This window comes from Pelodiscus sinensis, unplaced genomic scaffold (genome assembly GCF_049634645.1).
Source record: "Pelodiscus sinensis isolate JC-2024 unplaced genomic scaffold, ASM4963464v1 ctg212, whole genome shotgun sequence".
Classification (NCBI taxonomy): Eukaryota; Metazoa; Chordata; order Testudines; family Trionychidae; genus Pelodiscus; species Pelodiscus sinensis.
Window position 1 is genome coordinate 1 of NW_027465810.1, and position 105,525 is coordinate 105,525.

The window sequence follows — 105,525 nt, forward strand, 5'->3', positions numbered from 1 at the left end:
CCCACCGGCTGCTGCAAGAGCCCCCCATAACTCCCCATCCAACGCCCCATCACACCCCACCGGCTGCTGCAAGAGCCCCCCATAACTCCCCATCCAACGCCCCCATCACCCCCCACCCGCTACTGCAAGAGCCCCCCATAACTCCCCATCACCCCCCACCCGCTACTGCAAGAGCCCCCCGTAACTCCCCATGCAACGCCCCCATCACCCCCCCCACCCGCTACTGCAAGAGCCCCCCATAACTCCCCATCCAACGCCCCATCACCCCCACCCGCTACTGCAAGAGCCCCCCATAACTCCCCATCCAACGCCCCATCACCCCCCACCCGCTACTGCAAGAGCCCCCCATAACTCCCATCACCCCCCACCACCCCACCCGCTACTGCAAGAGCCCCCCATAACTCCCCATCCAACGCCCCCATCACCCCCACCCGCTACTGCAAGAGCCCCCCATAACTCCCCCATCCAACGCCCCATCACCCCCACCCGCTGCTGCAAGAGCCCCCCATAACGCCCCATCCAACGCCACCATCACCCCCACCCGCTACTGCAAGAGACCCCCATAACTCCCCATCCAACGCCCCCACCACCCCCCACCCGCTACTGCAAGAGCCCCCCATAACTCCCCATCCAACGCCCCCACCACCCCCCACCCGCTACTGCAAGAGCCCCCCATAACTCCCATCCAACGCCCCATCACGCCCCACCCGCTACTGCAAGAGCCCCCCATAACTCCCATCCAACGCCCCATCACCCCCCACCCGCTACTGCAAGAGCCCCCCATAACTCCCATCCAACGCCCCATCACCCCCCACCCGCTACTGCAAGAGCCCCCCATAACTCCCCATCCAACGCCCCCATCACCCCCACCCGCTACTGCAAGAGCCCCCCATAACTCCCCATCCAACGCCCCATCACCCCCACCCGCTACTGCAAGAGCCCCCCCTTAACTCCCCATCCAACACCCCATCACCCCCACCCGCTACTGCAAGAGCCCCCCATAACTCCCATCCAACGCCCCATCACCCCCACCCGCTACTGCAAGAGCCCCCCATAACTCCCCATCCAACGCCCCCATCACCCCCACCCTCTACTGCAAGAGCCCCCCATAACTCCCATCCAACACCCCCATCACCCCCCACCCGCTACTGCAAGAGCCCCCCATAACTCCCCATCTAACACCCCATCACCCTCACCCGCTACTGCAAGAGCCCCCCATAACTCCCCATCCAACACCCCCATCACCCCCCACCCGCTACTGCAAGAGCCCCCCATAACTCCCCATCCAACGCCCCCATCACCCCCACCCGCTACTGCAAGAGCCCCCCATAACTCCCCATCCAACGCCCCCATCACCCCCACCCGCTACTGCAAGAGCCCCCCATAACTCCCCATCCAACGCCCCCACCACCCCCCTCCCGCTACTGCAAGAACCCCCCATAACTCCCATCCAACGCCCCATCACCCCCCCCACCCGCTACTGCAAGAGCCCCCCATAACTCCCCATCCAACGCCCCCATCACCCCCACCCTCTACTGCAAGAGCCCCCCATAACTCCCCATCCAACACCCCATCACCCTCACCCGCTACTGCAAGAGCCCCCCATAACTCCCCATCCAACACCCCATCACCCCCACCCGCTACTGCAGAGCCCCCCCATAACTCCCCATCCAACGCCCCATCACCCTCACCCGCTACTGCAAGAGCCCCCCGATAACTCCCATCCAACGCCCCATCACCCCCACCCGCTACTGCAAGAGCCCCCATAACTCCCATCCAACGCCCCATCACCCCCCACCCGCTACTGCAAGAGCCCCCCATAACTCCCCATCCAACTCCCCATCACCCCCACCCGCTACTGCAAGAGCCCCCATAACTCCCCATCCAACACCCCATCACCCTCACCCGCTACTGCAAGAGCCCCCCATAACTCCCCATCCAACACCCATCACCCCTCACCCGCTACTGCAAGAGCCCCCCATAACTCCCCATCCAACGCCCCATCACCCCCACCCGCTACTGCAAGAGCCCCCCATAACTCCCCATCCAACGCCCCATCACCCCCCACCCGCTACTGCAAGAGCCCCCCATAAACTCCCCATCCAACGCCCCATCACCCCCCACCCGCTACTGCAAGAGCCCCCCATAACTCCCCATCCAACGCCCCCATCACCCTACCCGCTACTGCAAGAGCCCCCATAACTCCCATCCAACGCCCCCATCACCCCCACCCGCTACTGCAAGAGCCCCCCATAACTCCCCATCCAACGCCCCCACCACCCCCCCTCCCCCGCCCCAACATCCTTCCCCCCGCACCTGCTGCTGCACGACACCCCTCCAGCACTGCGTGATCCCCGCCATGCTGCTGGGCTTCTTCCCCGAGCCCCTGGCGGCCCCGGCGCTCGTCTCCTGGCTCTTCCCGTTCTTCCCGTCTGCCGGCAGAGGGAGCGTGAGCGGCGCTGGGGCAGGACGGGGGCAGGGCCGACCCCACGCCGCTGGTGGGGCGCCCCCGGGGGCAGGGCCGCTCCTCGGCCATCGGCCGGTGCCCCCCCAGCCCAGCCGGCGCATTGGAGCCAGCCAGCCCCACCCCACCCCCGGCCCGGAGCAGCCAGGACCCGCCCCACAGCAGGGCTGGTCTTAGCAGCAAGGCGGCTGCCGCCTCTGCCGACGGCCCCGCCCCCACTGCGCCCCACGGCCCCCCCGCCCGAGAGCCCCCCCGCTGCGCCCGGCCACGGCCTGCGCCCAGCCCCGCCGAGCTTGGCACCCACCAGCACCCGCCAATCGGCAGCACCATGGCCCGGCCTGGCACCCGCTTGCACCCGCCAATCGGCAGCACCATGGCCCGGCCTGGCACCCGACGGGCTAGCGGCAGCCCGAAGGGTCCTTACCCCCAGGGCCCCCCACCCCCGCCCCCACCCCGAAGGGTCCTTACCCCCAGGACCCTCCCCCACCCGGGACCCGCCCCGAAGGGTCCTTACCCCCAGGACCCTCCCCACCCCCGGGACCCGCCCCGAAGGGTCCTTACCCCCAGGGCCTCCCACCCCGGGACCCGCCCCGAAGGGTCCTTACCCCCAGGACCCCCCCCCGCCCCGGGACCCGCCCCGAAGGGTCCTTACCCCCAGGGCCCCCCCCGCCCCGGGACCCGCCCCGAAGGGTCCTTACCCCCAGGGCCCCCCCCGCCCCGGGACCCGCCCCGAAGGGTCCTTACCCCCAGGGCCTCCCACCCCCGCCCCCACCCCGGGACCCGCCCCAAAGGGTCCTTACCCACAGGGGCCCCCCCCCCCCCCGCCCCGGGACCCGCCCCGAAGGGTCCTTACCCCCAGGGACTCCCACCCCCACCCCGGGACCCGCCCCGAAGGGTCCTTACTCACAGGACCCCCCCCACTCCGGGACCCGCCCCGAAGAGTCCTTACCCCCCAGGACCCCCCCCCACCCCGGGACCCGCCCCGAAGGGTCCTTACCCACAGGGCCTCCCCCCCGCAGAGACCCCCAACCCCACCCCAGGACGTGCTCTGAAGGGTCCTTACCCACAGGGCCCCCCCCCGCCCCGGGACCCGCCCCGAAGGGTCCTTACCCCCAGGGCCTCCCACCCCCGCCCCCACCCCGGGACCCGCCCCGAAGGGTCCTTACCCACAGGGCCCCCCTCCCCCACCCCGGGACCCGCCCCGAAGGGTCCTTACCCACAGGGCCTCCCCCCCGCAGATACCCCCAACCCCACCCCAGGACGTGCTCTGAAGGGTCCTTACCACAGGGCCCCCCTCCCCCGCCCCAGATCTGCCCTGAAGGGTCTTACCCACAGGGCCCCCCAGTCCCGCCCCAGGACCTGCCCCGAAGGGTCCTTATCCACAGGGCCACCACTCCGCAGGGCCTCCCTCCCCCGCCCCGAAGGGCCCTAAGTCACCGGGCCCCCCCACCCCACAGAGCCCACGCCTGCCCCCGGCCCTGGGGGAGGGGCCTTACTGGCTCTGCTGGGGGCCTCAGCTCCTCGGGCTCCGGGCTGCCGGGTTCCACGTGCACCAGCAGGCGGCTGAGGCGCCGGACGCGGGAGTTGAAGATGGTGGCGCGGCTCTTGGTGCGTCGGCCCGTCTCCAGGTTCTCCAGATACTCGCTCAGACAGCCAGGCCAGGGGGCTGACGCCGCTGGGGTCTGCAAGGCCAGAGGGGGGTGAGCCGGGGGAGGGGCGGAGCGGGGTGGGGGGGGCGGGGGAGCCGGTACCTGGGCTGGTGACGCTCTGCACCAAGGGAGAGATCAGGGCCTCCCAGCAGGTCCTGCCCAGCGCCTGGGCCGCCTCCTCGTCCGGAAGGAAAGCGATCGGCAAACTCCTGCTCGTGCCGCAGGGCGCAGTTCAGCCTGCAACAAACAGCCGGACGCCCGCGCGGTCACTGCCAGGCCCCGGGACGGGCCAGCGCGGGGGGGCCCCCGGCAGAGACACAGGGACGTGGCCAGCGCGGGGGGGCCCCCGGCAGAGACACAGGGACGTGGCCAGCGCGGGGGGGCCCCCGGCAGAGACACAGGGACGTGGCCAGCGCGGGGGGCCCCCGGCAGAGACACAGGGACGTGGCCAGCGCGGGGGGGCCCCCGGCAGAGACACAGGGACGTGGCCAGCACAGCGGGGGCCCCGGCAGAGACACAGGGACGTGGCCAGCACAGCGGGGGCCCCGGCAGAGACACAGGGACGTGGCCAGCGCGGGGGGGCCCCGGCAGAGACACAGGGACGTGGCCAGCGCGGGGGGGCCCCCGGCAGAGACCCAGGGACGTGGCCAGCGCGGGGGGGGGCCCCCGGCAGAGACACAGGGACGTGGCCAGCGCGGGGGGGCCCCCGGCAGAGACACAGGGACGTGGCCAGCGCGGGGGGGGCCCCCGGCAGAGACCCAGGGACGTGGCCAGCGCGGGGGGGCCCCCGGCAGAGACCCAGGGACGTGGCCAGCGCGGGGGGGGGCCCCCGGCAGAGACACAGGGACGTGGCCAGTGCGGGGGGGGGCCCGGCAGAGACACAGGGACATGGCCAGCACGGGGGGGGGGGCCCCGGCAGAGACACAGGGACGTGGCCAGCGCGGAGGGGCCCCCGGCAGAGACACAGGGACGTGGCCAGCGCGGGGGGGCCCCCGGCAGAGACCCAGGGACGTGGCCAGCGCGGGGGGGGGGGCCCCGGCAGAGACACAGGGACGTGCCCAGTGCGGGGGGGCCCCCGGCAGAGACACAGGGACGTGGCCAGCACAGTGGGGGCCCCGGCAGAGACACAGGGACGTGGCCAGCACGGGGGGGCCCCCGGCAGAGACACAGGGACGTGGCCAGCACAGCGGGGGCCCCGGCAGAGACACAGGGACGTGGCCAGCACAGCGGGGGCCCCGGCAGAGACACAGGGACGTGGCCAGCACAGCGGGGGCCCCGGCAGAGACACAGGGACGTGGCCAGCACAGCGGGGGCCCCGGCAGAGACACAGGGACGTGGCCAGCACAGCGGGGGCCCCGGCACACACCGGGGTCGTGGCCAGCCCAGCCTGACCTGTTGAAGAGCTGCAGCAGCTGCACGCGCTCCTCGGCGATCTCGTGGCACCACGTGTGGGCCCGGGTGCTGTAGAAGAGGGACGTGCGCCGGCACAGCTGCTCCTTGAAGATGGGCCAGAAGGTCGGCTTGGGCCCCAGGATCTCGATGCCCCGCACACGGGTGTCGATGCCGCCCTGCAGGGGCACAACCCCCGTCAGCTGTCGCCCGGCCCCGCCCCTCTCTGGGCACCCGGCCCCTCCCTCGCTGGGCACCCGGCCCCTCCCCTCGCTGGGCACCCGGCCCCTCCCCTCGCTGGGCACCCGGCTAGCCACAGAGATGGGAAGGGGCGGCTGGCTCCCCGGCACCCACCTGCTGGCACCGCTTGATCTTGATCTGGACGAGGGGCCAGAAGCGCGTCAGGTTCTCCAGCAGCACCACCCGGCTGGCCGAGGGCAGCACGTTGACCTGGGGGCAGCGTGAGCCGCAGGCATCAGGCCACGGGCTGGCGAGGCCGCGAGCAACGGCACCTGCAGCGGCACCACCCCCGCCCCGCCCCAGGAGAGGGCCCAGGGAGCAGGAGCAGGGCCCCACAGGCGTTCACTGTACGTGGGGCCCTGCGCACGGATGTGCTGCTCCCGCTGGGACCGGGCAGGGCTGCCTGTCTACCCCCCTTCCCCCCCCCACGGCTCAGCACTGCCCCAGGGCCCGCAGGAAGCTCCGGGCTCAGCTCGGCCCCCTCTGCTCTCCGGCCACGAGCAGCGCAGCCCCGGTGCACCAAGGCAGCCGGCCCGGCCACACCGCGCCAGGGGCACTGTGGGCTGCAGCCGCCAGCCGGGCTCTGGGCCGGGTGTCCCAGGGCAGCTCACTCGGGTGTGGCCAGACGGGCAACAGGGCAGAGGGCAGTAACCTAGGGCAGGGCAGGCTGTGCCAGGCCTGCGGGGGGAGCAGCTATGGGCAGGGCAGGCTGTGCCAGGCCTGCGGGGGGAGCAGCTATGGGCAGGGCAGGCTGTGCCAGGCCTGCGGGGGGAGCAGCTTTGGGCAGGGCAGGCTGTGCCAGGCCTGCGGGGGGAGCAGCTTAGGGCAGGGCAGGCTGTGCCAGGCCTGCGGGGGGAGCAGCTTAGGGCAGGGCAGGCTGTGCCAGGCCTGCGGGGGGGAGCAGCTATGGGCAGGGCAGGCTGTGCCAGGCCTGCGGGGTGGCAGGGGACGGCAGCAGCCTCAGACAAAGTTCCCTGGGAGCTGCGCACCCACGCGGCCACACAGCTGTTCTCTGAGCTCCGCTCTGAGGTTCAACGCTCCCGTGCAGGGAGCTCAGCTGACCGGCGGGGTGGGGGGGGGGGGGACTCGCCATCTTTCTGAGAAAGAGCAGAAGCAGCAACAGCTGCTGCCTGCTCTAAATGGAGGCGCCGGCTCCAGCCTCTATCCCATCCCCCCCTTCCCCCTCCCCGAGGGTCTGTGCTTGCTGGGGTGAGTGAGTTCTCCGATCGCGGGGCAGCAAGTCCTTGGACGCTCCTGTGATCCCGACGGTGTTGGGGCCGGAGCTGCCGGCGGGAGGGGAGGAGGGATCGGTGCCTCCTCGCCTGCTACCGGCCACGTGGGAATAGCCGGGTAAGTTCCAGCGCTGCCAGATCGGCTCAACTTCTCTGGCTCCCTCCCAAATCCTCCCCTCCCCCCCGACAGCTTCTCCCCTGGCCTCCCACTGGGGAGCTGGCCAGGCAGGGGTCCCGTCTCCCCTGCTGCCCCTTCCTTGGCCTGGTTACTTCTCTGCCGGCTACTTGGAGCCGTTCTCTCCCATTTGTCACTACGCAGCCAGTCGGGGTTAGAGAGAGCCCCGAGTTTGAGCAATTCGCCCTGAGCAGATGCCCTCAGCCGTGCCCTGCCCGGTCTGTCTCAGTTACTACGCAGCAGGGTACAAGGGAGCAGCTGCCTCTTCCCCCTCCCTGTGCTTTCCTACTGTCACCCCGTCTGCAGTCAGGCCAGGACCTGCTCCAGCGACAGCCAGGCCCAACTTCTCCCTGCGCTGCCACTGAAAATGGGAAACATCCCCCACTCCCCCGCCCCCTTCCAGCCATCTCCCTCTGATCACTGGTGAGAGCCATGCTTGGAAAGCTTCCCTCCCTGGCTGCAGGAGACAGGACAGCCACAGTCCGCATGGGCAGAGGCTGCACATGGGTTGGGAGGGGAAACGGTTTTTGGTTGAGTCAAGACGTTTGGGAAGGATTTGGGAGGGAAGGGAAAGAACCTTGGGAGGAGACACTGGGAGAGCTGAAACGCAGGGCAGGGCCTTTGGATAAAAGGTGAGGCTGATTGGGAAGCTGTGTGCTGCCTTGGACACTGTAAGCCAGAACTCTGGTCAATTTGTCCTGTAGCTGTTCTCTTAGGGAGTTAAGGGGGGTGGGGACGACTTCTCGAGTTCCCTTGGAAAAGACCTGGAGGGAGCACACCATGGGGTGGGTGGGTGCCAGGACATTTGCATGATTACATTTCAAACGCAGTTTTCATAGGTGTTAATGGCTTACGGTAAGAAAGAAAGATTCTTTTAACACCATTTTTGGAGTGCTGTCGACACGCTGACCTGAATGCTTTTTTTAATCCGTGATACTAGTTAATACATGGTAAATTGTATCACACTAAGGCCAGATCTTTGCTACGTGGCAGAGTTCTGGCTCTAACGTGTCAGAAATAACAAGTAACCAGGTGTGGTGCTAGCTGTCTGGTAGAATGAAACCTTATGTGCAATCTCTTTGAAACATGGATCTGTTTACAAACCCTGAAGCTGGGGGTTAATTTGTTCTCAGGCTTCTACTCTTTGAGCTGGTGACACACACAAGGTGAAAGTTTCAGATCAGGAAAACTTGTTTTTCGATGTCTGTTTCACTTGTATTTTTATAGCATGGAACCTAAACATTCCCTAGAAACACTGGCTAAGCCGGAGGAATGCCTTTTACTCTCCTTTCCACTGGCAGCAAATACTGAATTAATATTTCCAAGGAGAGCATGACTATTTCTAGCTGACTCACAGATTTGTTTAGCATCTTAAAACAGAGCTATCTATTCCACATGTATGGACTGTTTAAATATATATCTGTATCTAGTGCTTTGTTTGTACTGCGGAGTGCACATCCACATGCTACCTCCATGTTGGTGTTGCACAAAGACATTTCAACTCGCCAAACAGAAAATTCAACCCACTCAAGGATGGAAAATGTTTGAAGGAGCACTGGCCCAAGACAGGGCAGGCCGTGCCAGGCCTGCAGCTGGTAGGGGGCGGCAGGATAGGAGGGGGAGCTCGGGCAGGCCCTTCTGGACATGGCCGCCCGGGTGTCCTGCCCTCCCCCTAAAGCAGCTGACCCTGCCAGCGTTGGGAGACAGGCCCACAATGCGGGGCCCGGCCCTCCTCGGAGAGCCCTGGTGGCGCGGCCAAGGCCTCCCTGTGCCTCGGGTACTGGCTGCCCCTTGGCAAGCAGTCATGGAGCTGGGACGGGAACATGGCACAGCCGGGTGAAGCTCAGCCTGCTGCCAGCCCTGCCAGAGACCTCCCAAGCCATGGCCCCTGGCCCTGCAGCGCCCGGCCGCACTCACCGTGTTGAGCTCAGTGCTGATGCTGGCCGGGCTCTCTCCTCCCATGACCACGACTCGGGCTGGCATGTAGCTGGAATCCTCGCTGGCCACCAGCAGGCTCAGCTGCCTGCAGCCGGGGAGAGCCGCAGCGTCGGGACCGGCCCATTGCGGGAGCTCTGCCCGTCCTGGGGTCACGTCTGCCAGCAGGCTCAGAGCCTCGCCCGGCGGCCAGCCCAACGGGGTCCCCAGAGCCTCGCCCGGCGGCCGGCCCAACGGGGTCCCCAGAGCCTCGCCCGGCGGCCGGCCCAACGGGGTCCCCAGAGCCTCGCCCGGCGGCCGGCCCAACGGGGTCCCCAGAGCCTCGCCCAGCGGCCGGCCCAACGGGGTCCCCAGAGCCTCGCCCGGCGGCCGGCCCAACGGGGTCCCCAGAGCCTCGCCCGGCGGCCGGCCCAACGGGGTCCCCAGAGCCTCGCCCGGCGGCCGGCCCAACGGGGTCCCCAGAGCCTCGCCCGGCGGCCGGCCCAACGGGGTCCCCAGAGCCTCGCCCGGCGGCCGGCCCAACGGGGTCCCCAGAGCCCGACCGCCCCAGGTTCAGGGGGCTGCACCTGGCATCGCAGAGCTCTGGGCCCAGTGTCTACGGCACAGATGCTGGGCCCAGCTGGCACACGGTGCCCCTGCATGGTGGCTCTGGGAAAGGGACCCACAGAGCCAGCCTGTGCACCCTGTTGCCCCCCACCCAATCTCACCCCCCATGACCACCGGCCCCCCCCCATCCCAGGGCCCGCGCCCCCACCTGACCACCACGCCGCGGTGCATGGAGATGGTGATGTAGTGTGAGCCGGTGCTGCCGTTGGACTCCCAGTAGGTCTTGGGGTTCCCGTCCGTCAGCTTGCTGGCTCGGTGGGGGTTCGAGGACACCTCCAGCTTCTCCCAGCACTTGTCCTCCTTCACCTCCACGCTGGAGCCTGCAGGGAGAGGGGCAGCGCTGAAGGGAGCTGGGCGCCCGCCTGGGCCGGGGCAGAGGGGCCCCGGCGACCCCACCCCCGGCACTGACCCTGGCAGAGGTTGCGCAGGAAGACGTCGAAGAAGGGGATGTTGATGGGCTGGTGGCTCCGTCTGTGCTCCTCGATCTGGCCCAGCACCATCTGGAAGGGGGGGGCCACAGCGTCAACGGGGGAGGTGGGAGGCTGACACCCGCCCCCCCCGCCTCACCCCTGGGCCCGGTGACAAGAGAACTGAGTGACCCGGGTCCAGAGAGAGTCCCTGCCCCACGGCCACTCCCCCACTGCATAGACACCCCCCCCGGCCAACCCTACAACCCAGCCCCTGCCCCCACGCCAGGCCGGATCCTGCCCACCCCCTCCACAGACCATCAATCCCTCGCCCGCCCCCTCCAGGGACCAACCGAGCCCTTCCCCCCATGCCAGGCCGGATCCTGCCCACCCCCTCCACAGACCATCAATCCCTCGCCCGCCCCCTCCAGGGACCAACCCAGCCTCTCCCCCCACGCCAGGCCGGATCCTGCCCACCCCCTCCACAGACCATCAATCCCTCGCCCGCCCCCTCCAGGGACGAACCGAGCCCTTCCCCCCACCCCAGGCCGGATCCTGCCCACCCCCTCCACAGACCATCAATCCCTTGCCCGCCCCCTCCAGGGACCAACCGAGCCCTTCCCCCCATGCCAGGCCGGATCCTGCCCACCCCCTCCACAGACCATCAATCCCTCGCCCGCCCCCTCCAGGGACCAACCCAGCCTCTCCCCCCACGCCAGGCCGGATCCTGCCCACCCCCTCCACAGACCATCAATCCCTCGCCCGCCCCCTCCAGGGACCAACCGAGCCCTTCCCCCCATGCCAGGCCGGATCCTGCCCACCCCCTCCACAGACCATCAATCCCTCGCCCGCCCCCTCCAGGGACCAACCCAGCCCTTCCCCCCACCCCAGGCCGGATCCTGCCCACCCCCTCCACAGACCATCAATCCCTCGCCCGCCCCCTCCAGGGACCAACCCAGCCCTTCCCCCCACCCCAGGCCGGATCCTGCCCACCCCCTCCACAGACCATCAATCCCTCGCCCGCCCCCCTCCAGGGACCAACCCAGCCTCTCCCCCCACGCCAGGCCGGATCCTGCCCACCCCCTCCACAGACCATCAATCCCTCGCCCGCCCCCTCCAGGGACCAACCCAGCCCTTCCCCCCACGCCAGGCCGGATCCTGCCCACCCCCTCCACAGACCATCAATCCCTCGCCCGCCCCCTCCAGGGACCAACCCAGCCCTTCCCCCCACGCCAGGCCGGATCCTGCCCACCCCCTCCACAGACCATCAATCCCTCGCCCGCCCCCTCCAGGGACCAACCCAGACCCTCCCCCCACCTCCTCCAGACTAATAACCCCTCCCTCCACCCCCTGCTGTCAGGCAGACCCCCTGTGGGCAGAGCCCCCGACCCCGGGGCAGAGCCCCGTTCCCCTGGGCCGGGTGGGGGCCGCCGCGTAGGACTCTGCCCCACACGGACCCTGGGCCCGGCTCACCTGGATGCAGCCGGCCAGGATGCTGGTGGTCAGTTTCTGGTAGAGGCTGGCGTATTTCTCGCAGTCGCCCACCAGGTCCCGCAGCTCGGGCCCCAGCAGCAGGCTGGAGTTGTGCTTGTCCAGGGCCTTGCACAGGGCCTCCTTGGTGCCCAGGCGGCACATGGCCACGGCGCAGTCCTTGTGGGCGCTGGCCAGGCGGTGGAGGAAGCGGATGAACTCCTGCACCACCTGCGGGGCAGCAGGGCCTGGGGTGGGGCACCGGCCTGGGAGCCAGACACGCGGCCCGGCCCTGCCCTGCCCGGGGCGTCTCCGCACCCCCCCGCCAGCCGCCCCCGCCCAGCGCAGCTCTCGGCCCAGGGTGGGTGTGGCAGGCCCGGCCCAGCCGGACAACAGCCACCATGCCGGGGGCACAGGCACAGCTCCCCCCGCACAGGCCTGGCGCGGCCCAGGGCCCTTCCCAGCCACGGCGCCCGCCAGAGACCCCCAGCAACCCGCCGGGCCCCTCACCTCCCGCTCGCTGCCGGGGGCGCTCATGGAGGCCAGGCAGGGCTCGATGCTCTCGTGCCAGGGCAGCGTCTCCTCCTGGCAGCCGTCCAGCAGCTTGTTCAAAATCCTGCACCAGAGACGGGCAAAGGGGGCCTGAGGGGAGACGCAGCAGCCCCCAGCGCCCCGGGGCCCCCGCGCCAGGCCCCGGCTCCCACGGTCCCACACCCGCGCCAGGCCCCGGCTCCCACCCCCCTGCGCCAGGCCCCCGGCTCCCACGGTCCCACCCCCTGCGCCAGGCCCCCGGCTCCCACGGTCCCACCCCCTGCGCCAGGCCCCGGCTCCCACCCCCTGCGCCAGGCCCCGGCTCCCACCCCCCGCGCCAGGCCCCGGCTCCCACGGTCCCACACCCGCGCCAGGCCCCGGCTCCCACCCCCTGCGCCAGGCCCCCGGCTCCCACGGTCCCACCCCCCGCGCCAGGCCCCGGCTCCCACCCCCTGCGCCAGGCCCCCGGCTCCCACGGTCCCACCCCCGGCTCCCACGGTCCCACCCCCTGCGCCAGGCCCCCAGCTCCCACGGTCCCACCCCCCGCGCCAGGCCCCCGGCTCGCCCGGTCCCACCCCCCGCGCCAGGCCCCCGGCTCCCACCCTCCGCGCCAGGCCCCCGGCTCGCCCGGTCCCACCCCCCGCGCCAGGCCCCCGATTCCCACGGTCCCACCCCCCGCGCCAGGCCCCCGGCTCCCACGGTCCCACCCCCTGCGCCAGGCCCCGGCTCCCACGGTCCCACCCCACACGTGCTCAGCTTCTGGCTCGCACTGCCCCACGGGCCCAGCTCTGACCAGTCCCACCCCGTGTGACCAGCCCCTGGATCGCGCTGCAACCTGACTAATATCTCCACGTACGCCTACCCCAGCCCCTCCCACCTCGGGACAGACCCCAGCCCCTCCCACACCCCCTGGGGACAGCCCCTCCTCCGGGCCCTCAAGCACCCACCTGCTCCGCTCACCGCAGGGTGCCCCCCCGGCATCGCCCCGCCCCCACCGCTCACCGTAGGGTGCCCCCCCCGGCATCGCCCCGCCCCCACCGCTCACCGTAGGGTGCCCCCCCCCGCATCGCCCCGCCCCCGCCGCTCACCGCAGGGTGCCCAGCCCCGGCATCGCCCCGCCCCCCGCCGCTCACCGCAGGGTGCCCAGCCCCGGCATCGCCCCGCCCCCGCCGCTCACCGCAGGGTGCCCCCCCCGGCATCGCCCCGCCCCCGCCGCTCACCGCAGGGTGCCCCCCCGGCATCGCCCCGCCCCCGCCGCTCACCGCAGGGTGCCCAGCTGCACGGCCTTCTCGGCCCCCAGGTGCTCCAGGCTGCGCAGCAGCAGCAGGAAGCTCCGGGGCTCCCGCAGGGCCTGGCCCACCTCGCTCTCGGGGCCCCCGTCGCACAGGCAGCGCTCCAGGGCCAGCACCAGCTCCTTGGAGAGGCTGCTCTCCTGCAGGCGGCCCAGCAGCGTCTGCACGTCCAGCTCCGGCACGGCCAGCGCGGCGCCCGCCTCTGCCGCAGGGAGACACGGAGCCGTGGGGCGGCAGCGCCAGTGCCCACTGCCTCCTCGCAGCCTGGGGCGGCCCAGGCACTGCCCCCTACTCACGGGGGGTCTGGGAACACAGGCGGGTAGGGGGAGCTGGGCGAGTGGGGCAGGAGAGACGGGGGAACAGGGGCGGGAGGGGAGTGAGGGGATGGGGGTGCAGGAAGGGGGCAGGAGAGGAACAGGGGCTCCGTACCTGCCGTCCCCAGGCTGCCAGACGGGCAGGAGGGGGAGGGGACGGGGCAGGAGGGGGACGGAGAAGGGGCAGGAGGGGAACAGGGGCTCCGTACCTGCCGTCCCCAGGCTGCCAGACGGGCAGGAGGGGGAGGGGATGGGGCAGGAGGGGGACGGAGAAGGGGCAGGAGGGGAACAGGGGGTCCGTACCTGCCGTCCCCAGGCTGCCAGACGGGCAGGAGGGGGAGGGGACGGGGCAGGAGGGGGACGGGGAAGGGGCAGGAGGGGAACAGGGGGTCCGTACCTGCCGTCCCCAGGCTGCCAGACGGGCAGGAGGGGGAGGGGACGGGGCAGGAGGGGGACGGAGAAGGGGCAGGAGGGGAACAGGGGGTCCGTACCTGCCGTCCCCAGGCTGCCAGACGGGCAGGAGGGGGAGGGGACGGGGCAGGAGGGGGACGGGGAAGGGGCAGGAGGGGAACAGGGGGTCCGTACCTGCCGTCCCCAGGCTGCCAGACGGGCAGGAGGGGGAGGGGACGGGGCAGGAGGGGGACGGAGAAGGGGCAGGAGGGGAACAGGGGCTCCGTACCTGCCGTCCCCAGGCTGCCAGACGGGCAGGAGGGGGAGGGGATGGGGCAGGAGGGGGACGGAGAAGGGGCAGGAGGGGAACAGGGGCTCCGTACCTGTTGTCTCCGGGGTCCCAGGCAGCTTGTGCTCCGCCAGGCGGCCGAGCGCCATCTGGGCCAGCGTCTCGGTGTGGCTGGGGGGGGCGGCGGGGCCCTGGCCCCCCTGGCAGCAGCTCTGCAGGACGGCGTGGATGTCACAGCTGGCCAGCTGCTCGGCCAGGCCCCGGTGCCCGTCCATCAGCAAGCCGGCCACCAGCAGGCCGTTCTGCACGGCCGACGCGGCCCTGCGGGGGACAGTGCCAGGGTCAGCGCCCGCGGGCCCCCCCGCTCCCCCTCCCGCCTGCCCGCCCCCAGGCTCCCCAGGCCGTACCCCGCGGTGCCCTGCATGGTGCGGATGGCGGCCGGCAGGGCGCTGAGCAGGCTGTCCGCGTCCTTGCTGGAGGCGGAGCCGATGCTGGCGAAGATCTCCCGCATCATCTGGGCGTCGGCGTGGCTCAGGGCGCAGGGCTTCTCGCTGGCACCCGCTGGCTCGCAGCTCCCGGCGCCCACCAGCACCTTCAGCGCCTGGCGGGCCAAGGGAGCCGGTCAGGGGAGCTGCGGGGCCCTGGCGCCCCAGCACCCACACCCCCACGCTCGCCCCTCCCCCGCCGGGCCCTGGCGCCCCAGCACCCACACCCCACGCTCGCCCCTCCCCCGCCGGGCCCTGGCGCCCCAGCACCCACACCCTACGCTCGCCCTCCCCCGCCGGGCCCTGGCGCCCCAGCACCCACACCCCACGCTCGCCCTCCCCCGCCGGGCCCTGGCGCCCCAGCACCCACACCCCACGCTCGCCCCTCCCCCGCCGGGCCCTGGCGCCCCAGCACCCACACCCTACGCTCGCCCCTCCCCCGCCGGGCCCTGGCGCCCCAGCACCCACACCCCACGCTCGCCCTCCCCCCGCCGGGCCCTGGCGCCCCAGCACCCACACCCCACGCTCGCCCCTCCCCCGCCGGGCCCTGGCGCCCCAGCACCCACACCCCACGCTCGCCCTCCCCCGCCGGGCCCTGGCGCCCCAGCACCCACACCCTACGCTCGCCCCTCCCCCGCCGGGCCCTGGCGCCCCAGCACCCACACCCCACGCTCGCCCCTCCCCCGCCGGGCCCTGGCGCCCCAGCACCCACACCCCACGCTCGCCCCTCCCCCGCCGGGCCCTGGCGCCCCAGCACCCACACCCTACGCTCGCCCTCCCCCGCCGGGCCCTGGCGCCCCAGCACCCACACCCCACGCTCGCCCTCCCCCGCCGGGCCCTGGCGCCCCAGCACCCACACCCCACGCTCGCCCCTCCCCCGCCGGGCCCTGGCGCCCCAGCACCCACACCCTACGCTCGCCCCTCCCCCGCCGGGCCCTGGCGCCCCAGCACCCACACCCCACGCTCGCCCTCCCCCGCCGGGCCCTGGCGCCCCAGCACCCACACCCCACGCTCGCCCCTCCCCCGCCGGGCCCTGGCGCCCCAGCACCCACACCCCACGCTCGCCCTCCCCCGCCGGGCCCTGGCGCCCCAGCACCCACACCCTACGCTCGCCCCTCCCCCGCCGGGCCCTGGCGCCCCAGCACCCACACCCCACGCTCGCCCCTCCCCCGCCGGGCCCTGGCGCCCCAGCACCCACACCCCACGCTCGCCCCTCCCCCGCCGGACCCTGGCGCCCCAGCACCCACACCCCACGCTCGCCCTCCCTCGCCGGGCCCTGGCGCCCCAGCACCCACACCCCACGCTCGCCCCTCCCCCGCCGGGCCCTGGCGCCCCAGCACCCACACCCCACGCTCGCCCCTCCCCCGCCGGGCCCTGGCGCCCCAGCACCCACACCCCACGCTCGCCCCTCCCCCGCCGGGCCCTGGCGCCCCAGCACCCACACCCCACGCTCGCCCTTCCCCGCCGGGCCCTGGCGCCCCAGCACCCACACCCCACGCTCGCCCCTCCCCCGCCGGGCCCTGGCGCCCCAGCACCCACACCCCACGCTCGCCCCTCCCCCGCCGGGCCCTGGCGCCCCAGCACCCACACCCCACGCTCGCCCCTCCCCCGCCGGGCCCTGGCGCTCCAGCACCCACACCCTACGCTCGCCCCTCCCCCGCCGGGCCCTGGCGCCCCAGCACCCACACCCCACGCTCGCCCCTCCCCCGCCGGGCCCTGGCGCCCCAGCACCCACACCCTACGCTCGCCCCTCCCCCGCCGGGCCCTGGCGCCCCAGCACCCACACCCTACGCTCGCCCCTCCCCCGCCGGGCCCTGGCGCCCCAGCACCCACACCCCACGCTCGCCCCTCCCCCGCCGGGCCCTGGCGCCCCAGCACCCACACCCTACGCTCGCCCCTCCCCCGCCGGGCCCTGGCGCCCCAGCACCCACACCCCACGCTCGCCCCTCCCCCGCCGGGCCCTGGCGCCCCAGCACCCACACCCTACGCTCGCCCCTCCCCCGCTGGGCCCTGGCGCCCCAGCACCCACACCCTACGCTCGCCCCTCCCCCGCTGGGCCCTGGCGCCCCTGGATTGGAACAGAAACGTGGCCCCCAGGGTGGGGCTGGGGGGGGGGCTGACGGAGCCTGGCGCTTGGCGCGTCTCTGTGCTGCTCACGCGCCTGCAGGACTTGGCCTGGGACGTCAGGGCGCTGGGCTGGGACGGCTGCAGGGGCCACCCGCCGAGCGCGAGGGGCGGCTACCGAGGGAGCAGCAGAGCCCCCCACGACAACGCCCCTTCTGTGGGGCCCACGAACGGCTGAGCCGCTGGGCTGCAAACCTGCCGTCGGGCCCTAGGGCCCCCCCGCTCGCCTACAGCCCGCCCCCCTCCTCCGCTCGCCTATGGCACCCCCGCTCGCCTACAGCCCGCCCCCCTCCTCCGCTCGCCTATGGCCCCCCCGCTCGCCTACAGCCCACCCCCTCCTCCGCTTGCCTATGGCCCCCCCGCTCGCCTACAGCCCGCCCCCCTCCTCCGCTTGCCTATGGCCCCCCCGCTCGCCTACAGCTCCCCCCTCCTCCGCTCGCCTATGGCCCCCCCGCTCGCCTACAGCCCGCCCCCCTCCTCCGCTCGCCTATGGCCCCCCCGCTCGCCTACAGCCCGCCCCCCTCCTCCGCTCGCCTATGGCCCCCCCGTTCGCCTACAGCCCGCCCCCCTCCTCCGCTCGCCTATGGCCCCCCCGCTCGCCTACAGCCCGCCCCCCTCCTCCGCTCGCCTATGGCCCCCCCGCTCGCCTACAGCCCGCCCCCCTCCTCCGCTCGCCTATGGCCCCCCCGCTCGCCTACAGCCCGCCCCCCTCCTCCGCTCGCCTATGGCCCCCCCGCTCGCCTACAGCCCGCCCCCCTCCTCCGCTCGCCTATGGCCCCCCCGCTCGCCTACAGCTCCCCCCTCCTCCGCTCGCCTATGGCCCCCCCGCTCGCCTACAGCCCGCCCCCTCCTCCGCTCGCCTATGGCCCCCCCGCTCGCCTACAGCCCGCCCCCCTCCTCCGCTCGCCTATGGCCCCCCCGCTCGCCTACAGCCCGCCCCCCTCCTCCGCTCGCCTATGGCCCCCCCGCTCGCCTACAGCCCGCCCCCCTCCTCCGCTCGCCTATGGCCCCCCCCGCTCGCCTACAGCCCGCCCCCCTCCTCCGCTCGCCTATGGCCCCCCCGCTCGCCTACAGCCCGCCCCCCTCCTCCGCTCGCCTATGGCCCCCCCGCTCGCCTACAGCTCCCCCCTCCTCCGCTCGCCTATGGCCCCCCCGCTCGCCTACAGCTCCCCCCTCCTCCGCTCGCCTATGGCCCCCCCGCTCGCCTACAGCCCGCCCCCCTCCTCCGCTCGCCTATGGCCCCCCCGCTCGCCTACAGCCCGCCCCCTCCTCCGCTCGCCTATGGCCCCCCCGCTCGCCTACAGCCCGCCCCCCTCCTCCGCTCGCCTATGGCCCCCCCGCTCGCCTACAGCCCGCCCCCCTCCTCCGCTCGCCTATGGCCCCCCCGCTCGCCTACAGCCCGCCCCCCTCCTCCGCTCGCCTATGGCCCCCCCGCTCGCCTACAGCCCGCCCCCTCCTCCGCTCGCCTATGGCCCCCCCGCTCGCCTACAGCCCGCCCCCCCTCCTCCGCTCGCCTATGGCCCCCCCCCGCTCGCCTACAGCCTGCCCCCTCCTCCGCTTGCCTATGGCCCCCCCGCTCGCCTACAGCTCCCCCCTCCTCCGCTCGCCTATGGCCCCCCCGCTCGCCTACAGCCCGCCCCCCTCCTCCGCTCGCCTATGGCCCCCCCGCTCGCCTACAGCCCGCCCCCCTCCTCCGCTCGCCTATGGCCCCCCCGCTCGCCTACAGCCCGCCCCCCTCCTCCGCTCGCCTATGGCCCCCCCGCTCGCCTACAGCCCGCCCCCCTCCTCCGCTCGCCTATGGCCCCCCCGCTCGCCTACAGCCCGCCCCCCCTCCTCCGCTCGCCTATGGCCCCCCCGCTCTCCTACAGCCCGCCCCCCTCCTCCGCTCGCCTATGGCCCCCCCGCTCGCCTACAGCCCGCCCCCCTCCTCCGCTCGCCTATGGCCCCCCCGCTCGCCTACAGCCCGCCCCCCTGCTCCGCTCGCCTATGGCCCCCCCCGCTCTCCTACAGCCCGCCCCCCTCCTCCGCTCGCCTATGGCCCCCCCGCTCGCCTACAGCTCCCCCCTCCTCCGCTTGCCTATGGCCCCCCCGCTCGCCTACAGCCCGCCCCCCTCCTCCGCTTGCCTATGGCCCCCCCGCTCGCCTACAGCCCGCCCCCCTCCTCCGCTTGCCTATGGCCCCCCCCGCTCTCCTAGGGTATGTCTACACTACCCGCCTAGTTCGAACTAGGGGGGGGAAATTTAGTCATACGGAGTTGCAAATGAAGCCTGGGATTTGAATTTCCCGGGCTTCATTTGCATAAAGCCGGCAGGCGCCATTTTTAAATGCCGGCTAGTTCGGACTGCTACACGCGGCTACACGCGGCACGAACTAGCTACTTCGGATTAGGCTTCCTAACCCGAACTAGCTGTACACCTGTACACCTAATCCGAAGTAGCTAGTGCGTGCCGCGTGTAGCCGCGTGTCGCAGTCCGAACTAGCCGGCATTTAAAAATGGCGCCGGCCGGCTTTATGCAAATGAAGCCCGGGAAATTCAAATCCCAGGCTTCATTTGCAACTCCGTATGACTAAATTTCCCCCCCCTAGTTCGAACTAGGCGGGTAGTGTAGACATACCCCTACAGCCCACCCCCCTCCTCCGCTTGCCTACGGCCCCCCCGCTCTCCTACAGCTCCCCCCTCCTCCGCTCGCCTACACCAGCCCGCCCCCCCTCCGGCTCCCTACCGACCACACCCACAGGGGATCTGCCCACGGGACCGGCTCCCTTTCGCAGGGACCTTCCCACGGGAGAACAAGGGGAGCAAAGGGCCCTGGGGGCTCCTCCACTGCCCCTCGCTCCCTGGACAGGGCCGGGAAGGGTTCGCTGACACAGGCCGGGCTCCAGCTGGCGGCTGGGTCCATCCCTGCTAAGGGCCGGGACCGAGCACGGGGCTTCCCCTGCCCTCCTGCCCTCAGCCTCCCCACTACGAACCCCTCAGACTTTAGACCCGCAAGGACGGGCCCAGCGAGCTCTTTGGGCAGATCTGGGGTACAAATGGCCCTGGGACCGGGGCTGGTCCTTTGGGACGGGGAGATGGGTTAGAACCTCTCCCCTGTGTGGGGGGGGTCTGGGGGGGCACAGAGGACACTGGGGTGTCTGGGGGGAGGTGGGGGATGGGTTAGAACCTCTCCCCTGTGTGAGCGGGGCTGGGGGGGCACAGGGAGCACTGGGGTGTGTGAGGGGAGGTGGGGGATGGGTTAGAACCTCTCCCCTGTGTGAGGTGGGGCTGGGGGGGCACAGGGAGCACTGGGGTGTGTGAGGGGAGGAGGGGGATGGGTTAGAACCTCTCCCCTGTGTGAGCGGGGCTGGGGGGCACAGGGGACACTGGGGTGTGTGAGGGGAGGAGGGGGATGGGTTAGAACCTCTCCCCTGTGTGAGCGGGGCTGGGGGGCACAGGGGACACTGGGGTGTGTGAGGGGAGGAGGGGGATGGGTTAGAACCTCTCCCCTGTGTGGGGGTCTGGGGGGCACAGGGAGCACTGGGGTGTGTGAGGGGAGGAGGGGGATGGGTTAGAACCTCTCCCCTGTGTGGGGGGTCTGGGGGGCACAGGGGACACTGGGGTGTCTGGGGGGGGTTGCTTGTGAGGCTCCTTGCTGGCCGGGGGCAGCTGACGTGCTGGGTGTGGCTGGTTTGGGGTCTCACAGGAAGGCCCCGTCTCAGGCTCCACGTACCCCGGGTCTGAGCCACTGGCCGATTTGACCCTCTCAGCAGCGCGCCCAGAGCCTGTTCCAGTGCAGCCCCCGTCCCCGCCCCTCCCCCCGCGGGGCCCCGTCTCGTCCCCATCCCCGCCCCTCCCCCTGCAGGGCCCCGTCCCGTCCCCGCCCCTCCCCCCGCGGGGCCCCGTCTCGTCCCCATCCCCGCCCCTCCCCCCGCGGGGCCCCGTCTCGTCCCCATCCCCGCCCCTCCCTCCGCAGGGCCCCGCCCCGTCCCTCCCCCCGCGGGGCCCCGTCCTGTCCCCGCCCCTCCCCCCGCGGGGCCCCGCCCCGTCCCCGCCCCTCCCCCCGCGGGGCCCCGCCCCTCCCCCCGCGGGGCCCCAGCTCCGGCCCAGGGCCGCGGGCGACTCACCGCCAGGCCGGCCTGCTGGACCAGCGCGGAGCGGGCGTACTCCTGCATGCAGGCCAGCACGGCCCGCACCCCGCCCTCGGTGGCGAAGGGCACGCGCCAGTCGTACTTGGCCATCAGCGCGCAGAGCAGGCGCAGCGCCAGCACCACCAGCAGCTTCTCCTTCACCTGGTTGGTCAGCAGCTCCACCAGCATCTTCACCAGCTTCTCCCTGTGGGCGCCGCGCGGGCAGGCGGGTGTCACGTCACTGGACGTTAACGGGAGCAGCCAGGTCACTGCTGCGCCCTGGGGGGCTGCCCCAAAAGTGGGCATCAGGGGGGCCGTGTGAGGGGTCAAACGCCCACTGTCTACTGGTCCTGTATCTGCTCTTCACATCTCTGTGGAACGTGTGTGTGGAGCTGGACACGTGTTCTCTGGACGGAGACTGGGAGTTTCTCTGCATGTGGGTGAGCGCTGGGCTCAGCCTATGGCCACGCTAATTAGCGAGGCTCCAGGGACAAGAGGTCTCAGGCACCAGAGACCCACCTGGGAAGGAATGTAGGTGCCTGGCCAGAGACCACGTGACTCTCTCCGGCTTGGAAGCAGCCAGGGGGGTATAAATAGGCCATGTGGCCGACTCCATCTTGGTGCTCAGCTCAGCTCTTCGTCCCAGAGGCAAGAGAGCAGGGATCGAGGAGCCGGGAAGAACTGGGGACCCATCCTGACGTAGGATGTGCACCGAGGACTTCTACGCCAGCAGTCAGAACAGCTCTGCTAGAGCCTGCGCTGAGAACTGGGGGATTCGCTGCATGTAACGGCTGAGACTTTACCAACCTCTCTCAGGCTTTTCTTTCGTCAATAACAAACCTTTAGAGGGTAGATTCGAAAGGACTGGTCAGTGGTTTGTGGGTGAGAGCCAGAGTGTCATGGACCTGGGGCCTGGGGCTGCTTTCTGGGGAGCGGACAGAACTCGTCCGGGGAAGGTGGGATGGGCTCGAAACCCCTCACCTGTGTGTGAGGCCGGGGGCCTCCTGGGGCCCGGGGATTGCAGGGGTGTCGGGGGGGGGGGGGGGTTGCTCGTGAGGCTTCTGACCAGCAGCCGGGCCCCCCCCGACCGGGGGACTGACCTGATGGGGACTCCGCCCTCGGGCTTGATGACCTGCCGCTCTCGCCCGGCCTCCTCCTCCAGGGTCTTGATGATGAAGCGGAGCCCGGCCGACTGCAGCCCCACCTCGGAGCTGGACTTCTGGACCAGCTCGGCCGCCTCGGCCACCCGCTCCAGGGAGCTCTTCTTGGCCCGCGCCCTTCACGTGCTGCTCAGCACTGGGCGGGCGACGCACCCGTCACCAGCAGCACCGGGCTGCCCCGCCCCCGGCCGCCCGCCCCACGGGTCCCCACAGACCATCCCCCCGGCCGCCCGCCCCGCCAGCCCCACGGGTCCCCACAGACCATCCCCCCGGCCGCCCGCCCCGCCAGCCCCACGGGTCCCCACAGACCATCCCCCCGGCCGCCCGCCCCGCCAGCCCCACGGGTCCCCACAGACCATCCCCCCGGCCGCCCGCCCCGCCAGCCCCACGGGTCCCCACAGACCATTCCCCCGGCCGCCCGCCCCGCCAGCCCCACGGGTCCCCACAGACCATCCCCCCGGCCGCCGCCCCGCCAGCCCCACGGGTCCCCACAGACCATCCCCCGGCCGCCCGCCCCGCCAGCCCCACGGGTCCCCACAGACCATCCCCCCGGCCGCCCGCCCCGCCAGCCCCACGGGTCCCCACAGACCATCCCCCCGGCCGCCGCCCCACCAGCCCCACGGGTCCCCACAGACCATCCCCCCGGCCGCCCGCCCCGCCAGCCCCACGGGTCCCCACAGACCATCCCCCCGGCCGCCCGCCCCGCCAGCCCCACGGGTCCCCACAGACCATCCCCCCGGCCGCCCGCCCCCGCCAGCCCCACGGGTCCCCACAGACCATCCCCCCGGGTCCCCACAGACCATCCCCCCGGCCGCCCGCCCCGCCAGCCCCACGGGTCTCCACAGACCATCCCCCCGGCCGCCCGCCCCGCCAGCCCCACGGGTCCCCACAGACCATCCCCCCGGGTCCCCACAGACCATCCCCCCGGCCACCCGCCCCGCCAGCCCCACGGGTCCCCACAGACCATCCCCCGGCCGCCCGCCCCGCCAGCCCCACGGGTCCCCACAGACCATCCCCCCGGCCGCCCGTCCCGCCAGCCCCACGGGTCCCCACAGACCATCCCCCCGGCCGCCCGCCCCGCCAGCCCCACGGGTCCCCACAGACCATCCCCCCGGCCGCCCGCCCCGCCAGCCCCACGGGTCCCCACAGACCATCCCCCCGGCCGCCCGCCCCGCCAGCCCCACGGGTCCCCACAGACCATCCCCCCGGCCGCCCGCCCCGCCAGCCCCACGGGTCCCCACAGACCATCCCCCCGGCCGCCCGCCCCACCAGCCCCACGGGTCCCCACAGACCATCCCCCCGGGTCCCCACAGACCATCCCCCCGGCCGCCCGCCCCGCCAGCCCCACGGGTCCCCACAGACCATCCCCCCGGCCGCCCGCCCCGCCAGCCCCACGGGTCCCCACAGACCATCCCCCCGGCCGCCCGCCCCGCCAGCCCCACGGGTCCCCACAGACCATCCCCCCGGCCGCCCGCCCCGCCAGCCCCACGGGTCCCCACAGACCATCCCCCCGGCCGCCCGCCCCGCCAGCCCCACGGGTCCCCACAGACCATCCCCCCGGCCGCCCGCCCCGCCAGCCCCAGGGGTCCCCACAGACCATCCCCCCGGCCGCCCGTCCCGCCAGCCCCAGGGATCCCCACAGACCATCCCCCCGGCCGCCCGCCCCGCCAGCCCCACGGGTCCCCACAGACCATCCCCCCGGCCGCCCGCCCCGCCAGCCCCACGGGTCCCCACAGACCGGCCCTCTTCCGCCCCTCCAGGCCAGCCCCACGGGTCCCCACAGACCGGCCCTCTTCCGCCCCTCCCCGCCATGCTGCCAGCCCCTCGGGTCCCCCAGTGATCACCCCTCTTCCCCCCCGCTCAGCCCCACAGGTCCCCCACAGAGCGCCCCTCTTTCCCCCTCCCCGCTGTGCTGCCAGGCCCACGGGTCACCCGAGCCCATCACCGGCTCTGCCCGGCCCGGCGCCCCGCAGTGACAGCGTGTGCCCCCCGCCCCACCCCACACGTACCCTTGGCTTTCTCCTCCTGCATCTCGGGGCAGGGCAGCCCCTCTGCCCGCAGCAGCTCGCTGAACAGCTGCCAGTCGGATTTCTCCGGGGGGGCCGGGGCGGGGGCCGGCACGCTGGCGGCGGGAGGCTCTTTCTTGGGTTTCTTGGACGCCAGGGAGGGGGGGCTCTCCGAGGAGGCTGCGTCCCGCCCCCGCCCGCCCGGCTGCGCCCCCCCCGCGTGCAGGAAGTACTTGGTGTAGACGTGGGAGCTGCACAGGTCACTTAGGGTGGAGCCCTGGCTCTGCTGGCTCAGCACCTGCAGCACTTTCTGGGCCAGCTCCGCCGGGACCGACAGCTGGATCAGCGCCTCCTCCTCCAGCGCCGCCAGCTGGAAACCCAGGGCTGGGCTCAGTCCTCGGGGAGCCGCAGGGCCGGGCTAGGACCCCGGCCCCGCCCGATCCCACCGGCCCAGCCCGACAGGGACACCCCCGGCCCCGCCCGGCCCTAGCCCAGCCCGACGGGGACACCCCCGGCCCCGCCCGATCCCACCGGCCCAGCCCGACGGGGACACCCCTGGCCCCGCCCGGCCCTAGCCCAGCCCGACGGGGACACCCCCGGCCCCGCCCGGCCCCAGCCCAGCCCGACGGGGACACCCCCGGCCCCGCCCGATCCCACCGGCCCAGCCCGACGGGGACACCCCCGGCCCCGCCCGATCCCACCGGCCCAGCCCGACGGGGACACCCCCGGCCCCGCCCGATCCCACCAGCCCAGCCCGACGGGGACACCCCCGGCCCCGCCCGATCCCACCGGCCCAGCCCGACGGGGACACCCCCGGCCCCGCCCGGCCCCAGCCCAGCCCGACGGGGACACCCCCGGCCCCACCCGATCCCACCGGCCCAGCCCGACGGGGACACCCCCGGCCCCGCCCGATCCCACCGGCCCAGCCCGACGGGGACACCCCCGGCCCCGCCCGGCCCCAGCCCAGCCCGACGGGGACACCCCCGGCCCCGCCCGGCCCTAGCCCAGCCCGACGGGGACACCCCCGGCCCCGCCCGATCCCACCGGCCCAGCCCGACGGGGACACCCCTGGCCCCGCCCGGCCCTAGCCCAGCCCGACGGGGACACCCCCGGCCCCGCCCGGCCCCAGCCCAGCCCGACGGGGACACCCCCGGCCCCGCCCGATCCCACCGGCCCAGCCCGACGGGGACACCCCCGGCCCCGCCCGATCCCACCGGCCCAGCCCGACGGGGACACCCCCGGCCCCGCCCGATCCCACCAGCCCAGCCCGACGGGGACACCCCCGGCCCCGCCCGATCCCACCGGCCCAGCCCGACGGGGACACCCCCGGCCCCGCCCGGCCCCAGCCCAGCCCGACGGGGACACCCCCGGCCCCACCCGATCCCACCGGCCCAGCCCGACGGGGACACCCCCGGCCCCGCCCGATCCCACCGGCCCAGCCCGACGGGGACACCCCCGGCCCCGCCCGGCCCCAGCCCAGCCCGACGGGGACACCCCCGGCCCCGCCCGGCCCTAGCCCAGCCCGACGGGGACACCCCCGGCCCCGCCCGATCCCACCGGCCCAGCCCGACGGGGACACCCCTGGCCCCGCCCGGCCCTAGCCCAGCCCGACGGGGACACCCCCGGCCCCGCCCGGCCCCAGCCCAGCCCGACGGGGACACCCCCGGCCCCGCCCGATCCCACCGGCCCAGCCCGACGGGGACACCCCCGGCCCCGCCCGATCCCACCGGCCCAGCCCGACGGGGACACCCCCGGCCCCGCCCGATCCCACCGGCCCAGCCCGACGGGGACACCCCCGGCCCCGCCCGGCCCCCAGCCCAGCCCGACGGGGACACCCCCGGCCCCGCCCGGCCCCAGCCCAGCCCGACGGGGACACCCCCGGCCCCACCCGATCCCACCGGCCCAGCCCGACGGGGACACCCCCGGCCCCGCCCGATCCCACCGGCCCAGCCCGACGGGGACACCCCCGGCCCCGCCCGGCCCCAGCCCAGCCCGACGGGGACACCCCCGGCCCCACCCGATCCCACCGGCCCAGCCCGACGGGGACACCCCCGGCCCCGCCCGGCCCCAGCCCAGCCCCACGGGGACACCCCCGGCCCAAACCCAGCCCGATCCCACCGGCCCAGCCCCACGGGGACACCCCCGGCCCCGCCTGATGGCACCGGCCCAGCCCCACGGGGACACCCCCGGCCCAGCCAGAAGCAGCCCCAGAGCCCTAAGGGAGACCTGCCGGTGGCTGCTGAAGCATCTCCCCAGGCAGAGACACAGTCCAACAGGCTGGATGAGCAAGAGCTGGTCTCCTCTTTCCTCCCCCTCCCTCTGCTCCAGCCCAACCCCTGCTCCCGGCGCCCTGCCTGCCCTCCCGTTCAGCCTCCCTTCCCACCGCACCCCAGCCCAGCACTGCCCCCCACGGCCATCTCCCCTTCACCTGCTCCCGTTCATCCTGGCCCCCGGCCACGGCCACCTCCCCCCATCCTGCTGCCCCCCCGGCATCTCTCCTCCCCCACCTGCTCCTCCTGGTGCTGCTGGACGAGGCGGACGATCTCCCGCTGCTCGGGCGGTTCTAGCTTCTTGACGAAGAAGAGCAGCTCCCACCACTCGGCTCGGCTCAGGGCCCCGCCCTCCTCGCAGCCCCGCTCCGTCAGGTAGGGCAGGGAGTACAGCCCCCCCTGGGGCTTGCAGTAAAACGTCTGGCTCACTGCGGGGGCAGAGCAAGGAGAGAGCCTGTCACCGCCCCGAGCGCCCCAGGGGAGGGCAGCTGGGGCCAGATTCAAAGCCAGCTCTTGGCCTGTCCTCCAGATCCCCTGGCTGCCAGCTTCGGGCAAACAGAGCGAGCGTATCCTCGAACCCGTCGTCCGGCAGGCCTGGAACAGGGCGGGCTGGGTTCAAGATTCTGCTGGGCCTGGGAGGGTGCTGCAGGGCCTAGAGCACACGTGGCTGCGTGCTCCCCACCCCTCCCCCAGGCACCGCCCCCTCAGATCCCGTGCCGTGGGGCAGCACCACACACCTGGTGGTGCTGAGGGTGCGGCCTTGCCCTTTCCGGGAGCATGAAGCCAGGGGCCCACGGAGCCTGTCACCCCCCCCCATGTGAACCAAAGCAAGGCCCAGAGACGCCGTGTAGTTACGGGGGTGAGGTCCCGGGCTCGGAGAGTCTCGTAGGAAACGCGTGGGGCTTGGCTGCGTCTGTGAGTCCTACCAGTGCAGTCAGGCTGATACAAGACCTAGCGGGGACACAGCGACGTGGGCTGCGGGGATAAGCCTTGTGGGGTCAACCTGTCAACCTCGGTGTAACTGCACCCGCACCGGGGGCGACTGTCAATGCAACTGTTGGCTTGGCTGAAGCAGGACCACTTGAGTACACAGGTACGGTCTCAGTTGCTGTAGCAACCCTCAAGACATACCTGGCCCCCAGCTGGCTTCCAAGGCGCGACGACACTGTGACTGCTTATTACTATTGTCCATCTTTGAGTAAGCACTTACCAAAGCCATTCCCTTGGAGACTGACTAGCATGAGCAGCCTGCCTGCCTTTTCCTCTAGATTTCCAAGCCTAGGAATTTACACACAACCCTTCCCTGGAAACAAGTTATACAACCAAGGCCTCCAGAGCGAGGCAACGCCAGAGGTAAGGCTGCCGACACAGCCCTAACTCGCCTCCTTGTGTGTGGGCACGCCGGCTCGGGCTACCTATGGGACCACAATGCTGGGTTTTTTGAAAAGGATTTAGGAGTTAGGGTGGACCACTAACAACATGAGCAACACGGAGCCAAAAAGGGTGAGTGCCAACCCAGGAGGTATCAAGGGGGGAGGCGGGCATAGGAGCAGGGACCTGATTTGAGCCCGTATATAGCACCGCTCAGACCGATGCTGGAATCCAGTGTCCAGATGGTAATAAAAGTCGAAAAATCGGAGAGGGTCAGAGGAGAGCCCCCAAAACGCCCCGAGGCTTGGGAGGAACTGCCTCAGTCAGTCTTGCAGAGCCCAGTCTGGTTAGCGGATCAAACAGGAAGCTGAACATACCACAAGCTAACGGGCTCTTTAATCCAACAGAGAAAGGCGGAATTCAGGCCAATTCAGATTAGCACGAAGGCCCAGATTTGTAACAGTGAGAGGGATCAACCCCTGGGCCACCCTCTCTATGGAAGTGGAGTTCTCTGCAAAACGGGATCCCTTCCTGGCAGGTGTGTTAGGCACGCTCAAGACTGGGAGAAGTTGCTGGCTTGTGTCAGACTGGTGATCTAGTGGTCTCCTTCTGGCCTGAAATGCTCCGGACCATTACCATGTCCAGTTCCAGCATCCACTTTACAAAGAATATTGCAAAAACGGAAATCAGAGGAGAGCTATCAAAACGATGAAAAGTCTTGGAAATATGCAAGACTCTTAAAGAGCTTAGTCTATTTAGCTTACATAAGAACTAGGGGTCCCCAAATGAAATGAATAGGTAGCAGGTTTAAACAAACGGAGGTTTTTCATCACACAACGCAGTCAACCTGTGGAACTCCTTGACACAGGATGTTGTGAAGACCAGGGTTCAAAATCGAACTGATACATTCATGGAGGTTAAGTCCATCATTGGCTATTAGCAGGATGGGCAGAGATGGGGTCCCTAGCCTCTGTTCATCAGAAGCTATAAATGGGTGACAGAGGAGGGATCACTATGATTCCCTGTTCTGTGCACTCCATCTGGGGCATCTGGCATTGGCCACTGTCAGCAGACAGGACACTGGGCTGGATGGGCCTTTGGTCTGACCCAGTGTGGCCGTTCTGATGTTCTATTGAAAGGCAGGCTAAAAGGAGACCCAATCATTGTCTAGAAGTACCTACTACACAGGGAGAGGTGATCAGCACTAGCCAGCACGGCAACAGAAGAGCTTGTCTGTCTACATGCAGAGCTGCACAGGATAAAGGTGATTTTAATCAAATGTATTTAAAGCTTTGCCAAAGCTGTGAGGAGACGCTTACTCCTGTTTCAATCAGGGCTATTGCAGGTAAAGTAACCTGACTAGCTAAACTGAATTAAACCACCTGTGAAGCAAAATAAGCGCGTACGTTCCGGGGTTAGTAGCTGTTTAACTAAACCAGTTTTGATTTCAGCCAATGCAAGCTGGCGTTCAGGCACAGACAGACAGATCCCAGGGCCAGTGATGGAAAACCCAAACTGGAAACAGAAGCATGCTTTTCTAACAGAGGGTGACTGACCTCTGAAGCAGTTCACTCTGCCACTTGAGGTGTGTCTAGACTACATGCCTCTGGCGACAGAGGCATGTAGATTAGGCTACCCAGCATAGGGAAATGAAACCGCGATTTAAATAATCGCGGCTTCATTTAAATTTAAATGGCTGCCGCGCTCTGCCGACCAGCTGTTTGTCGGTTCAGCGCGCTAGTCTGGACGCTCTGGGGTCGACATCAAAGGCATTTGTCAACCTCCCCAGTATGCCTTGTGGGATGAGGTTTACCGGGGAGGTCGACAAATGCCTTTGATGTCGACCGCGGAGCGTCCAGACTAGCTTCATTCCCCTGTGCCGGGTAAACAAATCTACATGGCTCTGTCGCCAGAGGCATGTTGTCTAGATGTACCCTTGGGGTCCCTAAGTCGAGACTGGATGTCTGCCTAATGGTGCATTCTAGTTCCACAGCACGTGACTGGGTCTGATGCAGGAACGACTGGGTTAGCTGCGCAGAGGTCGGACTAGAAGATTTTCAAAAGTGACGATATTTTGGGTGCCCCAATTTTGCGGTGCTCAATTTAAGACACCGGAACCGGAGTAGCAGGCGGTTCAGACAAACTGTTGCCCCTCAGTCAGCACACACCACTTTCTCCGCGGGAACATCCCCAGCAGAAATGTCAATCGCTCTGTGCTGGCAAGGACACCTGGCCAGCCCCACGCAGCGCACTGGTGTCCACGTGGGCACGCAATAGGCAGAGCGCACATGTGCACAGCGGACAGCGCCTCACCTGTGCTTAGCTTCAAGCTCTCGGCCAGACTGGAGACCTTTTCCTGGCCAGCTGCTTCTTCCGGCTGCTCTCCAGAGCCAATAATCTCCACCATGTGCCAATGCACCCAGTACGTCCGGCCTGTAGACTGCCACAAAACCTGCGGGTGAAACAGACCAGTGTGATCAGACCTCCACTTCCCAATGCCCAGGCTATATGCACAGAGAAGGGAACACGCCAGCTGCCCCCACCCACGAGGCTGTGTCCATGTGGGCACGGTCTGTGGTAGCCAGGCCACGCAACGCGGCTTAGTCAATACCGACATCCAAGCCTTTGCCGTATTTCAAGCGGGCAACCTCACTGGTGCATTGACAAGCTCCCTGGTGCTGCGGCCAAGGTTCCTCTTCAAAAGCAGCATCAGGAACGACTTGCCTAAGTCCTGCCATCTCGGCTCGTGCGGCTCGGGTGCTCCTGGCGCGTGCGGCGTGGAAGTGCCTGGCTCTTGAGCTGTTCGAGGTACGTCTGCAGCTGGGAACGCGCTGTCCAGCACAGGCCAACAGGCTCAGCTAGGGCACCACACACAGCGGCGTGGTGGCAGCGCTGCCTAGTGGCCAAGTACAAAGCCCCCCCCAGCCTCCTAGGCACATTCACAGGCAACTAGGCAAAGCCGCTGCCCATGCAGCCCTGGCTACCTTCGTGCTAGCTGGAGCAGAGGCAGTGCACATGTCAACAGGGCCCAGGAAGCGTGTTCTCAGCTCCTGCACGCCGCCTGGCAGCTGTGCGCCCCTGCGCATGCGGGCGCCCTTAGTACTAAAGCGATTTCCCTAGGCGGGTGGGGAAGCGCTGGGATGGGTCCCCCTAGGGAGGGGTTTAAATCTCGGCTCGAAACAGCCCTGGCTGGGATGGTGGAGTTGGGGCTGGTCCTGCTTTGGGCAGGGGCTGGACTTGGCTCCTGAGGGCTCTGCCTGCCCTGGGATTCTGTGATGCTAAGTTACTACTAAGTGCTCAGGCAGCGACATGGTCTGTGGGCGCTTTCCGGCGTGCCCCATCCTAGAACGAAGCTGCTGTTGACTGCGCGAGCCAGGCGAAGGCCTGCGCCCTCCACAGAGCTGAGCCGGGCACAGGTCAGCACTCCCACAAAGCTGGCCTCCTGTCCTCAACTCTGAACGTGGCTCAGAGTACACAGCCTGCTTCACACGCGCAGTTCAGCCTCCTCAGGCCCCGGCCTCTTCAAAACCCTTAGGAAGAGACAGAACAGGCGGAGGATGAGTCAGCGTCTAGGAACCTCTTAAAGACCTTAGGGGGAAAATCCGCCTCACAAAACAGAGCACAGGCCTGGGCCTACAAGGAGCGGTTGTGGTGATCAGCTGTGAAAGCAGAGGGATGGCTGCTCGCCCGTCTCCCAGACAGGAAGGCAGTGAAATCATTGGGGTGCCAATAACTGTTCTACCGGAGAGGCAGCAGGCACAATGGGCGGACAGAGCGCTACCCCCCAAAGAGAGTCTGGGAGAGAAAGGGGACTCCAGTGCCACCGCGCCGTCGTGGAGGATGGAAACGGAGCGGATGGCGGGTGAAGGAGGAATGTCAGCAGGGAGGAGAAAGTCCATGCGGTGCAAGCCTGGCCCATCAGGGCTCTGCTCCAGACAGCACCGCCAGTGCTGGAGTGCGGCCAGGCCAAGGACGGAGAAGCGAGGGAGCCGAGGACGGAGAAAAGGCGAGGGCAGGGACTGTGCGTTAAAGCAGTCGTTGGGGCTGGCAGGGCTGACTTCCTGCCTTGATCCCTATAGCTGGGAATTGAATTCCTGGTCACGCTAAAAGGATCCTTTTGATAAGGCTTCTGGAGAGGACAGAGGAAATAGGTCCCACAGCTAAGATCACCACAACGGCCACACGGGGTCAGAGCAAAGGTCCATCCAGCCCAGTGTCCTGTCTGCCCACAGGGGCCAGCGCCAGGTGCCCCAGAGACAGTGAACAGAACAGGGAATCACCAACTGATCCCTCCTCTGTCACCCATTCCCAGCCTCAGACAAACAGAGGCTGGGGACCCCATCCCTGCCCATCCTGGCTAATCCATATTGATGGACCTAACCTCCGTGAATATATCAAGTTCTTGTTTGAACCCTGTTAATGTCCTGGTCGTCACAACATCCTGTGGCAAGGAGTTCCACAGGTTGACAATGTGCTGTGTGAAGAAAAACTTCCTTTGGTTTGTTTTAAACCTGCTACCTATTCATTTCATTTGGGGACCCCTCGTTCTTATGTTATGGGAACAAGTACATAACTTTTCCTTATTCGTGACCGGTGTGGAGAAACTGATTTTACAGACCTCTATCCTATCTCCCCTTAGTTTCCTCTTTTCTAAACTGAAAAGTCCCGGTCTTTTTAATCTCTCTCCATATGGCACCCGTTCCAAACCCTGGATCATTTTTGTTGCCCTTCCCTGAGCCTTTTCCAGTGCCAGGAGATCTTTTGAGATGAGGCGAGGATGGAGGAGCTAGCGGGGATAGAAGTCCGTTTCTGTAAGCGTTGTCTGGCTGAGCCTCTGGGGCAGGGCTGCTGGACTTCACTGTCTCGTTTGACCAAGGAAACAACTTTTCAGTTTCAACTGGAAATAAATGAAGATGCTCCCAGCCCTCAACTGCACAGTGGGCAGCTTAGCTGGGCCCTGCGGCGCACTCTCCACCAGCAGTCCAGCCACTGCCCTCACCGGGACTCTTACACCCTTGGCATGCCAGAGAAGCAGCTATCCGGCCAAGGCCAGCTTCTCAGGCGCAGAAGCAGCCTGGCTTGCTGCTGCAGAGCTAGCACAGCCCGGCACATCCGGGGAGCATGCTGCAGGCGTGCCAAAGAGTCGCTCTTTTCCCAGGGTGGGTCTGGAGGACTAGATGCTGCTGATTCAGGGGCTGCTGGCTGGGCCAGGGCAGTTTTAACTGCAGCCTTGCTCGTCTTGGCCACCCACAATCGCTCGCTCTATCTCGTGGGGCCTGAGGGTGCGGAGCCAGCCAAGGAAGGAAGCGTAGGGGGCGAGGCAAAGCAGAGTGCGGAGCTGCGAGGAAGTTGGGCAGCGGCAGGAGGGAAGAGAGAGGGGAAAGGCCATTGTGGTGCCGTGTTTAAAGCACAGGGAAGGAAAGGTGAAGCACGGAACAGCACGGTCACAGCGGGGAGCTGCGGCCACACCCAGGCAGCTTCTGAAGCCCCCCCTGTGACGCTGGCAAACCAGATGCCAGTTCATGCCAGGGCTCGGCGCCCCACTGAACACCGGCGCCGGACCCCCGCCTGCGGGTTAGCTCAGGTCAAACAGACAGAGAGAGAAGAACGTGCTTCAGCTTCGGGGATCGCTTCAGGATGCTGCCTGTACAACTCCCCGCTTGACGTCAGCCTGGCCTGCCAGGAGCCTGTGCTCTGCCCCTGCGCAAGGCTGGTTGTGCAACTCAGTCACTCCAACAGGAAAACACCTCGCCCAGCGCAGAAGGCTGGATTCCTACAGCATGTGTCACCTCCCGCCCAGCAGGAGGGCCTGAATCCAAACGGCCAGCGTGAAACGAAGACTGGGTCCGTCCCTCCCCCACAAGAAGATTAGTTCCGGAGCGCGTCCCCCATCAGCTGGGACTCTGGGGAGGGGGTGACTAACGCCTCGGACCAGAAGGAACTGGCTGCTTTGCTGCGGTGTGGACCCGAGCTCCCTGCAAGCTGAGTGCGAGATCTGGAGGCTGCCCAGCTGCTTAGAGTGCCCAGAGCCAGCAGCATGTTTCTAGTGCTGGTGCACAGCCACATGTGCCTCAGTGCACACAAAATGTATTCCGCACAAGTGGAAAAAATCAGAGGGAACGTTGGCATGGACTCGGAGAGGGAAAGACTCCTGCACACCAAGCAAGAGACACCCACCCCCGTGCTGCCCAGCCTGGGTTACCCAGCGCTGCTTATCAGAGACGCTGACAGCACCTTCTGAAATGCGAGACCGTAACTCGCGTGTGCGCACGTTTCCTGTTTTAACCTTGTAAATAACTCTCCCTTCTCTTCGTTAATAGCTCGTGAGAGCAGGTCTACACGACCGGCCTGCGCCAGTATCACTTCAGCACTCTCCACACCCGAGCGAGTTACTAACCCCGGCGTCCCCAGCACTGCGACAGGAGGGTGCTCCCCCGATAACCCCCGCCCCTCAGCCAGGACACCCACACGGCAGAGACACAGCAAGCTGGGGCCTAGGTCCTGGCACTTGGACCACCCGAAGCCGGAGTCAGGAGACCGCTGTCACCCAGCGCAGGCGGCGGGGCAGGAAAGCTCAGCCAGGACTGGCGCGTCTCCCCGAGCCTGCAACAGCACCAACGTGCCAGCAGGGACAGACGGCGGCCCAGGGACTGCAGGCCCATGGCCCCAGCTCCGGGAGTCATGGGATTCAAGCAGAACCCCGCCCACAGCCTTCTAGCCAGCCTGGCTGCCAGGCAAAGCTTGAAACCGGGACCTGAGTGGCTCTGCCAAGAACTTGCTCCCCAAATCCTCGCCGGGGCAAACGCCAGGCCCCGCCCCCACAGCGGCTCCCGGGAGGGGGGGGCGCAAGCAGAGGGCCCTGCACAGGGGGGCCCTAGCTGCCGCCCCACTAGTCCAGGGTGCGGAAGGAAAGGGGCTCTGAGCTGCTGCCTCTCCCGCTCCAGGGGGCAAGGGGGCTCCTCGCTACCCAGCTGGGAGGGGAGGGCCACAGTGCAGGGGGAGGCGCGTCTGCCTCTACTGCCTCCGCTTCCAGCACGTGCCTACGGCCTGGGAATGCCTCGGTCCAGTCGTGGCTCTAGAGGAGCGAGCCCACCCCCTCATCCCTGGGACCCACCGCTCCGGGGTCGCTGGAGCAGGGCCGCCCACAGCTCGCCGGCTAACCGGTCAGCCAATACGCGACTGCTTAGCGGTTAGCGGTCCCGCTTAGCCGCCACACCCCTCCCACGTGCCCTTCCTTTCCAACTCAGACCGGCAGGCTGCCTCAGTCCCAGCCCGCTGGGCCGGGTTTCCACGGAGAGCAGGCAGGAGAGCCGCCAGCCACCCCACGCTGCTGCCTCTGTATTTTGGGGGAGGGGCTCCTGGGCGTGCAGGGGCTGCTGGCCTGCCCCGGGGGCATCGGCTGATCGTGGAACTGCGCTACCCCATTATTAAAATAACCGCTTTCGAACGTCCCGACTCTGGCAGGCTGTGGCCGGGGTTGCCGCACCCTGGCTCGGCTGGGCGGTATCAACAGCAGGCCACACAAGCGGAAGGAACCGAGTCCTCCCTTTGGACCCCAGCCTGCCTGAAGACAAGGAGGGGCAGAGGGGTGGCAGGCCCAGCCGAGCGCAGCCCTGGAGGAACCCCCCTGCATGGTCACAGGTCCCTGTGTGGATGAGTACCCAGGGACCCCACGGCCGTCACCACCGCCACCCGGCGGGCCCGGCACACGTGCCAGGGGCAGGGGCCAATGGCAGCAAGAGCACATGAGGGCGTGGGACTGGGATCTGGCGCGGCGGCCAAGCCAGACCGGGGGCCGCCTGCAGCTCTGAGCTGGCACAGCAATCCCCGCCGCTCTGCGCAGCCGTCTGCAAAGGGAGCGCTCTCCTGCGGCCCCCATCGCCTCCGTGGGAGAGGTGGGGGCGCAGGCGGCACGCACCCGGCCGGGGGAGGGGCAAAGCCTGTTTATGGAGTCCAAGCCAAACACACGCGGGGCCAGAACTCTCGCACACAGGGCTGGTTGGCCAGGACAGGCGGGGGGTGACCCCAGCTGCCATGTGTCACCCCCCCCATCCCTCCGGCACTCGCCTGCACAGGGGGCATCCCGTTGTTGCTCTGCCGGAACTCGCCCTCGTCGCCCGCGCTGACCTCCTCGTAATCCTCCAGCATGCGCACCGTCATGCCCGGCTTCAGGCTCTCCTGCACGTACTCCACGTAGCTGTTGCGGTTGGAGAAGTCTGACAAAGTCAAGAACCCGGCCCCCTGCTTTTTGCGTGGCGAGGGCCTCGGCGTCACCAGAGGCACCTGGACGGCGGCGCAGGCGGGCGCCTTGGGCTGGAAGATGGAGCGGACGACCCGGGGCCGCCCCGCCGGCAGGGCCAGCAGCTCCAGCCTCTGGCTGCGGTCCCAGCCCATCACCCGCACCAGCTCGGAGATGAGATTGGCCATGGCCATGCTGAACTCGAACTCCCGCTGCACACGGCTCCTCTCCCCCACGTGGGTGCCGGGCGCCGCGCCGTCCGGCCGCTCCCCGCCCAGCTCCGGGCTGCTGCTCAGCTTGTCCACCAGGGAGGTGACGCACAGGTAGCGCTTCACCAGGGAGAACAGCAGCTTCCCGGGGATCTGCAACGGGCGCGGCATCAGAGTCCGGCGAGCCCCACGGGCCTCCGGCATCCTCCCCCCCTTCCCTCCCCTCCCCCATCCCCACGGGCCTCCGGCATCCTCCCCCCCTTCCCTCTCCCTCCCCATCCCCATGGGCCTCCGGCATCCTCCCCTCCCCCATCCCCAATGGGCCTCCGCATCCTCCCTCCCCTCCCCTCCCCAGCCCCACGGGCCTCCGGCATCCTCCCCTCCCCTCCCCCATCCCAATGGGCCTCCGGCATCCTCCCTCCCCTCCCCCATCCCCAATGGCCTCCGAGCATCCTCCCCTCCCCTCCCCCATCCCCAATGGGCCTCCGCATCCTCCCCTCCCCTCCCCCATCCCCAATGGGCCTCCGGCATCCCCCCCTCCCCTCCCCCAGCCCCACGGGCCTCCGGCATCCTCCCCTCCCCTCCCCCATCCCCAATGGGCCTCCGGCATCCTCCCCCCTTCCCTCCCCTTCCCCATCCCCAACAGGCCTCCGGCATTCCTCCCCTCCCCTCCCCCAGCCCCAATGGGCCTCTGGGCTCCCTCCCACCACCCCAGACAGCCCCCAGGGCCCGGCTGCTGCGCCCCTCCCCCGGCTAGCCGCCCGCGGCACCTGGGGCAGGTGGATCCCCTCGAAGGACATGCAGTGCTCGTCGGAGGACGTGGTCTCTGCAAACAGCTCCAGCAGGGTGTAGCGGCTGTCGAAGTCCATGTGGTGCTCGATGCCGTCCTGCTGGCTCAGGGACAGGGAGAACGTAGGCCCGGCTCCCTGCAGCCGACACACACGGGCTGAATGCCTCCCTGCGCCCGCCCCGCCGCAGCCTTCTCGGCCCCCCCCGGACTCGCCTGGAGGGCTGGGATCCCACTAGCCTCTCGGGCACCCAGCCTGCAGGGACCCTGCTCAGCCCTTGCCCCAGGGCTCCCGCTGCCCAGGAGACGAGGCAGGCACCCCGGGGCAGCCGGGGGCTGCTGCCCAAACCAAGGAGGCGCCTGGGTCCACACGGACAGGCCCAAGTACCAGCTGCCCTCTCCCCCCGCCCGAGCCGTCCCAGCCACACAGGCTGCCCTGGGCTGTCCGGGAGGGGGAGGCTGGCAGGCCGGGTGCCAGCTCACGCCAAGGCCCCAGGCTCCCTGGACACGGGCCAGTCGGGCCCGGCTCGCCTGCGGGTCAGCGCCGGTAAGACCCAGATCCCAGCTGTGCGAGGGGTTTGCTGCCGAGGCCGTTGAGCCCTGCCGAGTGCCGCTCGCACCGACCCGGCCTCTGGAGCCCGCGGCCCCCCCGCAGCGCGTCTGGACTCGGGGGGCAAAGATTCCTGCCCACGAGCAAGAGACCCCCGCGCTGCTCAGCCTGGGACAGCCCGAAGGGAGGGCTACAGGCCTCGTCGTGGGCGGACACCGAGTCCGACTGGCCGGGGGAAGTGACCGGTGCGGTGGGACTGGGCGGAGCCTGAACATTATTGTGGGTTTCCACGGGAAGTGACGGTTCCTCGGTCGAGTCTCCTGGTGGACGCGGTGCCTAGAGCCCAAGGGGGCCGTCTGACTCCAAGGCAAGTCTGCTCTAGAGCATCACGAGTCCACACGTGTCCCTGGGCTGGGGAAATCCAATTGCAGGCCACACCTCCGGTCTGGGGGGGGGTGCACCCGCGGTGGCGAGCCGCTCTACCAGCATGCCCGGCAGCACAGCTCCCTGCCGTACCAGCCGGTCCCACCCACCTGCCGGCTCCCTGGGAAGGGGAAACGGGACAGGCACACCCGCGTAGCAGCAGGCATGGTGCCGGCGCTCTGCCCGGCTCTGCCCAGGGCCAGTCCCTGTTTGAGGGGGGCTCAGGGTGCTGGTGGCTGCCGCGTTCCCTTGGCAGCAGAAGCCAGTCCCATGCTCAAAGGGACGTGACCCAGCTCTGAATCCCTTGGCGGTCGGGAAAGGGCCCTACGTAAACGTCTTCCCTTCCAGAGCCCCACCCGGCCCCCCGCCCGCCATGTCCAGCAGCCTCGGCCCAGCCCCGCCCCTCGCGGGGGCTCCCCGCCAGGAGACCTCACCTGCGTCGTGGGAAGCCAGGGCCCTCAGCATCTTGCCGGCGCTGCGGCGGATTTGCTTCTCCTCGTTACACAGCATCCTCATCAGCAGGTCAGGGCCCCGGTCTCCTTGAAGACGCCCGTGAGCGAGCCGATGCTGGCGTAGGCGCATATCTCAGCACGTGGATGGTGTTGAGGACGGAAGACTCCGGCCCGTGGGCCCGGCCATCTGCCGGCCGGCCCGCTGCAACCAGGTTCCGGACGTCGGCCTTCATCTCCAGCAGCGAGGCCTCGTCCAGCTCCACGTCCGGGGGGAACGCGCTGGGGGCCTTCTCCTCCTTCACCCGCTGCCCCTCCGGCTTCCTCTTGCCCAGCAGCGTCGGGCAGTTGGCGTAAACCTCCTCCGCCGACATCCACATCAGGATGCTCTCCGCCTTGCTCTCCGCCGAAGAGGCATTGGTGCTGCTCCCCGGGCCCTCCTCCAGGCTGAGGATGCTCCAGCGAATCAGGTACTCCGTGTGGCCATCGGGGCCCCGGCGCTGCCGGATCAGCTCCTCCGGGTAGGCCTGCAGCGCGGGCCCCAGGTGCACCAGCAGGTTTCCGTTCCTCCTCTCGCCCACCATGACGGGGAACGTCTGCGCAGAGAGAGAGGCGGGAGCAGGTTACGATCCACCCAGGGAGCCCGGTCGAGAGCCTGCCAGGCGAGAGCCGCTGGGACCCCGTTGGGAGGAGAGGGGGCTGGATGGAAAGCTGTCCCCTGGGCCTCCTGCCCCCCCGTCAGTGCCCTCGAGGGAACGTCCCCATCAGCAAGCGAGCTGCTCTCGCCCTACGCACCGACCCATACATCCTTATAAACCTGGAGCCCAGCCCCGGGTTACTGGGAGCCAGAGGGTGCCAGATCACGGCCAAGCCACCCAACGGATGGAAAAGCCCCAGGAGTCCAGCCAACGGAAACAGCACAATTCAACGGGCAGGGCACTGGTCTGAGACCCAGGTCCTGCCCCCAGCCCTGTCACCGACCAGCTGCGAGACCTTAGGCCAATCGCTTCCCCTCTGTTTCCTCTCCCACTCTTGACCTGTCTTGTGTGTTTGGACTAAGTTCTTCAGGGCAGAGACTCCCACTCAGCGTGTGTCTGTACCACGGACAGCTCAACAGCCACCGTCCTTCCCCCAGAATTGCCTCGGGCCAGTAAACCTGTGATACATTCATCACACTGTACAGACGGATTCCCATTGCTCCGGCCATCCCCTAACCTGCACGTGAACGGTCTGAGCTTCCCTGGGAATGGACAGGGAGGTTCACCAGAGCCAGACAGAGGAAGTGTCACCACACACGGATGCAAGTACCACAGCCGTGTTTCTGCTGACATTTCTGCATTTCAGGCTCCACTCTGGCCTGCAGCCTGGGGAACAGCGACTAGCCTGGATCAGTATGAACAGAGGTGCCAGGCCACTGTTCTCAGAGATGGGAGTCCATCCTGGTGACCAGGCTGCACGGAAAACACCAAATCTCTGTGCTATTTGCCATGCTGGGTTTGAGAGGCTAACGGAGCCCACGTGGCAGACAGGGGGAAGAACCAAGTAGATCCTGAATCATTTAGCCACATGGCCACGGGAGCTGGTAATAAGGAGAAACTGTGCAGCTTCCGTTGGATCTCTGAGTCACTGTCAAAAAGCAGACATCACACAAGGAAACGATCATTCTTTTTCCAGCTAGAGGGAGACGGCTGCCTGCAAAGGAGGGCTGGCTATACTGAAACATCACTTCTCTTTCGACACAGGGCGTCCAGACCTAAATACTGTAGTCTAGTTCCCAGATTCCACAGCGTGCCACGGCACTTCCTCGGAAGTGAAACGTCTCACGTTACTGCTGGTAGCAGCCAGAACCCCCTTATGACATGTACTGTACGAACCTGGAACAAAGCAGAGCTGCTAACAGCTTACACAGCCTAGAAACTCAACAAAACGGCGCCTGTGCCGTTTGTTCTGATGTGGTAACCCACTCACTCCGCTGTCCCCAGCTTTCCAGCGTTTCTACTCTGCCGCCCGGCTTGGGCTGGCAATGGAGAACTGCCTCACAGAAGCGGCCGGGCAGAGCTGGAGGTTTGGGCAGCCAGTTACGGGACAGCTGGAGCTCTAGGCACCTAGACATTTAGGATTGTGCGATATGCTCACGGCTGAAATTTGTTACAGTTCTCGGCAGCAACACAGTCACCGCCATGAGGTTTCACCTGAACGTCTGAGTGACAGGAAGGGGAGCGGTTCGTGCTCCTCAGGCTGTCTGTGGATTCAGAGCACCGGTTACCCGCCTTCACATTGGCACCAAAGGCAGGGCGGCTCTTACGGGAAGAGCGCTTGGATCCCGAGGACAAGGCTGCTGGGGAGCAGCAGGACGCCTGGGGCGGGACGCGGCCCCCCCCGCTCTTTCAAGCGTCCCTCGGCCCCCGCTCGATCCCCTCCCCCCTCCGGCCCCCCCGGCCCCGGCTCGATCCCATCCCCCCTCCAGGCCCCGCTCGATCCCCTCCCCCCTCCGGCCCCCTGACCCCCGCTCGATCCCCTCCCCCCTCCGGCCCCCCGGCCCCGCTAGATCCCCTTCCCCCTCCAGCCCCGCTCGATCCCCTCCCCCCTCCGGCCCCCGGCCCGCTCCGATCCCCTCCCCCCCCCGGCCCCCCGCCTCGATCCCCTCCCCCCCTCCCTCCCCGGCCCCGCTCGATCCCTCCCCCCTCGGCCCCCCCCCCTCCGGCCCCGCTCGATCCCCTCCCCCCCCGGCCCCCGCTCGATCCCCCTCCCCCCCCTCCCCCCCCGGCCTCGCTCGATCCCCTCCCCCCCCCGGCCCCCCGGCCTCGCTCGATCCCCTCCCCCCTCCCCCCCCCCGGCCCCGCTCGATCCCCTCCCTCCCCGGCCCCGCTCGATCCCCTCCCCCCCCCGGCCTCGCTCGATCCCCTCCCCCCTCCCCCCCCGGCCTCGCTCGATCCCCTCCCCCCTCCGCGCTCGATCCCCTCCCCCCCGGCCCCCCGGCCCCGCTCGATTCCCCCCCCCCGCTGCTCCAGTCCCGACGAGCCCCCCCGCGCCAGGGTCCCGGGACACGCCCCGGGGGCACCAGCCCCGCCCCCCAACGGCCCGGGCCCGAGCCAGGCGCCGCGCGAGGCCCGTGGCGCGGGACCAGGCCTCGGCCCCGACAGGCCGGAGCGCGCGGCCGCGGGGGGGGGGGGGGGAGGGGCGCGTCCCGCCGCCGCCGCGCGCCCGGCCACCTGCCCAGTCAGCGCCGCGCTGCAGCCCTCGCCTCGGCCGCGCTCCGCTTCCGGGTACTGCGGCGCATGCGCGCGCGGCCTAGCGCCCAGCCTACGGGTCGCGGCCAGGGCCAGCGCCGATGCGCACGCGCCGCCTGCTGGCTTCGCCCTGGGCACAGCTCGGGCGCGTGAGGGGAGGGGCGGGACTGACCCCGGCTGATGGGCTGCGGGGAGACCTTTCCCTGCCCCACTGCGCGGCCCCCCAACGTCCCGTGCAGCCCCCCGTGTCCTGTGCCCCCCCCTTCCCGTGCACCCCATGTCCTGTGCCCCCCCTTCCCTTGCACCCCCCTTCCCGTGCACCCCCCTTCCCGTGCACCCCGTGTCCTGTGCACCCCCTTCCCGTGCACCCCCCTTCCCTTGCACCCCGTGTCCTGTGCCCCCCCTTCCCTTGCACCCCTCCGTGTCCTGTGCACCCCTTCCCGTGCACCCCGTGGCCTGTGCACCCCCCTTCCCTTGCACCCCCCTTTCCCGGTGCACCCCCCTTCCCTTGCACCCCGTGTCCTGTGCCCCCCCCTTCCCTTGCACCCCTCCGTGTCCTGTGCACCCCCCTTCCCTTGCACCCCCCCGTGGCCTGTGCCCCCCATGTCCTGTGCACCCCGTGTCCTGTGCCCCCCTTCCCTTCCACCCCTCATGTCCTGTGCAACCCCCCCTTCCTTTGCACCCCTCCATGTCCTGTGCACCCCTTCCCTTGCACCCCTCCATGTCCTGTGCACCCCTTCCCGTGCACCCCTTCCCATGCACCCCCCGTGTCCTGTGCAGCCCCCTTCCCTTACACCCCCCCGTATCCTGTGCACTCCTTCCCTTGCACCCCCCTTCCTGTGCACCCCCCATGTCCCTGTGCAGCCCCCAAGACCTGTGCAACCCCATGTCCTATGCAGCCCCCTTCTCTTGCACTCCCCATGTCCTGTGCAGCCCCCTTCCCTTACACCCCCCCATGTCCTGTGCACCCCATCCTGTGCAACCGCATGTCCTGTGCACCTCTCTCTCATGCACCCCCATGTCCTGGTGCAGCCCCTTTCCCATGCAGCCTCCCAACTGACCCATGTGCCCCCAATGTCCTGTACAGCCTCCCCCCAACTACTAGTCATCCACCCTTGGGGTATTTCATAGAATCCAGGCGGCAGGGAAGCTTCTCTCTCCTCCGCAGAAAATGGTCCAGTGACATGTACAGTATTTCTTACCTGTCCCGTGTCTCTCACAGCCTGGGACGGGCCAGCTCCCCCAACGCTGCTCGCAAAGAATCCCTCGGCCGTGTCTGCACTAAGCCTCGTCCTGGGTGGCGGACTTAGTGGCAATTCTGGCTGCCTCAGTTACCCTTTTTTATAACCCCCCTCCCCCCCCCCCCCCAGCTGCATTTCATGCCTTAATGTTTGTATTCCCTCCTCCCTTCACTGGTGCCCTGTGTTAACCGTGGGCAGCTGGCTGGCATCCAGCGGATCCAGTTATAGTTTAGGCATACCAAATCATTCCAAATACTAGGGATTGCTGGAGTTTCCAGGGTTAAGATGGGACCTCCACAGTGCTACCCTGCATATGAGCCAAGAACCTCCTGTCACCCGGCTGCTGGAGCAGGGCCTGGTTTGCATTACAATAGTGCAGCTTCCTTATCCTCTATTATTGTTCTTTATGTGGGGGGGGGGGGGGGGGGGGGGGGGGGAGTTGGTCCTGGGAGTTTACATGGAGTTAAAAGATTGAATGGAACTTAGTTTTGAAATCGCCCCCGGCCACAGTGGCACTGTAATTTTTGCTAAACCGATTTTCCACCCCCATGCTAGACGGACAGGGGACAAGCATTGAAAACCATTAGTTCACCCCAAGTCATTACCTCTAAAAGGAGTGTTTCTCTTGAGTTGCTATGCTCGGTTCTGGGCTGGTTGAGAAGGCAAGTTTCAGCTCTCCCAAAGAATCCACCTACCTAAAATGTGGACGTTCAACTTCCCTCCTCCTGGAATTGAAAATGTATTAAAATCCTTATTTCTGGAAGTCATCCCCCACCCTGCACCCCCTTTGTGCACCCCAACATCTCAGCTGCTTGGATGGCAGGGCGGAGCCAAGGCGCTGTTTCCTGAGGCCGGGCAGCGTGACGTTAGTAAGTAGGAACGGGGGTAAAGTTGAAGAGTTTCTGAAAGCCCTGTACTCAGCCGTGGGCACTGGGAGACCTTTCGCTTCAGGAGGCTCTCGGCAAGAACTGAAACAGGGTACTGGCCTAGTCTCCACTTCGTCCTCTACCTGGCCTGTCCAGCTCCTCCTCCTCCTCACACACCTACCCTTAACCTGGCGGGTCTCTCCACCTACCCCACTGCCCCCCAGAGGGCTGGCCAGTGCCTTCCTCCTCCTCCTCACACACCTACCCTTAACCTGGCGGGTCTCTCCACCTACCCCACTGCCCCCCAGAGGGCTGGCCAGTGCCTTCCTCCTCCTCCTCACACATGGTCCAAGCCCATGCCGTCTCTATCAAGAGGGGCTCTCTCCAGGGCAGACTTATCCAGTAGGCACAGCACCTAGGGCCCACGATATTTTAGGGGCCCACAAAACTTTTAATTTCTTTTAAAATCAGAAGAAAAATAAATGAACTTTTAGGGTCGAAGAAAATGTTTTAATTTTTTTTCTCACATCAGAATAAAATGAAACTTTTAGGGCCCACGAGAATCGATTACATTTTGCCTAAAACAGGGAAAAAAATAAAATATTGAAGTATTTAAATTTATCAAAAATAATTTTTAATATTTTTTTAATGGAGGAAGGGGCCCACGAAGGCAAAAGTGCCTAGGGCCCGTGGAAGTCACAATGCGGCCCTGGCTCGCTCCCCAAAATCTCCAGAGAGGTGTCTAAATCTCAGCACCTGCACTTCTCCAGCACTGGTGGCTTGCTCTTTACTCTGCAATTCTGTTAGCCCGTGATTTCCAGCCCCTTTCCTGGTTTTCATCTGATCCGTGACCAGTCACGTGCCTCTTGGACGCTTCTCTTCTCGGGGCTCTTCAGGACTCTAGCTGCCATCCATCCCACCTAGCGCCCCATTGCGTTCCTCCCTGGAGCATGCCAACATCCGCTTGCAAGCTGCTCCACCCGGCGAAAGGGAAGAGCTCCAGTCCAGCGCATGCACATAACGGCACCTTCACTTGCACATGGAGCAGATCTTCAAATCGTTGGCTATCAACCCTAAGCCTTTGTCTCCCAAGCGTCCACTCCTCAGGGGCCACCTGGAAGTGCTTTGGCATTTCATCTGCAGTTGGCTGGCTGGCGGGCGTGGGGCTGGGTTAAGCAAACCAGCCTTTGCCACGGGCCAGGATAGCCAGTTTGCTTCGTGACGGCCGTTCCAAGTGGGAGCGAGGCCCGCCCCGCCCCGCCCACGCTCCCCAGTTCACCGTTCAGCACCCTGCGCTTAGAAGCAGACTCGCGGGCACCGGATCTGTGCACAAATGATACATTTATTGAAAGAGTATTTTTAATACAAAAGAAAGCTCTGTACATAGTACTGTGATTACTTCCACATCCTTCCAGAAACACAACCCTGGAAACATTAAAAAAAAACCCGACCCCACCACACACACGGACGCGCACACACGCAGCCACGCACACGCTCGCGCACACAAACCCCAAAACAATCAAGAAAAGGAACTAAAAGGGTCACCACACAAGAAATGCCATTTCATCCCTGATACACACGTGTTCCGACAAGTCCGCACTTTAAATAAAACGCAGCATTAGCGTTTAACCTGCAGCACCTGTGGCGGGGAGGGGGGAGTGCTGCTGTCCCACAGGGGCCTTAATCCACTCAGCCCCGGGCTCAGTTTCCCAGCGCCAGCCCCCAGAAAAGCAGGGCAAGACAAGAGCGCCAGCCCCTCCTTGCTCTGGCTCCTGGTTAACAAAAGGCGTGGGGGGGTGCCCTGTTCCACCGGGAGACCGTGGCTCATCCCAAGCCACGACTGGACTCTCTGCAGCCTCCCCCCATCACCTCTTAGCAGCCCTACAACTGCTTGGAGCCGGGAGCTGCGCGTGGGGAGGGGGGCAGAGAGCCTGACTTGGAAACACTCTGGGGATCCCCAGCCCTGCCTAGAGGAGACTGGTCCTAGCATGTCCACACGCCTGAGACCTGCCAGTTCCCCAGGGCAGGGCGCAAGGAGAAGGCTGGCGAGGGCCCCTCCCAAGGAGTCGCTCCTCAAAGCGGGAGCACGAGCCACGGCTGCCAGTGCTGCAGGGGGAGGGGGGCCTGTGGGCAAGCAGGGCCAGGCGCCCTGGAGGGGGAGGGGGCAGCAGCCTGAATCTTGGGGGCTGGGCGCAGGCCCCCAGCCCAGCGCGGGGAGAATTCAGGCTTCACAGGGACATTTGAAACTGCTCCCCCCAGCGCTGGAGGCACGTTTCCCAGGCTGGGGCAGCTTTAGGGGGCAGACGCCCCTTAGGGCCGGCCCTGCCCCCTTCTCGCCTTGGAGGGCGCCACCCCATTCCAGCCCTGCAGCGCCGGGCACCTCAGCAGGCACCAGGCCAGGGCCTCGCACCACAGGTGGGCCGGGGCGAGCGGCCAGGAGGGGGCAGGGGACAGACCCCCGGCCAGCAGGAGCCAGTGGGCAGCCCCTCCCTGCTCGGGGGCCGGAGGCGCGATAGTGCAGCGCGTGGCCAGACTGGCGGGGCGCAGGGGTGCTCAGCATCAGCAGGAAGAGCAGAGCTGGTCCCTACCCCATTCCTAGTGCCTGTGGGCATGAGAGCGTGGGGGGGGGGGGGGGCAGCTTAAATGCTAATGCTGGAGGAACCATGTCCAAAGTTACAATACAAATTAAAAAGCAAGGCCCCTTCCTGTCCCCACCCCTGCGGTACAAACCCCATGAAAACTGTACAGGAGCCGGACTTTAATTCCTTTGAGAATTACATAAATACTGAGTTTAACACTTAGAAAAATAAAGTCTTTTTTTTTTTTTCAAGGCTTCTTGTCATTAATTTAAAAAAGTTACAGTAGCTGCTGCCTTCCCGAAGGAGTCAGCAGCCGCCTCTCTCCAAAGAGCCGCTCACTGCAACCCACGTCCTCTCCCCAGGAAGGCCGGGCCCCCCCGTCGAGCGGAGCCCCCCCCCCACCGCCTGTTACATCTCGCTGCTGGAGGGCCCCCGCCCGCCTCCCCAGTCAGGCAGCTCCGGGGCCCTGCGGGTTTTCCCTTGAGCGGTGCAGCTGGTCTGCCCAGCGCCTGTTGAAAGGTACTTTGGAAAGCTCGAAGCATGGCGGGGGCCAGCCGGCGCCCCCGGCGGGAGAGCTATGCTGCCACCACGCACCTGTGTCTCCCCAGCTCCCCAAACTAGGGCCCAGGGCAGCCCCGGCGGAGAGTCCTACGGGAGAGAGGATTTACGCCCGCAGCACGCAGGCCGGCAGGTGCAGGGCTTTCTGGGAAGGGCAGGGCCCCACGGCCGGGTTACCTTGCTCCGGGGCGGCTGGCGTGCACCCACAGCCGGGCAGAACATGAGACATTGAGCACGGGAAGCGCAAGCCACGGTTTGCTTCCCGCTCGGCGCCACCCCCCCGGGCCCTGCCCGCCACACTGCTTGCGGAGGGCGCTGGGACAGCGTCGTGGCCCCCTGGGGCAGCCGCCAGGCCCAGAGACCCAGCCAGCTCCAGCAGGCTGCAGCGAGCGAGCTGGGCCTCACTGCTGTGACCTCGCTGTGCTAGGCCGACGGCAGCCTCTCGGCCCAGCCCTGCGGGGGCTGCTTTCCCCACGCAGGCTGAGCCCTGGGGCCTAGCCCCCGTACTGCCACCTGGGCAGGAGCCGGTCCTGGCCCGCCCGGCCAGCAGGAGCGCAGCAGGGAAGATGCTGATGTCCCGACATCTCTCCCGGCCTGGGAGTGGCCGGCCGGCTGCCGGGCCATGCTGACTGCTGAAGGCACGTTGCCTGAAGCCGCCCCGTCCCGGGGGAGCTGGACCTGGAAAGAGCCGGCTCCCCTGGCCTGCCGCTGGCCCGCTCGGCGCGAATGCTCCTGGAGACGCGGGCCGGGGAGCGAGGGCTGTTTATTGGCGCGGCGGGGCGAGCCGCGTTTCTTTGGCTGGAGTGCGGGAAGCAGAGGAAACGCAGCCCCGTCCCGCCCCGCATGCGCGTGCAGGAAAGGTGAAAAGGCAACAATAAATAAGTGAGGCAGTCTGTCCGAGAGGGAAGCGCTGCTGAGCCCGGCGCCGGCGAGACGCACCGCAGCTCCACGGCCGGGGCACCACAGGGCCGCTCAGTCGCTCTTGCCGCCGTGGGACGTCTCCAGGTTCACCACCTGCAGCTCCGTCAGGTTGCTGCCGCTGCCGGACTGCTGGCCGATGACGGCCATCTGGGGGGGGAGGAGAGAGCGCCGGGAGCACCACACGCCCTGCCCCACGAGACAGCCAGGGCCCCCGGGCACAGAGCCAGCCTGCCCACTCCACAGGCCCCGGAGCCACCCACGAGCCAGCCTGCCCGCTCCACGGGCCCCGGAGCCACCCACGAGCCAGCCTGCCCGCTCCACGGGCCCCCGGGCACAGAGCCAGCCTGCCCGCTCCACGGGCCCCCGGGCACAGAGCCAGCCTGCCCGCTCCACGGGCCCCCGGGCACAGAGCCAGCCTGCCCGCTCCACGGGCCCCAGAGCCACCCATGAGCCAGCCTGCCCGCTCCACGGGCCCCCGGAGCCACCCACGAGCCAGCCTGCCCGCTCCACGGGCCCCGGAGCCACCCACGAGCCAGCCTGCCCGCTCCACGGGCCCCGGAGTCACCCACGAGCCAGCCTGCCCGTTGCACGGGCCCCGGGCACAGAGCCAGCCTGCCCGCTCCCCCGGTTGTCCCCAGGCCGCAGAGCAGCGCATCTCGGCTGGGAGAGGAACTCTGGCTGGAGGGGGAAGGAGCAGCTGTCACCTGTGCTCCCACAAGCAACCTGAGTCCGAGTTCAGCTCCTCTGCACCTGGGCTGCTGCCCTCTCCCCCACAGGCCGGGGGCGCTGCAGAGCGGGTCAGGACTCCCCAACTCACTGTGCCTCCCGCCGGCAGGCCAGGGCCAGGCAGCCACCCCTGGTTCCCAGGGACCCCGGCACGGCCTGCGGCGAGGAAGCTGGCCAGGAGCAGGGGGCAGCAACAGGCTGTGTGCCCCACACTGCCTGCCTGTGGGGCGAGGGCGCCAGCGGGGAGAGGCCAAGCGGCTGAGCGAGAGGCTGGACGCGGGCGAGGGACCCGCCCTACCTGGTGAAGCTGGACGGCCGAGACCGGGATCTGAACGGTGCCCGACGGGGCCGTCAGGAACACCTGGGGCACTGCACCTGCCGCACAAAGAGCCCAGGTTAGGTCGCCCGTCCCGGTGCCGCCGGCCACACCAACGCCAGCGGCTGCGCCGCCCCTCCGGCTCCAGAGCCAGCAGCCACCAGGCACGGCCCGGCTCACCACGGCAACACAGCGCAGCCATGCCCCGTGCCCCCCCAATTCTCTTCCCTCCTGCCCAGCCCGGTGCGGGGGTGGGGTCTGACAACACCCCTCGGGGGGGGCCAGTTCCTGCCTGAATGCTTCTCCCGGACCCAAGGCGGAGCCCCCAGCGACAGCTGCCCTCGTGCAAGACGGCTCCTCCCCTCCCCCCTCCGCAATGGCCAGGGCGATGGAGGCGGGGGCCACGCTGGCTGAGGCCACGAGGGAGCGTGGCCGTTCTGAACGGGGCGATACAAGGCAGGGCACTGTTGGGGTTGGCCCCAGCCCTGCCAATCCAGACAAGGCCCGCCCGGAGCGAGGGGCCAGGCCCTCAGACACGTCTTCATGGCCCGGCTTTTTCAGTCCCTCTCCCCCAGAATGGAGAGCCCAGTCCCGAGCGGCTCTCCGGAGGCCCCTCCGTGCCCCCCGGGCGGGGGCTGGATGCCTGGGGCGGGGGGACGCGCAGGGGAAAGCCCACCCAGCCAGCAGCCTCTTACCCTGATCCTGGACCTGCCCGTGGGAGACCTGCATTGCCGAGGGCGCCTGGGAGAAGGCGTTGAGGACGGCCAGCCCCCCGTCCGTCAGGCCCGAGGTGGGCGCGTACATCACGGCGTGCGGGCTGGGGTACATCATGTGGCCTCCCACGGTGGTCGGCACCGACGAAGTCATGATGGTGGCTGGCAGCGTCACTGGCAGGGAAACACCGCAAGCGCTGGTCAGGGGAGCCACCCCCCCCGTACTGCTCTGCCAGGGCCCCCGCCACGGCACTGTCACTGCAGGACAAGCCCTACACCGGCCCGGCCCCCTGCAGCAGCCACTGCACCCACACGAGGAGCCCCGCCCAGCCGCCAAACCCCGACAGGAGCTCACGTGCTGCTCCCAGCCGGGCGGGCCCAGGCCGGGATTTCTGCTGGGTGCCACCGGAGCCCAGCGCTTGTGGGTTTGGGAACCCAGCAGGGCCCACTGAGCGTGGAGGACAGAGCCCTGCCCCCACGCATTCCCGGAGCCTTCAGAGAAACAGCCCGACTGGAGCCAAGAGCCGCCCGGGATGGAGAGTCCGAGCGGTTCCCAAGTGAGTTCCTCCCGTTAAACGTGCAGCCTCCGTTCCAGGCTGAATGCGTCTGGCCCCAAGTGCCGGCCCGGGGTCGCGTCGGCCCTTCCTCTGCTACACTGACAGCCCATCGTGAAATACCAGCGCCCTAGGGGGGTGGGGGTCCTCATCGGCGGTGACCCAGTCCCCCTTAGCCTCCTCCTCGAGCCGATCACGCTGAGGTTAAACAGCACCAGGCTGAGAGCCAGGCCCTGTGGGACCCACTGGGAACAGCCCCGCTCGACAAGTCCCCCTGCAGCGATTTGAGAGCGGTCGGCGAGCCCGTTTCAAACCCACTCTGTGCGCCGTGCTCCTTGTAGCGTGCTCTGGGGTTGCGTAATCCAAGTGCCATGCGGCACCAAGTCTAGCGGTAGTACAGCCGCGCGGTCACCCTTAGCAACCAAACCGGAAATCTCACCAAAAAAGTATCTAGTTTGACAGGCTCCACTTTGCATAACCCAGGCAGGTCTGCGTTAATTTCACTGCCCTCCTCTGGAGTCCTGCATCAGCTGCTCGGCTCTCTCGCTTGCCATGGAGGTCAGGCGGACAGGTTGTAATTATCTGCCTCGCCCCATTTACCCTTCCTCAAACTGGCCCCACGTTCGCTTTCTTCCGATCGTCTGGAACCACGCGAGGGCTCCCCGGCCGACCGGAACGCAGCGCTAACGAGCCAGCGTGCTTCTCGGCCAGCTCTGTAAAATCCCCCGGCCGCTAGCGATCAGAACCTGCTCGTTTGAAAAGTGTCACTTCAGCAGCTGCTCCGCAAGAAACTCCAGAGAGGCCAGCGAAGGGGAGACAGCAACCGTCACCGTCCGGCGAGACGCTCGCCTCTCCGTTCCCCCAAGGCTAGAGAGCTGTTCACAGACCAAGCCGCTGTCAGGGTTGGATTCCTTTTGTTCCTAATAGACTAAAAACTCCTCCTTACCCCTCAGCTGCGCTACCGAGCTGTGTCTCTGCTTTCTCACCCGTTTTCTGATGGAGACGCATTACTATCAACTGCCCCTTTCTTCCCTGCGCAGATTTGACAGCAGCCGTCATACTCCTCTCAGGTAGCTCCGTTTTTAGCCAGTACATCCCACTGCCCTGGTTGGGGACTGGGACGTTGAGCAGCATTAGTAACGTGCTCTGAAATGACTCCCAACGATCGTTCATCCTTACCGGACACAATTCTCCCTCCTGGCGGATTTGGATCACGATTGCTTTCGGCTTTGTGATCTGCCTCTTTTAAACCATCGTGTGTGTGTGTCTGTGTGTGTGTTTTATTCTGCTTGCACGTTACACGTATGGTGACGACGATCACTGGAACGTAAGCGACCTTCCGTTTTTAGTTGTGTGACCAGCACCTCTCGATGGGTTAGGACACAGACTGAGGAAGGACGCCCCCATGTTGGCAGCAAGTCTGAGTTCGGCAACTGTCCTCTACTCGGTTTAGGAACGCCAAGGAGGGCTGAGTGCTGACAGCGGGACACGTCACTAGCCACAATCACGCAGAGCCTACGGGGGTCCCTAGAGCGACGGGGTGGTCTGGGGCCCATGCCAGCTCACACCCCATCTCGTGCTCTCTGGTGGCACTCGGAGCTGTAAGAATTCCCGCCCGTTTTCTTCCCAGAATTACCCCGGCCCGGGAGCCCTCCCTCTCCACGTCTGGGGCCCACGCGCCCCCTGGGTCTGAGGCGGCAGCTCCCCAACTCAGTAAGAGGAGGAGGGGGGATGAGGAGCTGGAACGTGCTTCTCGACAGGCCTCACGCTGGCCGGTCGGGCCGCATTCCCTTTAATCCTGCCCATCCACGGGCGGAATAATATTCTGTGCACTGAGGCAGTGTGCCTGCGCACCACCAGTGCGAGCAGAAAGCCAGGCTGCGGGGGCTCTGCTCATCAGCTGGGCGGCGCTGGACTCCCTCCAGAGGGGCGGGGTACCTGTTCCGCTGGAGGAGGTCTGGACGAGGTCGGAGCCGCTGTCGCTGGATGGAGACGTCTGCTGTGGGGCCTGGTGCACCTGGATGGTTTGCACGGGAACCTGCTGGGCCACGGTGCCGCCTGGGAGGAGAGAGGGGAAGGGCCCTTCGCCGTGTGCTCACCCAGACGCTGCCACCCACAGGCAGTGCCCGGCGCCGGCAGGCCAGGGTGGCGAGGGCCCTGCTGCCTGGGCTGGGGCATGGTCACGCCCTCCCGCTCCCCAGCAGCCCCGGAGACTGGTGGCAGCAATTCCCCCCCCACCCCAGGCACCACTGCCTGCAGCCAGCCCCTGCCTCCAACAGGAAACGGGGGGGAGGGGACCCGCCTGCCCCGGGCTATAACCCGCCGCTCCTCTGCAGCCCAGTGTGTGGGCCAGCCTCCTCCGGGCTCCAGGGGAGCGCGCCGGCGCTGTGGGCCTGGCTGCGGGGAGCACAGAGCTGGCTCTCCACAGAAGCGCTGGGAGGGGAGGAGCGAGGGAGCAGCCGAGAGACGCAGCACAAGGCCTCCCCTGCCCCGAGAGGATGCCGCACGGAGCCGGGTGCCGTTTTTGCAAGGTACGTGCAGATCACGGCTTCCCCGGCCAGCTCAGAACCACCCGGAGTCCCACGTCTGACACCAGCCTCCTGCTCAGCCTGGCGTGGGCCATGCCCTCCCCCCCACCCTCCAGGCCGATGTGGGCCATGCCCCCCCGCCCCGCGAGGAGAAGCGTGCGCTGACCTGTCAGAGAGACTATCTGCCCTCCGGCTGTGGCGGGGAAGCGGAAGACCGTCTGCTGCGCCTGTTGCAGCTGTCCGGCTGTGCCCGCAACCGCCTGGCCCTGCTGGCTGGAGAGGGCCAGCGAGTGCGACTGTAACTGGGTGAGAGGAATGGTGGGGGTCCCGGGGGGGAGCGGAGCACCTGCCGAAAGTGGGGGGGAGGGTGTGTCAAAAGTAGCTCTTTCTGCCTCCGCCAGGCCCGGAGCTTGGGCTTAGCTTTCCCCTGGGGCGGCCCTGGGCCCAGCTGCGAGCCCCGCCGTCCCCACACATAGCAGGCAGCCGGCACCGCGGGGGCGAGACAGCCCCGCCCGACTGACCCACCGCCCATCGGCCTGGCGCCAGGGCCCTGGCCCCCGGGTGCACTGACCTGGCATGAGGGTGAAGCCGGTGGGGATCTGCATGAGCCCTCCGGAGGCCACGGCGCTGGTGCCCGTGGTCTTGAGCACTGTCCCGTTGGCGCTGGTCACGGTGTTGGGGCTGACGCTGGCAGAGACGGGCGCTAGGTAGTTGGTGATCGGGAAGGAGGGGCCGCTGCTGACCTGCATGGACGTGGAGGTGGTGGGCACCGTCTGGATGGTCGACGTCGTCCCCGGCAAGTTGGTGACTGTGAACGCAGGCTTCAGCGAGTCCTACAAGAGCGGGGCTGGTGAGGATGGGGCCCAAGGCCTGGCTCCCCCACAGTCCCCCCACCCACACCGAACCGGCCCTCGGGTTCCTCGCCCCACCCCAAACGCCTCAGCCAAACCCCCGCTCTGAACCGGCCCTCGGGTTCCCCCCCCACCCCAAACGCCTCAGCCAAACCCCCACACCGAACCGGCCCTCGGGTTCCCCCGCCCACCCCAAACGCCTCAGCCAAACCCCCACACCGAACCGGCCCTCGGGTTCCTCGCCCACCCCAAACGCCTCAGCCAAACCCCCGCACCGAACCGGCCCTCGGGTTCCCCCGCCCACCCCAAACGCCTCAGCCAAACCCCCACACCGAACTGGCCCTCAGGTTCCCGCCCCACCCCAAACGCCTCAGCCAAACCCCCACACCGACTGGCCCTCAGGTTTCCCCGCCCACCCCAAACGCCTCAGCCAAACCCCCCAACCGAACCGGCCCTCGGGTTCCCCGCCCACCCCAAACGCCTCAGCCAAACCCCACACCGACTGGCCCTCAGGTTTCCCCGCCCACCCCAAACGCCTCAGCCAAACCCCGCACCGAACCGGCCCTCGGGTTCCCCCCCCCCACCCCAAACGCCTCAGCCAAACCCCGGCTCCGAACCGGCCCTCGGGTTCCCCCCCCCACCCCAAACGCCTCAGCCAAACCCCGGCTCCGAACCGGCCCTCGGGTTCCCCCCCCACCCCAAACGCCTCAGCCAAACCCCGGCTCCGAACCGGCCCTCGGGTTCCCCGCCCACCCCAAACGCCTCAGCCAAACCCCGGCTCCGAACCGGCCCTCGGGTTCCCCCCCCACCACAAACGCCTCAGCCAAACCCCTGCACCGAACCGGCCCTCGGGTTCCCCCCCCCACCCCAAACGCCTCAGCCAAACCCCCGCACCGAACCGGCCCTCGGGTTCCCCCGCCCACCCCAAACGCCTCAGCCAAACCCCCCAACCGAACCGGCCCTCGGGTTCCCCCCCCACCCCAAACGCCTCAGCCAAACCCCCGCACCGAACCGGCCCTCGGGTTCCCCGCCCACCCCAAACGCCTCAGCCAAACCCCCACACCGAACCGGCCCTCGGGTTCCCCCGCCCACCCCAAACGCCTCAGCCAAACCCCCGCACCGAACCGGCCCTCGGGTTCCTTGCCCACCCCAAACGCCTCAGCCAAACCCCCGCACCGAACCGGCCCTCGGGTTCCCCCGCCCACCCCAAACGCCTCAGCCAAACCCCTGCACCGAACCGGCCCTCGGGTTCCCCCGCCCACCCCAAACGCCTCAGCCAAACCCCCCAACCGAACCGGCCCTCGGGTTCCCCCCCCCCACCCCAAACGCCTCAGCCAAACCCCTGCACCGAACCGGCCCTCGGGTTCCCCCCCCCACCCCAAACGCCTCAGCCAAACCCCCGCACCGAACCGGCCCTCGGGTTCCCCCCCCACCCCAAACGCCTCAGCCAAACCCCCCAACCGAACCGGCCCTCGGGTTCCCCCCCCACCCCAAACGCCTCAGCCAAACCCCCACCCCGAACGCCTCAGCCAAACCCCCCAACCGAACCGGCCCTCGGGTTCCCCCCCCACCCCAAACGCCTCAGCCAAACCCCCGCCCCGAACGCCTCAGCCAAACCCCCCAACCGAACCGGCCCTCGGGTTCCCCCGCCCACCCCAAACGCTAGGCAAGGGTCTCTCAACCTGTCCGACCAGCTACCCCCCAGGGAGAGAAACAAAGGAAGGTGGAATGTCGCCCCTGGCTGGGGGGCAGGGCTGGAAGAGAGTTAGTTTCTGTCTGGGAGCATGGAGGAGACAGCCTAGGGAAATGGGCTGGGATTTAGGGGCCCAGGCTCCCCCATCTCAAGGGGGGCTGAGGCATCCGAGGCCTGGCCTGGAACCAGATCACATCTGTGCTGTATCCTGGAGAAGCAATAAACTCCCTCTGTGCTACTGGCCGGTGGAGTCTGTCTGTGCCATTCCGGGGGTGCAGGAGGCGGGGAAACCCCAATGCGCCGTCACAGCTGCTTTAAGCAGCAATCCCCCTTCCCCTGACCCCCCGCAGCACCGCTCAGAGCCCCGCCGAGGCATCGCCAGGCCAGCCGGCAGGTTTTACACGGCCCCCTTCCAAGGCAGCGCCCCTCACGGGTACCACGCGGGCTCCGGGTACTTGCTTTTCCCTGGCACCTTTCCAGACCGGCAGCGGGAAGTTCTCCGGCTCAGCACACCCGAGGGCAGGGAACCTCTTCAGCCTCGTTACCAGTTTCTCCGGGATTCGGACACGCCACTAGCTGGATTTAACCGAGCGACGGCGCCCTCCTCCCCGGCAGACACCCTCTTAGGGCCATTCCTGTCCGGGGCTCCAGCTGCACCCAGAACCAACTCTGGGACAGCGCACTATGCGCACGTCGCGGGCCGAGAGGCACCTCCGGCCGACTGGGAAGGAACTCTTCCTCCGGCGCAGCGGAGCCCCTCGCGGCCAGGCCCTTCGGCCTGTGGGCGGCAGGACGTGCCGGCTGCCGACAGGGCCATATTGTTCGGGGGGCGGTCTGTAAAATTGGAACTGGCTGAAAAGGGGTCGGTTCCCTGGCTCTGCAGGCCTGCTGCTGCCACACCCCCACGGTTCCTCCTTCGGCCCAGCTCCCCGGAAATTGAGCCTGTTTCCTTCACAGAGAAGTCGCTGCCTCCAGCGGCTCCCCCGCCATCTCCACACACACGGCTGCCCGCGCCGCGCTCCCGGACGCAAAGCGCTCCCATCTCACGCGGGTTCCTTGGCCCACACGGCGCTAGCCAGCGCCCTCAGCGACCGGACCCTCGTCCTCTAGCCGGGCTTCGACTGGCCCGTCGCCTTCCATCTGCGCCAGAGAAACCTCTCCCTGCCCGGTGGCGGGCTCTGCGCCGGCGCCAGCTCCGCAGTCCGGAAACCTCACGCGCAGACACGCCCCTTTTCCTCCGCGGAGAAACCTTCCACAGGGGCCAGCCCATGCAAGCCCGGTTACCCACCGACAGCTGCCCCGCATCACACCCCTCCCTCCCCCACAGGGCTCCCTGGGAGTTACAGGGAGCAGAAGAGCTCTCCCTTTGGGGCCGGCTTAGGGCGTTCTGTCGGGCTAGCGGTCGATCCGGAGCCTAAACCTGGGGAACTTGGCACGCTGGGCTCTCTCTGCGGCCTGCCGGGCTCTCCCCTCCATAGCACCTTTCCCTCGGCCCGTAGCTTCTCCGCCACGCCCGCCCTCTCGCTCCCCCTGGAAACGAGCCGCTGCAAGCTCAGCCCCAAGCCTCCTGCGGCATCTCTGGCCGCTGGCAACAGCGCCCGCTCTCGCTGGGTAGCTTCCCGTCCGAGGGAACCCTTCCTCCGAGCACAGAACCGGGCAGGGCTTCCGTCCTCACCCCCGCGCATCGCGGCCGACACGTCGCAACGGCTCTTTAACCAAAGGCCGAGTCCCAAAAAGCGACCAGCGGGAGGTTCTGATCCGGAGGAGCCAGACCCGCCTACGCCACTAACACTGCGGCTCTTCTGGGGGTACCGCTGAGAAACTCCAATCAGGCCACCGCCCAAAACTCGGCTCCTCCTCTATAAGGCACCAGCCGGCCACAGAGCTCTTCCGTTCGCCGTGCTGGCCGGCAAGGAGCCGCACACGCAACCCCCCGGAGACGCCAGCTTTTCTGTCCCCGCACCAGCGCTCTCCTGGCAGGGGGGAGAGTCTGAAAACCCAGCTCCTCAAACCTCAACAGGCTCTGATCCGCAGGGACCAGGTCCGTCTGTACCTCAGCTCTCACCCAGAAGAGCCCCCCGGGCCAGTCCTTCAGCAGCTCCTGTCGAAACAAGGAGGGAAAGGGGCGAGGGAAGCTGTTCAGGGAACCTAACGACGCCCCATCAGCGAGCTCCTGCCGCAGGCTCGGCACAGAGGCCGACTCTGCTGGCTTATCGGTCTCTGGGGCGCGGCCTGTGTCAGGAGGGGGCGTCAGTCCCTCTTTGGGAGTGCAGGGCAGGATGGAGGAGCCCGCAGGGCCCCCTTGCCCACGCGGAGGGAATGCCGTGGCTCTGGCTGCGTGCGGTGCCTCCCGCCACGTGAGCAAGCCACCCGTCTGCGCAGGACTCACCCGCTGGTCTGGGCGCTCACAGCAGAGCCCCTCAGCCGTGGACTGGCCCCACTGGAGGTGCAGGGTGGCTGAAGGGCTGCTAGGCCAGCGGTCACCGGCCAGTCGACCGGGAGATTTTGGGGTATGTCTACACTACAAAGTTAATTCAAACTAACAGCCATTAGTTTGAATTAACTTTGACAGGCGCTACACATGCAAACCGCTAGTTGGAACTTAATTCAAACTAGCAGAGTGCTTAGTTCGAACTAGGTAAACCTCATTGTACGAGGACTAAGCCTAGTTCGAATTAAGCAGTTTGAATTAAGGGCTGTGTAGCCACTTAATTCGAACTAGTGGGAGGCTAGCCCTCCCCAGCTTGCCCTGGTGGCCACTCTGGGCACCACCAGGGAAACTCTTGTCCCCATCCTGGCCCCGGAGCCCTTAAAGGGGCACAGGCTGGCTACGGTGCCTGTGCCAGGTACAAGCCTGCCAGCACCCAGCCAGCAGACCCTGCACCTGGCATGGCACAAACCAGCCACCCGATGCCCCCCAGCCCTCCCCCTCTTCCCGGGACCAGGCTGGCGGCTCCCGGGAGCCTGCCCAGGTCCGCAAGAGGCGGGCGCCCGCCTGGTCTAGTGCAGATATCGTGGACCTTGTGCATGACCTCCGCACTAGGCACAGGAAAGTGGCCGGCTAGGGCAGGAGAGCTGCCAGCCTGGCCACCCAGGAGCAGGTGTGCATGAAAATCAAGGGGGTCCACTGAGACCCCCGACCCTGAGCCCTGAGCTTACAATGGCCGTCCTGGGTCAGACCAAAGGTCCATCTAGCCCAGTAGCCTGTCTGCCGACAGCGGCCAACCCTAGGGACCATGGAGGGGATGGACCAAAGACAGTGACCAAGCCATTTGTCTTGTGCCATCCATCTCCAGCCTTCCACAAACTTTGAGCAGGGACACCACTCCTACCCCCCTGGCTAATACCACTCCATGGACCCAACCTCTATCATATCCCCTCAGTCTCCTCTTTTCTAAGCTGAAAAGTCCCAGTCTCTTTAGCCTCTCTTCATATGGGACCTGTTCCCAACCCCTGATCATTGTAGTTGCCCTCCCCTCTCCCACCCTCTCTCTTCCCCTCTCCCACCTCCTTTTCCCAGTCTCCCCCAGTTTTGTTCAATAAAGAGAGTTTCTATGTTTGAACACACGTGTCCTTTATTTTGTACATCAGGTAGGGGGGCTAGGGAAGGGTAAGTGGAAGGAGGTGAGGGAGGAATGGGGTACGAGCCCCCGATGGGGAGGACTGGGCTGGCTCTGCGGGCTCCTCGGGGTGGAAGCTCTCCTGCAGCCCCCCAATTGACTCCCCCCTCTGGATGGCAGCCTGCAGCAAGTGTAGCCGGGCTGATGGCCGAGTGCTGTGATGTGCCCAGTGTGGGCACTCAGGGCACTCCAAGCCAGGACTTCTTTGCAAGCGGGGCACCCCTGAGAACTGTGTGTCCGGGGTGGGGGTCGGGCCCCTTTAAGCGCAGCCCTCGGCTAGCCTGAGGCAGCATCTCCACGCTCTAAGTCCTCATCTGATGCCCTGCCGGCACTGCTTCCGGCCAGCCTTAACCCCGGTTCAGGGTCCATTTAATGCGGACATGCGAGTTCGAATTAGCAAAACGCTAATTCAACCTAGTTTTTAGGTCTAGACGCGTTAGTTGGAACTAGCTGGGGTGGAACTAGCTGGGGTGGAACTAGCTGGGGTGGAACTAGCGCTGTCGTGTAGACAGACCCCAGGAGCCTCTGCCGGGACCCCAACTGCTTTAGCCAGGAGGCTGCCAAGGGCCAGCGCTTCAGCTGCCCCTTCCCTTCCCGGCTGCTCCTCTCCCGCCCTTTGCCTTGGAGCTGCCCCTCAGGAGCCTGCTGCTTGCTGTGCAGGATTGGGGGGGGGGGCTGATGTCACCGTGTCCCCTCTCCACAGAGCAGGGCGGGGGCACAACCGGGCTTGGGAGGGAGCTGGCTGCTTTCGGGAGTGGTGCGGGGCCGGGGCCAGCCTGCCTTACCACCACCCAGGAGCCACATCCCAAAACCCTCCCCCGGTCATGAACCCCCTCCTGCACCCTGCCCCCCGCCTGCCTGCCCCAGGCTCAGCTCAGAGCCCCCCAAATCCCTTACCCCAAGACCAGAGCGTGCGCCCCAACCCTCTGCCCCAGCCTGGGGAAGGGGGGGAGGGAGCAGGGGCGGGGCCAGGGTACCCTGGTCTGAGGTAGATCCGGGACTGCCCTGCAATTCCAAAAGCGCCCCCGTGCCAGGCTCCGGACGAGCCGCGCTGCCCGTCGGGCCCTGCCGCCTCCCAGCCGCGCCCATCTGCAAAGCCGAGCGTGGGGCCGACCTCCAGAACGCTGAACGCAAACCCCAGCCAGGCCTACGGACGGCTCCAAGAGAACCAGGGACTCGGCCGCGGCCTATAGCCCCTGGGCCGGCCCGCCACGCGGGGCACACGCAGGACAGCGGCTGCCGCGCCGGCAGGGTGCCCCGGCCCCGCAGCAGCAGGGAGTCTCCGCCGGCCAGTAGAGCAGAGGGGGGTTTACTGATTGTCCAGAATACAGCCCGGCCCATTCGCCATGTGGCTACAGGGGCCAGGGCCAGGATGGCTCAGACCCCAGGGTTAAGGGTCCGTCACCCCCAGCCCAGCTTAGCCTCCTCTCCACGCTTCCCAGCCAGCCACTGCCTTCCCCCGAAACCTGCGGTTGGTCTCCCCCCCGCCTGCCGTCTCCCTCCCTGCGCTCAGCCTGTCCGACAGGCTGGGGGTCTTTAGCCTAGTGACTGCTGGGCCGTGCGACAGACAGCCGCCAGACAGCCGCCAGACAGCCCCATGCCAGCGGGGGTCACCCACAGCCCAGCGTAGCAACCAGCACGGTACTGACACTACAGCATAGTTATAACAGGGGTTTGTATCGGAATCCAGTAACATCACACCAGGGCCAGGCTACGGAACCAGCCGGGAGCCGCTGCCTACGGGGCAGAGATCTTCCGCCAGGACCCAGCCCTGCCCACGCGCGGGCACCCCCCCCCCCCCCCCCGCAGCGGGGCCAGGGAGCTCCGGTAGGACCTGCGCTGCCGCAGCCAGCTGTCCTGGCCAGCGCGTCCCTTGGGGACCGGGACACCCGCCCCCTGCGGCCTTGTCTCACCCGCACTGCGGTGCCCAGTGCAGCCGGGAGCGACGCCTTCAAACTCCTCGGGCACGCGAAAGACCCCAGCGCTGCACCACAGCCGCAGCCTTTCCCCTCGGGCCACGCTGGGCATTAGCACCCCAGCCAGGAGCACGTCCTCAGCTCCCACCAGCCCCCAAGACCTACGGCTCTCTGCGCCCGGGGGCCGGACTGCCCCGCGGAGAGGCAGGCCAGGCCGGGCGGGAGGGAAGTGGGGCGCTGGCGTCAGCAGGCTGCGATTCCAGACACCCAGGCCAGCGGCCCCGGGGAAGGCCAAGCAAAGCAGGAAGCACGTGGGCGAGACGGCAGCATGCAACCGCGGGCTCCAGGGGGCATCGGTGCCAGCGGGAGAGGAGGGCACCCGGAGGGACGGAGAACACCCGGGGACAGTAAGGGCTAAGGGGCGGGGGGAGGCGGCAGAGAAGCAGGGTCAGAAATCGGAGCAGGAAGCTGCAGAGCCCGGCAGGGCCGCCCGCCCGCAGCTGGAATCCCCCCAAAAGGAGAACGGGCGCCAGGACCCCAGGCCGCGGGCAGGACGGACGGGGGGACGACAGGCCCTGCGAGAAGAGGGAATCCGACGATACTTCCTGAAACAGGCAGAGCAAAGATCCATAGTACGCTGGCGCAGGCCGCTACGGCGCACCCCGGGGATACCCCGCCACTGCCCCCCCGTGGGCACACCCCCAAGGGCCCGGGGATACCCCGCCACTGCCCCCCCGTGGGCACACCCCCAAGGGCCCGGGGATACCCCGCCACTGCCCCCCCGTGGGCGCACCCCCAAGGGCCCGGGGATACCCCGCCACTGCCCCCCCGTGGGCGCACCCCCAAGGGCCCGGGGATACCCCGCCACTGCCCCCCCGTGGGCGCACCCCCAAGGGCCCGGGGATACCCCGCCACTGCCCCCCCATGGGCACACCCCCAAGGGCCCGGGGATACCCCGCCACTGCCCCCCCATGGGCCCACCCCCAAGGGCCCGGGGATACCCCGCTGGGGGCTCCCCCCCCCCACGGCCAGGCCTTTCTGGCTGAGTAAGTAGCAGCCAATCGCCGCAGGGGCGAGGCCCACGGAGAGGGAGCCAGACACCAGCCAAGCTGCTGTCGGGGTCCCCGTGTCCAGCCCACGGGGCCGGCCGAGCGCCCAACCCACCAACCACGGCCCCAGGGCTGTGCAGGCGCCGAGAGCTCGGCTGGCCAAAGAGGGCACGGGAAGGAGCCAGATGTGCCCGGGCCGGCCGGGCTCCCAGCCGGCCCCCCGGAGCCAACGCGCAGGCGCACGCTGGGAGGAGCAACGCGCCACCACCGGCCCCCAGAGCTCCTGCGTGGAGCACGGCGCGAGCAGACTGGCAGCCCCACTGCACCCACGTGCTGCTGCCGGCCTGTCCCGCTGCCAGGAAGCAGGAATGCACAGCCTGCCGAAGGGCTAAAAAAGGGAAGGCAGCCCATTTAGGACAGGCCCAGCCAATGGGGAGCGCCTGCCCCGTCTCCCAAGGGGGGCGGCCCGTCCCCGCTAGCCCGGGCGCTGAAATTCCCTGCAGTCCGAATTAGAACGAGCATGTGATAACGGAGCGGAGCCAGGCTAATTAACTTTCCATTAGCTCAGCACCCGGCTCCTGCACCCCACGAGGGCTGGGGGCAGCGGGGCTCCAGGAGTCGCTGGCAGGGCACGAGGGGGCGACCCCAGCCACCGCGTCTGGCCAGCTCCCGGGGGATCGGCCGGCCCGGCTCTCAGAGCAGAGCACCTGGGTACGGGGCCCCGGGCGGCCGCTGGCATCAGAGCCCACGATTCCCTGCCAGGCGCACGCCGCCCCCGCATCGTCCCCTCTGCCCATCCCCACCCCGCCCTGGGGCCACGGGTGCAGACACGCCTGGCCAGCACGCACCTCACATGACAGCCCACGCCCTGGGGACGCGCCTCAGCGCCCCGCAGTGGCCGAGCTGGAGGCGCGTTCCCCCCCCCCCCCCCCCACCGATAGGCAGGAACCCGGCCCCCAGGCGGCCTTTCCGGCTGCAAGGGGGGGCCCAGTCTCCCTTGAGCAGTAGGAGGGCTCCGGAGACTCCCAACCCCTCCCCCCCACCCCGAGCACGGGCCTTCTGCTGCGAGCGCCACCAGACGGTGTCCGTCCTCGCCTGTGCCCAGACACACCCACAGGTGCAGGGCCACATGACCAGCCACAGCCCCCCCCCCCGGACAAAGAGCTCGACGTGCATCACTTGACCTCTCCCAGTGCGGGGGGCGCCCCTCCTCCAGCTCCTGCCCCTCGGCCAAACTGGGCCGCCCCCTCCCATGAGCCCAGGGCAGCCCCTCTGCAAGGGGGAGCCGGGCCCAGGCCCGTTCCCAGCCCCATGGGGAGGGGGATCCAGGCGTGTTCCTTTCCCAGAGGGTGGGGGCGCCGGGCAGCCCACTGGCTGTTCCCAGGGATGGAGCAGGGCCGGGCCGGCATTGCTCTAAAGGGGGGTGAGGGGCCCCACCCTCAGCCCCAAGGGGCCCACCCCTCTGGCCATCCAGGGGGGCCAAGGCACAAGGCTCCTGCCAGCCTGCCCTAGCACAGACCCAGAGTCGACAGCGCGCCGGGTTCCAGGCCGAGCCGGGGCCCCGCACTGCTGGGTGAAGATGGAGCCCTGCCCACTTCCCCCCACCGCAGAGCAAGGGGGATGTGCCCCCTCCCGGGGTTACCGCCCTGTGCCCCCCGGGCTGCAGGTGAGACGCTGAGCCCCAGGACAGGTGCACGGCTGGAGCGGGACCAGCCCTAAAGCCAGGGCCCCCGGCGCATTCCAGCCGCTCGCACAGCAGCTGTTCCCTTTGTCAGCCCACAAGTGGCGCCTGCCGGGGGAAGGGGCGCGGGCCCGGCCCAGCCGCTCGGGGGGGGGGGGGGGAGGAGACACCTCCCCCACAGCAGCCCCAGGCCGGGGCTGGCCCACCCCCGCTAGGCTGCAGGGGGCGCTCAGCCCGGCCCCGCAGGCTGGCACAGGGGCTGCCTCCTGCCGCGGCCGTCGCTCCCTGGGCAGCCAGGCCGGGTCACAGCAAGGTCCGGTTAGGCCAGTGCCACAGAGCAGGGAGCCACCCGCGATCCCTCCCGGCCAATAGCCACGGATGGGCCCAGCCTCCCCGGCCGTATCCTGCCCTCCCTTGGGCCGGCAGCGACTGGGGGCTTCTGCCCACACCCCCACACCGCCCGGCGGGACGGCCCAGGGCAAACGGCCCCTCCCCTTCCCACCGGGCGCACGAGGAACCAGCCCGGCCCTACCCGGGGAGGAGCCCGGGGCCTGGACGGGGGTGAGCAGAGCCGCGGGGCGGAGGCCAGGCAGACCGCGGGGCCAGCATCGGGCACGGCGGGACCGAGCCAGGCAAGCGGGGGAGAGCCCCAGCCCGGCCCCGGAGGAGATGGGCGCATCCCCGCCCCCCCCGCGCTTCCTACAGAGCCCCCACCCCGAGCACACGGGGCCAGAGCTGCTCCACCGCCAGGCTCGGGCACCCCCTCCTCCCACACCCCTGCACCCACGAGGCTGCTCCCCACGAGGGCTGGGCTGCCCCTCCCACGGCTACTCAGAGCTACCGAGGATCCAGCCCCACAGACCAACCCCCCTCCAGAAGGGCACCCCTGGCCCGGCTCGCTGCACGGGCTCCAGGCTGGACCCGCCTGGCGGAAGGGGCTGCCTCAGAGCCCCCGGCTCTCTCAGGCGGCTGGCAGCCCGAGCTGCGCAGGGCGGCTCCAGCCAGGCCGGCCCGGGGAGCAGCCGCCGGACACCTCCCCCGCCCCAGCGCTGGCCAGGCCCTACCAGGCTTCACTTGGAGGAGCTGGACGCCCCAGCCGGGAGCAGCGCGGGGAGGGGCGAGGTCAATGGCTGTGGGTGGGCAGGGATTGGGCCCAGCCCCCCCCCCCCCGCAACAGGAGGGCAGGCGCCCGCGGGAGGGGCTGACGTGCTCGTGGCACCATGGGGGGGGGGGTCACGGAGCTGCTCCCACGCCCTCAGGCGAGTGAGCCCCCCCGCCTGCACACAGCCCATTGAACAGGACGGGCCAGGCTCCGTGCAGCTGCTGCACCTGCAGATACCGAGCGCCCCGGCTCCCACCGCCTCCCCCATCCACTCGCCGCTGGGGGCCGCCCTGAGCCCGGCCGGTTCAGCCCCTCGCCACTGGGCGCCGTCAGCAGAGAGCCCACGGGGCAGCCCCGTGCCAGGACGCAGGACCACCGCCAGCCGCCGTCCCCACGGCCATCCCGCCTTCCTCGCGCGCGCCTGTCACGGGAGACGCGGCGCACGGCAGATCCCAGACAGCCCCGGCAGATGCAGGCGGGACACTTCCAGAGGCGCCCCGGGGCTCTGGCCCCGCTCAGCGCCGGCAGAAAACCCCCCGTCTCGGCGTGGGAACGGTGCGGGCGACAGAGCGGGGCGGGGGGGGCGAGCGCCGACAGGCCGCACGTGAGCACACCACTTGGCCGAGCGGCCTCCGCGGATGCCGTTTCAACATGGCCCAATGCCGGCTCCACCCGGCGAGGACCAGGGCCCCGCGTCTGGAACGCAGCGACCGCCAGGGCTTGCGGTGGGGCGCAGCAGCAGGAAAGTGGGGGACGGCCCCGTGGATCATCAGGGAAAAGCGGGAAGCCCGGGGTCAGCGCGGAGGAGATGGTCGCTGGCGGGACGGGGTTCGGCAGCAAGGCACACGGCGGGGAGGGGTCTGGAACAGCCCTCGCAGCCGGACGGGAAGCAGCCCGGTGGGTCGGTCTAGCCGCGAAGTGACTGGAGAAGAGATTTCCACGAGCAGGGTCCTCTAAGCAAGAGCCAGTGGCCAGAAGCCAACACGAGGCACATTCGGGTGGGGAGAAGCTGCCAACTTGTAACAGCGACCGTCGTTAACCCCGTGCACCGGGCTCAGCGACCGTCCAGCGGGGCTGGCTCTTCGGCGGGGACCGGCTGCACCGGGCTCAGCGACCGTCCGGCGGGGCTGGCTCTTCGGCAGGGACCGGCTGCACCGGGCTCAGCGACCGTCCGGCGGGGCTGGCTCTTCGGCGGGGACCGGCTGCACCGGGCTCAGCGACCGTCCGGCGGGGCTGGCTCTTCGGCGGGGACCGGCTGCACCGGGCTCAGCGACCGTCCGGCGGGGCTGGCTCTTCGGCAGGGACCGGCTGCACCGGGCTCAGCGACCGTCCGGCGGGGCTGGCTCTTCGGCGGGGACCGGCTGCACCGGGCTCAGCGACCGTCCAGCGGGGCTGGCTCTTCGTCAGGGACCGGCTGCACCGGGCTCAGCGACCGTCCGGCAGGGCTGGCTCTTCGGCGGGGACCGGCTGCACCGGGCTCAGCGACCGTCCGGCGGGGCTGGCTCTTCGGCGGGGACCGGCTGCACCGGGCTCAGCGACCGTCCGGCGGGGCTGGCTCTTCGGCAGGGACCGGCTGCACCGGGCTCAGCGACCGTCCGGCGGGGCTGGCTCTTCGGCGGGGACCGGCTGCACCGGGCTCAGCGACCGTCCGGCGGGGCTGGCTCTTCGGCAGGGACCGGCTGCACCGGGCTCAGCGACCGTCCGGCGGGGCTGGCTCTTCGGCGGGGACCGGCTGCACCGGGCTCAGCGACCGTCCAGCGGGGCTGGCTCTTCGTCAGGGACCGGCTGCACCGGGCTCAGCGACCGTCCGGCAGGGCTGGCTCTTCGGCGGGGACCGGCTGCACCGGGCTCAGCGACCGTCCGGCGGGGCTGGCTCTTCGGCGGGGACCGGCTGCACCGGGCTCAGCGACCGTCCAGCGGGGCTGGCTCTTCGGCGGGGACCGGCTGCACCGGGCTCAGCGACCGTCCAGCGGGGCTGGCTCTTCGGCGGGGACCGGCTGCACCGGGCTCAGCGACCGTCCGGCGGGGCTGGCTCTTCGGCGGGGACCGGCTGCACCGGGCTCAGCGACCGTCCGGCGGGGCTGGCTCTTCGGCAGGGACAGGCTGCACCGGGCTCAGCGACCGTCCAGCGGGGCTGGCTCTTCGGCAGGGACCGGCTGCACCGGGCTCAGCGACCGTCCAGCGGGGCTGGCTCTTCGGCAGGGACCGGCTGCACCGGGCTCAGCGACCGTCTGGCGGGGCTGGGTCTTCGGCAGGGACAGGCTGCACCGGGCTCAGCGACCGTCCGGCGGGGCTGGCTCTTCGGCAGGGACCGGCTGCACCGGGCTCGGCGACCGTCCGGCGGGGCTGGCTCTTCGGCAGGGACAGGCTGCACCGGGCTCAGCGACCGTCCGGCGGGGCTGGCTCTTCGGCAGGGACCGGCTGCACCGGGCTCAGCGACCGTCCGGCGGGGCTGGCTCTTCGGCAGGGACCGGCTGCACCGGGCTCGGCGACCGTCCGGCGGGGCTGGCTCTTCGGCAGGGACCGGCTGCACCGGGCTCGGCGACCGTCCGGCGGGGCTGGCTCTTCGGCAGGGACCGGCTGCACCGGGCTCGGCGACCGTCCGGCGGGGCTGGCTCTTCGGCAGGGACCGGCTGCACCGGGCTCGGCGACCGTCCGGCGGGGCTGGCTCTTCGGCAGGGACCGGCTGCACCGGGCTCGGCGACCGTCCGGCGGGGCTGGCTCTTCGGCGGGCACCAGCTGCACCGGGCTCAGCGACCGTCCGGCGGGGCTGGCTCTTCGGCAGGGACCGGCTGCACCGGGCTCAGCGACCGTCCGGCGGGGCTGGCTCTTCGGCAGGGACCGGCTGCACCGGCGCTCGGCGACCGTCCGGCGGGGCTGGCTCTTCGGCAGGGACCGGCTGCACCGGCGCTCGGCGACCGTCCGGCGGGGCTGGCTCTTCGGCGGGGACAGGCTGCACCAGGCTCGGCGACCGTCCGGCGGGGCTGGCTCTTCGGCAGGGACAGGCTGCACCGGGCTCAGCGACCGTCCGGCGGGGCTGGCTCTTCGGCGGGGACCGGCTGCACCGGGCTCAGCGACCGTCCGGCGGGGCTGGCTCTTCGGCGGGGACCGGCTGCACCGGGCTCAGCGACCGTCCGGCGGGGCTGGCTCTTCGGCGGGGACAGGCTGCACCGGGCTCGGCGACCGTCCGGCGGGGCTGGCTCTTCCGCACGACCCAGCACACTCCAACAGGTTCTGGCCGTGCGCTGGAGTCACGGGGGGGGGGGGGGGGGCCTGGCTTGTGCTTCACAGGAGGACAGAGACGCGCACAGCCGGCCACATGGACCGCGGGGGAGCAACTGACACACCCTCCCCACTACACCTCCCCCTGCACACCGAGAGGCGCCTGGCACTCCCCCCCGCACACACACCAACAGGCGCCCGGCACCCCCCCACTACACCTCTCCCACACACCCCTACAGGTGCCCGGCACTTCCCCCACACTGCCCCCACACCACCGCAGGCACCCTGCACTCCTCCCCTACTGCCCCCCCCATACACCCCAACAGGCGCCCAGCACTGCCCCTCACTGCACCCCCCCCCCCCCCCCCAGGCACTGCCAGCACCAAGGGCTCGCTCCACACGAGGCCTCGCAGGCCGGGAGTCCAGGCCGGGGTCCGCTCCGCTGGCCAAGGCACCGCACGGAGACCCCCACCCGTCCTGGGCAACGGGCCCAAGGGGCGGTCGGCGCCAGCCTGCAACGGGGCCTGGCAGCCACCCAGCCCCCTCCCCCAGCACCACGCGGCCCCGCTTGGGCCCCATCCCCCTGCTGCAGCCCCACGCCAGAGCCCCCCCAGCCGAGGGGGCGCGCAGAGCCCCCAGGGACAGCGCGAGGGCCCATGTGTTCTCGGCCCGCAGCCAGCAGCGGGGCCAGCCAAATGTTTCCACTGCCAGGCCCTCCCCGCCCCCTCCCCGAGCGGCACCAAAGCGAGAGACAGCTGCAGCTTATAAGGAATGTGAGGGGCCTGCCAGGGACGCCGCGCAGGGAAACCAGGCCTTATATGGCCACGGAGGCAGAATCAAATTTTTATCAATGAGCAGGAGAGCGTGGAGAGGCCGGAGGAGAGATAAGGCCGGGCAGGCGGCCGCAGGGGAGGGGACACCTGTCACCCCCCGCCCGCCACCACCGAGGGCAGAGCCCCCGGCAGCTCCCGTTCTCTGGGGCTTGGTGCTCCCAGCACCCCAGGGAAACTGAGGCACAGCCCAGCCTCCTAGGACGCCGTGCCAGGGAGCAGCTGGCCCCACACTGGCCGGGCGCGGAGCAGGGGTTACCTTGGTCTCGCCGCTGCTGTCCGACTCCGACACCTGGTAGGTGAGGTCCGTCTCCTCGAAGCCCGTGGCGCTCATGCGCTGGTCGGTGGTGGGGTCGGAGCGGGGGGGCGAGTCCGGGGAGTTGAGGCAGGTCTGGATCAGCGCCTTGCCCGTCTCGCTGGTGATCATGGGCTGCAGCTTCCGCGTGGCAAAGGTGTACACGTGGCCCGTCTCGCTGGCCACCAGCAGCAGCACCTGCGTGCCCGTCAGGGTGGAGAGCTCGTAGGCCTGCAGGGAGCAGAGCGCCCGTCAGTGCCGCTGAGTGGCCCCACCCCCCGCCACGCCACGCCCCGGCCCAGGGCATCCCCCGAGCCCCGCCTCGGGACTGCCAGCGGGCCACTCAAACTAGCCCCACGCCCATCCCCCCCACACCAGTCCTTGGCCACCCCCAGCTGCCCCACTGGCTTCCTTGGCGCCGCCCCCCTTATCTGCACCGCTCACAGTGGCCCCAGCCAGCCGGCTCCTACCAACGCGCCCACGGGCTCTGGCACGTCCTGCCAGCGTGGGCGGAGCCTTTCCTCCGCCACCAGCCACATGGCTACCACGCTTGTGGGCAGCACCCCAGCCAACCGTGCCCCGCACCCACGGCTGCCTGGCCCCATCCCCCAGAGAGGTCAGAGCTCCAAGGGAGCAGGGTAGCCAGCCCCAAGAGAAAGGGGGTCACCCCCCCCACAGGAGCAAGCACCCAGCAGGGACCCTGTCTGATTCCCAGCACACCAGAGCCCACACACACACCCACAGCCCTGCCACGGCTCTCCACACTGCCCTGTAGGCCCCATACCCCAAGTCCCGCTGCTGGGGGGCCAGGCCAGTGGGACTCAGCAGTGTTCAGCGCCGGTGCACCCCCTCACGGCCCAGCCGCATCTCCCCGCTGCCAGGCTGCGCTAGGCCCTCCCCGCCCAGCGTGTGCAGCTCCCTCTGTCGACCTCCTTGGGGCATGGCACCCCCCAGCTGCCCCTCAAACTGGGGGACAGAAGCGGCGAGACACAGGGGACAGGCCCCCGGCATGCTGGGGCGGTGGAGCACAGACCAGGCAGACGGCCACGCGGACACAGCAAGCCCCTCCCCCCACCGGTGGGAAGTGGCACCCATGGGAGCACGGGCTGCAGGCCACTGTGCGGAGCCACGGCCGAGAGCAGGCACAGAAACCCACTAGCATGGCCGTGGCCAGAGGCGCGATCCCCACCTGGCCGGGCGCCAGCCGCGCTGTGCCCAGGCCACCCCAGCCCACGGGCCGTGGCAGCGGCAGGCCTGCTCTCCGAGCGGGTTCAGTCCCAGCCGGGCCAGACGAGGGGAGACGGGGCAGGAACGCCCGGACGCTGCGCACGGAGCAGGCCGAGCCACGCCACGCCGGAGTCCCAGCCAGGCACCACCAGGGACAAAGCCACGGCTGCAGCCCCTTCCCCGCTGGCGTCAGCCCCGTGGGCTCCTGTGCCGGGCCCTGCCACGGCCAGGGAGAAGGGGGCGCTGCCGGAGGCGCCTCAGCAGGAGGAGCGTGCCCCAGATGGTCCCCAGCAGCTGGCTTGCGAGGGTGCGGCCCTGGTCACCCAGCGTGGTAGGGCCTTGCCCTCCGTCTGCAACGGCCTGACGCATCCCGCTTTGCCAGCCCCCTCCCTGCAGCTCCGCCCCCCCCAGCCAATTCTGCCCCAGGAGAACCCTCCCCCTGCAGCTCCGCCCCCCCCAGCCAATTCTGCCCCCAGGAGAACCCTCCCCCTGCAGCTCCGCCCCCCCCAGCCAATTCTGCCCCCAGGAGAACCCTCCCCCTGCAGCTCCGCCCCCTCCAGCCAACTCTGCCCCCAGGAGAACCCTCCCCCTGCAGCTCCGCCCCCTCCAGCCAACTCTGCCCCCAGGAGAACCCTCCCCCTGCAGCTCCGCCCCCCCCAGCCAACTCTGCCCCCAGGAGAACCCTCCCCCTGCAGCTCCGCCCCCCCCAGCCAACTCTGCCCCCAGGAGAACCCTCCCCCTGCAGCTCCGCCCCCCCCAGCCAACTCTGCCCCCAGGAGAACCCTCCCCCTGCAGCTCCCTTCCCCCCCCAACTCTGCCCCCAGGAGAACCCTCCTCCTGCAGCTCCGCCCCCCCCCCCACAGCTCTGCCCCCAGGAGAACCCTCCCCCTGCAGCTCCGCCCCCCCCCAGCCAACTCTGCCCCCAGGAGAACCCTCCCCCTGCAGCTCCGCCCCCCCCAGCCAACTCTGCCCCCAGGAGAACCCTCCCCCTGCAGCTCCCTTCCCCCCCCAACTCTGCCCCCAGAGAACCCTCCTCCTGCAGCTCCGCCCCCCCCCCACAGCTCTGCCCCCAGGAGAACCCTCCCCCTGCAGCTCCGACCCCCCCACAGCTCTGCCCCCAGAGAACCCTCCCCCTGCAGCTCCGCCCCCCCCCCCCCCCAGGACCGCAGGGAGCCGGCACTTCAGAGACTGGCCTAGCCCCCAAGGGCTCTGTCCTGCCCACACTGGGTCCAGCCAGAGAGATGCCCAAAGCCCAGGGCTCCCTCCGCTGCCCCACACGGTGGTGGGGATGGACTCATCCCGCTCTCATTCGCCGCCTCCCTGGTGCCCAAAGCCCAGGGCTCCCTCCGCTGCCCCACACGGCGGTGGAGATGGACTCATCCCGCTCTCATTCGCCGCCTCCCTGGTGCACGGAATCGCTCTCCGGAGAGGGGCGCTCCCAGCCCGTTCCCTTCCCCGATCTCTAAACCCTCCAGCGGCACGGCCCGTGGGGCCGATCTGCACTAAGGGCCCACGCGCCAGCCTCTTCCGCAGTCACCGGCCGGTCCCACAGCCACGGGCTGCCGACTCCCCTGGACAGCAGAGTGCAGGAACGCAGCCGCCCGCCACACACCCCCCTGCCCATCGCCGCGCGTTTGCCAACATCGGGGACGCGAACGGTGAACCGGGAAGCGTCACCTCACCGGGCATCGTGTACGGGCGCCGCCTCGCAGGGGCCGGCGGGGGGCCAGCCGCCAGCTGGGATGCTGCTTTAGTCGGTCAAGCGATTAAACAGCAGGCAACCGATGAACCGGATTTTCCCATCCGTAGCCAACACTGGAGCGCATTGGCCATGGTGCGGCCCAGCTCCCTGGGGCCTCTGCTCCGTCCCTGCTTCCCCTTGCACCCTGCCCGGCTCCACCCAACAGCCCTCCAACCCCAGAGCTCAGCCCAGCCTCCCGACAGAGCGGGTGATGCCCAGCATGGTGGGGATGTGGGGATTCCTCGCCTGGCTGCCGCCGGGCCTGGCTCCAGAGCGGCGCTCGCCCGTCTGGGAGCACCAGCTCACCCAGGGCCCTCCGGAGCCGGCCGCAGAGCCTGCAGGTGCTGCCGCTGCTGGGGGAGGAGGCTCTCCTCTGACAAGCAAGGCAGGAGAGGGCCCTGGAGCAGCGCTGGCACGGAGCCCCTCACTCTAGCCCCCCGCAAGGCCACACGCACCAGAGGGTGCTCACCAGCTGATGGAGCCAGACTCCCTCTGGGCTTCACGCCCGCTCACCTTCTCTGCACACCCCACGGTCCCAGACCTGCCCTGCACCTCCCCTCGGGACGCCGGGCCATTGGCCGCAGGCCAGCACCAAGCCCTCCGGGTCACTGGCTAGGTCAAGCGCACCGGGTGCCAAGTAGGACGGGGCCTGCGTAGGAGCAGCGTGGCCGTGGGACGGTAAGAGCCCTGCGCCGTGGTGGGGCCCACACGCACCCGCAACACCACGGTCAGCTCCGGGCTGCGCCGAGGGGCGTCTGGGAAGCGCAGTTACCGGGGGTCCCAGGCTGGCTGCTAGCGAAAGCGCCCCGGGGCAGCGAAGCAAAACCTGCCTGGGGATCTGCCGGGGCAGCCCCAAACCGGGGCCATGGCTCCTGGCAAGGGGGGAAGCCCAGAACGCTCACCCCAGGGAGACGGGCCCGGGCCGGGCAACCCAGCTTAGGCAGCGCTCCCGCTACTGCTCAGCCCCTCGTGTAAACAGGAGCAAGTCGGCGAGGCCTGACAGGTCACCCACCAGGCCCTGCCTGTCGTCAGCTTCCTCGCCTGGCGCCCCAGGGCCCCGCTGCCGCACCACCCAGGCGGCACAGGGCCTCATCAATCACCTCGCTCACCCGAGAGCCCGCGGGCCACCCAAGTGTTGGCTCATCCGGCTACCTGGCCCCGGAGCGCCCCCGCCCGCCGGATGCGCAGTGAGACCCCCCCCCCCGCCGGGGAGCGACACCCCGGGACACCCCCTGGCCCAGCTCCCCCATGTCCCTTCCCTACCACTCTGGGAGGGAGGGGGGCTCCCAGGCCCGAACCGATCTGACCCCGGAGGGACTCCGCGTGCGCGGAGAGGGGGCCCCCGGATCGCCCCGGGCAGCGCGCGGACCCAGCCCCGAGCACGCCAGGGGGCCCCCCCCGGCCGCAGCCCCCCCCGGCCCGCAGCCCCCCCCGGCCGCTACCTTCTTCATGATGCCGGTTTTCCGCTTGCTGAAGGTGGTGTAGCGCCGCAGCTTGTTGTCGATGAATTCCATCTTGATCTTCACCCGGCCCCGCGTCTTCTTGCCGGGCTTGGCCCCGCTCACGCCGCCGCCCGCCCCGCCGTAGCCCGCGGCCGCCGCCGCCTCGGGCCCCACCACCACCCCCAGCTCCACGTCCGCCAGGCCCCGCTTCACGCCGCGCCGCTCGCCGCCGCCCAGCTCGTCGTCCTCCGCCGAGTCCGAGTCGCCCTCGCTGCCGCTGTAGAGCGGCCCGGCCCCGGGCCCGGCCGCGTCCCGCTCGAAGCGCGGCCCCGCCAGCCCCGCGCCGTTGCCGGGGCCCCGGCCCCCGTGGGCGCCGCGCGGGGCCCCGGCGGGCGGGCGGCCCGGGGCGGCCCGGGCCATGCCCATGACGGCGCCGCGGGCCAGGGCGGCCGCGCCGTTCCCGGCCCCGGCCTGGCTGGGGATCATGGTGCCGCGGAGAGCGCGCCGCAGGGACAGCGAGGGCGGGTCAGGCCGGCGCTGCCATGGGCCCGGCCCGGCCCCTCCTCCCGGCCCGGCGCGGCGCGGCCCGGCCCGGCCCCGCTGCGCTCGCTCCCGCTCCGGCCCCCGCGCCTGCTCCCGCTCCCGCTCCGGCCCGCCGCCCGCGCGCCACTTTCCCCCATATAAAGCGATACAATGTTGCCTTTTATGGCGAAGCCGCTCCTTATATGGTGCGAGCCGGCGCCTCCCGCCCATTGGCCGCCCTCTGCCGAGCCTCGCCGCCCATTGGCCGCGGGGGGCCCGGGCGCCGCTTCCCATTGGCCGCGGGGCGGGGCGTCATTTGCATACATTCCTGGGGAGCTGCGCTCACGCCCGACGTCAGCCGAGGAAGGAGGGGGGGCTCTTAAAGGGGCAGACCCCGGCCGGAGCGGGAGCGCGGGCCTGGCCTGGGACAGAGGCGCGTGGGCAAGCGGGAAACTGAAGGCGGAGAGGCTGGGGCTGCAGTGGAGGGGCTGCCTAGTCTCAGTGCGGGGCTAGGGGGCAGGCCCAGTTTCTTACCCAGCCTGGCTTTGTGGCTCCCTTGGGGCCACCCAGCTCACAGCTGCACCCCAGGAGATGGCAAGGGGGCTGGGTGACACTTCCCTGCCCCAAAGGCCTGCTAGGGACCCCCCGGGCCCCACATGCCCTCCTCTTCCTATGCCTAGCAACCAAGCGCTCATACCCCAGTGTCAGCAGTAATCCTGCTAAGGGGTCACACGGGATTAGCCTGCGGAACTCACTGCTGCAAGACAGCAATCAGGCCAGGAGCAGAGCCGGCTTCAGCAAACAAGGGGCATATGCAAGGAGCAGCCCCAGACACCAGAGTTACCACGGAATGAAGGGCTATTGCCCCTCTGATTTCTGGGCAGAAAGCTGCCCCAAACTGAAGGGGGCTGGGAGAAATCTCCCCGGGGGCAAGTCCAAGGGACACCACAGGGACTAGCCTCATCAATCATGTTGATTACCCGAGAGCCCACAGGCCACCCAAGTGTTGGCTCATCCATCTACTGGGTCCCAGAGCTCAGCACATCCCCAGCTTATGCAGAAGTTGCCCACTCAGTCAGGGGTGCTTTGGGGGGATTAGGTAATTATCTGTCCAGGGTCTCTGACCCACCTCTCTCCTGGCTGAGGGAACCCCCAGGAGGCTGACAGATACAGATACCAGATGGTGCTGGGAATTGCAGCAGCACGAGGCCTTTCTGAGCCAACATTATTGAGACTAGGAATGTAAAATGTCAGTTAACTGGCTAATCGGACAGTCAGTGCAATTGGCATTAGCTATTCAATTACTTGATGAAGGTGCCTCTGCTGTGTAGCAAGAGCTCCAGGGCTGTTGCTACACTTGAAAGGCAAAAGCGCTGTGGAGAGCATGGGGCCAGCAGAGGACTCAAGCAGGCCCCGTGCTCCCTGTGGCGTTTCAAAGCGGCAGCCTTGGAACTGCCCTCCAAAAGCTTCCCTTACCTTCGCCAAGTCACCTGCAAAGGAAGTGACTGCAAATTCACAAACGCTCCAGAAGGGCCGTAGGGGGGGAATAAATACAGGGCTGCAATGCTCACTGGCACCCACTGGAGCCAGCCAGGTGCTGAAGCGAGTCTGTACAAGGCCCGACGCATCCTGTAGCGGCCACACGTGAGCAGGCACCAGAAAGACTTCCCAAGGCAGGGCAGCGTCTGCAAGGAATCCTTCGAGCGAGGAGCCGCTCGCAAGCCACCAAGTATCGGCTCAGTGATGGAGCAAGCTAGGCCCTGACTTACACAGGGCAATCGCAGGGCCAGGCCACGGGTGGCCAGCATGCCCTGGGCAAGTGCTGTGTTGCAAACATAGGAGCAGGAGCAGGCCAGGGAGCTGGGTTCTGCACCAGCTGCAATCAGAGCCAAGTCCAGGACAAACCAGGGAGCAGGCCCTACACTCCCCCCAAACAACCTCTCTGCACTGTGACTCTGGCTGCTCACCAGTGTGGCTTCCTGGTTTATGTACCGGTATCGGCCAATCAGCAGGCTGGGAGGGACTGCCACTCATGCGTTGGGCGGTGCTTCCTGTCACGCCTAGCTTCAGAGGCTCTTCCTGTGGCTACTCTCACTAGCCCCCAGTGGCAGAGAGGGGCAGCCGCAGCCCCAGCCGCAGCCCCAGGCTCCTAGGTTCAAGCCCGGCAGGTTCTTACACGGCCCCTTGTGCTGCCTGATTGTTACAGTTCTGGGGGGGAGGGGGGAACTGGACCCCCCCCACACACACACACACACACACACGGGGGAACAGCCTGTTTCTGGGCACCGGGTGCCTGCAACAGGGAAGAAGGCGTCAGTGTCCAGGCCTGCTGGGTGTTTGTCCCGTTTGCAGCAGCCTGAGGAGCCAGGGACTCGAAGGCAAGGTGACAGCACCACTGGCCAGCAGAGACACCCCCCGAGAGCCCAGGGGTGGCTCGCCGGCCCGCCCTGCGTGGACCCTTCTGCCTGGCGCACACAGAGCCTCGGGAGCCAGCAAGTTCAACACCAGTGGCAGCAAAGCCGCTGCTACGGCAGGAGCACAGTGGGAGAGAGGCCCTTGCCCTCCAGAGCGCCCTGCTCACACATGCTGTTCCAAGACAACTCTCCTGCCGCAGCCCTGGCCCGCTGCCCTCCTGGGATGACCGCCGAGCCCCCGCTGGGGAAGGGGAGGGACACGGTCAGTGACTACAAGCAGCATGAACGCAACAGGAACCTCCGGAGTTTGCAGGGGGGCCCAGAAGAATCCCGTGGGGCAGGACTCTCCGGAGGGCCGGGGCAGTGGTTGTGGCGGTCGAAGCGCTCACAGACGTGCCAGCAGCTGGCACCCCAGAGGGGGTGTGGAAGGACGTGATGAACTCCAGGCTTGGCCAGCCCATCGTCGGACAGCAGCAGCGTGAGAGGGAATTAACGGAGCAGGGCAACTATGCAAGGATGCAGCTTTGTCACCCCTCCCCAGCCACAGGCAGCCAGTGGCCAGGGCCAGCCCATGGGGGGGGTGTCCCTGCCACTGACGGACCCACCCTCCAGGAGCGGGTCGAGTTCCTTTGGGAACCCAGTTATCCAGGGGCTGCTTGAGATCCCCAGGGCGTCCGTGCGGCTCAGAGACCCGCCGAAGCGTGGCATTGTCGATGGCGAACAGCAGCCTCGGGCCAGTCTTCCCACCAGTGCCCGACAGTTTCGGGGCTCCCGGCCGCCTTGTCCAAGGAAGAGCCTGAGCTCACCCCAGCTCCACCCTGCCTGGGCACAATCCCTCCTCCCCCAGTCCTGTGCTACCTACTCCTAGCACTCTGGGTACCGAAAGGCCGAAATTACGAAGGGCCAATGGGTCAGAACATGAGAGCAGCCACACTGGGTCAGACCAAAGGTCCCTCTAGCCCAGTGTCCGGTCGGCCGACAGTGGCCAGCGCCAAGTGCCCCAGAGGGAGGGAACAGAACAGGGAATCCTCACGTGATCCCTCCCCTGTCGCCCACTCCCAGCCAAACAGAGGCCAGGGACACCACCACCCCCACCCATCCTGGCTGGTAGCCATTGATGGACCTAACCTCCATGAATGTATCTAGTTTTTTAACCCTGTTAAAGTTCTAGCCTTCACTGCATCCTCTGGCAAGGAGTTTTCCACTGTGTGAAAAAAAAACCTTCCTTTTGTTTCTTTTAAACCTGCTGCCTATTAATTTCATCTGGTGACCCCTCGTTCTTATATTATAGGGAAAAGTCAATAACTTTTCCTTATTCACTTTTTCCGTACCAGTCATGATTTTACAGACCTCTATCCTATCCCCCCGCAGTCTCCTCTTTTCCAAGCTGAAAAGTCCCCATCCTTTCAATCTCCCTTCATAGGGGACCCGTTCCAAACCCCTCATCATTTTTATTGCCCGTTTCGGAACCTTTTCCAATGCCAATGAATCCGGGCAAAGGGGCCTGGAAGGCGCCGGCATGGCCCAGTGTGTTAAGTCCTTTCCCGGACAGAGCAGCCTGTTGCTGACACCCCCTTATCTATGGGCCAGTGTCTTTCCTCCCAGTGCTCCGGGCGGCGCTCCTCGCAGCTGGCTGGTGTTCAGACCGAGTAAGGACTTCAGGGTCTGGTCCCACAGGGCCAAGTCTTCAGAAGAATTGGTCCCTGCCCGTGGCCACCCAAAGACGCTGACCAGCGTCCACAGCCCCCGCCTGCACTTCGACTCGGCCGTTGGCCTTCCCCCGCTCTGCCCCAGTGCCCGGGTCACGGTTTAGCTCGCGGGGCGGTCTCTGAGGGGCAGGGGATCAGGCACCCAGCCGGGAGGCGGGCGACCCTGCGCCCACTCCAGTCGCTCTCTCATTGGTTGGTCACCAGGCGCGAGGGAGCATCCCACGGCTCAGCTGTGGAGCCTCGCTGAGAGGTGGGAGACCCCCACACGGGGACAATTCCTGCTGCTCTCAGAGGCCCGCCCCTGTCGGCATCACACGACAGCGTCTCCCAGCAAACCAAAAGGCCTTTTGCTCCCCTGCCCCAGAGAGAGGCGGGGGGGGGGGGGGGGGATGAGCATCACCAGCAGCCTCCTTTGGTCGCTCCCCTGGGGCTCGGCTCAGCGTGGGTCAGCGGCTGCTTCCAGCCCCACCTTTGGGTCCCTGCCGCTTTATACCGGCTGCAACAGGCCTCCTCTTTGCTGAGCTGTCCCTGCAGCCCAGTGCCTGAGGCTGGGAGCCTCCCCGTGCAGGGGCCTTTCCCCTTTGGAGGCCCCCTGCCCAGGCCTGCCCCATGGGCCTGGTTAGTGTTCGGCCACCTCTCCGCTGCTGGCAGAGGGGACTCGAACCTGCGTCTCCTGCCTCGCAGGGGAGTGCGCAGGCGACTGGGATAGAAGCCGTGTGCGGCCCGCTGCCGGCCCCTGGCACAGACAGCTGCTGCCAAGCGAGGGCAGAGGCTGGCACGGCCCTGCAGCCCGGACTGGCGGCGCACTAGCTGGGGGGAAGGCAGGCCAGCTCCCGGCCCAGCACGCTGGCTTTGGGGCCTTGCAGTCTGAGGGGCTTGGCCCCGTTCCCTGAGTGGGGAGCCGAGGTCCCGAACCCGGGGAGTGACTTGGGGCAGTGTCCCAGGGGGCCTGGGGTGAGCCAGCCCCAGTGGCAGGGATCGCGCGCCGGGTGGCAGTTCAGAAAGGACTCACCCGGGAGGCTGGAGCCAGGCTAGCAGGCAGCAGCACCGCCCGTGCCTCTTCCCACCAATCCATCCTGGAGCCCTCCAAACAGTCTGGCGGCTCCCAGGGTCTCTCCGTGGACCTGGAGAGATTCCAGCTCGGGCACGTGGCACAGCCCAGGCAGCAGGCAGGGCCGGCCCACAACATTTTGGGACCTGAGGCGGGGAGCTCAAATGACGCCCCCATGCCCCCTCGCTTGGGCCAAAACTTTCTCCTAGCGGCGCTCCCCCGCCCACAGTCTGGCACCTGAGGCAGCCGCCCCAGTTCGCTTCATGGTAAGGCCAGGCCAGGGAGCAGGGCTGTTGGGGGGGCAGCTGCTGCTCTGTCCGCCTTGCGCTGCTGGAGTTTGTCCACGGATGGGCTCCGGGGGCTGGCGGGAATTACAGGGTGATGCTCAGAATGACAGAGGGTCAGTGCCAAGCAATGCACGTTAGCAAACACACTCCCCGCTTCCCCTACCAAACCAGGGGCCCGCATTAGCTGTTGCCACTGGAGACAGCCTTGGAGTCACTGTGGGCGGGTCTCTGACATCTGTAGCCGCCACTAACGCTAACAGGATATGAGGACCCTGGAGGAAAAGGCCAAAGCAACAGGAAACAGCTGAGGACGGTCACATCACTGCAGGGTGCAGCCCCCCCTTGCGTCCACACGCAGCTCTGGCTGCCCCGTCTCAAACGAGGCACCAGAGCAGCTGAGGGCAACGGCCCGGCTGCCGCACGAGGCGAGATCAGACCGACCAGAGCAGTTCTATGTAGAACAGAGACAACTAAGGAGCTACAGGAGCAAGGGAGCAAATCATGATCTGACTGGGGGGCAGTGAGGGAAGAGGGACGTGCCACTAACACAAGAGCTAGGGGGTCACCCACTGACATGAACAGCAGTGTTTGAAAGTCATTTTTTCACACAACACACACAACCTGTGGAACTCACTGCCAGGGGATGTTGTGAAGGCCGAAGGTGTAAAGGATTTGGGTGAGTTCCTGGAGGAGAGACACATCCGGGGCTATAGGTCAGGAAGGAACCTCCACGCTCTGGGTGTCCCTGAACGGCCGACTGTCAGGAGCTGGGCGTGGGCGACGGGATGGGGCGCTTGCTAAGTGCCCTGCTGTGTTCATTCCCTCTGGAGCGCCCCCAGGACCCTGGGCTACACGGACAGTTGGGCTGCCCCCATCTGGCTGTTCTTTTCCCTGTTCAGATTTGCTGTTTGCTCTCAGCCGCTCTTGCTCGCGGGCGGCTACACCCGGGGCAGCGGCTCGGGACCCGTCACTGCTGGGCAAGGCAAACGGGTCTCGCCCTAGGCAGGTCCCCCTCGCCCCCCGCAGGAGCCTTGCTTGGGGTTTGTTCCCCCCGAGTCCTGCACCTCAGCCAGGCCCAGCCTGGGCCGCCTGCTGTTCCCCAGCTCCTGCGGCCACAGGCGGCTGAGCCGGGACCCCCTGGGGCTAAGCCCCCCGGCCCATTCCCAGAGCCGGCCCCCGTGTCCCATTCCGAGCCCGGCGGTTCCACCCCGGTCAGACTGGAGCCCGGCCCCCAGGGGGCAGCGCCCCACTCCCTGCCCGGCCCCCCCACTCGGCTTGCTAGGCTGGTTCTGAGCAGGAGTCCTGGGGCCTGGAGTTCTGGTCCCCGCAGCAGCAGCGGGGGCAGGGGGCACAAGCCGCTTCCTTTCGCGGGTGCTAAAATTAAGCTTCACTCTCGGCTCCCGGTGCGGCCTGCGATGCTGTTGCCATGGGAACGTGGGCCCAGCAGGCCTGCCGCAGGGGGGCGAACGCCCCCCCTCCTCGGAGCACCTGGGGGTGGCTGGGCCCCGGGGGGGCGGGGGGCAGACAGCACAAGCCAGGCACTGAGGCTGCCCTCCCCAGCTGCCCTCCGGCCCTAGGCCCCTCCCCCCAGTGTCACCATCATGGCTGCCCCCCCCGGGGGGGCCTGGGCCTTTGTCACCCGAGGGACGCCCTGAGGGACCAGGGGACAGCCCCCCCCCGCCACACAACAGCTGGGCTGAGGCACCCTTGGCCCCTCTGCTCCCTCTCCATTCGTGCCATGCACCACCAGGAGCAGGCTTGGGCCCAGGCTTCCGGGACTTTCTCATAAGGACCTGGCCCCCAAAAATGAGAGTGTGGCTGCCCCACGGCGGGCAGGCAGCGCCAGGCCACAGGAACAGCCCCCCAGGGCTGGCTCTGCAGGCTGCAGTGAGAGAAAGGGGACGGGACTGAACGGTGCAGGGTCCCGGCTCTAGGGACCCCCCCGAGGGCTCGTCTAGGCCGGGGCCGTACCGGTTGCCACAAGGAGAAAGCCCTGGGGTGTCGGCCGACCCCGCGGCGACTGGGAGCTGCTGGCGTGATGCAGCCTGGGCCAGGTCGAACGGCGCCGCGGGAGGCCTCAGGCGCGGCGTGTCCGCTACCCGAGACACGGTACCGCCCCTGCCCACGGCCGGGGAGACGCCCGGGAAGGCGCGTGGACGTCGGCACCGCGGGCAGAGGGAGAGGAAAGCAAAGTGCAACGGGGCAGAGGGCTGCCGGGATGCTCCGAGAAACGGAAAACCTGCCTCGCCCGGACACGGAGGGAGCCCGGCTCATGGAGCCCAGGCGGAGGGGAGGGGGCTTGGGCTGCTCCAGCCCCACAGCCGAGGGGTCCCGGTGAGCGTGGGGAAGGGCTGGCAGCTGGCCCTCAGCGAGCTCCGTTTTGACATTAGGCCGCGGTGTCCAAGCAGCAGCGGCGCGAGGCCTGAGAGCGGGGAGCACGGCCCCCAACTGGCTTCAAGCCTGCACAGCCTACGGGCGGGGGGGCTGCTGGGACTGGCCACGGTGGCGGAGCCGCGCCGGCGAGTAGCAAATAACCCACCCACCAGCAACGGCGCACGGGCCCTCCCCTAGCGCTCTGCCTCCGGGCGCTGGCTGCTGGGCTTTCCTCGGGCCCCCGCTGAGCCCTGGATCCAGAGCAAGGGAGGGGATTGGGGGGAATCCCCCGTCTCCAGGGCCCAGCCCACGTGCTGCTTTGAACTAGTAACCGTGGCCTCGCTGCACCTGGGAGTGTTCCGGTGACTATTTGAGCCCAGGCCCTGCGACAGAGGCCGTGGGCCTGCTCCAGCCATGGGCGGGCGAGGCTGGCACCAGCTGCTCCGGGTGGAGGGGCGGGAGGGTCCTTGCTGCGCCCGGGGCTGGAGGGCAGGGATACGGGCAGCGCAGGACATGGCCTGGGCAGGGAGACGGCAGAGCCCCAGGGCGCAGAGCAGAACCCAGGCTGGCGTGGGCAGGTGGAGGGAGGGCCCTGGCACAGCGCCCGCTAGCGGAGTCAGTACAGGAGAGGCCCCCTGGCTGGGATCACCCATTCCGAGGGTTCCTGGGACTAGCCCGGGGCTGTGCCAGGCAGGGGCCTGGCGGAGTCGGGTCCCGCTCCGGGAGGCAGGAGCCCAGCGCCCCGCTGTGCATGGTGGGCCAGGTTGGCCCTGCTGCCATGGTGGCACCCCAGCAGGGAGGGGGGGACGCGAGGCAGCTGAGTGGGTGGCATTTGGACACTGGCAGGAGCGGGTGGGGGGGGAAGGTTCCTACCCCCCTTTCCCCAGCCCCATGCACAGAGGCCAGTGTCTCACTGGCTGCTGGGGAGGACCCGGGCCCCCCCTCTGCTATCTGGTCCCACTTGCCAGGCCTGCGGGCTGAGGGATGGGCCTGCTGCTGACAGAGAGCCACGTGTGAAGCAGCATTCACTGCGAGCTGGGCGCCTATGCGGGCACTCACAAGAGATTAGCTGAGCTGAGTAGTAGAGCGCCCACAGCTCGGTGTTGTTTCTACTGGTGGTGCACATCGGCACGAGCCTCGGTGCACATAACAAAATTTATTCCACGCATAGATAAAAGGGTTACCCACCGTTTGGAATGGTTGTGCTTTGAGATGCGCTGTTCACGTCCATGCCAATCCGGTGGGCGCACGTGCACGGAGCCTGGAAGATTTTTGCCTAGCTGCAGCCTGGGCCCCCCCAGAGCAGCCCCAACACGCGGGTATGGGAGACTAGCCAGGAGAGCCGCTGTGGTGACACAGGCGGTCTGGCATCCTGGCTCCAACAGCCACAGCTCAAGGCCCAGCTCTCGCCCTGGAAATGGGCCAGGCCCTGTGTACGCCCAGTGGGTGGAGTCTCTGCTCCTGAACACGGTGTAGGACACACACTGGGGAAACCAGGCCGTGGCTGACGTGGCGCTGAGAACGCCCCTGGGGGACGAAGGCAGGGTCAGGCCTTAGCTGCACCTTGTGCTGAACGAACGTTGTGTAGGGGGCTCCGAGGCGAGAGCCCTGACTTCGGCCGCTGCGGGACGAGGGGATACCACCAGGAAGGCTGGCGGAGAGGAATGGTTCAAAGGGGGAGACGTGTCAGCTGGGGTAGGAGTAGGCTGAGGGACTGGCTGGTGAACCTGCGAATACTGCCTGCCCAGATAACGGGGTCAGAGAACACTGCACAGTCTTGTGCCCAGGTGGACACGGCCCGTGGGGCCAAGCATACAGTGGGGTCAGAGAGCACCGCGCAGCCTTGCGCCCAGGTGGACACGGCCCGTGGGGCCAAGCATACAAGGGGGTCAGAGAGCACGGTGAGGCCTTGCACCCAGGTGGACACGGCCCGTGGTGGCCACGTGTACAATAGGGTCAGAGGACACTGTGCGGCCTTGCGCCCAGGTGGACATGACCCGTGGTGGCCACGCATACAATGGGGTCAGAGGACACTGCGTGGCCTTGCGCCCAGGTGGACACGGCCCGTGGCGGCCAAGCATCCAGTGGGGTCAGAGCACCGTGAGGCCTTGCGCCCAGGTGGACATGACCCGTGGTGGCCACGCATACAATGGGGTCAGAGGACACTGCGTGGCCTTGCGCCCGGGTGGACACAACCCGTGGCAGCCAAGCATCCAGTGGGGTCAGAGCACTGTGAGGCCTTGCGCCCGGGTGGCCATGGCCCGTGGTGGCCATGTGTACAATGGGGTCAGAGGACACTGCGTGGCCTTGCGCCCGAGTGGACACGGCCGTGGCGGCCAAGCATACTCTGCAAGATGAAACCAAGAGACCTGCTGCCAGAGATGGAGGCAGTCGAGGACAAGTGGGACTGAGCCGTGGTGCCTGAATCCCAGAACTGGGCGGGACCTGAAGAGGTCATTGAGTCCAGTCCACTGCCCTCCCAGCAGCACCAAGCACCATCCAGATCATCCCTGGCAGCTGTCTAACCTGCTCTGAAATCTCTCCAGAGGTGGAGATTCCACAACCGCCCTGGGCAATTTACTCCAGTGTTTAACTACCTTGACAAATAGGAACTGTTTCCTAATGTCCAACCTAAACCTCCCCTGCTGCAGTTGAAGCCCATTGCTTCTTGTCCTGTCCTCAGAGGCCAAGGGGAACAATTTTTCTCCCTTCACCTTGTGACACCATTTTAGACACCTGAAAACCGCTATTATGGCCTCTGTCAGTCGTCTCTTTTCTAAACTAAATAAGCCCAATTCGTGCCATCTTTCCTCATAGCTCATCTTCTCTAGACCTTTCATCATCTGACCCTGGATGCCTCTACCCAGCTCTGGGCCTGGTTTTGTAGGGACTGTGGCTTGCAATTCCCACTCACTGATATCCAGGGTAGGGGATCATCCAGTGTGAAAAGTGCCTGCTGGTGGAATCGCTCAGGCAGCAGGTGGGAGAGCTACAGGAAGAGGTGGCTAGGTTGAAGAGCATCCGAATCCACGAGCAATTCCTGGACAGCGCTCATGCGGAGACAGCTGAGGTAGCTGGCCCAGTACACAGGACTGCGGACACACCAAGGGTAGAGGAGATGGCTCAGGGTGGACACTGGCGGCTGGTCACTGCAGGTAATCCTCCACCCCTGCTCCCAGCACTCCCACCGTGGTGATAGGGAACTGTTCTGCTCTTTTTGATACAGGAGAAAAGGAATTACCCCCTACAGCAGAGGAGAAGACTCGTATCCCCAAGGCTGGGAGGTCTGCTGCCACCCCTGCCAGGAGCAAACTTCTGAGGGGTACAGAGGCGCCCATCTGTCGCCCTGACATGTCATCTCGGGAGGTACTGCCTGCTAGGGGCCCATATCCGAGATGGTACGGAGGGATTGTCAAGGGTGATCCGGCCCTCGGACTATGTCCCCGTGCTACTCGCCCACGGCGGCACTAATGATACTGCGAGCTGTGACACTGAGCGGATCACAAGAGTCCAGGGCTCTGGGGGTACGGGTGAGGGAGTTTGGCGTACAAGCGGTGTTCTCTTCCAGCCTTCCTGTCAAAGAGAGGGGCCGGGCAGAGACAGGTGCATCCTGGAGGTGAATGCCTGTCTGCGAAGATGGTGTCGGCAGGAAGGCTCTGGCTTCCTCGACCCCAGGATGCTGTTCCAGGAAGGACTACTAAGCAGGGATGGGGTTCACCTTTCGAGGAGGGGGAAGACCCTATTTGGATGCAGACTGGCTAACCTAGTGAGGAGGACTTTAAACTAGGTTCGATGGGGACAGGTGAGCAAAGCCACAGGTAAGTGGAGAACATGGAGTCCTGGGAGCGAGTGTGGGCTATAATAGCAGAGAAAAAGGAAGGATGCCTATATACAAATGCAAGGAGTATAGGTCATAAGCAGGAAGAACTGGAAGTGCTAATAAATAAACACAACTATGACATTGTTGTGGGGCACAGCGGGGCACAGGCTATCCAATAAGTTCTTGGACTGCATTGAAGACAACTTTTTATTTCAGAAGGTTGAAAAAGCTACTGGGGGGAAGCTGTTCTAGATTTGATCCTAACAAATAGGGAGGAACTGGTTCAGAACTGGAAAGTGGAAGGCAGCTTGGGTGAAAGTGATCATGAAATCAGTGAGTTCATGATTCTAAGGAATGGTAGAAGGGAGAACAGCAAATTAGAGACAATGGATGTCAGGAAGGCAGATTTTGGTAAGCTCAGAGAGCTGGTAGGTAAGGTCCCATGGGAAGCAAGTCTAAAAGGACATACAACTGAAGAGAGTTGGCAGTTTTTCAAAGGGACATTATTATGGGCCCAAAAGTAAGCTATTCCACTGAGTAGGAAAGATAGAAAATATGGCAAAAGACCGCCTTGGCTTAACCAGGAGATCTTGCATGACCTAAAAATAAAAAGGAGTCCTATAAAAAGTAGAAACTAGGACAAATGACAAAGGATGAATATAAGCAATCAATACAGGTATGCAAGGGCAAGATTAGAAAGGCAAAGGTACAAAACGAGCTCAAACTAGCTACAGGCATAAAAGGAAACAAGACGACATTCTATAAATACATTAGAAGCAAGAGGAAGACCAAGGACAGGGTAGGCCCACTGCTTAGTGAGGAGAGAGAAACAGTAACAAGAAACTTGGAAATAGCAGAGATGCTAAAGACTTCTTTGTTTCGGTCTTCACCGAGAAGTCTGATGAAGGAATGCATAACAGTGAATGCTAGAGGGAAGATAAAATAAAAAAAAGAACAAGTTACAAATCACTTAGAAAAGGTAGATGTCAGCAAGTCACCAGGGCCTGATGAAATGCATCCCAGGATACTCAAGGAGCTGATAGAGGAGGTAACTGAGCCTCTAGCTATGATCTTTGGAAAATCATGGAAGACGGGAGATTCCAGAAGACTGGAAAAGGGCAAATCTAGTGCCCATTTATAAAAAGGGGAATAAGAACAACCCAGGAAACTACAGACCAGTCAGTTTAATTTCTGTGCCAGGGAAGACAATGGAGCAAGTAATTAAGAAATCCATCTGCAAACACCTGGAAGATAATAAGGTGATGGGGAACAGCCAGCATGGATTTGTAAAGAACAAATCATGTCAAACCAATCCTATAGCTTTCTTTGATAGGATAACGAGGCTGGTGGATAAGGGAGAAATGGTGGAAATGGTATATCTAGACTTTAGTAAGGCATTTGATACGGTCTCGCATGATAGTCTTATTAATTATCTAGGGAAATACAACTTAGATGAGGCTACTATAGGGTGGGTCCATAACTGGCTGGATAACAGTTCCCAGAGAGTAGTTATTAACTGTTCACAATCCTGCTGGAAAGGTATAACTAGTGGGGTTCCACAGGGGTCTGTTTTGGGGCCGGTTCCGTTCAATATTTTCACCAATGATTTAGGTATCGGCATAGAGAGGACGCTTATTAAGTTTGCAGATGATACCAAGCTGGGAGGGGTTGCGACTGCTCTGGAGGATAGGGTCAGAATTTATAATGATCTGGACAAACTGGAGAAATGGTCTGAGGTAAACAGGATGAAGCTGAATAAGGACAAATGCAACGTGCTCTACTTAGGAAGGAACAATCAGTCTCACACAGACAGAAGGGGAAGCGACTGTCTAGGAAGGAGTACGGCAGAAAGGGATCTAGGATCATAAGTGGACCACAAGCTGAATATGAGTCAACAGTTTGCCCCTGTTGCAAAAAAAGCAAACCTGATTCAGGGCTGCATTAACAGGTGTGTCCTGAGCAAGATACGAGAAGTCATTTTTCCGCTCTACTCTGCGCTGGGCCTCAGTTGGAGGATTGTGTCCAGTTCTGGGCACCACATTTCAAGAAAGATGTGGAGAAATTGGAGAAGGTCCAGAGAAGAGCAACAAGAATGATGAAAGGTCGAGAGAACATGAGCTAGGAAGGAAGACTGAAAGAACTGGGCTTGTTTAGTTTGGAAAGGAGAAAACTGAAAGGGATAGCGGTTTTCAGGTATCTAAAAGGGTGTCACAAGGAGGAGGGAGAAAAATCATTCTCCTTGGCCTCTGAGGACAGGACAAGAAGCAATGGGCTTAAACTGCAGCAAGGTTTAGGTTGGACATTAGGAACAATTTCCTGTCAGGGTGGTGAAACACTGGAAAAAGTTGCCTGGGGAGGCTGTGGAATCCCCATCCCTGGAGATATTGAAGAGCAGGTTGGACAGACGCCTGTCAGGGATGGTCTAGATGGTGCTGGGTCCTGCCGAGAGGGCAGGGGACTGGACTCGACCTCTCAAGGTCCCTTCCAGTTCTAGTGTTCTAGGATTCTATTACTTTTGTTGCTCTTCTCCAGTTTCTCCACATCTTTCTTGAGATGCGGTGCCCAGAACTGGCCACAAGACTCCAAGCGAGGCCCAGCGCAGAGCAGAGCGGAAGAACGACTCCTCGTGACTTGCTCACAACACTCCTGTTAAAGCCGCCCAGAATCAGGTTTGCTTTTTTTGCAACAGCATCACACTGCTGACTCGTGTAACTTGGAGAATCTCTTCCCCTTGGCCAGGCAAGTGGCTTTTGCGGAGAGTTTCCTGCTGCCCATGAGGACTTGAACCTGGTCTGAGCAGAGATGCTCCCTGGCATCCGGCCACGGAGCTTCCAGGCTGGGAGAGGCGGGGTCGAGGCTTGGCTGCTGGAGGAGGCCTTGGTCCTGCGTGAGAAGGTCCAGGTCAAGGGGAAGCGTGACTGGCACTTCCCCGACGCGCCCAGGAAGGACGTGTCCCGGTGCTGACCCAGCCAGGCTGGCGCTCGAGACCTACGCTCGATCCCCCGCATCCTGTGGAGACGGCCCGTCAGTGGGCGCCAGGCTCCGGGACCACAAGGCGCTCGTGGGTGATGGCTCCGCACACAAGCCCTGCAGGAGCAGGCTGCGGCGAGGAGCCCTTGCCGTTGGCAAGAGCGAAAGGGTCCAGCTGCGCCGTGGGGCGGCAGGAAAGGGCTGGCGGGGCTGGATATCGAGCGCCGTGTCGGTGCCGCTCCAGCGGGCACGCAGGCTGAGTCGATGGCAGCTTCCACGCATTGACGGGATCGGGCGCGAACAGGCCCTCGGTGGCCACGCATGGGTGGAAATGCCTGGGGCAGAGGGGGTCAGCACGGCCCCAGTGAGAGCGCTGGTTCTGCTGCAGGGCAGACCTGCCGTGTAATGGCCAGGGATGGACTCGGCCCCCCTGCTTAGAGCTCATCCCCCTCCCCCTGCTGCCTGCCCCTTTACCCTCCCCCTCCCCGCAGAGCCCACCTTGAGCCCCAGACGCGGCCTCGCTCCCCGTGCCCAGGGCGCTGGAACATGCCAGGCCAGGGCCCAGCACTGAGCCGCCGGGGGCTGTGGGTGCAGAGCATGGACGGGGGGAGTTTGGGGCTGGCCAGTGGAGCCGGGGACCCCGGCAGGGGCTGCAGGCTGGGCCTGGCTCCACAGCAGCATCTCGGGTTCCTGCTTTTCACCAGAACACACAGCTCTGAGCTCTCCCCCGGCTCCCCGGCCCTGCTCCCTAGTGCGGCGGGCCCGCGAGCCCCCTCCTGCCGTGTCCCCCCTGCCCGCTCCGGGAAGGCAGCCAGCCGGCACCCAGACTGCGACCCTGCAGAGCCGGCGCAGGACCTGCCCACCTCTGGCGGCAGGAAGGAGGCGGAGGCCGGCGGCTACAAAAAGGGTTCTTTATTGAGAGTAGTGTGTAAAAAACCTCTGGGCGGGAGCCGGGCCCAGCCCCACGGCCGGCAGGGAGCAGCGGGCGCGCCGCGGGGTCGTACAAAAGAAGGCAGCAGAGGGCGAGGAGAGCGAGTGAGAACCCCCTTCCCACGCCAGGCACTTGGGGTTCCGCTGCGGGCGGCCGCCGGGCGATGCTGGGGCTGGCGCGGGCGGGCGGGCCGCAGGGCGGAGCTGCTGAGTAAACACCCAGGCTCCGTGCAGCCGGCAGGGCCGTGCCTGGGGAGCAGCCAGCCCCAGCTCCCCGCAGGCAGGGACGGGCACAGGGGGCGGGGCTGCATTGCACAGGGCAGCTCAGCTGAGCAGGGGCTGCAGGGCAGGCTCCAGCCCCCCGGGGACTGGGCTGGGTGGCCGGGGCTGCAGGGCCCCCGTGCTACAGGCTGGCTGGAGCCCCACGGGGGGCGAGGTAGGGCCTGGGGGAGGCCGCCAGCGTCCAGTCCTGCCGTGTCGGTCCCGCTGGGCTCCGCGCGGCCCAGGCCCGGTCCGGCTCCGGAGCCCGGCTCCCCCGCCCCCAGCGAGCGGCCGGCTCAGGCTGTGCTGTCGGACGGGCCGTCGCCCAGCGCGGTGGCGAGCTCGCTGAAGGAGGGGCGCTCCTTGGGGCTGGGGGCCCAGCAGCGCTGCATCAGCTTGTAGAGCCTGGAAGGGCAGCCCTCGGGGTGGGGCAGCTTCATCTTCCCCGCCCGCAGCCCTGCAGGAGCAGCAAAAGCCTGTGGTGAGGGACCGCAGAGCCCGGGCAGGCAGCCGGCAGGGCCAGGAGAGCCCGGGGCAGGGTGTTAACCCTCCTCCGCCCCCCAGGGGCAGCGAGGGCCGGGGGGCCTGGGGCAGGACGTCGACCCCTCCCCCAGGGGCAGTGAGGGCCGGGGGGGCCTGGGGCAGGACGTCGACCCCTCCCGCAGGGGCAGCGAGGGCCGGGGGAGGCCGGGGCAGGGCGTCGACCCCCCAGAGGCAGCGAGGGCCGGGGGAGGCCGGGGCAGGACGTCGACCCCCCAGAGGCAGCGAGGGCCGGGGGAGGCCGGGGCAGGACGTCGACCCCCCAGAGGCAGCGAGGGCCGGGGGAGGCCGGGGCAGGACGTCGACCCCCCAGAGGCAGCGAGGGCCGGGGGAGGCCGGGGCAGGATGTCGACCCCCCAGAGGCAGCGAGGGCCGGGGGAGGCCGGGGCAGGACGTCGACCCCCCCAGAGGCAGCGAGGGCCGGGGGAGGCCGGGGCAGGACGTCGACCCCCCAGAGGCAGCGAGGGCCGGGGGAGGCCGGGGCAGGACGTCGACCCCCCCAGAGGCAGCGAGGGCCGGGGGAGGCCGGGGCAGGACGTCGACCCCCCAGGGGCAGCGAGGGCCGGGGGAGGCCGGGGCAGGACGTCGACCCCCCAGAGGCAGCGAGGGCCGGGGGAGGCCGGGGCAGGACGTCGACCCCCCAGAGGCAGCGAGGGCCGGGGGAGGCCGGGGCAGGACGTCGACCCCCCAGAGGCAGCGAGGGCCGGGGGAGGCCGGGGCAGGACGTCGACCCCCCCAGAGGCAGCGAGGGCCGGGGGAGGCCGGGGCAGGACGTCGACCCCCCCAGAGGCAGCGAGGGCCGGGGGAGGCCGGGGCAGGACGTCGACCCCCCCAGAGGCAGCGAGGGCCGGGGGAGGCCGGGGCAGGACGTCGACCCCCTCAGAGGCAGCGAGGGCCGGGGGAGGCCGGGGCAGGACGTCGACCCCCCCAGAGGCAGCGAGGGCCGGGGGAGGCCGGGGCAGGACGTCGACCCCCCCAGAGGCAGCGAGGGCCGGGGGAGGCCGGGGCAGGACGTCGACCCCCCCAGAGGCAGCGAGGGCCGGGGGAGGCCGGGGCAGGACGTCGACCCCCCCAGAGGCAGCGAGGGCCGGGGGAGGCCGGGGCAGGACGTCGACCCCCCCAGAGGCAGCGAGGGCCGGGGGAGGCCGGGGCAGGACGTCGACCCCCCCAGAGGCAGCGAGGGCCGGGGGAGGCCGGGGCAGGACGTCGACCCCCCCAGAGGCAGCGAGGGCCGGGGGAGGCCGGGGCAGGACGTCGACCCCCCCAGAGGCAGCGAGGGCCGGGGGAGGCCGGGGCAGGACGTCGACCCCCCAGAGGCAGCGAGGGCCGGGGGAGGCCGGGGCAGGACGTCGACCCCCCCAGAGGCAGCGAGGGCCGGGGGAGGCCGGGGCAGGACGTCGACCCCCCCAGAGGCAGCGAGGGCCGGGGGAGGCCGGGGTAGGACGTCGACCCCCCAGGGGCAGCGAGGGCCGGGGGAGGCCGGGGCAGGACGTCGACCCCCCAGGGGCAGCGAGGGCCGGGGGAGGCCGGGGCAGGACGTCGACCCCCCCAGAGGCAGCGAGGGCCGGGGGAGGCCGGGGCAGGACGTCGACCCCCCAGAGGCAGCGAGGGCCGGGGGAGGCCGGGGCAGGACGTCGACCCCCCCAGGGGCAGCGAGGGCCGGGGGAGGCCGGGGCAGGACGTCGACCCCCCAGAGGCAGCGAGGGCCGGGGGAGGCCGGGGCAGGACGTCGACCCCTCCCGCAGGGGCAGCGAGGGCCGGGGGAGACCGGGGCAGGACGTCGACCCCCCCAGAGGCAGCGAGGGCCGGGGGAGGCCGGGACAGGACGTCGACCCCCCAGGGGCAGCGAGGGCCGGGGGAGGCCGGGGCAGGACGTCGACCCCCCAGGGGCAGCGAGGGCCGGGGGAGGCCGGGGCAGGACGTCGACCCCCCAGGGGCAGCGAGGGCCGGGGGAGGCCGGGGCAGGACGTCGACCCCTCCCGCAGGGGCAGCGAGGGCCGGGGGAGGCCGGGGCAGGACGTCGACCCCTCCCGCAGGGGCAGCGAGGGCCGGGGGAGGCCGGGGCAGGACGTCGACCCCTCCCGCAGGGGCAGCGAGGGCCGGGGGAGGCCGGGGCAGGACGTCGACCCCTCCCGCAGGGGCAGCGAGGGCCGGGGGAGGCCGGGGCAGGGCGTCGACCCCCCAGAGGCAGCGAGGGCCGGGGGAGGCCGGGGCAGGGCGTCGCCCCCCCAGGGGCAGCGAGGGCCGGGGGAGGCCGGGGCAGGACGTCGACCCCTCCCGCAGGGGCAGCGAGGGCCGGGGGAGGCCGGGGCAGGACGTCGACCCCTCCCGCAGGGGCAGCGAGGGCCGGGGGAGGCCGGGGCAGGACGTCGACCCCTCCCGCAGGGGCAGCGAGGGCCGGGGGAGGCCGGGGCAGGACGTCGACCCCTCCCGCAGGGGCAGCGAGGGCCGGGGGAGGCCGGGGCAGGGCGTCGACCCCTCCCGCAGGGGCAGCGAGGGCCGGGGGAGGCCGGGGCAGGGCGTCGACCCCCCAGAGGCAGCGAGGGCCGGGGGAGGCCGGGGCAGGACGTCGACCCCCCAGAGGCAGCGAGGGCCGGGGGAGGCCGGGGCAGGACGTCGACCCCCCAGAGGCAGCGAGGGCCGGGGGAGGCCGGGGCAGGACGTCGACCCCCCCAGAGGCAGCGAGGGCCGGGGGAGGCCGGGGCAGGACGTCGACCCCCCCAGAGGCAGCGAGGGCCGGGGGAGGCCGGGGCAGGACGTCGACCCCCCCAGAGGCAGCGAGGGCCGGGGGAGGCCGGGGCAGGACGTCGACCCCCCAGAGGCAGCGAGGGCCGGGGGAGGCCGGGGCAGGACGTCGACCCCCCCAGAGGCAGCGAGGGCCGGGGGAGGCCGGGGCAGGACGTCGACCCCCCCAGAGGCAGCGAGGGCCGGGGGAGGCCGGGGCAGGACGTCGACCCCCCCAGAGGCAGCGAGGGCCGGGGGAGGCCGGGGCAGGACGTCGACCCCCCCAGAGGCAGCGAGGGCCGGGGGAGGCCGGGGCAGGACGTCGACCCCCCAGAGGCAGCGAGGGCCGGGGGAGGCCGGGGCAGGACGTCGACCCCCCCAGGGGCAGCGAGGGCCGGGGGAGGCCGGGGCAGGACGTCGACCCCCCAGAGGCAGCGAGGGCCGGGGGAGGCTGGGGCAGGACGTCGACCCCTCCCGCAGGGGCAGCGAGGGCCGGGGGAGGCCGGGGCAGGACGTCGACCCCCCAGAGGCAGCGAGGGCCGGGGGAGGCCGGGACAGGACGTCGACCCCCCAGGGGCAGCGAGGGCCGGGGGAGGCCGGGGCAGGACGTCGACCCCCCAGGGGCAGCGAGGGCCGGGGGAGGCCGGGGCAGGACGTCGACCCCCCAGGGGCAGCGAGGGCCGGGGGAGGCCGGGGCAGGACGTCGACCCCTCCCGCAGGGGCAGCGAGGGCCGGGGGAGGCCGGGGCAGGACGTCGACCCCTCCCGCAGGGGCAGCGAGGGCCGGGGGAGGCCGGGGCAGGACGTCGACCCCCCAGAGGCAGCGAGGGCCGGGGGAGGCCGGGGCAGGACGTCGACCCCTCCCGCAGGGGCAGCGAGGGCCGGGGGAGGCCGGGGCAGGGCGTCGACCCCCCAGAGGCAGCGAGGGCCGGGGGAGGCCGGGGCAGGGCGTCGACCCCCCAGGGGCAGCGAGGGCCGGGGGAGGCCGGGGCAGGACGTCGACCCCTCCCGCAGGGGCAGCGAGGGCCGGGGGAGGCCGGGGCAGGACGTCGACCCCTCCCGCAGGGGCAGCGAGGGCCGGGGGAGGCCGGGGCAGGACGTCGACCCCTCCCGCAGGGGCAGCGAGGGCCGGGGGAGGCCGGGGCAGGACGTCGACCCCTCCCGCAGGGGCAGCGAGGGCCGGGGGAGGCCGGGGCAGGACGTCGACCCCTCCCGCAGGGGCAGCGAGGGCCGGGGGAGGCCGGGGCAGGACGTCGACCCCCCAGAGGCAGCGAGGGCCGGGGGAGGCCGGGGCAGGACGTCGACCCCCCAGAGGCAGCGAGGGCCGGGGGAGGCCGGGGCAGGACGTCGACCCCCCAGAGGCAGCGAGGGCCGGGGGAGGCCGGGGCAGGACGTCGACCCCCCAGAGGCAGCGAGGGCCGGGGGAGGCCGGGGCAGGACGTCGACCCCCCAGAGGCAGCGAGGGCCGGGGGAGGCCGGGGCAGGACGTCGACCCCCCCAGAGGCAGCGAGGGCCGGGGGAGGCCGGGGCAGGACGTCGACCTCCCCAGAGGCAGCGAGGGCCGGGGGAGGCCGGGGCAGGGCGTCGACCCCCCAGGGGCAGCGAGGGCCGGGGGAGGCCGGGGCAGGGCGTCGACCCCCCAGGGGCAGCGAGGGCCGGGGGAGGCCGGGGCAGGGCGTCGACCCCCCAGGGGCAGCGAGGGCCGGGGGAGGCCGGGGCAGGCCGTCGACCCCCCCAGGGGCAGCGAGGGCCGGGGGAGGCCGGGGCAGGACGTCGACCCCTCCCGCAGGGGCAGCGAGGGCCGGGGGAGGCCGGGGCAGGACGTCGACCCCTCCCGCAGGGGCAGCGAGGGCCGGGGGAGGCCGGGGCAGGACGTCGACCCCCCAGAGGCAGCGAGGGCCGGGGGAGGCCGGGGCAGGACGTCGACCCCCCAGAGGCAGCGAGGGCCGGGGGAGGCCGGGGCAGGACGTCGACCCCCCAGAGGCAGCGAGGGCCGGGGGAGGCCGGGGCAGGACGTCGACCCCCCAGAGGCAGCGAGGGCCGGGGGAGGCCGGGGCAGGACGTCGACCCCCCAGAGGCAGCGAGGGCCGGGGGAGGCCGGGGCAGGACGTCGACCCCCCAGAGGCAGCGAGGGCCGGGGGAGGCCGGGGCAGGACGTCGACCCCCCAGAGGCAGCGAGGGCCGGGGGAGGCCGGGGCAGGACGGCGACCCCCCAGAGGCAGTGAGGGCCCACGGGGTGGGTGCTGCTCCACCCCTGCAGCGCTCTGGAGCCCGTGTGCGGGGCCTGGAGAACCGTCCGGGGCTGAGGCGGCGCACGGATCCCAGGGCGACCCCGCTGCTCCAGCCCCCCCGGAGCGGGAGAGAAGGCCCCGCCTACCTGCCAGCACCTCGTCGTCGGGCAGCGGGCCGTGGGGCAGCTCGCCGTGCGTGAAGACCTCCCACACGAGCACGCCGAAGGCCCAGACGTCCGACTTGGTGGAGAACTCGTCCTCCAGCACGGCCTCGGGGGGCATCCAGCGCAGCGGGACCCAGGCCTGGCGGAAGTGGTAGTACTCGCTGCGGGCGAGAGGGCGTCAGGCCAGGTGCCGCCCAGGGCCGGGGCCGCCCCGCCCCCGCCCCCCCCCACCTGTGGTGCACGGCCCCGCCCCCCCCACCTGTGGTGCACGGCCCCGCCCCCGCCCCCCCCACCTGTGGTGCACGGCCCCGCCCCCCCCACCTGTGGGACACGGCCCCGCCCCCGCCGCCCCCGCCCCCCCTACCTGTGGTACACGGCCCCGCCCCCGCCCCCCCTACCTGTGGTACACGGCCCCGCCCCCCCTACCTGTGGGACACGGCCCCGCCCCCGCCCCCCCCACCTGTGGGACACGGCCCCGCCCCCGCCCCCCCTACCTGTGGTACACGGCCCCGCCCCCGCCCCCCCTACCTGTGGTACACGTCCTTGCTGAGGCTCAGGGCCGAGACCTTGACCTGCCGCTGGGCGCTCACCAGGCAGTTGCGGGCCGCCAGGTCCTTGTGCACAAACCTGCCGTTGGACAGATGCTCCATCCCCAGGGCCACCTGGCTGCACATGGACACCTGCCACGAGAGACGTGAGCCAGGCCTGCCGGCTCCGGGCCGTCCTGGGGAGGGGGGGCCCACAGCTGGGCAGACTGGCACTGCCCCCCCTTACCTTGTGCTTGTTGCTGAGGGGCTGAGACTTGAGCGTCTCATCCTTGCTCTTGGAGATCCTCAGGAACTGCTTCAGGTCCCCCTGGAGGGCGGGAATCACGTCAGTGCAGCTCGGGGGCACCAGCCCCCTGGACAGCAGGCGAGAGCTGCAGCGAGGGGCCCTGGCTCTGCCCGGAGCAGCCCCTTACCAGATCCCCGTACTCCAGCACCATGTAGTGGGGCTCTGCCTCGCGGCACAGGCCCAGCAGCCGGCCCACGTTGGGGTGGCTCAGTTTGCCGAACATCTCCGCCTCCCGCCGGAAGTCCAGCTGCAGCTGCTCGTCTCGTGCCTGCAGGCTCTTCACCAGCACCAGCGCCTCCGCCTCACCCTCCGGCAGGCCTGTGGCCTTGGCCAGGAACACCTCCCCGAACTCCCCCTTCCCTGCAGGCAGAGGGCAGCGGGTCGGCGGCTGCCGGGGAGTGCCAGGGGCTGGGGGCAGCCCGGGGCAGCGAGGGGGCAGCCCGGGGCAGCGAGGGGGCAGCCCGGGGCAGCGAGGGGGCAGCGAGGGGGCAGCCCGGGGCAGCGAGGGGGCAGCCCGGGGCAGCGAGGGGGCAGCCCGGGGCAGCCCGGGGCAGCCCGGGGCAGCGAGGGGGCAGCGAGGGGGCAGCGAGGGGGCAGCGAGGGGGCAGCGAGGGGGCAGCCCGGGGGCAGCGAGGGGGCAGCCCGGGGCAGCGAGGGGGCAGCGAGGGGGCGTGGGTTGAGGCTGAGGGCAGCCCGGGGCGTGGGCTGGGGGCAGCGAGGGGGCAGCGAGGGGGCAGCCCGGGGCAGCGAGGGGGCAGCGAGGGGGCAGCGAGGGGGCAGCGAGGGGGCAGCCCGGGGCAGCGAGGGGGCAGCCCGGGGCAGCGAGGGGGCAGCCCGGGGCAGCGAGGGGGCAGCCCGGGGCGTGGGTTGAGGCTGAGGGCAGCCCGGGGCGTGGGCTGGGGGCAGCGAGGGGGCAGCGAGGGGGCAGCCCGGGGCGTGGGCTGGGGGCAGCGAGGGGGCAGCCCGGGGCGTGGGCTGGGGGCAGCGAGGGGGCAGCCCGGGGCAGCGAGGGGGCAGCCCGGGGCGTGGGCTGGGGGCAGCGAGGGGGCAGCCCGGGGCAGCGAGGGGGCAGCCCGGGGCGTGGGTTGAGGCTGAGGGCAGCCCGGGGCGTGGGCTGGGGGCAGCGAGGGGGCAGCCCGGGGCGTGGGCTGGGGGCAGCGAGGGGGCAGCCCGGGGCAGCGAGGGGGCAGCGAGGGGGCAGCCCGGGGCGTGGGTTGAGGCTGAGGGCAGCCCGGGGCGTGGGCTGGGGGCAGCAAGGGGGCAGCCCGGGGCGTGGGCTGGGGGCAGCGAGGGGGCAGCCCGGGGCGTGGGTTGAGGCTGAGGGCAGCCCGGGGCGTGGGCTGGGGGCAGCGAGGGGGCAGCCCGGGGGCCGTACCCAGCGTCGTGATGCTCTGCAGGTGGGCGCGGGGGAAGTGCATCTTGTCAGTGGCGCTGTGCCTCTTGCTCGCGGTCGAGCCGCCGCCCAGGTCGCTCAGCGCCACTTCCTCCTGGATCTCGGCCGTGGTCTGCCCGTTCTGCAGCAAAGCGCCCCCTAGGGCGGGGAGAGCGGCCGTCACTGCCCACTGGGGCCCGAGAGCAGGCCCCCCCCCCCCGCGAGGCTCCGCTGGGCCACCGCTCAGCAGCCCTCGGGCGCCTGGCCTGGGCCCCGCGCAGCCCCACTGCTCACCGGGAACCAGCGCCGAGCTACCGCCCCAGGGCGCTCGGGACGCAGGCCGGTGGACGGGGCAGGGCTCAGTCCTTGCCCACCAGAGGGTGCTGCATCCGCCCATGGCCCGGCTCCGAGCTGGGGACCGGCCCCAGCTGCTGCTGGCTGGCTGAGCGACGGCACCTGGCAGCCAATGCTGCCCCCAGGCGAGGCTGGCAGACCACGCCCCCCGGCCATACCGTTCAGACACTCCATCTCGGGCGCCTCGCCCTCCGGCGGCTTCTGCAGCCGCTTGGCCTGCCGCCGCTTCTTGCAGTAGAACATGAGGCCCAGCACGATGATGATGTAGGCGACGGCCGCCCCCACCGACAGCCCGATGGTCTGGATCATCTTGTAGGGGGTGGGGCTGCCGGGGGCCTCGTCCCCCTCCACAGCCGGCTTGTCTGGGGGCCGAGCGACGCAGCGTCAGATCACAGCGCCCTGCACGGCTGAGCATGCTGCCTGGCTGGGCGGGGCGGGGCACGGCCTGGGGAGCTCCCGGCTGGGCAGGGTGTGGCTAGGGGAGCCCCCCGGGCTGGGCGGGATGGGGGGGGCGCACACGGGCAGGGGGAGAAGGAGCCCTGGGAAGGGTGTGGGAGCCTGTGGCTGGAACCGGACACTTGGGGGGGGGGGCTGCTCTTTGCTCTGAGTGGGCACAGGGCCCCAAGGCCTCCGCGCGCTGCCATCAGGAGCCCCTCCCTGCCCACTCCCGCCCCAGGTTCCGGCGCCTGCCCCCACTGGGCTTCAGGCACAGCTGCCCCTCCCCGAGGGCACAGAGGGGCCCGTCCAGGCCCGGGCGGGGCGGCTCCTACCCACGACGTAGAGCATGGCCTCGCGGTGCTTGATGTTGCAGCTGTTGCCGGCGATACACGTGTAGCGCCCGGAGTCGTCCGCCGTGACGTCAGCGATCACCAGGGAGCCGTTGGGCATGATCTGCATCCTGGGAACGACAGACCCCCCCCCCGCGGCAGCGCTCAGCCGGGGTGGCAGGGAGAGAGGGTGGGAATTCTCTGCCCCCCCCAACGGGGGGTGTTTCTGGTGTGGTCGGGAGGGGCCGGGTGCCGAGCCGCGGCCCAGCAAGGGGCACGAATGCGACCTGGTGGGGTATCCGCTGGGGCAGGCATGCAGGGGGCATGCACTCACCTGCTGCTGAGGAACGGCTCAGGCACCCTCCGTGTTCCTGCTAATCTTTCCCACCCACGTGCAGAATAATTTTTAGGGTGCACCGAGGCACGTGTGAAAGTGCACCACCAGCAGAGACACACTGAGCTGTGGGTGCTCGCTGCTCAGCTGGGCGGCGCGGGCATCCCTCCTGAACAGCCGCACAAGCGCCCGGCGCACAGAGAATACCGGCACAGGCGCCTCGGCCCTGCTCGACGGCCTCGCTCTCCCTGGCCTCCCCGCCACTGCCCTCTGCTGCGCCGGCCCGAGGCCCCTGTAGCTAGCTAGGCCCCCTCCCCGGCCCTCCCCGGGCGCCGAGACGCGCCGCCCGGCCTCCCCGGCCCTCCCCGGGCGCCGACACGCGCCGCCCGGCCTCCCCGGCCCTCCCCGGGCGCCGACACGCGCCGCCCGGCCTCCCCGGCCCTCCCCGGGCGCCGACACGCGCCGCCCGGCCTCCCCGGCCCTCCCCGGCCCGCCGACACGCGCCGCCCGGCCCTCCCCGGCCCGCCGACACGCGCCGCCCGGCCCTCCCCGGCCCGCCGACACGCGCCGCCCGGCCCTCCCCGGCCCGCCGACACGCGCCGCCCGGCCCTCCCCGGCCCGCCGACACGCGCCGCCCGGCCCTCCCCGGCCCGCCGACACGCGCCGCCCGGCCCTCCCCGGCCCGCCGACACGCGCCGCCCGGCCTCCCCGGCCCGCCGACACGCGCCGCCCGGCCCTCCCCGGCCCGCCGACACGCGCCGCCCGGCCCTCCCCGGCCCGCCGACACGCGCCGCCCGGCCCTCCCCGGCCCGCCGACACGCGCCGCCCGGCCCTCCCCGGCCCGCCGACACGCGCCGCCCGGCCTCCCCGGCCCGCCGACACGCGCCGCCCGGCCTCCCCGGCCCGCCGACACGCGCCGCCCGGCCTCCCCGGCCCGCCGACACGCGCCGCCCGGCCTCCCCGGCCCGCCGACACGCGCCGCCCGGCCTCCCCCGCCCGCCGACACGCGCCGCCCGGCCTCCCCGGCCCGCCGACACGCGCCGCCCGGCCTCCCCGGCCCGCCGACACGCGCCGCCCGGCCTCCCCGGCCCGCCGACACGCGCCGCCCGGCCTCCCCGGCCCGCCGACACGCGCCGCCCGGCCTCCCCGGCCCGCCGACACGCGCCGCCCGGCCTCCCCGGCCCGCCGACACGTGCCGCCCGGCCTCCCCGGCCCGCCGACACGCGCTGCCCGGCCTCCCCGGCCTCCCCGGCCCGCCGACACGCGCCGCCCGGCCTCCCCCGCCCGCCGACACGCGCCGCCCGGCCTCCCCCGCCCGCCGACACGCGCCGCCCGGCCTCCCCGGCCCTCCCCGGGCGCCGATACGCTCCGCCCGGCCTCCCCCGCCCGCTGTGTACCTGGGCTGGAGCTTGCTGGGCTCCAGAATCCGCTCCTTCCCCTTCCACTGGATGTGGGGCAGCGGGTCGCCCTCGGCTTGGCACTGCAGCACGGCCGTGTGCCCCTGGTACACCGTCGTGTGCTCCGGCTCCAGCCTGAAGGTGACGTAAACTGGGGAGAGAGCACAGCCGCTCAGCGCCAACACGTGCCCTTCCCGAGCTGGGCTGCCCTGCCACCAGCACCGCGCCCGGGCACTGGGGGCAGCCAGTGGGGCTTGCGGGGGCAGCCAGCTGGGACGCAGCGGAGCCTGTGTGCTGTGTGAGTGCGAGTGAGGCACGTTCCCTGGGCGCAGTCTGGACGAGGGGGGCCGGGCGCCGCTCGCTGGGGAAGGACGTTCGCTCCATCCCAGCCGGACGACGGGGTGACAGCACGTAACACAGGACGGGCGGGGGGGGGGCTGCCTAGAGGGCGGGGACCAGTTGCTGGGCGTGAGTTCGTTTTTCGACTGGCGAGGGAGGGGGGAGTCTAGCTGGCTTGGGGGGCCGGGCAGAGTCCTGGCTCTGGGCCTCCTTTTCCCCAAGACAGGCTGTACTGACGGCTCCTGGTCCCTGTCACAACACATCTGTGCGACGCTGTGTCCCCGTCAACGAATAACCCTTCTCTTCTATCTGCCGCCTGAGAGTCCCCTCGCCCTGCAGCTGGGGGTGCAGGGCCCGGGGACTCCCCCCACTTGGTGACACTAGCAGTGCAGGTGAGTGCTCGGATGGCACTGGCCCAGCGCTGGCGGCAGCCTGCCCGGGGCGGGGAGAGAGACAGGCAAGGCAGGACAGGGCCGGGCGCAGGCAGGGGTGGGGTGGGGAGGCACGCATGGGGGGGCGCTGGGGGGCAGGGGAGCCGGGCTCAGGGGGGCACGGGGAAGGGGAGCCGGGCGCAGGAGGGTGTGGGGGGGAACAGGGGCCGGGTGCAGGAGGGCGCTGGAGGGCAGGGGGAAGGGGAGCTGGGTGCAGGAGGGTGCAGGGGGAACAGGGGCCGGGTGCAGGGGGGCACTGGGGGGCAGGGAAGCCAGGCACAGAGGGTGCAGGGGGGCAGGGAAGCCAGGCGCAGAGGGTGCAGGGGGGCAGGGGGGGCAGGGAAGCCAAGCGCAGGACCCACAGAAGAGCGCTGTTTCAGGGGTGGGGGGGGCCGGGTGCAGGGGGTGCTGGGGGGCAGAGGGAAGGGGGGCCGGGCGCAGGGCCCACACAAGAGCGCTGTTTCAGGGGTGGGGGGGCCGAGTGCAGGGGGTGCTGGGGGGCAAAGGGAAGGGGGGCTGGGCGCAGGGGCCACACAAGAGCGCTGTTTCAGGGGTGCAGGGGGCGCTGGGGGGCAGAGGGAAGGGGGGCTGGGCGCAGGGGCCACACAAGAGCGCTGTTTCAGGGGTGCGGGGGGCGCTGGGGGGCAGAGGGAAGGGGGCTGGGCGCAGGGGCCACACAAGAGCGCTGTTTCAGGGGTGCGGGGGGCGCTGGGGGGCAGAGGGAAGGGGGGCTGGGCGCAGGGGCCACACAAGAGCGCTGTTTCAGGGGTGCGGGGGGGCGCTGGGGGGCAGAGGGAAGGGGGGCTGGGCGCAGGGGCCACACAAGAGCGCTGTTTCAGGGGTGCAGGGGGCGCTGGAGGGCAGAGGGAAGGGGGGCTGGGCGCAGGGGCCACACAAGAGCGCTGTTTCAGGGGTGCGGGGGGCACTGGGGGGCAGAGGGAAGGGGGGCTGGGCGCAGGGGCCACACAAGAGCGCTGTTTCAGGGGTGCGGGGGGCGCTGGGGGGCAGAGGGAAGGGGGGCTGGGCGCAGGGGCCACACAAGAGCGCTGTTTCAGGGGTGCGGGGGGCACTGGGGGGCAGAGGGAAGGGGGGCTGGGCGCAGGGGCCACACAAGAGCGCTGTTTCAGGGGTGCGGGGGGCGCTGGGGGGCAGAGGGAAGGGGGGCTGGGCGCAGGGGCCACACAAGAGCGCTGTTTCAGGGGTGCGGGGGGCGCTGGGGGGCAGAGGGAAGGGGGGGCGGGGCGCAGGGGCCACACAAGAGCGCTGTTTCAGGGGTGCGGGGGGCGCTGGGGGGCAGAGGGAAGGGGGGCCGGGCGCAGGGGCCACACAAGAGCGCTGTTTCAGGGGTGCGGGGGGCGCTGGGGGGCAGAGGGAAGGGGGGGGCGGGGCGCAGGGGCCACACAAGAGCGCTGTTTCAGGGGTGCAGGGGGCGCTGGGGGGCAGAGGGAAGGGGGGCTGGGCGCGGGGGCCACACAAGAGCGCTGTTTCAGGGGTGCGGGGGGCGCTGGGGGGCAGAGGGAAGGGGGGGCGGGGCGCAGGGGCCACACAAGAGCGCTGTTTCAGGGGTGCGGGGGGCGCTGGGGGGCAGAGGGAAGGGGGGCCGGGCGCGGGGGCCACACAAGAGCGCTGTTTCAGGGGTGCGGGGGGCGCTGGGGGGCAGAGGGAAGGGGGCTGGGCGCAGGGGCCACACAAGAGCGCTGTTTCAGGGGTGCGGGGGGCACTGGGGGGCAGAGGGAAGGGGGGCCGGGCGCAGGGGCCACACAAGAGCGCTGTTTCAGGGGTGCGGGGGGCACTGGGGGGCAGAGGGAAGGGGGGCTGGGCGCAGGGGCCACACAAGAGCGCTGTTTCAGGGGTGCAGGGGGCGCTGGGGGGCAGAGGGAAGGGGGGCGGGGCGCAGGGGCCACACAAGAGCGCTGTTTCAGGGGTGCGGGGGGCACTGGGGGGCAGAGGGAAGGGGGGCGGGGCGCAGGGGCCACACAAGAGCGCTGTTTCAGGGGTGCAGGGGGCGCTGGGGGGCAGAGGGAAGGGGGGCGGGGCGCAGGGGCCACACAAGAGCGCTGTTTCAGGGGTGCGGGGGGCGCTGGGGGGCAGAGGGAAGGGGGGCTGGGCGCAGGGGCCACACAAGAGCGCTGTTTCAGGGGTGCGGGGGGCGCTGGGGGGCAGAGGGAAGGGGGGCTGGGCGCAGGGGCCACACAAGAGCGCTGTTTCAGGGGTGCGGGGGGCGCTGGGGGGCAGAGGGAAGGGGGGCGGGGCGCAGGGGCCACACAAGAGGCTGTTTCAGGTGACTCGGGCCCTGGTCTGGTGGCTTTGAGCTGGGCAAACAGCTCAGCTGACGGGCGGAGGCTCCGACGCTGCAGCGGGCCGCAGGCACGAGGGGCCCGGATCCGTGGCCTTCCCCGGGGCCAGAGGGCTGCGGGGAGGCGCCCAGGCAGCACCCCCCCTCCTGGGCGCGGGGGCGGAGCCGAGGCTGCGGCACTCACCTGCCACGGCCAGCTGCACGCTGGCGCGGATCTCGCCCTGGGGGCTGTTGGCGGCGATGCAGGTGTAGTTGCCGGCGTCGCTCCGGCTGACCTTGTGGAAGTGCAGGGAGCCGGCGCCGAGGCGGACGTGGGCCGGCAGCCTGCTCCCGTCTGCAGGGCAGGAACTGGGTTACGCTGCAGCCACGCAACGTGGCAGGGGGCGTGGCCAGAACTGGGGGGGGGAGGGGGAGGGGGAGGCCACGGGCGGCGCGGCCGTGGCCTGACACCTGGTGAAGGAGGCTCTTGCGCCCTGAGGAGAGCGAGCTCCACGGAGGGGCCAGGCAGCCCCTCCCCATACCTGGTCTGACCCAGTGCACGGCGGGCTTCTCGCGCCCCGTGGCCGAGCAGGACACGGTCGCCTCCTTGTCCAGCTCCAGGCACTGCAGGGGCTGCGGGGGCGGCGTGAACTTCAGCTTCTCTGAAACCAACCCAGACGGGGCGGTCAGCCCAGGGAGCCGGGGTAACCCCCCCCCGCACGCTCCACACCCCCCCCGCGCGCTCCACGCCCCCTCCCCCCGTGGGTAACCGCCCCCCCCATGCGCGCTCCACAACCCCCCCCACACGCTCCACAACCCCTCCCCCCGTGGGTAACCGCCCCCCCCATGCGCGCTCCACAACCCCCCCCACGGGTAACCGCCCCCCCGCGCGCGCTCCACAACCCCCCCCGCGGGTAACCGCCCCCCCCCGCGCGCGCTCCACAACCCCCCCCCGCGGGTAACCGCCCCCCCGCGCGCGCTCCACAACCCCCCCCGCGGGTAACCGCCCCCCCCCCGCGCGCGCTCCACAACCCCCCCCGCGGGTAACCGCCCCCCCCACGCACGCTCCACAACCCCTCCCCCCGTGGGTAACCGCCCCCCCCATGCGCGCTCCACAACCCCCCCCGCGGGTAACCGCCCCCCCGCGCGCGCTCCACAACCCCCCCCGCACGCTCCACACCCCCTCCCCCCGTGGGTAACCGCCCCCCCCCACGCGCGCTCAACCGCCCCCCCCCCGCGCGCGCTCCACAACCCCCCCCGCGGGTAACCGCCCCCCCCCCCGCGCGCTCCACAGCCCCGCCCGCGGGTAACCGCTCCCCCCCCGCACACGCATGCTCCACAACCCCCTTCCCCCCGCAGGTAACCACCCCCCCGCACGCTCCACGCCCCCTCCCCCGCGGGTAACCTCCCCCCCCAAGTAATCGCCCCCCCGCGTTCCACACCCCCCTCCCCAGCAGATAACTGCCCCCCCACTTCCCACAGTGACCCGACCCCCTGGCATTCCCTGACCCCGGGGTAACCCAAGGTAACCGACCCCCCCCCGCTGCCCTCTCCCCACATTCCCAAGCAGGCTGGAGAGCCAAGGGGCCGGGAGGGGAGGGTGGGGGTGCCCGGGGCAGCAGCCCGGCCTACCCAGGACGTGCACACGGGCCTGTCCCTCGATGCTGCCGGCCGGGGTGCTGCTCACACACTTGTACACGGTGCCGTCGTACACCTCCACGCTGTTGATGCGCAGCGTCCCGTTCTCCCACAGCTCGAAGCGCGAGTCCTGCCCGGCCAGGGCAGCGTCAGCTCTGCGCCTCCCCTGCCAGCCCGCCTGCCCCCAGACCCACGGCAGGGACAGCCGGCTGGGGCTGAGCTGTGGAAGGGGGGCCTGGGCCCAGGAGGCTGGCTGTGGCGGCAGGAGAGTTGGGAGTGGGGGGGGACCACGGGGCCCTGGGGGTCCATCTCTCTCAACAATTAA

The 105,525-nt window shown here is 69.0% G+C and overlaps 3 protein-coding genes across 7 annotated transcripts; all 3 read right to left on the reverse strand.

The window, feature by feature from the left end:
- Positions 1–2,300: 2,300 nt before the first annotated feature.
- Positions 2,301–39,159, reverse strand: LOC102453533 (cullin-9-like; the record flags this gene model as incomplete). Its single annotated transcript, XM_075914471.1, is given in 26 exon segments — positions 2,301–2,441; positions 3,969–4,113; positions 4,115–4,146; positions 4,216–4,306; positions 4,308–4,350; positions 5,506–5,681; positions 5,857–5,952; positions 9,067–9,172; positions 9,839–10,010; positions 10,100–10,190; positions 11,571–11,798; positions 12,078–12,183; positions 13,361–13,592; positions 14,478–14,704; positions 14,791–14,984; positions 21,097–21,304; positions 22,200–22,395; positions 24,269–24,635; positions 26,773–26,963; positions 30,220–30,358; positions 35,974–36,507; positions 37,125–37,259; positions 37,261–37,280; positions 38,549–38,641; positions 38,644–38,695; positions 38,698–39,159. Coding segments are annotated over 26 exon segments (4,465 nt in total), but the record flags the coding sequence as incomplete, so codon positions are not given.
- Positions 39,160–47,782: 8,623 nt separating this feature from the next.
- SRF (serum response factor) lies at positions 47,783–74,126 on the reverse strand. Of its 5 annotated transcripts, none has more exons than XM_075914473.1 (9): positions 73,465–74,125; positions 69,019–69,285; positions 57,405–57,440; positions 53,367–53,628; positions 52,962–53,141; positions 52,206–52,325; positions 49,696–49,887; positions 48,983–49,059; positions 47,783–48,105 (listed from the first exon to the last, which is right to left on the reverse strand). In XM_075914473.1, the coding sequence occupies exons 1-9, from the start codon at positions 73,948–73,950 to the stop codon at positions 48,010–48,012; spliced, it is 1,716 nt and encodes a 571-aa protein (XP_075770588.1). In that variant the 5' UTR covers positions 73,951–74,125; the 3' UTR covers positions 47,783–48,009. The 5 variants fall into 5 exon arrangements, with proteins under 5 accessions (XP_075770588.1, XP_075770587.1, XP_075770590.1 ...); XM_075914472.1 differs by having other exon boundaries at positions 57,393–57,440; XM_075914475.1 differs by lacking the exon at positions 52,962–53,141 and having other exon boundaries at positions 57,393–57,440; positions 73,465–74,126.
- A 15,381-nt stretch (positions 74,127–89,507) lies between these two features.
- LOC142823429 (inactive tyrosine-protein kinase 7-like) lies at positions 89,508–105,378 on the reverse strand (the record flags this gene model as incomplete). Its single annotated transcript, XM_075914477.1, has 12 exons — positions 89,508–90,258; positions 95,442–95,620; positions 95,988–96,139; positions 96,234–96,314; positions 96,421–96,653; positions 97,669–97,824; positions 98,178–98,381; positions 98,790–98,917; positions 100,518–100,668; positions 103,768–103,917; positions 104,105–104,224; positions 105,195–105,378. Coding segments are annotated over 12 exons (1,899 nt in total), but the record flags the coding sequence as incomplete, so codon positions are not given.
- Between the last annotated feature and the right edge of the window lie 147 nt (positions 105,379–105,525).

What these genes read in the sequence shown, in the direction of transcription:
- SRF (XM_075914472.1), bottom strand. Translation starts at nt 73,950, where the DNA reads ATGATCCCCAGCCAGGCCGGGGCCGGGAACGGCGCGGCCGCCCTGGCC. An exon ending in CGGCTTCACCCTCATGCCAG is followed by an intron (nt 53,142 to 53,366) that starts GTCAGTGCACCC and finishes CACTTTCGGCAG; the next exon opens with GTGCTCCGCTCCCCCCCGGG. An exon ending in CGGGCAGGTCCAGGATCAGG is followed by an intron (nt 49,060 to 49,695) that starts GTAAGAGGCTGC and finishes TTTGTGCGGCAG; the next exon opens with GTGCAGTGCCCCAGGTGTTC.